General features: G+C 41.5%; 2 protein-coding genes and 1 pseudogene across 2 annotated transcripts; 2 read left to right on the top strand and 1 right to left on the bottom strand.

Moving 5' to 3' along the window:
• Window positions 1-40,138: 40,138 nt before the first annotated feature.
• NHSL1 (NHS like 1) lies at window positions 40,139-116,768 on the top strand. The gene is given in 9 exon segments (XM_010379504.2): window positions 40,139-40,265; window positions 43,368-43,468; window positions 43,470-43,521; window positions 65,374-65,501; window positions 91,434-91,626; window positions 96,488-96,619; window positions 104,823-108,107; window positions 108,655-108,787; window positions 114,009-116,768. Coding segments are annotated over 9 exon segments (4,818 nt in total). The 5' UTR covers window positions 40,139-40,207; the 3' UTR covers window positions 114,745-116,768.
• Window positions 116,769-123,689: 6,921 nt separating this feature from the next.
• On the bottom strand, window positions 123,690-134,585 carry HEBP2 (heme binding protein 2). The gene is made up of 4 exons (XM_010379501.2): window positions 134,193-134,585; window positions 133,510-133,645; window positions 132,640-132,820; window positions 123,690-125,918 (listed from the first exon to the last, which is right to left on the bottom strand). Exons 1-4 carry the CDS (start codon window positions 134,292-134,294, stop codon window positions 125,720-125,722), a joined length of 618 nt encoding a protein of 205 aa, XP_010377803.2. The 5' UTR covers window positions 134,295-134,585; the 3' UTR covers window positions 123,690-125,719.
• On the top strand, window positions 134,293-136,494 carry LOC115897040 (annotated as a pseudogene).
• The last annotated feature ends 7,685 nt before the right edge of the window (window positions 136,495-144,179 follow it).

Raw genomic sequence — 144,179 nt, 5'->3', positions numbered from 1 at the left:
CTGTCAAAATGTGATTAACCCTGAGAGCCATTGAGACAAAAGGCCAGAGTGACTTGACTGTGGGTTTAACTTGGGGGAGGTATGCATAAGAGAAATGTGAGTGCTCATCACCACTTTTTCTTTGGAATGTCTTCTTATAACAAAAAGATATAAGTAGCATAAAGTGAACTTTAGGAGCCACAAGTTGCAGTACACTTTAAGTGAATTTATATACGCACAGAATAGTTTTCAGAAGGTCAGATGATAACATATGTTTGTACTTGTAAATTTTGCAAGACAGCATTTGAGAGCAAAAGAGAAAATCTCTGCTTTGCTGACCATAAGAGGCCACCTATGTTCTTCATCATTTTGTTCCACTGAGTGAACTGTGCAAGGTTCATTGTTGCTGGAACTTTCAGAATAAAAGTTGGGACAGATGCCTCTGTTCTCTCGAGGGCGCCAGCGTTGCGAGCAGGGTCAGGGGAGGATGAATAGTGACTTGATGAGTGGTCTCTTAGGAAAGGGAAGGCAAAGGGGACCACAGGAGCCTGGCTGATGAGCCTGGCAAGATTCCCAGAGGATGCTTGACTTGGTAGAAGATCACATGGGGAAACTGGGTTATACCAGACATTGACAGTGGCAACTTTTCTGATTCCAAACAGAGTAAATGAGAAAGGGGCCTCAGAAAATGCCTTGGTGTTAGCTACGTGGGATGGCATGGCAAAAGAAAATGAAGTATATGAACACACCTAGCCCCAGTGGTGGTACTCTATCTCTCCTTCCTTAGCCATCTCCTACAGATTTGTACTTTTGCTTTATCTAGACCCTTTCCTAATTTTAAGAGGATAAAGGAAGCTCAAGTCCTGTCTTTTTTCCTGGAAAAGTTTTGCTGTAACGGAATACCCAGTATTTTATGCAAAAGAGGTCAATATTCTCCCAAGGTGGCTAATTATATGTCAAAGGGTATCCAAGATTTGTCGATATTTTGAAATACCTCTGAAGTTCATCAACTCTGACCGAAATATTATAATAGAATTTGGGGTGTGTTAATTTCATTGAGTGTTGATGAGCACTTACCATGCACCAGTCACTGTTCCTACCCCCAGGAAACTCTTCCTCTCTGATGCTCTGGACTTCTCACCGGTCTGGGTCTCTTCAGCCCCAAGACTTCTGGTTGTTTTCCTGCCCACTGTAAAGATACTACTTCTTGTGTCAGCTTTTGGGGGTTCTTCTTTCCCCAAGATTGACTTTGCAAACAAAGCAAAGCCAGAGACTTTGTAAAGGGTTTCCCTGCTAATCATGACCCAAATAACACAAATAATTAACACAGGTTTGTAAAGAATATTCAAGAAATCCCAGCTCTATCCATTAATCATATTTGCTTATCCCTGGAGTAAAGATCTCCGTAGCTCTGACACTGGATGGTGCCTAATAAAATATTGAGGATTAAGTAATAATTTACATAAGATGCTGGTATTTTCTCTGTAATATATAGTGATGTTATATTTAAATTTGACCTCTCTAAGGGCTTAATTTGGGCTTGTGAAAGTAAAGACTGATTTGTACCCTAATTTGCAAATATGGTATTTCTGCATAGTGAGAAAGGCAGATGTATTTCTCAGTTTTCATCACAGCATATTTACGCCAACTTTTAAAAAGTTTTCTGGACGCACACAGTTGTATAAATACATCCAGATGAATAAAAAAGTATTACAAGTCACATATATTGGCAAAGGAGCGTGGTAGCAACACAAATATTTTGAAAGCTATGTAAGCCAGTGAGAGTATCCTGATACTGCTCTAACAGCTCCAACGGAAGTGTTTGCTGCCACAGCAATTGAGACAAAACCTTTCCTTTTTGGAAATGTTTCCTGGCAGAACAAATACTTGATAAAAATTTAAAACAAGATTTGAACTGCTCAAGATGGTGCCTTTTATAAAATTGTTTTATTTTTACAAACTCTTCACATCAGGAGGAGAGAAATCTGTGGGTGGACGGTTTTATCCTTACATAGGTGGAAATGTCCTTAGTTTAGGTTGACTGCTGTACTGAGGAATTGGGAATGAGTTCCCCTTAATTATGGGTTATTTCTCTTCTTGTTGTATTTCTTCTTCATTCAGTAATTAGCAGCCTATTTTTCATCTCAGAGAGAAGAGGCCAGGGAGTGTAAGAGTTGTCCAACTGAATTGTCAGTCAGTAAATTACGATGGAAGTTTAAAACCAGTAGCATACTCAGAAGATGACATATATCGGGAGTGGGGGGAAAGGGGAGGGTGAGCATTAGGACAAATCCCTAATGCATGCAGGGCTTAAAACCTAGATGACGGGTTGATAGGTGCAGCAAGCCATCATGGCACATGTATACCTATGTAACAAACCTGCATGTTCTGCGCATGTATCCCAGAACTTAAAGTGAAAAAAAAAGAAAAAGATGACATATGTCCACCTCTCCAAAAATGCAGAGTTTATAAACGCTGAAAAGATTGAATGCAGGTGAGTAAGGTTGTGATGTCTGTAAGCATGATTTACATATAAAACATTAGTTTGATGTTTGCCATCACTTTTAGGTTTGGGTTTACAAGACTGCTCCTATAGAGATGGCTGATAGAGATGGATGCTAAAACATCCAGTGTCGTTTCTGCTTGCCACAGAAAGTCGATGTTGGTTGGTATGGCAAATATCATAAATCTTTATTTGTATGTTATTTGACTTATGATAACACACTTGGCTGAAAATGAGTTTGTCTTAGTCGCTCCCCAGTCCTCACTCACCTTCGTGAAATCATAGAATGGATCCATTGTTGGTGTGTTATCTGCAAAAGATAAAGTGTCTGTGAGCTAGGGGATAACTGGAGCCCCTAAAATAAATTAGATTCCTTTAACATGTGCCATACCACAGGTTTCTCCTAGACTGCTGTTTTGGACTATGTTCGACTAGATTTCCTTTACTCTAATTTTCCCTTGCCCTCTTTTTGATTTTGGAAAGCAACCTTCAACCTCTGTGTGTGAATAGTCACCCTCCTTTGTCTCCTGCTTGACGTTGGCCCCCCAGCAACTAGCTCAGTGTCATGTCTAAAATTAGATCAGTCTGTATGGATGCCCTGTAGGGAAGTGAGAGAACAGGCTCTCTCTGCCAGAGCAGATCCTCACCTCACAATGAAAATTCCCACTTTATGATAATTCCCTAGTCAATGTCATGAGTCTTTTGCTGTTTTACAGTAAGACAGTCTGGTATTTGGTGTACTGAACTGCAGATACGAATATCCAGCTGCCACATTTTCACCTGGATGTCTAACTGACCTCATGAACATATCAAAACTCCTGTCCCCCATCCCTACCTATCCCACTGCAGACTTCCCCGTTTCATGGCAAATCCATCCTTCCAGTTGCTTAGGCCAAAAACCTTGAAGTCATTTATGACTTCTTTTTTTGGTAAGGGGGTGTTGGTGAGGGGAGACAGGATCTTCTTGTTCTGTTGCCCAGTCTGGAGTGCAGTGGCACAATTATGGCTCACTGCAGCCTTGATCTCTTGGGCTCAAGTAATCTTCTCACCTTAGCTTCTTGAATAGCTGGGACTACAGGCATGCACCACCATACCTGGCTAATTTTTTTTTTTTTTTGTCAAGGTGGGGTTTTACTGTGTAGCCCAGACTGGTCTCGAACTCCTGGGCTCAGGCAATCCTCCTGCCTTTACCTCCCATGGTGCTGAAATTATAGGCATGAACCACTGTGCCCAGCCAACTACTTTTTTTTTCTTATTCCTGCATTCAATTTGGCAGAAAATTCTATTGAGTATATTAATTTTTTTTCCGCATTATCTGACTATCTCTCACCATCTGAACTGCTACCTGCTTAGCCTGAATTTCACCTGGATTATGATAATAGCTTCCCTTTACAGCCTGCTTTCAACCCAGTAGCCAGAGTAAATCTTTTAAGACAAGCGATATCGTGCCAGTCCTTTGCTTTAAAAAAGCCTCATTTCACTCGGAGTAAAAGCTCGTCTTGACAATTTCTCTTTATTTTTGAAATATCAATCACAGGCTTGAAATAAACCTAGGAGGATAAACTGTTTTCTAAGCTACAGAACTTGCAGCTGCATCAAACCTTCAGTCTGGCAGAAAAGGAAAAGGGTTCCCTGCTAGAACTACTGTCCCAGCTGAGTCGTGTTCTTGTTTGATGCTCCTAGAAGGTATGGTCTTTAATGAGACTCCTCCATCTTTTCCTTAATGCAAGTGAGGATCGTTCCACCCCATCTTATCATTAAAAGCGGCAATCTGTGTACTAAATGCAGCCACAGATATTTACCTTTGGGCTTTATTACTGAGTTTGATAGAGTTTCTGTTGGAATTTTGGAAAACTGATTCCCATGGCTTTATTGATAGGGATTAAGTTAGAAATAATCAGCAGGGAGCCTGTAGAAGGACTAACTTAAATGTTAGAGCCAGGTTAGTTTTTATTTATATGCATATATCTGTTGTGCCGAGCTTGATGTGTGATGAAGTCTATGAAAAAGACTTTGCTGGTAAGTACAGGGTATTTTACCCTTTCAGAGTGCTCCTTTTCTTTCATAGCATTATTAAAATGGAGAGTAGGATCCAATCCAACTCACTGAGTGGGATTTGCACGTTCTATGGGACATGAACCCTCTTTTTTTGTGTGGTTGTCATGTACCGAGGGTCCTTTGGTTTTCCTACTAGATTGTAAGCTCCTTGAGGGCTAAGTCCATTAACTTGATCCAGAAGAATTCCAGTGGATAATTGCTGATTAAAGGAATGAAACATTAATATTTAATCTAGTTTTGGTAAAAAGACTTTAACCATCACTCTCTATGAAAACAAATGGACTTTTTCGAGAATAGCTTAAAATATAAAAGTAGATTGTACTACTTTCAATGGGACTGAAAATACGCAGGCTATTAATTAGCAGAGCAAGAAAGATTTTTAATTCCGAGTTTCATTTTTGTAGCAGCTCAATCAAAAAATCTGATGAAATAGTTTCAGTCATTAATGGCCTGTAGCATATGGAAGCTGGTCATAGAGGAGGAGAAAAGTTAATGTGTTTCTAGACATTTACACATTCAGAACAAATGAGTCTCAGCTTCATGGTGACTGGAAGGGAGACAAGCTTCCCATGTAGCTTCTTGGTCTTAGAAGTGGCAGGTCACCATCTGGAGAATGGCCCATTCCCTGCTGGCCCTTCTCAAGCATCACTCTGAAGTGGCTACACTTCTCTTGACTAAAAAGGATTAAGGATTTACTCACCAAGGAAAAACACACCCTTTATCTAAGCACTTTCCTCACTCTAGGGTTTTCAGTGTTTTAGAAAAACACTCCAATGCATAGTCCCATGAATGGGCAACTGATCATAGACAGAAAAAAAATTATTTTCAGAAATATGAGATTATTTCTCTTAGCAATCATCATTTAAATGTGTGTGTGTGGTTTTTTTTTTTTTTTTTTTGAGATGGAGTTTCACTTTTTTTGCTCAGGCTCGAGTGCAATGGCGTGATCTTGGCTCACTGCAACCTCCGCCTCCCGGGTTCAAGCAATTACCCTGCCTCAGCCTCCTGAGTAGCTGGGATTACAGGCCCAGCTAATTTTGTATTTTTAGTAGAGATGGGTTTTCTCCATGTTGGTCAGGCTGGTCTTGAACTGCTGACCTCAGGTGATCTGCCCACCTCAGCCTCCCAAAGTGCTGGGATTACAGGCGTGAGCCACCGTGCCCGGTGGTAATTTTTTAAAATAGTAATATTCATTGAAGTTTTATTTCGTTTGGTCTTTCTACCCTTTGTTCTAAATTTGTAGGTCCATTTGATTATTTTCTAGGGTTCCCCTGTATGTATTTCATTCTATTGCCATTGCATTTGTTCCTCATTTTCTCTAAATGTGTTCACAATCAAGTCACTATGTGTTTTTGTCTTTTAGGTACTATTTGAGCAAGTTGATTATTACTCAAGATCCCATGTCAGGGTGCACCTAGAGGTACTCTGTTAATCTGTTGAGTAATTAAGTGCTTGGCTACCTTAAGGACTTCATTCCTTCCCCTTTATTTCTGTGAACTGTTATGGTTATTAAAATTTGTAGGAACCTTGACCTCCAATAGGCTGCCTTTTCAGCTTCTGTCTTGTAAGTGGGCTCATCATTTTAATGACCAGTTGAGATCTTATTAGATTACACATTCGGGATGAACCTGGAATCCTCCATGATGCTATTAGCCATGAGTAAAATTTCTGCATGTAAAACAGAAAGACCCCTAACCTAGGAATCAGAGTTTCTGATCCCAAGTCTAGCATTTATTGACTCAGAATAAGCCACCTAACTACTCTGAGCCACTTGTTGCCATCTAATAAATACAAGTGATTGCCCTGCTTGCTTGATGGGGTGATTTTTTAGGGGGATCAAATGAGATAAGATACCCAGAATGTAGCCAGAAACTAGGAATCCTCTTCCCTTCTCCTCTCCCATTCTCTTGCACTTCTTGTCAAATCCATCCCTTCTCCCCAGGCCGTGAGTCACCACCGCCTCAGTGAGGTGACTGTTAGCATCTCATGCCTTTGTTATTAGGCTCCTGACTTCCAGATCCTAGGCTAATTACCTAGCATTCCTTCTCCAAACTCTATCCAGAATGAAAAAAACAGATCGCAACTGTTTCTTCTCTGGTTAAAAATTCTTCAGTTCCCTACCACCACCGTTCCATTGCCTTCAGGATGAAGTGTAAATTCCCTAACATGATATAGAGGAGCCCTTCATGATAGGATGCTTCCTTATTTTCTTCTTGAGCTTCAATTCTCAGTAGCCTCTTCCCCCATCCATATTTCCCATTGTGTTCACCTTCCTTTGCATGTGCTGGGACCCTCTGCCTTGAGGGAATATCTGCTTCTCTGCTGTTGCTTCAACCTGATCTTTAGATTAGACTTACAGGATTCAGTTCAGATGTTACCTCCTCTTGGAAGTTCTCCATAATATTCCAGTGCTGGTTAGTAACCCCTTCTCTGTGTTGCCTATTAGAGTGTCATACAGCTGTCTGTTTTCTTGTGCTAGGCAATAAGAACCTAGAGGGCAGGGAATGTATGTTGTTCATTGCCATTGATGCCAGGAAGCACATAAATATTGGCTAAATTACTTTGTTAATAATTGAAACAAATTTAAGATATAAAGGAAAATTCTGATGTATCATCTGCTTTAATATCAGAAAAAGAATTAGCCAGGTATTGCGGCTCACACTTGTAATCCCAGCACTTTGGAAGGCTGAGGCAGGCGGATCACTTGAGGTCAGGAGATGACCCGCCTAAGCAACATGGCAAAACCCTGTCCCTACAAAAACAGAAAACAAAAAGACAAAAAAATTAGCCAGATATGGTGGCACACACCTGAAGTCTCAGCTACTGTGGAGGCTGAAGTGGAGGTCAAGGCTACATTGAGCCGAGATGGTGCCACTGCACTCCAGCTTGGGCAACAGAGCGAGACCCTGTTTCAGAAAAAAGAAGAGAAACAAAATGGTTGACAAATGAAATAGATCTAAGAAAAACAGAAACAAAATGGAAAGCTTTACCCTGCCCCCTTATTTGAAGTTACGAACTGACCGTTCTTACTGGAATACCACGCCTTGCCCTGGAAAATTGTATTTAAGAGGGATTACCACAATATTCTGTAAGAGTAAATTACCATGCATATTGTCAACCAAAGGCAGTTAATTCAAGACTAGGAGTGATGCTGTTTATTACCTGGAATGGTGGTGAAAACTGAAAATATGAACCCATTCAAGAAAATACAAACAGTTTAATGATTGATTTATATCTTAGTTCGGACTGCTATAACCATAGACTGGGTGACCTGTAAACCACAAATTGTATTTCTCACAGTTCTGTAGGCTGGACGTCTGAGATCAAGGTATCAGCACAAATTCTGGTGAGGTTCCTCTTCCAGGTTGCAGACTGCCGTCTCCTAACAGTATTTTCACATGGAAAAAGAGAAGAAAGCTGTGGCCTCTTTTTTTTAAAAAAAATTATTTTTAATTTTATTTTAGTAGTCAAAAACTATTGAACAGGTGGTTTTTGGTTGCATGGATAAGTTCTTTAGTGATGATCTCTGAGATTTTGGTGCACTTGCCACCTGAGCAGTGTATACCCTACCCAACATGTAGTCTTTTATCCCTCACCCCACTCCTATCCTTTCCCCCGAGTCCCCAAAGTCCATTATACCATTTTTATGCCTTTGCATCCACATAGCTATATATCGCTATATTTGGTGACTCACTTAGTAGCTACTACTTATAAGTGAGAATGTACAATGTTTGGTTTTCCATCCCTGAGTTACTTCACTTAGAATAATGGCCTCCAGCTCTATCCAAGTTGCTGCAAAGACCATTATTTCATTCAATTTTATGGCTGAGTAGTATTCCATGGTGTATATATATCACATTTTCTTTATCCACTCTTTGGTGGTTGGGCATTTAGGCTGGTTCCACATTTTTGCAATTGCAAATTGTGCTGCTATAAACATGCATGTGCATGTATCTTTTTCATATCATAACCTCTTTTCCTTTGGGTAGATATCCAATAGTGATGTTACTGGATCGAATGGTACTTCTACTTTGAGTTTGTTAAGGAATCTCCCTACTGTTTTCCATAGTGGTTGTACTAGTTTACAATTCTGCCAGCAGTGAAAAAGTGTTCCCTTTTCACCACATCTGTGCCAACATGGTCATTCTTGCAAGTGTAAGGTGGTAGCTCATTGCGGTTTTAATTTGCGTTTCTCTGGGGCCTCTTTTATAGGTGCACTAATTTTATAGGTACACTGATTCCATTCATGGGGTCTCCACTCTGATGACCTAATCACCTTCCAAAGGCCCCACCTCCTAATACCATCACATTGGAGGTTAGGATTTTAACATAAGAATTTTGGGGAGACAAACATTCACACCATTGTAATCTGTAATTGATTATTAAGGCAAAATGGTCTGTTTGAGTCTTCTGGAATTAAATAATTCAAGTAATGGAAAACAACTCCAGTCTACTGAATATGATAGGCAAAAATTTTTCCCCCTGTGACTTTTATTCCTGCCATGTATGTTACACTACATGGCAAAAAGGGACTTTTCAGGTGTCATTAAAGTTACTAATCAGTGACCTTACCAAAGGGAGATTAGCCTGGATTATGCAAGTGGGCCTAATGTAATCAGAGGAGCACTGAAAAGCAGAGCTCTCTCTGGTTGATGGCAGAGGGGAAGCTGAGAGATTCTTCAGGTCAGGAGTCAGTGTGCTGTTGCTGGTTTGAAGTTAGAGGGAGCAGTAGGAGATAAGAAGGAACTGAATTCTGCCAACAATGAGCTTGGAAGCTGATTCTTCTGCATAGCCTTCAGATAAAAGCTCAGGCTGGCCGACCCTTAAGTTTAGGCCTTGTGAGACCCTAAGCAAGGCCCCCAGCCAAGCCCGCTGGACTGCTAACCTGCAGAACTGTGAGATAATAAATGGATATTATCTGCAGGTGCTAAATTCATGGTAAGTTGTTATAACAGCATGTGACATGGCTCTCATAAAGGCAACATTGAGAATGAGCCTTTAGAAAGGCTGTAGAAAACTACTGCATTATTAAAACAAAACAAAAAATGGAGTTGAGGGACAGGAGTGTCTTGCTTTGGGAACCTTTCTATTAGAAAGATTTGATTTCCAGTAGACCTTAATATTGGATGATGTCTGACAAACACCAAAATTGAATGACCTTTCTGACACCTGCAAGGGAGTCTTTATTTCTGGCTGATGCAAGATCTTTCCCTGACCCCTGGCACATCATAGTTGACCCAGTGCTTGCTCCGAAGTGTGTCTCAGACTTCTAAAGGCCCCAGTGGAGACATCAGTCAAGGGAATCTTATGCTATTATATGCTGACTTTGTGCAGGAGAGGTTAACAATAATAAATTCAAGGAATGAAGATTGTTTTGGGTAGTAGAATATCAAAGGCTCATTCTCAATTTTTCCAAGTGTTTTGTAAAAAATAGGACATTTGAGATGTTTACTTTTCAGCACTGTTTTTCTAATGTCACCTTTATGAGGACCATGCTGTTTGTCAAAGGCGCCCTTGAACCCCAAATACTGGAAACATACTAATCTTGTTAATGAGAAGAGAGGATTTGATATTGACTTCATTCCGGAAATACTGTATTCTCTTACTGCAATTCTAAAAACCGTTCATTTTAGTTGTCATGTACAGAATAGACAAAGACTTAAGTCTGGTCTGTGTTTTGCCAGTGTGGTGAATCTGTCCATGTTAAAACAGTTGACTTGGTATCAAAATAGAGAACAATTGTGTCTGTGCAGGATGATAATTAATAGCAGTTAGAAATTAACAGAGTTGATCATCCTGTTTAATCCCTCACCTTTTAGAAATTAAGTGGTTACTGCCTTCGTTTGTCTAGAGAACAAATCATGAGTTATACGTTTATCCCTCTCAAAACATCAAATAACAAGAATTATAGGTAACTTCTTGAATGACTAGTCAAAGAATGAAAATTTAAAAGGCAGGTTAGGTTGGCAGGTAAATCGTCACTCTCCACTTCCTTTCTTCCTGGACTCCAGAACTTGGCACAGTTGTCAACTCATATCTGCCTTGATTTTGCTTTTCTTCTGAAGATGACCTCATCCCTTCCTTCTGAATGGATACCTCTGGCTCTTTCACTCTGTTCTGCAGCTCTCCTTTGCTTCTCTGTTACTCCGGCTATTCTCAGAGTATTAGGAATATATCTTAAAAAGTAATACAAGAAATAAAATCTTGGTATTTTAGGCTTATGTAATCATCTGGAATTATATTTACTTGTATAGCTTTATAATTATGTCAAATAACTTGCTTTCTCTCCACAATCACCCTGAGTTGTATACATATAATTTACCAGTTTCCAGTACACTACAAAATATGAATTGGAATATGGCCCGCTTAGCTCAGAGGAGGAATGTAAGAAGCGTAAATAAAAGGAAAAGTCTGGCATTCAGTTCACAGGCTCTTGTTTGAGGCTTTCTAATCACTAATGACTTTGGCTCAGCCAGTAGAAGTATGTGGCAAGTCACTTAACTTCCCGGGGTCCCAGCTCTTTCATCTCTACTACACAGATGGTAATTCCCTAACTCATAAGGGCTTCATGAACTTTAAATGAGGCAATGCATGCAAAGCTTGCCTGGAACCTGGCTAGACCCAGGAACTGTTAACTACTATTTTTCTTTCTGTCATGTGTATGTTCAGTGCTACACAACCTCTGAAAATCTAACTGGTATTTGTCACACTGGAGCCTCAAAGAGGATCTTTTCACTTTGGGTTTTCAGTCTCCTAAGTGGATTGGTAACGGGCGTAGTATGTACCCACTTCTTTCGACTGTTCATATGTAAATGCTTTCAACAAATGCCTGGACACTGGTAATCCGGCTGCTTTCTGACTTGCCATTTATCTTGAGCTATAAATTCAGCCCCTATTCATGGATGCAAATGAGGGATTTGTTTTCATGGTGCTGCAAGCCTCATAAGCCTTATTAGTCTTTTGTCACTTCAGATTAAAAAAAGAACAAACTTTTAAAAAAATTTTTTGGGGCCGGGGGCACTTTTGCCCTCCTTGTTTTAGACTCCCAGACTGCCGTTTGTGAGCAAACTCAGAATGATCCTCTAAATGTCTGTATGATTTTTGGTGTTTCATAGTGTTTTTTTTTCCCTTCTGTACTTAATGTTAGTTTCCCAAATATGTAACCATGAAAGAAATCCTTATCTGCACACAATCCAATGCAGCCTCCCAGCCCTGGTCTTGACCTCATATGTCAATAGGGTAAAGAGGAAGAGCGAAGACTCGGATTTGTGTGCTGCCTACACAGCTGGTTCAGTTTGCTTTCTTGTTTAAACGCCCCAAAGCAAAGACAAAGACACTAATGTTAGACACATGACAGGGTGGAGTGCCGTTCTGAAGTGTATCTTTAAGCCCAAAGAAGCAGGATAGATGCTGGTGGAATTCCCGAAACCACCGTGAATGGCAAACTTTATCAATGCTATCAAGATGATTCTGTTCAATTTCAGACCATGTATCAGCTGATTTTGAAATTCATTAGTATAGTGGTTAAAAACACAAGAAAAAAGGATATTTAAATTTTAAAAGCAGACTCTTTTAGAAGTTAATGATTTAAAGTTACATTTCAAAACTCATGGGATGTGACCAAAACTATATGCAGAGGGAAATTAGTAAGCTCATGTATTTTAAAAATAAAAATGAATAAAAATTAAGCCCCCAACTCAAGGTAAAGTATAAAGAAACATTGAAAAAGCTTATCATAAAAATAGGAGGAAAATGGCAAACCCACTGGAGTTTGTTTCATATATTTACAGGTGTTCTGGGTGAAAGTGGAGAGGGCAGGGAAGTGCCCTGTACAATAGAAAAAGGGAGAAGAGTGAGCACTGTGTATGGTAAAATAGGAAGTTTTGTTTGTCTTTCCAGACAGGGCTCACTGTCACCCAGGCTGGAGTGCAGTGGTGCAGTCTTGGCTCACTGCAGCCTTGACTTCCCAGGCTCAACTGACCCTCTCACCTCATCCTTCCCAGTATTTGGAACTACAGGTGAGCACCACCAGGCGCGGCTAATTTTTGTGTTTTTTAGAGACAGGGGTTTGCCGTGTTGTCCAGGCTGGTCCCGAACTCCTAAGCTCAAGTGATCCATCCACCTCAGCCTCCCAAAGTGCTGGGATTACAGGTGTGAGCCATTGCACCTGACTGCAAAATGGAATGTTTTAACATTATGATCTGGGAACTCAGGAGCATGTTTAAAATTCTATTCTTTTTATTTTATTTTTGCCCAAATCTTTTCTTTCTTTTTTTTTTTTTTGAGACAGAGTCTGTTGCTCAGGATAGAGTGCAGAAGCATGATCTTGGCTCACTGCAACCTCCTCCCAGGTTCAAGCGATTCTCATGCCTCAGCCTCCCGAGTAGCTGGGATTACACGTTCCTGCCACCACAGCTAATTTTTGTATTGTTAGTAGAGATGGAGTTTCACCATGTTGGCCAGGCTGGTCTCAAACTCCTGACCTCAGGTGATCTGCCCGCCTTGGCCTCCCAAAGTGCTGGGATTACAGGTGTGAGCCACTGCGCCTGGCCAGGTCAAATATTTTCAAATCATTCTTTTTTCTAAAAGCCTTCCTTATCAGATCCCGAAGTATTTCTCCAACACTTAAGTTGTCATTAAAACTCCCCTATGGGCCCGTCGCAGTGGCTCACACCTGTAGTCCCAGTACTGTGGGAGGCCGAGGCGGGCAGGTCACGAGGTCAGGCCATCGAGACCATCCTGGCCAACACAGTGAAACCCTGTCTCTACTAAAAATACAAAAAATTAGCCGGGCGTGGTGGTGGGCGCCTGTAGTCCCAGCTACTCTGGAGGCTGACGCCGGAGAATGGCGTGAACCCGGGAGGCAGAGCTTGAGGTGAGCCGAGATCGTGGCACTGCACTCCAGCCTGGGCGACAGAGCGAGACTCTGTCTCAAAAAAAATAAATAAATAAAAACTCCCCTATGTACCCTCATTGTATCAACCCAGCTAACTTTCATTTTTGTTTTGTTTTTTTATTTGGCAACAAAGTACATCCTGATTTTATGTATTCTAGCTTTGAGTACATTATAGAGTGAGCATATAGGACTGAATCTTCCCCCCCTTTTTTTTTCAGACAAGGTGTCACTTCTTTGTTCAGGCTGGAATGTAGTGGAATGATTTCAGCTCACTACATCCTCGACTTCCTGGACTCCGGTGATCTTCCCACTCAGCCACCCTGAGTAGCTGGGACTACAGGTGTGCACCACCACACCTGGCTACTTTTTAATATTTTTGTAGAGAGAGAATCTTGCTATGTTGCACAGACTGGTCTCCAACTCCTGAGCTCAAGCAATGTGTATACTTTGGCTTCCCAAAGTGCTGGGATTATAGGCGTAAGCCACTGTGCTCAGCCCCTTCCTGTTTTTTATAGGGCTGAAACATTCTCTTTTTTTGTCAGTATGACACAATATTGCACCCAGAATCAAACTTAGAGCTCAACTAGTGCCACCCTATCATTACAGAGGTGAAAAATCCAACACCCAGAGACATTAAGCTTCCAGGACTCACATGGCAAGGTAAAGACTAGAAATGTCCATGGTGGGCCAAAACATGTCTCCATCACGGTCCATAGCCAGCCCATTTGCCACTTACACGTACCCTTTCAAGATCATTTCAGCCAAATTTTTCTTTAGCTTTTATTACACGAACCTTTGGCAAGCAGGGCTCCCATCATTTAGATGATTTTTAAGTATTCTTTTAAATTTATTTCTGATGTTTAAGAATGGGCTTCTGATAACGTTTTATGATATCCTTCAATATTTTTTTGTGTGCCCATTTGCTAGGGAAGAAAACCTTTAAACCACTCTACTAGTGTTTCCTATTTGGGAAACTTTTTGGCAATATCTCCTAAAGCTGACTATGCACACACTGTCTGACCCAGCAAATTCCCCTTCTGGGATTATACCCACCGTAACGAGATCCTTAATGTTTACCAAATGACATGCATGAGAATGTTCATAGTGCACTATTCCTAAAAGCCCCAAACTGGGAAAAAAACAAACAAACAACTAAATGTCCATTAATAATACAATAGATAAGTAATGTTTTCACCATACCAATAAGAATAAACATATTACTGCTACATACAACCACATAGATGAATCTCACAAACACAGAAGAGTGTGATTCCAACCATATAAAGTTCAAAAGCAGGCAAAACTCATCTATGGTGATTTTATTAGGGTAATGGTTTTGTGTGGGGATGGTGCTAGTGGCTGCAAGGAGGGCATGAACGGGAGGTCTTGGGAACTGGTAAAGATCTGTATCTTGATCTGGGTGCTGGTTACATGGGCGTTCACTCTATGGCAATTCGCTGAGCTGCATACATAATTTGTGCACTTTTCTGTACCTAATGACAAGTCTGCTTAACACTAGGCTTAATTTTAGCTTTCAGTACCCCTGTTTTGTATGAGCCGGTGTGGGGCTTGCTTCTCGATTTACTTAGGTAAGTGCTCATTTTTCAGAGGTAAATAGGAGGGAACCTTCAGGGTCCCACCCCACCACTTGGCAAGCTTAAGGCCTTTGGAAATTACTTAGCTTCCTACTTAGTCTTCATTTCCTCAACTCCAAAAATGGGCATAATCACAGCTCACATATCTCAGGGCTGTAATGTGAGTTCAATGAGATCATTCACATAAAATTCCCAGCCTGGAGTAAACACAGTTAACTTCTTGCTATTATTTTTATTTTGCTTCCCTAAAGGCTGTTCGATGCTTTTATGACACAAGTAATCTTGCCATTTGGCCGCAGGCTAGACCTAAAACCTGGACCTATAGCACAGGATTTGGGCTTTCCCATTCTTAAATCCTCAAAGGAGATGTCACATCCTAAGTGACTCATCTGCTTCAGTGCTTCAAATTCATGATAATTTCATGTCAGTAAAACCAATCAAGAATTCCCCTGTCTCAGTCTCCTGTCTTCTATTCCTGGAGCTTTTAGCTCTTTTTTTTTTTTTTTTTTTTCCTCTTTAAGATATCTCTAGGCTGGGTATGGTGGCTTATGCCTGTAATCCCAGCACTTTGGGAGGCTGAAGCGGGAAGATGGCTTGAGCCCAGGAGTTTGAGACCAGCCTGGGCAACATAGCGAGACCCTGTCTCGACAAAAACTTTAAACAGTTAACTGGGTAGGGTGGTGGCTCACGCTTGTAGTCCCGGCTACTCAGAAGGCTGAAGCAGGAGGATCGCTTGAGCCCAGGAGTTCGAGGCAGCAGTGAGCTATGATCTCACCACTGCACTGTAGCCTAGGTGACAGAGTGAGACCCTGTTTCTAAAACATAATAAAATAAAAACAAAATTTAAAAATTCTCTTTAATTCACTGCCTTCTCTGGCTCCCCTTCTGTCTGCTCCCCCACTTCTCTGCCCCACCATTAATTTTTTTCCTCACAAATACAGAAAATACTCAGTGTGCTGCAAAACTTTACTGGCCTGACTTCCCCTAAGGGCCTTAGTGGGTATGTTCTGCCCAAATGAGTGATTCCTCCCAGGAATGTTCTGGAATCTGTACCAAGCCAGTTAGTTGAGATCATGAAAGGGTGGAGGTGGGGGAATGGAGACCCTCCCTTTTATTTTATTAATGAAACTCATTCATTCAGGAAATAATTCCTAGCCTTTCCGCCTACAGATTATTGTCATTCATTAACCCAGATAACACAAGATTGTTAAATCTTGTTTTGTTATGTAAATCTAAAAAGGCTTTTCATTTTCAATGCACCATGGACTCAAACAAATTAAGAGAGCTCAAAGAGAAAGTAAACTCTTTTTTGAGACAGGATCTTGCTATGTCAGCAGGCTGGAGTGCAGTGGCACAATCACGGCTCACTGCAGCCTCAGCCGCCTGGGCCCAAGCCATCTTCCCAGCTCAGCCACCTGAGTAGCTGAAACCACGTGTGCACCACCACACCTGACTAAAATTTATTTTATTTTATTTTATTTTATTTTATTTTATTTTATTTTAGTTGAGACGGAGTTTCGCTCTTGTCACCCAGGCTGGAGCGCAATGGCGTGATCTTGGCTCACTGCAACCTCTGCTTCCTGGGTTCAAGCGATTCTCTTGCCTCAGCCTCCCGATTACAGGGATTACAGGTGCGCCCTATCATGGCCCACTGATTTTTGTATTTTTAGTAGAGTTGGGGTTTCACCATGTTGGCCAGGCTGGTCTCGAACTCTTGACCTTAGGTGATCCATCCGCCTCAGCCTCCCGAAGTGCTGGGATTACAGGCATGAGCCACCGCACCTGGCCTAAATTTTATATTTTTTTAGATACGGGTTTTGCTATGTTGCCCAGGCTCCAAACATTCTTTGAACAAGAAGTTACAGTGATGGATTTCCATTTTTGAAGTTACTTTCTTGACTTCATATGTCTTTCAGGGGCATCCATTTTTCTATTTGTCTTCAGAGCAAAATTTAATAATAAAAAAGTCTGCATCTGATCTTCTGCTTTCTCACCCCCTCTTCAGTGCATCTGACTCTGGATTTCTGGCTCCACAGTATCATAGGATTCTCCTCCAGGGTGTTCACAGTTTCCACGTGGCCAGATGCAATGCTCACTTTTCTGACTTTGCTGTACTTATTAGCGTATTCCAGGGAGCTGAAACAGTTTCCTCTGTTGGATTTCCTGAAGTCATTGGCCACACTTCTGGGCCTTCTCCAAGGCTCCTCCTCTTCTTTCTGACCAAGAGTCTCCCTCTTTTCTCTTCCTGCCCTCTTCCCCTTGATGTTCTCTTTAAGTGGCTTTAAGTATCCTTTTATAAGCTAATTTTAAAGGTTTTAAAATGTCCTGCCCTGACCTCTGTTATGATGCAGACTCCATGGCCATATGAGATGTTCCACTTTGCCCATCTAATTATCTTCTAGCCACTCTTTTTTCTGAGTTCTCCTCCCCAATAAATAGCACCACCAGCCTGCACTCAGGCACCTTCAGCAAAAAACTCTGATCATCTTTGATTCCTCTTTCTTCTGTCCCACATCTAATCCTGTCCAGTGCCAACCTAAAGTGTGTGTGACAGAGACCAACTCTTCCAAAGCAAAGAATTTATTTGGGAATAGCAGGGGATTGCAATCCAGAATACTCATGCTATGGCTAACCATAGGCATATTCCAGGGGGTGAGTCAGCGGGTAGCTGTTTTGTTTTGTTTTGTTTTGTTTTGTTTGAGGCAGGGTCTCACTTTGCTGCCCAGGCTGGAGGGCAGCGGTGTGATCATGGCTCACTGCAGCCTCAACCTTCTGGGCTCAAGGGGTCTTCCTGCCGCAACCTCTTAAGTAGCTGAGACCACAGGTGTGCTGCACAACAACGCCCAGTGAATTTTTTTATTTTTATTTTTGTAGAGATGGGGTCTCACTTATGTTGCCTAGGCTGGTCTCGAACTTCTGGGATTCCAGATGTGAGCCACCATGCCTGTTCTGGGTATGCTTTTAAAGACAAAAAGGCAAAGTCCACCTAAGCTATTTTGAAACAAATACTATTGGTTACAGGGATTTGTAGATGTTGGCATTAGCTAATTGGTGGAGACAGTCAAACCTGTTGGGTGTGCACTTGTGCAGAAGGCTTATCTGGAATACTGTGGTTTTGAGGAATCCCTTGCATAGTTCCCATTATAGTCATACCTGTATGAGGGCCCCGCCTTCATGGTCTCTCGGCTTTAGTTTTGTGGGTTTGACATTAGTGGCTCCATTTTGATACTGATAACTTTCACACTGATCTACCTCCAAATTATATCTTGAATCCACCCATTTGTCTCATTTCCAACAGGGGTTCAAGCCACCATATTTCTTTCCTAGTTGATGACAGTAGCTTCCTACTTTTACTTGCCCATGCACGATCTGTTCTCCACACAGTGGCCAAAGAGATCTGGTTGAAGCCCGAATGTTTGTTGCAAAAAGTAGAAATCAGTTGTTCTTTCAGGCTCTGTCATAGGCAGTATCTGTGGTAAAATATTTGGAAAATATTTTTGAGAAATATCCTCATTTTTACCAGCAGAGGGAGATTAACTTTGTCAAGGTTGTATTCAAGTGTAAAAAGAGTTAAACTGCCGGGCATGATGACTCACGTCTGTAATCCCCGTACTTTGGGAGGCTGAGGTGGGCAGATTGCCTGAGGTCAGGAGTTCAAGACCAGCCTGGCCAACATGGTGAAACCCGATCTCTACTAAAAATACAAAAATTAGCTAGGTGTGGTGGCGCACGCCTGTAGTCCCAGCTACTTGGGAGGCTGAGGCAGGAGAATCGCTTGAATCCGGGAGGCACAGGTTGCAATGAGCCGAGATTGCACCACTGCACTCCAGCCTGGCAACAGAGCAGGTCTCCATCTCAAAAAAAAAAAAAAAAAAAAAAAAAAATAGAATTAAACCAGGCAGCATACTCCAGCACTCGGTGTTGGGAGAGCTGTGCCCAATTTTGAAATTTTATTGGTTATTAATATTTATTTTGTTATGATTTTATATGCCAAGACTGTGTAGATTTATATTTTGTTCTTTTAAAACAATCTGTTTTGCCTTATTATGTTATTATTGTCATTATTCTTTGTCACTAACCTTAAAGAACACACAACAATTGGATTTGGGCAATAATGAATTATATACTGAATGCCAACATTTATGGGAAAAACCCGGTATTCCCCTTGTTTCAGAAAGGATTGAAAGCAGCTGGGAAAATATAAAACGTGAAAAAGGTTGAGAGGGAGTAGGAAAATTTTTGATAAACTAGTCTTCATCTTTATCAACTTTTTAAGGGATGGCTCTGAAATATGTATTTTTAAAACAAAGAGTATTTCAGGAATATAAATATGGAACAAAGAGTTGCTAATTAACTCTTGTCTGAATACTGAAATGGAGGGAATGGGAAATGCTGCCCATCTAAGTGCTGTAGGTCTTTCTCCAGCTATCTTGCTAGAAACCCCTAGGTATGTGTGAAGATGTATCCTTTCTGAAGTGCAAGAAGAAACTAGCACCAGACAACAATCTGCAGACACTGTGCTTGTTTGTAAAAATTGTTCACAAGATTTTCCCACTCCCCTGTTGATTTTCTAACAGGGTAAATGTATCATGGACAATGGAAAAAAAATCTTGTGCAAATGTCGTTCCAGCCTTGCATATTAAATTATTCATGTATTGTGATGGTAGCAAATTACTTTCTTCATCGAAGATATTTCTCTGGTTTAAAAAAAAGATAAGAATGTTAATATTTAATGCTTTTATTACAATATTTGGGTGTTTATGAAGAAATAAATATTTTTGAGTTATGAGAGACAAAAATTCCATTTGTTTTTGATAACACTTTTTTTTAAGGTCATTGCTTTGTCAAAAGGAAAATTGGGTGGCAGAGTAGATTTTTTTTTGAAGATTCACTTTCTTTTAAATTTCTACTACTAAATTATGCTTTGAAAAAAATACTATTGAAGTTGTTAGTTGTTACTATATACATGGTAAGGCTTTTAATTTTTTTTGTCTCATTCAGAGGAGGCTTATTTGTGCAGTGGTGCTCAGAAAAGTTATCTTTTCCCATTAGATGGTTAGCTGTGGAGTGTTTTATTCTTCAGTGGCATTTTATTATTTTTATTTATTTATTTATTTTTGAGACAGTATCTTGCTCTGTCACCCAGGCTGGAGCGCAGTGGTGTGATCTTGGCTCATTGCAACCTCCACCTCCCCAGTTCAAGTGATTCTCCTGCCCCAGCCTCCTGAGTAGCTGGGATTATGGGCATGCACCACCACACTCAGCTAATTTTTGTAGTTTTTTTTTTTTTTTTTTTTTTTTTTTTTGAGACAGAGTCTCACTCTATTGCCCAGGTTGGAGTGCAGCGGTGTGATCTCCGCTCACTGCAAGCTCTGCCTCCTGGGTTCATGCCATTCTCCTGCCTCAGTCTCCCGAGTAGCTGGGACTGCAGGTGCCCACCATCACACCCAGCTATTTTTTTTTTTTTTTTTTTGTATTTTTAGTAGAGACAGGGTTTCACCACTTTGGCCATGCTGGTCTTGAACTCCTGACCTTAGGTGATCTGCCCACCTTGGCCTCCCAAAGTGCTGGGATTACAGGTGTGAGCTACTGTGCCTGGCCTTCAGTGGCATTCTAGAATGTTCTATTGAAGTTACTGTATCAGTGCTTGGATTTCTTACTGTCTTCCCCATGAGAACATAGTATGTAGTGAAGAATTAAAGCCAAACATAAACGTTTCTAGTTTTGTTTTTTCCAACTTTAACTATATAGGTTAGTTGGAAAAGTGAGTTAATTTAACTTGTTCTTTTAATTTCTGAAGTGAGATTGCAACAACCCATGAAATGCTCTGGGTTTTTCTAAAAGAAAAATCATTCCTGTGGAATTTCTACCCTCACTTCTATTATTTTTCTTATATAATGTGAGTTTGTGCATGTCTTAACAAAAAGTCTGCTGTAATTTTTTAAAGTTCTCCAGAAAGAGAGTCCATGGAAAGAAACCAGTCCTGGACTTTGTTGAGTTGATAGACTTAGCAGGTGACACTGTTAAATGCTACTAGGTGAATTCTTGTGGGCCACTGATACAATTTGAGTCAACGTGTTCTCTGATGCTCTCAGTTTCTGATTCAGGAAGTTCAGATGTATTAATAAATAACTTATATTTCTGGATTTGAAGCAAAACTGAAATAAGAGACCACAAATCTCAGGCGACTTAGGAACCTATATTAGTAATTGTTCTTACTGAAGAATTTGTCCAGAAATCTTGCAGCATGTTCTCACTCCAGTCCTGTCCCCTTGCTCCATCTGACCTGACTTCCTCCCCTAACCAGCCACAGAACTAACAGTGTTCACTTCCCTGACTCCCTTGCAGCTACAGTGCAGGTGTGTGACCTAGGCTTTGCCACCCTGACCCACTCATTGAACTTGGATGCCAAACTGAGGGATGTTAGGCAGTAGCTGAGTAGGTTGTCTGGATCTACTGGCAAGGCTAGCAGCGCTGGGCTTTTGCTCTGGGAGCCACTTAGTGGGCCCTGGGCATCCACAGTTGGGTGTGCTCTGTGGTGACCAGCAGGTGGCAGCAGCAGCAGTGTTTCACTATTACAGTCCTGGCTGTGTGGCAGGTAAACTTATCCTCTGGCCCTCCTGGAGATTCTGAGAGCTCCTTCATATCTCTTAATAAATAGGATTTGCTTAATTAATACAATGAGAATGGATTCTGTTGTTTGCCTCTTAAGTGCTCAGACATTGCTTTTATATCTGCTTTAACAAGGCACTGACTGTCTTATTTCAGTTATCTGATGTTCTTTCCCTAAATACTAATAGTGGTTAGATCTTACATGTTCTTTATCAAAATTTATGCGATACTTCAGAACTGTATATAACTAAAATTGGGAAAAACTCAGCATTTAATAAATGAATACAGAGAAAGCTTTTTATGTCATTATTACTTTTCATTCATGGGCTTTAATCGTGACCGTCCAGTTTCTGCAAACCCTACTTGTAGAAAAAAATCAGTCTGACAAGGCAGGTAATAATCAGGAACTGAAATATTCATCCAGAATTCTCCAACAACATGAAATCAGAGAGTCTGGTGAGAACAGAGGCTAAGTAGAGTCAGAATGTGACAATATCCTACCCCCTGGACTGTTGGTGTCGTCTTGGACTAGGTAACATGTTTAAGAGAGGCGGAAAGTATTATGATACAGCCAAAGAGTAGGCATGGGGGAAATCATTGTGCAGAAGATAGACTGTTTACTTCCATTCCTTTCTCATCAACATTATAGTTTGCCTTGGATCTAAACACTTGTCTATTTTTTAAATTTAGTTTTCTACATCTCTAACGTTTTTCTAAAACATGGAAGACTGTTTTGCATGAAAACTTTCATGTTGGCCGGATGCAGTGGCTCACACCTGAAGACCAGCCTGGGCAACATGGCAAACCCTGTCTCCAAAAAAAATACAGATTAGCCGGGCATGGTGGCATGCACCTCTAGTCCCAGCTACTTGGGAGGCTGAGGTTGGAGGATGACTTGAGCCCAGGAGGTAGAGGTTGCAGTGAACCAAGATCACACTACTGCACTCCAGCCTGGGCAATAGAGCCAGACCTTGTTGCAAACAAACAAACAAAAAACGAATTGCCTATTTTCCAACAACAACAACAACAAACAGCAATGATGTTCAACCATTCCATTGTAACTGAGAGTTCTAAAGTCTTGGGCTTGCCACCAGTGGTGACTTAACTTTTCTAGCCATATCTCTCACAGCCATTGCCACAAACCCCACCTTGTCATCCCACCAGGTCAGCAGATTGTCTCAGACAGATTCAGTTGCAGACAACATTGTAAGCAGAAGGGGATTTAAAATAGAGTATATGGTATCTACATGATCATTGGGAAAACCTTTGGGAATAGGCCCAAACCCAGGCATGACTGTCTCGGAACTGGCTGGCCAAAGGAGCTGTTATCTCTGCCACTGTCAAAGCTGGCACCCAGGTTTTGACTCCAGGCCCACACTGCCTCAGCTGTGTACCCTATCAGCAAAATGATCACCACGTGCATTGCCTCTCACCTCCATGAAAGTAGGGACAGCACACTGAGACTTCAGTTACCTCAACAGTCAGACTTAGCAGCAGAAACAGCCGAAGCAGCAGGAGCATGGAAGTAAGGACTTGTGTCATCAGCCATGTGCATCTGCTTTGCAAATGCTAAGCTGACTGCTGAGGCCCGTGTATCAAAGAGTCTGAGAAATGTGGTTTCCAACTCCCAGCCTCTCACTGTGATGCACTCGACAAGGAGGTGGCTTGCCTGGGACTGAGAGAGATGACGGCATGCACCATCATGACACACATATTCAGTGTTCCCAACTCCAGACAACTCACTCTCTTCTTTATGCCTTCTTGTTGAGTTGGAATGTGTTTCATATCCGTTTTCATCTAGCAAACCTCTACCTGCCCATCCGGCCTTCTATGTCACCTTCTATGTCAAGTTTTCCCCAATACTATTAACTTCCAGCTGTTAGAGTTACGCACTTCCTAATTTAAAATGTACCTTATTCCCATTTTATTGAATCTGTCTTCTTCCATCAAACAGAATGCCTGATGGACAAGAAATAGATCGTTTATTTATTGCATCGTTTGATCGACCAACTTACTGGCATCTCCGAAGCCAGTATAGCCCAGTTCCTGTCCTCCAGGAGCACAGCTCCTAGCAGGGGAGACAAATGAGCACAATTATGGAGCACATAAGCCAAATATGAGTGAAAAATCCACTCTCTTGGGGAGAGGATGTGAAAGATTACAAAGTCAGAGAAGGCCTCATAAGAGAAGGTTGTCTTTGTTTTGGTATCTCCAGTGCCTAGAGTATTGTTTGGTGTGTTGAGTCCTTAATGAATGAGATGAGGCTAAAGATGAATGAACTGATTTCTGTGAATGAACTTTTGTCTCCTGTTAAAAGCTCCCTGCTGATCTGAGTGGCTGCAGATACTTTACAGTGGTCTTCCCTTAGCATCGGTTTTTGCTTCTCGTGGTTTCAGTTACCCATGTTCAACTGAGATCTGAAAATATTAAGTGGAAATTTTTAGAAATAACAATACGCAAGTTTTGAATTGTGTGCTGTCTGAGAAGTGCGGTGAACTCTCTCACCCTCCTGCCCCATCCTGCCCAGGATGTGGCCAGCTGATCCACGCTGTAGACCCTGCCTGGCCATCAGTCACAGTTATCAGATCTGCTGTCATGGTATCTCATCATGTAGACATTTTTTTTAATCTCATGTCCTCAGAAGAAGGGTGAATTCAGTACAGTAAGATTTTTGTTGTTGTTGTTGTTGTTGTTGTTGTTGTTGTTGTGTGAGACAGGGTCTTGCATTGTCGTCCAGGCCGGAATGCAGTGGTACGACCACAGCTCACTGCAGCCTCGAATTTCCAGCCTCAAGCTATCCTCCCACCTCAGCCTCCCAAGTAGCTGGAACCACAGGTGTGAGCCACACACCTGGCTGATTTGTATTTTTTATTTTTTGTAGAGACAGAGTCTCCCTGTTTTTCCCAGGCTGGTCTCAAACTCCTAGGCTCAAGCCTTCCACCTGCCTTGGCCTCCTAAAGTGCTGAGATTGCAGGAGTGAGCCACCATGCCTGGCCACAATAAGATATTTTGAGAGAGAGAAAAAGAGAGAGGGAGACCACATCCACATAACTTTTACTATAGTATACTGTTGTCATTGTTCTGTTTTATTACTATTGTTGTTAATCTCTTACTGTGCGTAATTTATAAATGAAACTTTATCATGGATATGTATGTGTAGGAATAAATGTAGCATATTTAGGGTTTGGTACCCTGAATAACTGTGGTTTTAGGCATCCACTGGGAGTCTTGGAGTGTATTCCTTGTGGACAAGGGAGAACTCTGTATTTTTCTTTAACATCCTAAGAATAAAGTTTGTTTGTTTTTTGTTTTGTTTTGTTTTTTGAGATGGAGTCTTGCTCTGTCACCCAGGCTGGAGTGCAGTGGCGTGATCCTGGCTCACTGCAACCCCTGCCTCCTGGGTTCAAGTGATTCTCCTGCCTCAGCCTCTTGAGTACCTGGGACTACAGGTGCCCACCACCACGCCCGGCTAATTTTTGTTATTTTTAGTAGAGATGGTTTCACCATGTTGGTCAGGCTGGTCTCAAACTCCTGACCTCAGGTGATCCACCCACCTTGGCCTCCCAAAGTGCTGGGATTACAGGCGTGAGCCACCATGCCTGGCCAAGAATAACGTCTTTAGAGTTAGTAACGTAAACTATTTCTTTAACTCCTGTATTAAATTCATTCATTTAGTAGAATAATATGAATTGCATGCCCACAGTGTATCAAACCTGGCACTGGGCCCCTTGTTACTGTAGGTTCAGCGAGCGATGGCCTCTGTATCATGGTCTAGATCATGTGTCTAGTGGGAGACTGAACAAATTAGTCATTGAACAAATCACTACACAAAAATTAATATAGTGATATGGAAGAAAAGTACAGGTTTTGATGAAAGTGAATAATAGGAGGTCTGAATAGAGTCCAATTCAGACCATGAAGAAATGACAAATTAATCTGAGACCCAAAGGATGATGGGAAGAGAGTGGGTAAAAGGCCGACCCACTGGCTCTCTGTCTCTTTACACGACAACTAAGAGAACTCTTGCTTCTTCCTTTGCCCGCCAGCCCCTGTAATCATTTGATTGCCAAAATATCTGGTATTCAAGAAAATAAAATCCAATTTCAACACACAGGGAAACTTTTCAAAAAGTTACTTATCCCAGCTACTTGGGAGGCTGAAGCAGGAGGATTGCTTGAGCCCAGGAGTTGGAGACTGCGGTGAACTAGGATCTGCACTCTATAACCTGGGTGATGGAGCGAGACCCCGTCTCTGGAAAAAGAAAAAAAAGTTACGTACATTCATGAATAAATGTTAGGTTTATTCATAAACGTGTGGACATTTTTGTTTAGTATTTGCAAGGCATTTCTTAAGGAAAATTTTCATAGAGGTTAGAAAATTATGTCGCTACAGAACAAGAATGCTTTAAAGTTCTCCAGGCTCTTTTCCTTCCCAACCCATTTCTATGAATGCTACCTGTTGTCCCATTGTATCCATTTTCACAACAGCTGGTTTTGCATGGCACCGAGGTTGGCACTGTGCAAAGTGAAGTGCATGGAGTTGGCTCTGGCCCTCCGGGAGCTTCCAGAAATATCAGAGGGGGTGTCAGCCGTGTGTAGAACACATAGCACATCGAGTACGAATTTTAAATAATGTGTTAGTTTAGGTCTGGGTAATCGATGGCAGAGCATGAACAGATTGAGGGTAAGTGCATTTTATTAGGAAAGCAGGAGGAAAAAACACATTAGTTGTGGAGAAGGGAGCTAACACTGGGGAAACCCCCATCTAGACAGGGCAGGCTGAGGGGAATTAGTGATTCCTCCTTTGATCACTGTGGGAATCTTCTGAAACCTTTCTCTCGCCATTTGCATAGACCTGAGAAGAATTTGCAGGCGAGGGCTGAAAGCAGTCTTCTGCCCAAGACTTCTTAATGATCCCCTTTGCCACTGTGATGTTTTTAGGACATTCTACACGTTTTGTTTCTCTCTGAATGAAGCATTCACGTTGCCATTGAACACATCTAGTTTGGGGTGCATTCTAAGTCAAATTATACAAGAAGCTATTTGTGGCATTCAGCAGCTGCAGAAAGAAGAGGCTGGGTTTTTTTTTTTTTTTTTTTTTTGGTGTTGGGGAGTGTTAAACACAATTCAAGTAAAGCTGGAAAGTTCAGAATATAGAGTTACCCTGTTGATGAGCAGTTAGAATTGTATTAACAAAGAAGACGACGGAGGTTACTGAGGAAAGAAGTGAATTTTATCCTATTTTAACATGGGACATTGTGCCGGAACGAGTTCTCCATAGATGCTCTGGGATTTATTTTGATAATGAATGTAATATATTGTCTGGAGTCTGTGGCCGATTCCTCTTTCCCATGGGGTGCAGTTGGTGAGTATCTCTCTTCAGAAAGCAGTTGTAATAAGATAATTAAATTTGTCTGATTAAAAATGATTGTGCATAAACATTAAGCATGGGAAAGTGCAGGTATTTTAAAACTGCCCTCAGTAGCCTAAATGTATGCTTAATTAAATAAGGTTTGCTAATGAGAATTGATTGTGGCAGCTTTATTTAAACTGTTTTATCACATAATGTTGTATATGTATATGCATTGCAGCACACAAAGAGATAGGTGTTTCAGATGAGGTGATAAAAGTGGATCCATCTCACTCTTCTGAGAGCTGCTATGCAATATTTAGAGAAGTTTGGAAAAACTACTTGGCATTAGAAGACCCTGTTTATTTTCTCCCTCAGATGTCTTACTTTTCAAGACAGAATCTCGCTCCATTGCCCAGGCTGGAGTGCGGTGGCGCAATCTCGGCTCACTGCAACCTCGGCCTCCCAGGCAGCTGGGATTACAGGCAGGCGTGTGCCACTGTGCTCTGCTAAGTTTTGTATTTTTTTGTAGAGACGGGTTTTCACCATGTTGCCCAGGCTGGTCTTGAACTACTGGGTTCAAGTGATCCACCCACCTTGGCTTTCTAAAGTGCTGTTATTACAGGCATGAGCCATTTTGCTTGGCCTATTACTTTTCTTTCACTAGTTCAGGAAGACATGGATTGCCTTCGTTGTTGGTCAAATTCTTATAGTAGCTTGGCGTGGTGGCTCATGCCTGTAATCCCAGCACTTTGGGAGGCTGTGGTGGGCAGATCGCTTGAGTTCAGGAGTTGGAGACCAGCATGGGCAGCATCGGGAGACCCCATAGACGTAATTTGTTCAAAACACACTCACGCACACACTCTCTCTCTCTCACACACACACACACACACTCAGTGATTTTTTTTTCATCTACCTCACCTTTTTTCTTTAGTAAAAAGCAAACATTGGACCAAATTATGAAATCTCCATACCTGCCTTTACAATGCCAAGCTTCAGTTTTGGCTGCAAGTTAAAAATATTATTAGGTACACGAGAAACCTGCTGATCTTAGTCCTTCCAAGTATGATTTTATTTGCTAAGATATGAAGAATTCCATTGTTACTTTTCTGCTTTCTGTTCCAAGCCTCCATGATGCTGATGAAGAGGAGCTAAGTGTATCATTTTTACAAAGTGAGTGCCACTACCTAGAATTAGCATTATCGTTTCGCTTCCTGGTTGATTTTTTTCTCAGATTCTGTGTGGGCCAAATTATGTGCGATCTACAATCAGTGCACCTCCCTGCTCTTCCAGCTGTGCCCTAATTGTATCGCGCTCTAGTAACAAGCCTGGAGGTACTTCTGTGGCATCAAATCAGAAATCTGCCTTGTGACATCCTTGCTTTAGAAATACCAGGTTATGGCCGGGCGCGGTGGCTCAAGCCTGTAATCCCAGCACTTTGGGAGGCCGAGACGGGCGGATCACGAGGTCAGGAGATCGAGACCATCCTGGCTAATACGGTGAAACCCCGTCTCTACTAAAAAATACAAAAAACTAGCCGGGCGACGAGGCGGGCGCCTGTAGTCCCAGCTACTCGGGAGGCTGAGACAGGAGAATGGCGTGAACCCGGGAGGCGGAGCTTGCAGTGAGCTGAGAGCCGGCCACTGCACTCCAGCCTGGGCGGCAGAGCAAGACTCCGTCTCAAAAAAAAAAAAAAAAAAAAAAAAAGAAATACCAGGTTACTAGAATTTAGAGATACTAAGCAATATGTCTCCATACAATGACTGATGTTTTTGTTCTTGTCCCTTGCTCTTATTTGATGTTTACTTATTAAAAATGGTCTTTTCAATATGGATTGAAAAGAAATCAGTGAACGAATATGAAAAATTGAGATTATAGGAAGGTTTTTATATACTTGAAAAGTCTTTGACTAACTGACATTAATGGAAGTTCTATACTAGGTGAATTCTAAATACCATCTTGTGTCAGCCTGAGCTTCTTTGCTCTTATGCCTCACCTCCGCCATAATTCCAAAACCCTTGTAGCACTCATGCTTCATAAGAACCTGTGATTTTGCTGTTTGGAGAATTTTGCTGCTGTGTATTCTGTAGTTTAGGACAATGAAAAAATGTTTCAAAAACATCCAACACTAATCAAATAAAATACTATCCTCATTTAGATTAACCTTTACCATTACTAGAAAACCAAGTACAGCTGGAGACTTAACTATAGGTCTTGCTGTTGGTTCATCAGCAAACCAAAATGGTCCAATTTGTCTCATTACCATTTTGCATGTGAACCAGCTGTCCTCTTAACAAAAGCAGTTGAGCACACCAGCCGATTAATTGCAGCATTCATCTTAACCATATGTGAAACAATATTAGAAATCACAGGAAACAGAGAAAAGAAAAACTGAACAGCCACTTAATCTTCAGAACACAAGTTCACAGCGATTGTTCCGTGGCTTACTAAATAATTAACTCTAGTTATCCTTTTTCTCTAAATCTTTATACTTATTGATTATTAATTGGGAAGAAGTTAGGCAGTGATAAATATGATTTGCCTTCAGTCATTTTAGGTTGTATTTTGTATTCTTGGACAGAGTGATTTCAGAATCTTCATCAGTCCAAATGAAAACACTTTTTGGATTCCGTTGTGTAAGGCTTTACCTTTTGGTTATAAATTGATGTAGATTTTTTTCTTAGCCCCGTTATTCAGTTAAACACAGCTTACCCCTTATTGATTTAGAAATGTTTTGTATAACTCAGGGGTACTTCCTTAATGTGAGCTTGGTTGCAGACACTAGGTTATTTATGAATATTCACAAATCTTTTTGAAGGTGTGATGTCAATGTTGTCCGAATTGAGGCTCAAAAGGGCGCAGGGATCATAGAATATGTCTTTCTCTAGGGGAGGAAGACAAGGATATTCGTTTGAGACATGACCATGAATGAGAGCATGTTATCTTCTGTAAATGACAGCTAGGGGAATCATTTTCATGCACCAGTGTGTCGTTGAGTGTCATGGTGTCCCCTGTAGGTGGCGACCTTCTACTTTATTTTGTCAGTTTCTCCTGGTAGTCTGTATTAGGAAGTCTTCCTTTGCTCTCATTTTTTTTTCTACATAAAAAATTCCTTTTGAGTATAGATTCTTTGTAGGTTTTACAGCACCATCAATCAAGCAAGTTCTTGATATTATCCAATTTTAAAAATACAGGGGAGCTCAAAGTATAAAGCACTTAGCTAATCACAATTCTTTTAAATTAGATCTCTAGGATCATCATATTATACTTTGGCTTTTCATTCCACAATGAGATTTTCTTCCCTGAAGATTTTAGAAGAAAGGTTGCATCAATTTCTTTTTCGAATTTTGATTCATTGTTTGAATTACTGTTATTGTAAATGTATGATTATGTTAAGTATAAATAGCACAGGAAATAAATTTTAATTTCTAAGTGATTGAAAAGTGTTCTCTTCTCTAAGATGTTCCAGACCCTTTATAGGCATTCAGAAAATGTGTTTTGAATGACTGAATTGGGAAAGACCAAGTGAGTTAACTTTACAGTTGAGTTCATCAATGTGTAGCTCTACTTGTATACATTATTTCTCTCCTAAAATGAGCCTTTATATACCTAATATAGCCTTTGAGAATGAATTAGATGAATCTGTACTACTTGGGTAGATGGATTAGGGCTGTAAACATGTCACAAAGAATAATTGGTTCAAGTATAAGAGGTTTACAGTTAATGAAATTATTCTCTTTCTGCAAGAAAGACATAGCTCACTTTGGGGGAAGTTATCCTTGAATTAAAGTGACATATTTTTGAAATAAAGAGTTACAGTCTGTCAAGGAATGCTTCCTAAGAAAGGTTAACATTTGAATTATAACTTGAAAAATGAATAGAGGTATGCCAAGTGGATAAGTGGAGGATCAAGCATCCCAGGCAGATTAATAGCATGTGCAAAGGCATAGGGGTAGAAGGAGTGTGGACAGTGGGATCCCTCACCTCCCTGGCCCTTACTGAAGGCAGCAAGTAACATGTCGAATGGAAAACTGGACCACAAGATGGGGTATCAGTACAGATGCTGGGTGGCCCTGTGATCACTGCAGGTCACTTATTTGTAAAATTGGTTTAAATGTTCCTTATGACTTTCTTCTGCTCTAACTTTCTAGGGGCCTATGAAATCTCCCTTTTTTGATTTACCTGTGCTATTTCCATACTCACCAATAATTCGAACATCAGCACCCATCCCTTTCACAAAGCTGTCCCATGCTAGCCCGACCTCATTTCTAGCATCTTAGGACAGTCTCTGGATGATCCCAGCCATGCGCTAGAGAGACTTTGCAGCCTTCCATTCCTGCAGGCATGGCTGAACTTTGAATGCTGTGTCAGCAGGGCTCCCTTTGTGTTTTGGACTTTTGATTTGGGTTTCTTTTTTTTCGTAGCATGTTTTCTGTCTGCCTTGCCTTTCATTTGTTCAGCATTTGTCACATGAATACTGTGGCTTGACTAAACTAGTCACAGTGATAGCAGACGTTTTGAAATTGACCGAGCCGATGGCAGCAATGATATTGGATTAAATTATTAACTAGGATCCACAGCAGAAGCCTTTAGCTTCAGCACATGCAGAGTAAAGCGTGTTTCCTAGCATCAAAATTAACTGGCAAAGTGGATGCCAGATCAAGTTTCTTCTAAAGAATTGATACATTATCATCTCCTAAGGTTCCCCTTTCTGTCTCCAACCACTCCCCTGACCCCATAATTGATGAAGAGAGATATTTCCATTTGTCTTTTTTTCAGTATGTCGTATGTTTCATCATTAAAGATTAATTCAGAAACAGAAGAAAGAAAAGATCATTGTACCAATGAGATTCTAGAATATTGGTGATTTTTAACATGCTTTTGTGAAATAATATTCGTGGGACACCTAAAATAACTCTTCATGAGTATCTGTTATCAGATTCATGTTTTCATTCTGTGGACAGTATCTCTGCATTACCTTTTAAATGTGTGTGTGTGTGTGTCTGTTTACCTCATTATGTAACTGTAAAAATTGAGAGCATAAGGATAAGATCACACCCAGTGTCTATTCAGTTTTTTCCACTTATCTGTAAAAGACTTTATAGCTAGTTTATCCAAAACTAGCATCGCATCCAGGATCATGTTGTGATGTTCTTTAAATCTCTTATAATCTGGCACATTTCTATTATTATTAGCAGTAGTAGTGTTAATTATTTGATACGTTATTGGAGAGGCCAGATCAGCATAATGTCCCAATTTAAGACTGATTGCTTTTTCTTTTTCTTCTAGCTCTTTTATTTCTGTAACGTGGTAGAATTTAACTTGTCAGAAAAAACTCTGATTTACCATAGGTGATGTTTATACTTGCTATTTCATCACATCAGTGGACATAAAACATCAGTTGCCCACCATTAGTGTTTGCTGGATTAGGGAGATGCCTGGCTGGTCCTTCTGCTGTGTGGCTGCTCTAATATTCCTCTTACATGGCAGCTCTTCAGCAGGGAGTTAAAACTGACGAAGAAAGATAGAAGGTTCAAATACCTAAGATTTAGACTGCTAGGAAATGAACAGTAGTAATCTGTAAGAAAAATGCCTGATGTAAAAAAATTAGAGATTGATTCTTAAGGCACAAGTGACCAATTCGTCTTTTGGTTTGTTTCTAGTCAAAATAAATGCCCAGCAGCAGGAACTTTATGAGTCCACTCAATTTGTCTTGATTAATCTTAAGTAGTTTTTAAAAATCTGCCATATCAAATACTTAAAGTTATTTTTAATATTATAAATTATAATTGTATTAACTTTTACTTTATTTTACTGTAGATTTTTGAAAATTCCTTTAATAATGTCAACTTTTGAAGAATAAATCTTTATTACTAACCAGTGATTTTTCTTCCAGCTACTCCTATCAAACTCTTACTATTCTATGACCTTAGATAAATTTTTTAAATTGTACTTTAAGATTTCCAGATTAACCAAATACAAGATGCCCACTTGGTTAAATGTCAGAGAAACAATGAATTATATTTTAGCATAAGTATATCCCATTCAATATTTGGGACATTGTGTATTTAAAAATTATTTTTTATCTATCTGAAATTCAACTTTATTTGGACATCATATATTTTATTTGGCAGCCCTATGTTTAAAAGTTGCTGTTTTATTTACACATTTATTGACTGTATTAATTTACCTGCCTATGTTATTAGTTTGCTTTGCAGCTTCACTAATTCAATAATAATTGTTTGAGTAATAATTCAAAATTGTTATTTAGCTAGACAAGAATTACAGACTTTACATAGTAGTTGCTCTCAATGTGAAAGTGTTCATAAAAACATGAAACATAATTCTTGCCTTCAAGAGTTAATGTTATAGGAAGACTTTGTTCCTTAATAAACAGGATAGGCCTACATTATCTTTATCTATTGGTAAAACATTATGAATGTGTATTAAGTAGATGACGATGTTAATTTTTAGAAATGTATAAAATCCCTTACTACTCTGTACATTTTATTTTATTGGCCCAGAGGCTTGGGTTGTGCTTTCTGCTGTGATGTTTTCCAATGTTTCAATGAGTCTGAAAAGCACAAGAATGAATGGGTGTGTCTATAGATTTAAAAATTGTTTTTGAAGTATTTTAACCATGCATGAAGATGAGTACATCTAAATTACCTTGGTCATATACAGTCTTCTATGCGAGATGTTAAACTTGATTTTTAAAAATATCCTAAAATGAATTAACAATCAGTAAAGGCACCGTTTATAAATAAGTTTGCCTTGAAAAATTTTCTATTTGAAGAGCTAAATTCCTTTGAGAAGCATTTCAAATGATCATTTAATACACAGCCCTGAGCAGAACTCGATTATGTCTGATTTTTATTTCCCCTTTCTCCTCTTCAGCTTGGAAGAAAGTAACGATCTTTATTGATTGCATATTTCATTTTCTTCTTTTTTTTTTTTTTTTTTTTTTTTTGAGATGAGTCTAGCTCTGTCACCCAGGCTGATGCAGTGGCGCTATCTCAGCTCACTGCAACCTCCACCTCCCGGGTTCAAGTGATTCTCCTGCCTCAGCCTCTGAGTAGCGCCACCGCACCTGGCTAATTTTTTGTATTTTTAGTAGAGACAAGGTTTCACCATGTTAGCCAGGATAGTCTTGATCTCTTGACCTCGTGATCTACCTGCCTTGGCCTCCCAAAATGCTGGGATTACATGTATGAGCCACCGTGCCCAGCCCCTATTTCATTTTCAATTGCTCAAAGATTCAAATTTTATCTAATTCAAAGTGCGTAATATGATATAAACATGGCTCATTTCTGCATACATTGCTGTGTACAATATTTGAAAATGACCCTTTTTAGTCAATATTGTTTAACAATATTTGTGAAAAAGTTTCTGGATTCCAAATAAAGACTTTCAGTGCGCTGACTGCATTTGATACACTAAGGAGGGCCTGTGGGTTTGTGTAAATAGGGATGGGGGTGGGGATGGGCAAGGCTGTGTCTGTGAGTTCTAGAAGCTGTAGACAGCTCTGCTCTTAAGAGGCTTTTAGGTTTAGACATATAATCTTTGGCCTTCACAAAAATAATGAGGGTGTACTTTAAGATCGTACTAAAGATAAAAGCATGGGTGGTAACAGAGTCATTTATTTAAATGGACAAGGTTTAATTTTTTGAACTTTATACTTTAGGTTTATTTGGTTCCTGAAGCATTTTACAGACGGTGAAACACAGGCAGATAAAACCAAGTTTTTCTAGAGAAAGAAAGTTATTCTGAGCTGAGAGTGAATTCTGACCTCTTCACCTTTTGTGTGGATTGCGGCACCATTTTCTCTCCCCGCCTCTGGTCAAGCCTATTCAAACCTACTTGCCATTTGACACCAGGATTCTAGTTAAAATGCACCACTGGCACTATAGGTTCCCCTCTGATCCTCCATCAGGGACACCCTTGCCTACCACCTGCCACTCACCCACGGTGACAAGCAAGACCCTGCGGGCCTGCCCTGCCTCTCTCCATCTTCCCCACCATCTTTCCCCACAGGACTGTCCTGTGACCTTTCACCAAAGTGTCAGCCTATCTCCCCATGTCCCAGGACTGGGCTTTACCCAAGAGTCTCTTCTCTGTACTCTTAATAGCGGGTGATCCTTTGAATGAGGTGGGTGTGTGTTATCACTTTACCTAGGAACTTCACAGTCACCTCTCTCTCACTAGACTTAATCTTTATGTCATCATTTTTATCTGTGTGGGTGTGTCTTTTCCTCTAGACTGTGAACTTCCAAAGGTCAATGATCATGTTTGATTAATTTTTAACCTGGACACCTAACACAAGGCAGCAAATATGTTCTCTCTTTCTTTCTCTCTCTCTCTCTGTTTCTTTTAAGAGACAAGGTCTCACTCTGTCACCCAGGCTGCAGTGCAGTGGTGTGATCATAGCTCACTGCAACCTCAAACTTCTGGGCTTAAACAGTCTTCCTGCCTCAGCTTCTTGAGTAGCTAGGACTACAGGCATGAACCACCATACCAGGCTAATATTTTTATATTTTTCTGGAGATAGGGTCTCTCTGTGTTGCCTAGGTTGGTGCTGAACACCTGGCCTCAAGCAGTCCTCCTGCTTCAGCCTCCCAAAGCTCTGGGATTACAGGTGTGAGCCATTATCACATCTAGCCTCAGTTTTTTCTTTTTTAGCTGGGGATTAAATTTACCTGTCTGGTTCATGGGAAGAAAAAAAAAAAAGATAGTCCTAATAGAAGTAAAAGTAGTTCCTGAGAAACAGTTTGGGGGGAAAAGCAGATTGTCTCAAATTAGATATGTCGAACTTGCGATAATGTGAAATCTGAGTAGAGGTTAGCAAACGGAACTGAGGGCAGACAAATGAAAGAAAATAGAAATGAAGGTTGAGCAGGATGTTTAAAGGTGGTAGCTTAAGCCATAGGCCAGCCGTCTTTTTCTCTTAAAGGTCCAGATAGTAAATATTTTCCGTTTTGAGGGCCGTACAGTCTTAGTCGTAGCTGCTCAGCCCTGCTGTTACAACCCCAGAGCAGCCTTAGACAATATTTAAACAAATCTTTGAACAAATGGGTGTGGTGGCATTCCATTACAACTTTATTATTGGACATTGAAATTTGAATTTCATGTATTTTTCATGTTATGAAAAATTCTTCTTCTCTTACTTTAAAAAAAAATCATTTAATGGCTGGATTTGGCCAAAGGATCATAATTTGCTGACTTCTGCTCTATACTAACAAAATCATTCAAGTTTCAAGGGGAAATAAGTATAGGACAAAGGCTTATGGACTAGATCTTTGAAGCTTGGTTAGAGTTCGTTGGAATTCAGAGAAGGAGCCATCACATGTGGGAGAGGAACTAGTGTGTTGCAGTGTCAGTGAAGAGGATCAAGAGCTGGGTGGTTGGAAGTATATGATTAAGAAGATCATTAGGAAGGTGAGGAGAAAGAAAAACACCATTAGTAGGAATCAGAAATTCACCGATGACCACTGAGAATTTTTTAAAAATTGAAATAAAATCTTAGATAATAGAAAAATTAATATGTGGATATAAATTGGAAGCAGGGGGTAGATAGCAATTCCTTGAGGAGTTGGCAGTTTAAGTCAGAGACAAGTAGAAAGACAGCTGTGGGGCCTGCCACGCTGATTTCCTTGCGTGAAAGCATGGCCCTTTATTAAGCAGAAGGCTGCTAAGCTATCTCTTGAGATTTTATTCATTGATATAACATACACTTACATATGTTTACATACCAGGTACTGTTCTAAGAAGTTTATCAATAATAACTCTTAGTTCTCATCATGACCTGGTGATATAAACACTGTTGTTATCCCATTTTACAGATGAGCAAACCAAGGGATGGAGAGGTGACTTTTCTAGTAAGTGGCTGGTCACCTGGTAGGATGGTTCCAGAGGGGGACTGCTTTTCGCTATTATGCATTGGTGTCAAGTTTTTCATGTCTAGTTCATTAGAACATTTCTTTTTCTTTTTTTGCCCTGTACAATGGGCCTTGCCTGTAATGCAAACACTTTGGGAGGCTGAGGTGGGAGGATTGCTTGAGGCCAGGAGTTTGACTACAGCCTGGGCAACATAGTACCCTATCTTTACAAAAACTTTTTTTTTTTTTTTTGCCACTGTCATATATGGCTGAAGTTGGCATCGGAAGTACCATGGATTTATATCTTTCCTGTTGCACATATAAATTGTACAATTAAAAAATACACTTCCAGAAGAATACAGCTCTTCCATCAACCACAGCATTGAGGCATGCAAATTATATGATGAAAACGTTTCCCTGTGCTCATGCTCATATGAAGGATGTAAAGTAAGAGCTGGCAATTGATTGGGGAAACTTTCTAATTAATAAGCACTTTCAAAATACAACTTAATATAGAACGCAAGAAATGTGATAGTTTATTTGGTTTATTTCCTGAAAATCTAGATTTTATGGTGTTACATGGCAGTGTGGAATAATGCACAGAGGATGAGACATCCTAGGATGCCGGGATGGAAGCCTGCATTCTCCTCCTAGGTTTACCACTTCCTTGTGTGTAACCAAGTACAGTTGGCTCTCCATATCCGTGGGTTCTACTTCCGCAGATTCAAGCAACCATGGAGCAAAAATATTTGGAGAAAAAACCACAATAAAAGTAATGCAGCAATAAAAAAATACATATTTTTAAACCAATACAGTATAACAACTACTTGCAAAGCATTTACATTGTATTAGGTACTATAAGTAACGTAGAGATGATTTAAAATATATAGGAAGATGTGCATAAGTTGCATGCAAATACTATTTTATATCAGAGACTGGAGCATCCAAAGATTTTTGTATCCAAGGGGCATCCTGAAATGGATACAGAGGAACAACTGCGGCCACTTTATATCACATTTAATATTGAGTGAGAAAGGAAATTACTCCATGCAAGATTCTTCCTATAGTTCATTTTCTGAGAGGAAAGAGCACTTCTGTGGTCCTGGGAGATGGAAATGTGTCTCACAGCCTGAGGAGTCTCTCTCTGTCTTTAAATGAGAGCCACTGAGATTCATTATACAGAGTTTTGTTTTCTTGCTGTTGCCTCCTTCAAGGTTTTGCTCAAATCTCACCTTTTCATGAGGACCACCCTGACTCCTACGATACTGCAGCCTGGCCACCCTCAAACCCCCCCTTTTATGTTGCTCAACTTTTTTATTTTGTCTATTGCGCTCGTCTCCTAATATACCATAAAATTGTAGTTTAGTGTCTGATAATTTAAGCTCCATGAGGGCAGGGATCTCACCTGTTTTGTCCAATGACGTATCCCAACTAAATGAAAGAGTAGTAGTTAGCATTGGTGCCCAGTATTTATCTTTCTGAGGAATGAATCTATATTCAGATGCCATTGCTGAACACATGGAAAGCTACATGCTATGGAGGATTGAGCATAATCAACGTTTCTCAAAAGAAAAATTTCTGTTTTCACTGGACATTTGCATGGTGACACTTAACCTCAAACACTTGTGGATTGTGCATATGAGTGTTTTTGCCCACAACTCTCCTTGTGTCTAATGCAATGAGCAGAGCGAGGTCACTCTGCAGATAAATTTGTTTTCCAAAGGGGAACTTTGCCCGCTAATTTAAGGCAGCCACATAATCTGACTTACAGGCTCAGTCGTTTCACATTTGCCATCTGGCAATTTAATTACTTTAAAATAAAGCTATATAGAGAATGAAAGAACACAAGTTGGAAATCTGATAATATGTGTGATAAGATGGTAATGTTTCTATTGGTTTTTTTTGTTGTTGTTGATTAAAAAATAAAGCACATAGAAAGACTTGAGAAGGTATCATTTCAAAGCTTTCCCTAGACAGAGCCCCTTATATAAATTTTATTCTTTGACTAAGAGTCTTTGTTATAAACTAAATGTTTTGAATTAGTGGATTATTACATTTTTCCATTGAGTTATAAGTCTGGCCCAAAGCTATGAAATAAGAGGTTGTCAAAATTGTTTCAAAAGTGTTTGGCCATGAAGTGGAACTGGGCTGAGATGTGAGGAAGGTTCTTTTCCTTTTTTCCTTTTTGTAGTATTTCCTGATCTATATTCTTTTTTTCTCCTATCCCTTTACCCCTGGAATATGTTTTTCCAGTGCCTTCTTATACTCTGTTTCTGATTTCTCAGTCTCTGCTTGTGCTTCCCTAGTCCTCTGTGGTTAATTGCAAATGGGCAAAAGAACCGGCACTCTGGATGGTATATTCAAGTTAAAGAGTAACTCAGATAATGTTTGTTTGAGATGACTGTGAGGGAAGGGCGATTATGGAATTCTGAAAACCAGAAGCTTAGGTGACAATTACATTTAAAATAAAGATTAAAGTGATTAGGGTACTTTATCTAATTTCTTGTTTGGAGTGGGAAAGTTGTGTTTTTTTGGTGGTTTCTTTTTTTTTCCTTGATTGTTGTGGCAGCTAGATGCAAATAACATCACGCTTTGGAACACACAATGCTGATTCTCAATCACTGGCAAAGAAGGGTGAGAAGACAGGGCATCCTAATTTGCACAAAAATGCAACCAAGTCATCTTTGCAGCACCTTGGAGATTCCATTCTAAAGTTTTACTGCTTGTACAAGTTCCTTTGGTATGGAGGCAGAGCCTGGGGCGTGGTTGGGAAACAATAGTTTGGCTTTTTTACCCCCTAAATCACTTCAAATCCCATATATCCTGAATTAACTGGAATTGCTTTCAGACTTGGCAGCTCCTGTAAAAGATCTGGATGTTCATAGTGGCTTAGTGAAATGGGGAACACATTTGTTTCATCTTGACTTCCATAGAGGAAAATCTGCACTATTTTTGTGGGCTCAGAGAGGGGGAGCTTCTGATCTGTTGGAGAGAAAACTGAATGAATGGGCACTGAGGCAGAAAGCCTGATGTGGCTGTCATGCAAATAAGAACCGTGATTGGCTTTCTCTTTCTTTCTGCGCACGATGTCACTGGCTGCTCTCAGCCTTAAAGATTAGGTTTCAGTAGGAGTTGTTCAGGTTCAAGGACTGTTAATGGTTTGTAACTGCCTGACAATAAGCTCAACCTCAAAGTTACATCAGCCTGGGCAGATGTCTAAGGATATGAGACCGGGGGAAGAAAAGTTAGAATCTGGAGCAGGACGAAGCTTGCCACCTGCCTCATGGGCTGAGCTTTTAATGTGATTTACACTTCTAAGCTCTATGTAGGTGCCCTGGAAATGGTGGTCTTCATTAATGCAAAGATTAAGTCTTTAATTAAACTTTTTAAGAAGAAAAGTAAGTAGTTCCTTTTCTCTCTACTACCTATTGTGTGCATATGTTTCCGTATGTGTGTATGTCCCTGTGTGCTCGTGTGTGTGTGTGTGTCCATGTGTGTGTTTTAGGTCCTTGGTTCCTTTGTGTGATTAAATTAGAGTGTGAAACAGCATAATAGGCATGAGTTAAACTCTATACCAGGTTGTTTAAATACCTCAGACTTTTGTAACTCGAGGACAGTATTATGTGATCTTAGCATGTCTTATTTATTTATGATTGGGGTTTTAAGTGAATTTACTTCTTTTGTGCTTTTCAAAAGAAGTCCTTTGAAGAGGGGGAAAAATTCTTGTACTTAATTTATGTTTCCCTTGATATCCAGTGTATGATTTTTTGATTCTTTGGCTAAATATGCAGCTGAGGTAAGGGAGCCTCTGTGTAATATATGACATGCTTCTGGTGGAGATAATCCCCTATAACTCCCTGGCACTCTTTGTTGTGTATTTAAGAGCTCGAGCGAGCACAAACCGTCTAGACTGATCAGTGATTGTTGTAAGGTGCAGAGCTTTTGTGGTGTGGCTTTATTGTGTGCTTACCATTGACTTAAATTTCTTTAATCTAGTTGCTTCTTCATAGTTTAGTTTAGTTTTTGGACCAGTGATTTAAACTGGATAAATGTGCATGGGTAGGGGCATTGATAAAAGGGGCTTTGGAGAAAGCTACAAAGAGCAGCATGGTGTGCTGATTTTCTGCAGCTTCTTGCCGAAGGCTGCCTTTGGATGGACAGATTAAAAGTGCCCCTGGCGAGAGTGAGGAACACCAGCGAAAGAGACTTTCTCATAGTAGCCAGTTGGTAGCTGTGCATTGGGGCTGATGGTGCGACTGATGGTGCAGACACGAATGCCATTACTTGGATTTGATTTGTAATTGGCAAATAGGAAAAGTTTCCATTTTCCATAGTTTCTTTTTTTTTTTTTTTGAGAGGGAGTCTCACTCTGTCACCCAGGCTGGAGTGCAGTGGCCAGATCTCAGCTCACTGCAAGCTCCGCCTCCCGGGTTCACGCCATTCTCCTGCCTCAGCCTCCCAAGTAGCTGGGACTACAGGCGCCGCCACCTCGCCCGGCTAGTTTTTTGTATTTTTTAGTAGAGACGGGGTTTCACCGTGTTAGCCAGGGTGGTCTCGATCTCCTGACCTCGTGATCCGCCCATCTCGGCCTCCCAAAGTGCTGGGATTACAGGCTTGAGCCACTGCGCCCGGCCAGATTTTCCATAGTTTCTAACTCTGAAGTATGGTAACTCAATCTTTAAAATAAATGGACATCAGCACAAAACACTGATGAACTCAGGCTACACTTGGGGGGATTATATGGTGAGTTTGGCCCAGTGCTAGATTCTTCTGAAACATTCTTCTGAAAATGAGGGTTAAGTCAGGTCTTTGTGGATTTTGTGTATTAAGATTGATAGTTGTATGCACCATGCAAAACGTTTGCTCAACAAGAGTTTATGTGAAATACTAGGTGCCGAATGCACATACTGCTTTTGTCAAACACTAAGCAGGAAACACACTGGACATTTCTGTTTTTAACCTGATACCTAATTCTCAATGTTTACTTTCTCATTTAGCAACTTATGGAGAAGGTGGGATCCTTTTGAAAATGAGTTATCCTGTTCAGATTCATAAGATTGTAAAATTTAGTAGCTGTGGAAAAGATGGTATGTGAGATGAGCGCTAACCTGTGGCCCAGGTTTACAAGACAATGACGGTTCGAAGTTTGGGGCCTCGTTAGAATAATTTTTACTGTTCTTGCCACAACCGTGTTTTACCTGAGTTACTTCTTGAGCTAAGTACTTTATGTATATTGGTTCATTTACTCTTTAAAGTAGCCCTAATAACTGTGCTATAGGGTGTGTTTAGTTATTTTTAGATATCCTCAAATGGATTTAATAGTTTATGCATGTGTTCTCACATTATTTGAGAATTCATTTTATGGTCTAGTTTCCGGGTACATGTTATGCTGGGGACATGGATACCCAGTGTGAACTCTATAGCATAGATCAGAGTCAGGAAGACTTGCTCCTCACTCACAATTCAAGTATCTGCTGGCTTTACAAGGGTTACACTTGCTACCTCAAGCAAATGACTCAGCACAAGGACTTTCTCCAATACCTTTCCAGTCTCTCTTATGCCTGGGTTACATGGCAGACATATAGAAAGTATTAAAACATTCTTGATGAATTTGTTTTGGTGCTGTCGGCCTCATTTTGGGCTCCACTGGTGCCCCAGCTTAGCTTGTGTTGTCAGGAAAAATGAACTAGAGACGTCTCAGGCCTCCGGGGATTTAAAGAAAAATTATTATAGAGATTTATCTTAGTCTCAGGATTTTACTTGTTATTTTATCCTCTAACGTCTCGGTCTCTTCTGTGCTGGGAAAATTTAGTTGAATTGGATTGAGTTGGAAAGAGTCAACTGCACTGTAATTTAAAAAATTTTTAATATAAAAGCGTTTCATGAAAGCGGGAAATGCAGAGGGAATTTTGTAACACAAATGGATCTCCACATCTATTAGCTATGTCATTTACATGTAAATTGAATGTTTACACTTAATTTTTTAAAAATGTAATTGAGTTTATAACAGTGATGCTCTTTAAATAATGCTGTAGAGAAGGAATATTTCTTATAAACCCCTTGGTAGGAAATTCATTTCTGTCAGGACAGTCTAACATTTACTGTTGCAATGGCATTATACAGTTGAGTAACTGATATTTGTTGTGTGTGTGGGAGGGGGTTAAGTAGGAATTGGAGGTCTCTATCAATTCTGTCCATTGTTTTCAAACATTGAAGTAAAGGGAGGACCTGAAATGCTGGGAGGCAGTTAACTGAGCAAATGCTTCTATGAAGACATTGTTTAGAGGGTGGACACTTTCAGCTTTTCCTTTATAAATAAAACACTGTGGGCAAGACCCCTGGAATCTAAGATTAAATCTAATTTGGAATTTGCTTCATTGCTCCCTTGCCGGCCTTTACCCGTGGATGTGTTAGGCATGGAAACACATCATGATGTAATGAATTTGTAGCTAATGAAGCCTAAGTTGACACCTGAATGTATTCTATCTTTTTTTCTATAGCGGTTTCCAACCTAGATGAGGAGAGCCGATGGACAGTCCACTACAGTGCCCCATGGCACCAGCAGGAGAATGTGTTCCTTCCCACCACAAGACCCCCCTGCTGTTGAGGACCTGCACCGCCAAGCCAAACTCAATCTCAAATCAGTATTGAGGGGTAAGATGGCATCCTCTGTGAGCTTATTTTCTTGGTTATTGGGTCCTGAGAGTATAAACTTGATATCTATCTATAAAACCAGATCTACTTTTATTGAATGTGTAGTAGGCTGTGTCTTTATATGATATCATAAATACAACCTAATACATGCTGATATGGTTTGGCTGTGTCCCCACCCAAATCTCATCTTGAATTGTAGCTCCCATAATTCTCATGTGTTGTGTAGGAGAGGCCCAGTGGGAGATAATTGAATCATGGGGGCAGTTTCCCCCATACTGTTCTCATGGTAGTGAATAAGTCTCATTAAATCTGATGGTTTTATAAGGGGACACCCCTTTTGCTTGGTTGTCAATTCTCTTGTTTGCCACCATATAAGGCATGCCTTTCACCTTCTGCCATGATTGTGCGGCCTCCCCAGCTATGTGGAACTGTGAGTCCACTAAACCTCTTTTTCTTTATAAATTACCCAGTCTTGGGTATATCTTTTTCAGCAGTGTGAAAATGGGATAATACACATGCCTAAGATGTTCTGGTCTCTGCAGAAACTTGCCTATTTGCAGATATGCAAATCTATTTCCAGGAGCCCACACCTTCTCAGAAACACTTTAGCATGTTTAAACCACCAGTGTTAATTTGATCCAAATAAACCACTGCTCACATGGGCAGTTTTGCCACTGTCTTTTTAAAACCATTGTAAGTATTCAAAACCAATTTGTTTTTTTGAACACATTTGTTTGTTCTGTTTAGTTCAAGCCGGCTAGAAGAAGGACCTATATATAGACTTTGAAGATGTGCTAAATGGTTTGATTTATCAGAACTGCGTAGCACCCAACTGGGCTCTCTGAGCCTAGGTTCTGCCAGCAGATGAGCAAGGTATACTTGGTCAAGTAGAAAATATAGGAAGAATGTATTCCTATATCTAGTTTAAAATTCTCATTTTTACTTGAATTTATTGTGGTTTGTTTTTCTTATTGAGATGGAGTCTCACTCTGTCACCCAGGCTGGAGTGCAGTGGCGTGATCTTGGCTCACTGCAGCCTCCTCCTCCCAGGTTCAAGCAATTCTCCTGCCTCAGCCTTCTGAGTAGCTGGGATTACAAGAGTGCATCACCACACCTTGCTAATTTTTGTATTTTTAGTAGAGATGGGGTTTCACCACATTGCCCAGGCTGGTCTCAAACTCCTGACCTCGTGTGATCCACCCACCTCAGCCTCCCAACATGCTAGGATTACAGGCTTGAGCCACTGCACCCGGCCCAATTTATTGTTGAAGTTAAAAAGTAAATGTGTGGCAAGGAGGGCAGCCTAAAGGTGACAAAGAAGGAAAGTAGTTCTTCAAAGAGGAAGGAGTGACTTGTAAAATTCAGAGACTTTTTCCTAGTACAACAAACCAAACTTCTTATTCTACCAGATGCTGCTCCCACCAGACTTCTCCTACCATGCAGTATTTGGGACATTAGTATACCAAAGAAGTATTTGTTATTTATCTGAAATTTAGTTTTACTGGGGCTCTGTATTTTATCCTATTGTGGAAGACTTGACTTTGGGAGAAATTCTGTCATTGATACAAGGAATATCTAGAAAAATAATTTTATCTTGTCTACCAGTCACTTATGAAGTGGTTCATTCTTTAATGTACCACCACTACAATGACTGATAACATTTATTAAACACTTACCTATAATGCCAGGTACTGTTCTAGGTCCACTAAATGTATTACCTCATTTAATTTTCCCAGTGATCCTACTGCTTACTGTTACTATGCCCAGATGGAAAAACAGAAGCACAACAAATTAGAAACTTGCCCAAGATCTCCAAGTTAATTAGCAGTAGGACCAGGATTTAAACGTGGACAGTCTAAGGCTGTGGAGCTCATATTCTTAACTGCTACACTATACTGCCTTTAACAATGATTTATTTATTGGGAATCTGTTATTCTGGCAGAATTGCAGAGTACAAAGGCAGGGTCCTAGCTCTCAAAGAATTTATGCCTGCATCTCTTGTGCAAATCACAATGTGGAAAATACTGAGGAGACAAACCAAAAATTACTGTATGGGAATTAAAGAGGGCAGATAATTTCTGCTTGGAGAGAGAAAGAATAGCTATCCATAGGTTCACCATAGATTTGGTGTTCTGAACAGAACTGTGCAGACATTTCAGATCATGGCTCTATTTTTTGTTCCTTTAATCTTTTGTATAATGCTTAGATTATCCAATATATCTTCCAGTATCTTGTATCTCATAGCTTTGCTATTGAACTATTCAGAAATGAGGGCATTGTTGGTTTTCCTTTTTATTTAGCCTGACTAACCCCTATCTTTAGTGACTTCAGTCTTAAATGAGAAGAATGGCATTTGTTTGGTTCGTTTGTAAGTGGCCTTGGAGTTGTGGTTTGAGCTTTGTTGCTGTCATAATATTGGTCCCTTAGTGTACCTAAATCCAACCAGAGTTTTTTCTAGATCCCTTTAGTTCCTGGTGATTTATCTTTAGTAAATTGTGACCAGGAACTTCTCTACTTATAGCTCACCTTCCTCCACCAAATAACTAATAAGAATGTTAAATGGCACCGTTCCCAGGACAAATCCCTGAGGCAGTGCCTGGTTAGTATTTCCCTGCCCAGCTCCTAAGCAACAGAGCACTACATGGTCTGGCTTGTAGAAAACACTTTCAAGAAGGTATGTGTGAGTTTGAATATTCAGGCTCGACTGTTTTTGATCACTCTCCAGGAAACTGTGCTTCACTCCTTATTTCATGTATTTTCAAGTTCCAGATCAGGACTTCACTTCTCTCCCCTTGAAAAACTGAACATCTGTTTATAGGCATTTATGCTTTTCTTTTTGAATATGTAGTACATCTAGATGAAATATCATATATCCCCGCTGGTTTTGCCTAAACTTGAATTTGATTTTGAAAAGATAAATGCTTTCATAATTGCTTTAATGCTCTAAAATGGTTCATCAAAGGGATTTACTATTAATAAAATTAATAACTTTGGAAAATTCCTGCAGTGCAACCTTTAAAGTCTGGATTTTAAAACTTCGTAAGAGATTTTAGATAAATTATAGACTTATGAACAGTGGTTGGGAAGGATGAAATGAGAAAGATTATCTGAGTTCTTTTGTTCTCAGTTATTTACTTTTAACCACATGTACAGAACTTCATGGACCTCTTCCCCTGTATCATCTTAGCAACCTGAAATAAACACAACATGAGCACAAGGTATTTATTACCTCATTTCAGTGAAGATTAAAAAATCAGTCCCTGAATATGTGGCACTATTAAGATTTGATGTTATATAAATTATCAGTCTAAGTTCATTCAACCTCAGCATTCTCTACTTAAAAATATAGAAAGGTAGCTAATTATTCACAGTGAGTAATCTATTTTGTTTCTTCTTCTATTCTTACTGTGTCCATAATTTTAAGAAAAGAATGCCATTCTTTAATATTAAACAGGTTATTGCTTTTTCATCTCCATTAAATGCTTATTGTATGAATTAGTCTGTCAGTTTTTATGGGGAGCTAGTCTACTCTTGGGAACCATAAAGTGTGAGGGGAAATGACACAGCGAGTATCAATAAATGAATAATGAAATGTAAACATATACTTTGTAAAATAATGCATAAATCCTTAGTAGTTAACAGATTAACTGAAGAAGCCACAGAATTACTGGAAAATGTTGAAAAAACTGAGTTTGACTTAGTACATAAAAGCGGATAATAGACATAAGTTAATCAATATTGAGCATCTGTTCGGTTCTATGCCAGGACTGTTTAAATGAATGGATGAAAGTTTCTGGGTCCTCAACTTTAAAGAGCTAGGCCTGCTGTCTTGGCAGCAGCTTGTAGCAGAGCTTGTCTTGAGGTTTGCTGCTGCAAGCTTACTGTCTTACAGTAGTAAACAGACAGTAGTGTGATGGAGGTGTGCCTGAGGTACATTGTGCACACAGGGAGAGAGGGCTCAGTCAGAGAAGAAAGAAAAGCCCTGGGAGGTCCCCTAACTCCACCACTCCCTCCTGCTCCCATCCTCATGTGAGAGAGTAGATAGTCTTTCAAGATGTGTAAAATGGCACGTGGAGCAGGCTCTTGTCCATGTATAATTTCGCTCTACTCTAATCTGAATATAGCAGATACCTTTTGTATTTACAGTTGGAGAGTCTCTGGAGACTTTGATAAAATGTGATGGTCACAGGCTTAGATTAAATGTCTTGGTTTTGTTTCTTGATTTGTTTTGTTACTAGAGATTTAGGTAATGGTTCACTGCTAATGAAGATACAAACATGTACAGGTTGAACATCCCTAATCTGAAAATTAGAAATCTGAAATGCTCCCAAATCCAAAACTTTTTGAGCACTGACATGATGCTCAAAGGAAGTACTCATATGAGCATTTTGGGTTTTGGGATTAGGGATTCTCAATCAGTAGTTATAATGCAAATATTCAAAAATCAGAAAAAATCCAAACTCTGAAACATTTCTGGTCCCAAGCATTTCGGATAAGAGATACTCAACATTTACCCAGATTTAAAAATGGCATTTTACTATTTGGTTCAATAGACACCTGGCTAGCAACAAAAAATAAATTTTGAAGATGGATCTCATTATCTGTGAAGAATTCACTCAGCTTCTTACTGAGTTTCCAGAAGAAGTCTACCCTTTTTACGTCCAGCATTGTTTGAATCCTTCATGAACTTCATTGGAGATAGCTGTGATGATAAGTAACCTAAATCTGGCTAAACATTTATCTGCATAGTTTTTAGTTTTATGGAAAGGGCTACAACTAAGTAGAAAAGAAATCAAGAGATAGGAGTAAGCTGAATGAGACCTTCAGATTTTGCTTTTTTGTCACCTGTAGACCTCATTTGACAACTATGAGCATATTAAAGGCTGAAATAAAGACATGTCACTTTTAAGCCTCCATCCCCAAAAAGCCCAACTTGGGAGGGAGATAAACATAATTTCTCACAGTGTGTATAACAGGCACTTTAGTTACTGTCTCTGTGTACACTCCTGCCTGAATTAGTTCACAGAGCAGCTGTTGTTGGCATCAGAAATGTTCTCTAGTCACAGCTCTTTCCTGAAGAAATGCATTTTAGCAGGTCAGCATGCTCTATGGCTCTAGAATTAAAAGTGTGAGCACAAGGAGGAGTGTTGAATCTGGCCTATGTCATTCAAAGTCAGAGGGCTATATTTATTATGCCTGAAAGGATAGGAGTTGAGAATTTATGACACAATGTGAAAAAATAACTACTTACACCAAGTGATTAAAAACAATTGTGCACACATCGACCTGTTTAACATTAAAGAATGATTTACTGGCCCGGTGCAGTGGCTCATGCCTGTAATCACAGCACTTCGGGAGGCCACGGCAGGAGGATCACGAGGTCAGGAGATCGAGACCATCCTGGCCAATATGGTGAAACCCATCTCTACTAAAAATACAAAAATTAGCCAGGTGTGGTGGCGCATGCCTGTAGTCCCGGCCTACTCAGGACACTGAGGCAGGAAAATCGCTTGAACCTGGGAAGCAGAGGCTGCAGTGGGCCAAGATCGTGCCACTGCACTCCAGCCTGGTGACGAAGTGAGAGTCTGTCTCAAAAAAAAAAAAAAAAAGAGAGAATGATTTACCTTTCCTAAAATTACAAACTAGATTTCCAAGTTGTTCCAGCCAGATTTCTCTACAGTTACCAACAGCAGACTTTAAGGGTGACTGCATCCACCCTTAGCTGTCATGAAGCCTCCCTGCTCCCTTTTGGCGTAGGCAAGTATGTTTGTCTTGGGAGAGATTGTGGGCCTCCTTCTGGATTTGATGAGGTTGCTTGTCTGTCTTATTTATCTGCCTAGAGCACATGCGTCCCTGAGATATCGCAGATACCCCTTGTCTTTTGCTATCGGTTCTCCACTTGAAGGTCCTGTGGCGCTTTCCCAGGACTGTCTAGGAGGTGCCTTTGCAGGAACAGCCTGTGGACATTGATTGAGAGCTCTCCCTGACGGCATGATGCATCTGCTCACTACCTCAGACAGGCCCAAGATGGACATCTGCTTTGCCCACCTGGTGCTAACCACATTGAATTCTTCATCTCTTTTTTCTGTTTAACTTTTTAAAAAATATGACATATAACACAGAGAGGTACATAAAAACGTGTACGGCTTAAGAAATAGAGTGAACACCTATATAACCATTACTTAGGTCAAAATGTGACCTAAACTTCAGAAGCTTCCTGTTCCTGCTTGCTTGCCTTTCTTTTTTCTTTTTCTTTTTTTTTTTTTGAAACAGGGTCTTGCTCTGTTGCCCAGGCTGGAGTGCAGTGGTATGATCATGGCTCACTGCAGCCTTGACTTCCCGGACCCAATCCATCCTCCCACTTCAGCCCCCTGAGTAGCTGGGACTACAGACATACACCACCGTGCCCAGCTAGTTTTTGTATTTTTTGTAGAGATGGGGTTTTGCCATGTTGCCTAGTCTGGTTTTACACTCCTGGGCTCAAGCCGTCCTCCTGCCTTAGCCTCCCAAAGTGCTGGCATTACAGGCGTGAGCCTCCACACCCAGCCATGTTCCTGCTTTCTAACAGAAGTCCAGGTGTCATGTGAAGTACTTGAGTCACATCTAAATTCTAGTCCTGACTCTGTTACATACTAGGCATAGGTTATTTGAGTTTAATTTTGTTTGTTTCTTCAACATTTTGATCTTGTTTTCTCATCTATAAAGACCATAATATCTGTTTACATGGGAATGAAATGAACATATTCATGTAAAGTGTTCATATCTCAATGTACCTGCCCCTCAATGTGGAAGTTACAAGTGTCTATGGAGGGAGGGGTACATTTTAATTGAAGTGGAATGGAACACAGATACAATTTTATAAATCTCAAATGGCCTTATGATTTAGTTGGGGCTTTCTCTCCTATCTGTTGTACTCCAGAGAATATACTGTGGGGAGGAGGGATAAAGGAACAGAACAAGGAACACTTCTGATGACAGTGACAGACGCTTAATACTCAGGTTCATTTCATCCACATGAGCAAGATGCCTTTGCCCACTCACCATCAACCTCTGAAAGACCCCTAGAATGCTGGAGCTGGAAGGAGCCTCCCAGTCCTCTGGTCAGTCCCCCTTTCCATTTTGTAGATAAGCAAAGCAAGACCCAGAGAAGTTAAGGGTTCCTGGTGCTCACACACGCTGGCCTATTCTGATCTCAGACCTCAAGAGCACTGAAGAGACCTGTCCCTTTGATGCCCTTTCAGCTGCCCTCCACTTTATGGAAGTTCACAGGGACAAAGCTCACCCTGGGAATCTCATGGATTTGGTTTCTTTAGCCAGTTAATTTAGAAATGCAAATTTGTTGCCTAAAGGTGGTGACTTCATGGTTGATCCTGAAGTCTCCTCACTCACCCCCGATCTCATTAAAATTCAAATAAGTCTAAGAGAAATAAAGGAAGCGTCACGACATGTCTGATTAATATCTATAACCAGGCTTTCATCTTAATGGCATTTGGTGCTTATTTTAAGGGTTATAATTGGTCATTAGTAACTCAATAGACTTAAAAAAATAGGCACAGGTTACAAGGGAAGGAAAGATAAACATTTGAAATTAATAAATACACTAATGGTTTAGCACTTGCAGCTGAGTTTACAATTTGCCTAGTTTGCTACTTCCCAAAGAATACTTCAGTAAAACTGATGTGCAAAAGGCGAAGGTCAGATGTCTCTGGCTAAGGTATTTTAATTTTTTTTTTTTTAGACAGAGTCTTGCTCTGTTGCCCAGGCTGGAGTGCAGTGGTATGGTGTGATCTTGGCTCACTGCAACCTCCACCTCCTGGGTTCAAGTGATTCTTGTGCCTCAGCCTTCCAAGTAGCTGGGACTACAGGTGTGTACCACCGTGCCCGGCTAATTTTTGTATTTTTAGTAGAGACGGGATTTTGCCATGTTGGCCAGGCTTGTCACTAACTCCTGACCTCAGGTGATCTGCCTGCCTCAGCCTCCCAAAGTGCTGGGATTACAGAAGTGAGCCACCACGCCCAGCCACATAAGATTCAAGCAAGAAATTTTTCATTACTTACATTGATTTATACAGTTTTAAATCATTTTCTAGTTGAAACAAATATTGGTATAGAATTGGGGGGCAGGAGGATTATTATTCTGAAAAAGCCACTGAACGGGGGAAGGAAGTATAATTGTCTCTTATTTCGCAAAACCGCAGTATCACTGACATCTTGTCATTAACGACTCCAGAAGATGAGATGGGAGACCAGAATTCTGGTTGCAGTGTTGTCAGCGGCAAGCTGCAGGATGTTGGGAGTCGTATCCCATCTTTGTACTTGGCTTCCTCCTCTGAAAAACAATTTATGATCTCTGTGTTCCCTGCTAAGCTCTAAAATTCTGATTGGCTTCTCAGTACTTAACTGTTTGAGGGTAATATGTGTGAAGTTAACTGACACAAAGATATTACTGACGGCTGAGCCTAAGTCCTGACAAACTGGAATGTGTCATCTTAAGTCTGTGTGGACAGAAAAATTGTCTAAGTGCATACTACAAGTGAGGCACTGGGCTGGATGTTATAGTGCAATCAAAGATGAATGACATTAGTGCTTTCCTCCAGAGGCTGAAAGCTAGCCAGAGATAAGATGTATGTATGACTAGCTTGTGTACAAGTTAAAACAAATTTGGTCATCCTGTCCTAGTTAAAAATTCTTCACCAGCTCCCCATTATTAACAGAATATAACCTAAGCTCTTAGCATCTGGAAACCTTCCTGAACTCAAGCCTGTTTGTCTCATCTCATCTGCGGAATCACCTTTGCCCCCCGGACATCTCTACTCCCCCATCCAGGTTTTTTACTTTGCGCCTTCACGTGTAGTGATAAAGTCCTTCAACTGGAATGCTAGCTTGCCTTGTTCTTCTTTCTGCCCACTGCATGTCCCAAGCCATACCTTTTCCCTTCTGAACCACAACCTCTCACACCTGGCCAACTCCTGTTTCCCTTTGAGAGTCATCCTTGGATGCTAGAGTCCCCCACAACCTCTCCTGGATTCCCCTGGGCAGCCCCAGGAAGCCTTTTTCTACCTTGTCATGGAAGCTTACACTCCACCATTCCACTGCTTATGATACACTATGTAATTGTGTTTGCACGTTTATCTCCCCACTTGACAGTAACATCTGTGGGAACAGGGCTTTGTCTTTTCACTCATGTGTCCCTAGTGCACAGTCCAGTGACTGGGACTGCAAATACTGTTGTGTTTGTAGAGGGCCTGAAAATGTTTGGAAAAGTCATCTAAAACTCAGGAGAGGGATCAGAGTCAAAGCCGGGGAACAAGTGGTGAGAATGTGGAATGATGAGATTGGGGATGGTGAGGGCCAGTGGTGAGGAGGAGGGAGGGTTGAGGCTTGGAAGCTTTCCTTCAGGGCACTAGGAGGGAGAAGTCTGCAAAAGAGCGCAAGCAGGGAAGAAGAAAGTCAGCCAGGATGAGGCAGTCATCGTGGTGCTCACAGGTGGGGAGAGAGGCATTGTAAGAAGAGGATGTTGAATTGGTTGTTAGGTGGCGATTGGTGACCTCTGAAAGGGCAGTTTCAAGGAAGTCTTTAGATTAAGAAGCCAAGTTTCCTGAGATGAGAATGATTTTTATAAGCAGAAAAACAGTAAAAGTAATTTTTTTTAAAGAAATGAAGGTGAGTGAATGATACCAGCAGAGCAGAGAGGGAAGGGATAGTATTTTGAGGTGATGGCAGGGTACAGCTGATATTACAACATGTTTTAAAAACTAGAGCTTATGCAAACAGGGCTGTAGACAAAGGCTGAGGGGAAAGGATTGCAGATATGGAAAGAGAATGGGAGGATGTTCCCTGAAGAGGCAGGGAGGAGGCAGTCAACTCAGGGCAAAGCGGAGGGGCGGAGGTTGCAGCCTCTGTCTCCTAGAGGGAATTGGGGAAGTATGTTATGAGATGGAGCCAGAGATGGAGGCTGCTCATTACATGGTGTGGGAGCCTTGCTTACAATATGGCCCCCCACCATATTGTTAGTTCTTTGGTGAAAAGGATGACTTTATTTGGTGCTCTCTCGCTCAGGTCTTGTGAATTTAATTAGGTTGACTTTTCAAAGACAAATGATGTTATTAAAGGCTTAAAAAAAATGTGTGGTATTTCATTAGGCTTTATTGGAATTTTTGTCCTGAGGGAAAGTTGCCCAGCTGGATGAAACCATGGATTAAATGCCCTATTGAGAAAAAAGAAAAGAGCAGACAAAAATATGGGATTAGCAGAACAGGATTTATATACAAAAAGGGGCTATTTAACTTCTCTTGGATTTGATGGCATGGAATTGTCTATAGCACTAAGTACTACTCTGGGTACAGTAACCCTGAAAGAAGTGCTTTCCTTGGTGTCCTTAACTCGGGAGAGGGAAGTCGGATACAAGAGCAAAGGAAAAATGAACAGTCATTGCCTTTTCAGATAGTTAAAGAGACGTGTTGCCCCCCACCCCCACACCTTTTTTTTTTTTTTTTAAACGGTAAGCAACACAGAAAAGATACAATGGCAAAGACAGTCATTTAAATGATCCAGGTCTTAACAAAGCACTACGGATTGTTTAAACAAAGGCTTTTTGTTTTGTTTTTGTGTCTGCAGCCAGTCTGCTGTTTCAGCAATTCTATTTTAACTCCCGATAAAGTAAGTAACTTGAGTGGCCTCTATATTTCACTCAGGGCAGCATAAAAACGCTACATTGAAGGTACTGTGGATAAGGTTTGTTATTCACCGTACAACCGAAGTCTCTGGTGTTGGCTTAGAATCTTTGCAGGCTATTTGATCTTGAGTAACCTTGGTGATGCTCCTCTGCTGCCAATGATATGGCTTTATAATTCTAAAGTGAAATGAGATCGCCTCCAATTTGGCGGCTCTCTCTGGTGGTGCTCAACTAGGACTTGCATACTCTCAGCACACTCGCATTAATCATGGCATCAGAAAGCTTTCACCTTCATTTAAATCAGATTTAGTTCTTCAAGCCTTCCTAAATTAATCTGGGCACGTGACAAGAAGAAATGTTAAAAGCTGGTTTTCTGCAATGGCAAATGACATTTTAATAGTAATTCTTGCCATGGCGTGCAATGAAAAACAAAGCTAACAAACAGTTTATCCAGTGGCTAAAGTTTTAATGTTTAACTCCTAAGGGTTTTTTTGTTGTTGTTGTTTGTTTTGTTTTGTTTTGTTTTTGGAGGTTTTAATTTCACTCTAATAGGAGTTAATCACAGAGCAAGAATATTAATCAAAATGGCCTTTTATTTTTAACCCTTCTACATAAAATGAGATTGTCTATGGTGTTTAATGTCAGTGACAGAGATATTGATCCCAAGACATGGGGGAAAACCAGTCTTTCTAAAGTGTGTTAATGCATTGTTAACAAATTCATTTCCAGTTAGACTGTTGAGCCAGTGACCACAATTAATAGTGTATTTTCCCTCTGTGGTTCTTCCCAACCGGCTCATTTTATTTTGCTAAATATACAATGTAAATTGAAATGAGAAGTCATTTGGAATTGTGCTATTATAAAATAATTTTTAGGCAGTCTCCTCATCATTCCTTTTTTTTCCCCCTCCTCTGGCAAAGAAACCGTCCATTTCAAAGGTGGCATTTTGTCACCACCTCCTCTCTTCCATCTTACTCCCTGCCTAAACTTGCCTGCAAGCTTTTTCTGAAACTGCAGCTTTCCTGTGGCATCTGTTCTGTCTGACTAGAAAGCTTTGGGGAGTTGCCCGTGATGCAGTTAACTTTTTAATCCTAGATTGGTCAGTTTCCCTGAAATTCTACTGAGGCAAAATTTCCTTGGATAGATAACCACGATGGTGCACCAGACATCATCTTCCTTATTCATTCTGTTCCACCTACTCTCCTCTCATCCACCTATTACTCAAATATGTGAGTTGTGGATGGGAGAAGAGGCCCATTTAATGGGAGGTCAGGTCATATGCCTTGGGTTGATGAAGGCGGAAAATGTGGCTGAGGATAAAATCTACCTGGGTGAGCAATGGGGCCATCACCTTTGTCATATAGTTAAAATACCCTTTCAAGCATGCTGCTGAATAAATACAGATCATTCATTCATTTAAGGAACTCACTGAGCACCAGCCAGCCACCCACATTGAGCCAGATCATGCAGGGCTTAGAAACCATTAGGAGGACTTTGGCTTTTACATTCAGGGCGTGGAGAGATTTGAACTCAGAAGTGACATAATCTGACTCATTATTTCGAAATGGATCAATCTGATTGTGCGTTGAAAGTTCACAGTAAAGGAGACAAGGGAAGTCAAAGTAGGAGACCAGGTGGAGGTCACCATCAGGCGAGAGATGGTGGTGGCCTGATCAGGAAGCTTTCCCTGCAGTTGCAGCTGGAGTGGAATGTTAAAATAAATGTAAGAACCCTCCAAGCATTTTAAGGGAATCTTGACCTGTAAGACACATTTCTACAGTAGCAAAACTAAAGTTTTTCGTGGAACAAAATGGCATTCTTTAGGGACTTAAAGGTAGATACCAGATATAGCATTCCCCCACCATTGATCTGTACCGTATCAGCTAAATTCTTTATCTTATGTTCCCTTTTAAGTTATTCACTTGGTGAGTGTGGATCATTTGTGACATAATAAAAAGAACAGACCAACCCTCTTTTCCTTTGGGCCTTTTATCATTTCCAACGTGGAGTATATAGGAAGCAAAATTCTATTGCCCTCTTTGGGAGCCCCACCTAACACCTCCTCTAAGTGGAGAAGACTTCTCCTCTTTCACTTTCACCTCCACCCTAAATGGATATCATATTGATCCCTTTAATTTTATTTCTACTTCTCTTTAGGTATTTGCCTTACTCTGAAACAGTTTTCTCACGGTGTGGCTCACAGGATGCTGCATCAGCATTGATTGAGAACTTGCTAGGAATCCAAGTTCTCAGGCTCCACCCCAGACCTACTGAATCAGATATGGGAGTGGACTCAGCAGTGATTTTATAACAAGCCCTCCCGGGGATTCTGATGCACCTTACTTTGGGACACCACTGCTCTGTACATTGGCCTGTGAATTTGTCTAATCAGGCAGCTAAACTGTAAGCACCTTGAAGGCTGGAATGTAACCCTTTAGTCCCACTACCCGATGCAAGCTACAAGTTAGGATTCCAAGGCACAGCTCCCCAGTTTTAGATTTGGAGCTCTTGACTGCTGCTGCTCTTCTCTCTCGTTGGTGGCAAAGGTGACTTGAGAAACTGGTGTTGATGCCTCTGTGTATTCACTCTGTGTTTTCTCCAAGTTAGCTCTGCCTTGACAGTCTGAAAGAGGAGTGTTCAGAGGCTTAGAAAGAAATGGCTGGCCAAAGCACAGGTCAGGAAAATCACTGAATCTGGAGGTTGGAAAGAAAACATAGTTGTTGCCAGCTTGACTTTCCCTTTTCCATCTTTCTGGTAGTATAAGTCTAGGTAACTTTCATCCTCCTTTTTTTTTTTTTTTTTTTTTTTTTTTTGAGACGGAGTCCCACTCTGTTGCCCAGGCTGGAGTGCAGTGGTGCCATCTCAGCTCACTGCAGCCTCTACCTCCTGGGTTCAGGTAATTCTCCTGCCTCAGCCTCCTGAGTAGCTGGGACTACAGGCACCCACCACCACGCCCAGCTAATTTTTGTATTTTTAATAGAGATGGAGTTTCACCATATTGGCCAGGCTGGTCTTGAACTCCTGACCTTGTGATCCGCCCACTCTGGCCTCCCAAATGTTGGGATTACAGGCGTGAGCCACCACGCCTGGCCTCATCTTCCTTTTTTGAGGCAAAGTAAGACTTACTCCCTTCAGGAAATTTCCCTTTTTCTTGACACCAGGGTGATAGTTGGCGTATTTTCATGTTGACCTTCTCTTTCTTGCTTCACCTGCAGCTAAGCATATTGTACTCCATTATCTGGAATGTTTTGTCTTTATAGGTTCCATTAAGAGATAAAATATTTACTTTTAGAACTTTTAGAAAATCTTGGGCTTAATCATTAAAGACACATATTTTCTCTTTTTTATGTTTTACGTTGCTTTGAATGCTAAGTGTCACTGAAGTGATAATTGGTGAAGAAGTGGTCTTATGGGCTCAAATTTGCATTTATTAGGAGGTAAATTTGCGTTTAATACTTGAAATATAAAAGCACGCTTTTATGCTATTATACATATTCCTGTATAGCTACATAACAACTCTTGCTCTAAAAAGAGAGGAAGGGAGAAAAGAATAAATCATTAGTCTAATAATAAACCAATAGGGCCTATTTATTTGAAACTTATTATTTAAAACTAGTATAAATTATAAAGGAAAATATTCATTGAAAAGATCTCTATTAAATACACAGTGTCTTTAAGATTTAAAACAGCTTTTCACCTCTTTGATACGCTACACACAACTGAATAACTTAAATGTTTGAACATCTATTGTCTTTTAATTATGTTCTAGTTTGTTTATTGTTGAAGACAATTTAAATAAATTGAAGTTCAACTGCTTTGAAGAATTTATGGAAAATCTAAATATACTTTTGGAAAATTCATCATACATGAGAGACAAGGGAGAATCCTAACTACAACATCAGTATGATTTCTTTCTCTTTTCCAATATTGCCAAGCCCAACAAATTAATGAAGGGGTAGGTAAATAAATCCCTTCTATTTTAAATGCACTTTGGTTTGATTTTTCCTTAAGAAAATAAGTTCTCTAATATTCACAATACATGATATTTAGGTACAGTCAGTTTTTCCTATGTGTTTACTCACAAGCTCAAACTAGGTTATTTAGCTATACAATACTTCAGCTATTGGGCTGGAATTTATTTTCTTCTAAACATGAATGTTTATAGTCTTATGTATTCTCAGTCCTTCAGGACTAAGATGAAGTTTTGTGATAGAACTGTCCTTTTGCCCTGTTATTAATAATCTGGTAGATTATTAACTGGGATAGAACTTTAAAAACATCAAACTACCAGAAACTTTATACCTGGGCTTCAGAATCTGTAAGACTGATACAACAACTGTTTTCCTTCAATTCTCAGAGAATTATTGTGAACACAAATCAGATAATGATAGCAAGAGGCTTTCAGTTTAGAAAAGTGTCAGTAGTATTGGCTTTAAAAATCAGTGATCTGAAAAAAAATTTTTTAGACTCTAGATCATCATAGGACTTTCTCACTGCGGCAGTACATCATGACTGCTGTTTTTATAATTAACTTTGGTACTGGAGTCCTCCCAACGTTTAATGACCTTGAATTACAGTAGGAAGGTTGCAAAACATTTAATACTGTTGGCCGGGCGCGGTGGCTCAAGCCTGTAATCCCAGCACTTTGGGAGGCCGAGACGGGCGGATCACGAAGTCAGGAGATCGAGACCATCCTGGCTAACACAGTGAAACCCCGTCTCTACTAAAAAATACAAAAAACTAGCCAGGTGTGGTGGCGGGCGCCTGTAGTCCCAGCTACTCGGGAGGCTGAGGCAGGAGAATGGCGTAAACCCGGGAGGCGGAGCTTGCAGTGAGCTGAGATCCGGCCACTGCACTCCAGCCTGGGCGACAGAGCGAGACTCCGTCTCAAAAAAAAAAAAAAAAAAAAAAAGATTTAATACTGTTAAAAATAAACCACATTCAGATTTTAAAATATGGTATATGTAGAATACCATGCTAGAAATACCAAATTATGCTTTAACCCGAATGTTTCAAAACTTTCCTAGCAACTCACTCATACACGTCAACACTACCCATGACCTGAAAAATGACTACTGGCCTACCGAACTGGTCCTTCTGGCTTTTCACACTGCAGTGCTTGTTTTAAATACAGTTGACCCTTGAATATAACACATTTGAACTTGGAGGACCCACTTATATGGATTTTTTCAATACAGTCAGCCCTCCATACATTCTGGGTCCAGCATCCGAAACCAAATGTGAATGGAAAATACAATACTCAGGTATTTTCTGCATCTGAAACCAAATGCGAATGGAAAATACATTATTCACATCGTGTGAAACCTGCATTATACAGAAAACCGACTTTCTGGGTCTGTGATTTGCAGGACTTTAGTATGCATGGATTTTTTGGTATTCTGGGGTCCTGGAACCAATCCCCTTCCGATACAGAGGAATGACTGTTTCTTCCATCAGTCCTTTCCCTTTCTTACACAATCTAAGAAGTCAGCAAACTTCTTACTTTTTTTCTTTTAGCATCCACTCATCATCCCACATCATTTCCTTGGGAAATAGAAAAACAATCCCATCTTAGTCCACTTTGCATTCAATTTCTCTTTCTTCTATTTCTCCATCTCCCTCTCATTTAAGCAGGTCATACTTAGTAACCATCTGTTTAAGAACTTTGCCCCCTCAGATTATATTTCAGAATCTTTATAATAAATTCAGGAAAATTTTCACTGCATTGTATACTTTCTCTTATGAAATTACACATATGAAGAAATCGATCATGACAGATTACAGAAGTCAGTGGTAAAAATGTCCATGTACTTTTATCAGCATCACTAAGCACCTTGCATTTTCCTCATGTAGATAATAGCATGTTTAAAGTACTCCTCTCTTATTTGTGGTTTCACTTTCTATAGTTTCAACTACCTGCAGTCAACCATAGTCTGAAAATTTTAAATGGAAAATTCCAGAAATGAACAGTTTATAAGTTTACATTTAGGATCTTGTTTCTAGCCTGTGGTTGCAGACATAACCTGGCTTTAAATTATGCTCTGCTTTGCAGTTACTCTCTCAGTTCAGTGTCTAAAAAGTCTTTGCTTATTCATGATGGCTTGCTCTCACTTTTGTTTCACTCCACAGACAATAAACTCCATTTCTAATGAACAAAACCATGGTTTTAGAACCTGAGATCTGTTGCAACTTGACAAGAGGAAAATTTTCTGAATTTCTCCTTCTCTTAGATCCAGCATCATATTTCATTTGTTTTACTACCATTTATTATACTACCTTTAAAACATTTTTTTGACCAGGTGCAGTGGTTCACGCTTGTAATCCCAGCACTTTGGGAGGCCGAGGTGGGCAGATCACCTGAGGTCAGGAGTTCGAGACCAGCCTGACCAACATAGAGAATCCCAGTCTCTACTGAAAATACAAAAATTAGCCGGGCGTGGTGGTGCATGCCTGTAATCCCAGCTACTTGGGAGGCTGAGGCAGGAGAATCACTTGAACCAAGGAGGCAGAGGTTGCGATGAGCCGAGATTGCGCCATTGCACTCCACTACAGCCTGGGCAACAAGAGCAAAACTCCGTCTCAAAAAAAAAAAAAAATTGTGACATAGATTTCATGGTAGAAAAAGGATGCATTGTCTTTTAAACTGGGCTCGAAAAAGTGACACACACTGAACATACTAATAGTTGCCGGTCTTTCATACTTTTAACTTATGGATTATGATTTTGCAATATTTGGTCTTTAAAAATCTAACGTGTGTCAAGTCATTTTGGCTGTTTTCAATATTATTGCCAAGAATATCAAACTAATAATCACCCTTAGAAATGATCTTGCCCAGCAGTCTCTTCCTATTTCCCAGGGAAACGTCCTCTTGAAACAGTCTTACATGGTATCCAATACATTACATAGATTTGTAAAAGTAATGTTTGAGTAGTGTTAAGTTTTATAATTTATACTTTTAAAACATAGTTATTTATTATTAGTCATATTACTATTATTATACATTTTAGAAGCATGGTCTTCCTCTGTCTCCCAGACTGGAGTGCAGTAGCCTGATCATAGCTCACAACAGCTTTGAATTCCTGGGCTCAAACAATGCCCTTGCCTCAGCCTCCTGAGTAGCTGGGACTACAGGCACATGCCACCATGCATGGCTAATTAAAAAGAATTTTTTTCTAGAAATGGGGTCTCACTGTGTTGTTCAGGCTGGTCTTGAACTCCTGGCCTCAAGCAGCCCTCCCACCTTGGCCTCCCAAAGCACTTGGGACCACAGGTGTGACCCACTGTGCCCAGCCCTATAATTTAAACTTCTTATAGGGTTCATTAATGAAGCAAAGAAGACAATTTTGAACAACAAATTAATTTAGTTTAAAAGGGCTTTGGACTTCTCTTTATATTTGTAAAGTATTTGAAAACCCTGAATTACATAGATAAATAGCTACAAATTACTAATTTATTTTACAACAATAAATAGATCTTTAGACTTTAGTTTTACAGAGATAGCAGGAATAGCTTTATTTCTAGGACCACCGGAAAGTTAATTTAGCAGCATAAGTTAATAAATTAATTCCCTCATTGTCTTAAAATGTGGTATGTAAAACTATTGAACTTGAGTCTTACTTATTCATTTTTTCTTTTTTAGATTCAGGGAGTATATGTGCAGGTTTGTTACATGGGTATATTGTGTAATGGTGAGCTTTGGACTTGTAGTGTACCCATCACCTAAACAGTGAACATTGTACCCAATCGATAATTTTTTTTTTTTTTTTTTCTGAGATGGAGTTTCGCTCTTGTCGCCCAGGCTGGAGTATGATAGCATGATCTTGGGCTGACTGCAATCTGTGCCTCCCGAGTTCAAGTAGTTCTCTTGCCTCAGCCTCCCAAGTAGCTGGGATTGCAGGTACCCACAACCATACCCAGCTGATTTTTGTGTTTTTAGTAGAGACGGGATTTTTCTTTGTTGGCCAGGCTGGTCTCTAACTCCTGACCCCAGGTGATCTGCCTGCCTCGGCCTCCAATAGTGCTTGGATTACAGGCATGAGCTACTGGCACAGCCCCCCAATAGGTAATTTTTAACCCTCACCCCCCTTCCACCCTCCCTCCTTTTGGAGTCCCCAGTGTCTATTTATTTCCATCTGTGTGTCCATGTGTACCAATTGTTTGACTCCCACTAATAAGGTGAGAACATGCACTATTTGATTTTCTGTTTCTGAGGTATTTCACTTAGGATAATGGCCTCCAACTCTGTCCAAGTTGCTGCAAATGATATGATTTAAATCTTTTTTTATGGCTGGATAGTATTCCATGATGTGTATCTACTACATTTTCTTTATCCGGTCAACTATTGTTGGATACTTAGGTTAATTCCATGACTCTGCCATTGTGAATAGTGCTGTGATAAACATATGGGTGCAGGTATCTTTTTTCTGTAATGATTTCTTTTCCTTTGGGTAGATGCTCAGTAGTGGGATTGCTGGGTCGAATGGTCATTCTATTTTTAGTTCTTCACGAAATCTTCATACTGTTTTCCATAGAAGTTGTACTAATGTACATTCCCACCAATGGTGTGTAAATGTTTCCTTTTGTCTACATCCATGCCAACATCTGTTGCTTATGACTTTTGTTTTGTTTTGTTTTTTGAGACTGAGCCTCACTCTGTTGCCCAGGCTGGAGTGCAGTGGTGTAATCTCAGCTCACTGCAACCTCTGCCTCCCGGGTTGAAGCAATTCTCCTACCTCAGCCTCTGGAGTAGCTGGGATTACGACGTGTGACACCATGCCTGGCTCTTTTATTTTTTTGGATTTTTAATAGAGGTGGGGTTTTGCCATGTTGCCCAGGCTGGTCTCCAACTCCTAGCCCCAAGTGATCCACCTGCCTCAACCTGCCAAAGTGCTGGGATTACAGGTGTAAGCCACCATGCCCGGCCTTGCTTTTTAATTATAGCCATTCTTGAGTGTTATTTTTTAATCTTAGCTTTAAGGTAGCTATTTAAAGAAAATCTAATCCAATATTTACAGAATGCCAGCACTCTGCAGAAAATACCATTTGAAAACTACTAATCAGGCTGGGTTCAGTGGCTTATGTCTGTAATCCCAGTACTTTGGGAGGCCAAGGTGGAAGGATTGCTGGAGTCCAGGAGTTCAAGAGCAGCCTAGGCAACGTAGTGAGCCCCCATATCTAAAACATTTTAAAAAATAATAATAATAATGCCAGGCTTGATGGCATGTGCCTATATAGTTCAGCTACTCAGAAAGCTGAGGTGGGAGGATCACTTGAGCCCAGGAGGTTGAGGCTGAAGTGAGCCGTGATCATCATGCTACTGCACTCCAGCCTGCGTGATAGAGTAAGACCCGGTCTCAAAAAAAGAAAAAAAAAGAAAAAAAAAAAAGAAGAACAAAAGTACTAATCATGCTTTATATAACATATGACATTATCTCTGTAGAGTGAGAATATAGATTCCTTTTTTTTTTTTTTGGAGACTGATTTTCGCTCTTGTTGCCCAGGCTGGAGTACAGTGGCACGATCTTGGCTCACTGCAACTTGTGCTTCCTGGGTTCAAGCGATTCTCCTGCCTCAGCCTTCCTGAGTAGCTGGGATTACAGGCATGCACCACCACACTCCGCTAATTTTGTAGTTTTAGAAGAGACAGGGTTTCTCCATGTTGGTCAGGCTGGTCTCAAACTCTCGACCTCAGATGATCCTCCTGCCTCGGTCTCTCAAAGTACTGGGATTACAGGCGTGAGCCACCACACCCAGCCTGAGAATATAGTTTCTAATCATACTCTTTATTTCAGGAAAATTGCCAAATGGAGAAAATGTGAAAATGTTTCTTATAAAGGGTTAGATTAATATGAGTAAATTCTCATTAAAAATATGTTGTGTTCTGGAATTTTCAGAAATTTTCTTATATCACTTTTAATCAGTATTACAAGTAGTTGCCACCACAAAATTTTTGACCTACAAGTAACTGAAGTATTAGTTAGCTATTTTATGATTACATATGCATGTTTTCATTAGCTTGCCATTCTAACAGGTCCTCATTTTTGTCTGATTTGCAGTTCCGAATTGTAAACGTTGTCCTTCCACTCCCACTGTGAGGTAGCAAAGGAGAATGAGGACTTTTTTTTTAATCCTCTGGCTTATTTAAAATTGGTCTAATATTTTTAGCCCTCCACTGAAGTGACTGCCGTCTCCTCTTTGAGGAAGAATCATGGATCCTGATGTCAGAAAGGAACTCTGAAGATGCCCTAGTTTAGTTCTGTGCCTGTAGATGCATGGTTTTTATAAAGCTGTGCAAAGAGAAAACTTTTCCAAAACCACACACGTTTTGTGCCCCTTTAAAAAGCCCAATATTTAAAGGAACCCTGTGGCAAATCCTTTTTTGAGGCAAATGCTCCTTTGTGCATCTTGGTGCTTTAAAGAGCCATTGGAAATTTTCTGACAGCACCTGCCCCAACCCATGAGAGCTGCCAGTGCAGTGCTTTCCCCTCAAAGAGGATCCTCCTTTCCACACAGCCAGTGGCCCCAGTACCCCTGAAGTCCAAGGTATCATAGTGGCGCCAGACATTCCTCTGTGGACTGGCAGATGTCTCAGGCTGGCACCCGCCTTCCTATTAAATTCCACACAATATTTACAGGCTGTTTGACATCAAAATTAAATTGAGAAAATTAATATAAAATGAGAACATTATAATCCATGATCTCGTGTGTCCCTTCTAGCTAAAATGAGTCTAGGAAACAAGCATAGCATGAGCATCGCTTTTTTTTTTTCTATGTGGAATACTTTCACATAATCTAGTAACTAAGGCCATGGGTTAAGATTCCGAGTCCGCTGCTCACTTGCATAATATTATAGAGCAAATAACATAATTACCCTAAACGTCAGTGTCCTGTGAATTAAAGTAGAATTAATGATGGTGTCTACTTCACAGGGTAGTTGTGAGCTCTGAATGCAATCTCATCAAGTATTAATTTAATATTAATATTAATTGAAATATGGTATGTAGTATATACTAGGTACTTTAATAATTCTTAACTGTTTTTACCATTATTTCAAAATCCTGTTAATGCCTAGAAAAATATAACTTTGAAAAGTAAAAAAGAAGAGTAAACGTAAAGTAAGCAAAGAGGAATACAGCTTTTTAATGACCTTCTTCCCCTCCCTGCGTGCCCCTCTACAGAATGTGATAAGTTGCGGCATGATGGCTACCGCAGTTCTCAGTACTACTCTCAGGGACCCACCTTTGCGGCCAACGCCAGCCCACTCTGTGATGATTACCAAGACGAAGATGAAGAAGCAGATCAAAAGGTAAGCTTCAAAGTTCAACACGGGGTCCTGGGTTGGATTCCAGAACACAGAAAGGATATATGTAGACAAACTGGTAATATCAAAATCAAGCCTGTATTTTAATCAATAGTATTGTCTCAAGTGAATTTCTTGGTTTTGACAAATGTGCCATAATTATGTAAGAGAATAACATAAATGGAAACTGGGTAAAGGGTACACAGGAAACTCAATACTCTTTGCAGCTTTTCAGAAAATATAAAACTATCCTGATTTTTAAGAAGGTAAGATTAGAATCTAAAGAATTCATAAAGGAGACATAAAATCAGTGTATTTATGCATCTAAAATATTCTTTTTTGGTTAGAAAAATAAAGGGCTTTTTTCTCTTGTTTGATTTTTCGTATGACCAAGAACTCAGTTATATGACAAAGAACTCTGCTCATAATAGTAGAACCCACTGCTTTACAGTGGTCAGTGTTATTGATAGAGATAGAATAGAGGCAGTGCATTTACTTAATATTATTGCACTAGCCAATTCATTTAGTGATGCTATTTTACATTTGGGTTCCCTTTCCTCTGCCATCTCTGGTGATATGCACAAACCACTTAAGATAAGTAATTTTCTTAATACTAAATACATATGAAAGAATAAAAATGTATGAAGATTTTGATTTATGTAATTTTATTTTCATTTATTAAGTAATGTGAATTGACACTGGAATTATTACTTAAAATAAGATTTGATGAATAGTGTTTTGTTTCACAACCATTTTAATTAATTAAAAACTTTCAGTGGATTAGGCCAATTTATAAATGCCTTATTGATTGAAGAACATTATTCAAAATTTATTGTCCTTTTCCTCAAATAGGTAACTTCAGAGAATAAAATAAGAATTGATCAAAACATGGGAAATTAAGCCAGGCATTGTGGCATGCATCTGTTATATCAACTACTTGGAAGGATGAGACCGGAGGATCCCTTGAGCCCAGGAATTTGAGTTGTGGTCACTCCATTGTACTCCAACCTGGGCAGCAAAACAAGACCCTGCCTCAGAAAGCAGAAGGGAAATTACCACCTTAAACTTTTGATCTTCAAATGATCTTAACCCAGATTTTTTTTTTTAGATTCACTTTTTTTTTTTTTTTTTTTTGGATGAGACAGTCTTGCTTGCTGTGTCACCCAGGCTGGAGTGCAGTGATGCAGTCTTGGCTCACTGCAACCTCCACCTCCCAGGTTCAAGCAATTCTCGTGCCTCAGCCTGCAAGTAGATGGAATTACAGGCACACGCCACCATGCTTGGCAGATTTTTGTATTTTCAGTAGATACAGGATTTCACCATATTGGCCAGGCTGGTCTTGAATTCCTGACTTTAAGTGATCTGCCCACCTCAGCCTCCCAAAGTGCTGGGATTACAGGCATGAGTCACTGCGCCTCGTCTACATTTTTAAATTAATGTTTTAAATTGACAAATCATAATTATATGCATTTATGGAGCGCAATGTGATGATTTGATATAGATACACAACATGGAATGATTGAATCAGACTAGCGTTTATCTGTCACTGTGCTTACCTATTATTTTTTATGGCAAGACGTGAAATTTGCGCTTTGTTATTTTGAAATATACAATTTATTATTAGAGATTGTAGTCATTCCTACTGTGCAATAGATATAAAAACTTATTCCACCTGTCTGAAATGTTGTCCCCTTTGATCAACAACTTCCTATTCCTTCCCTTTCCACCTAGATTTTTATCACAGAATGTTTTTCCTATTTCTTGAAAGGTATTTTCACATATTGGATTACTCCTTTGAGCCTTTAAAATATACAAAGACAGTATCTTACTATAATGAGTAAAGCATTCATTTCAAAATTAATCTGAACTCTAATTTTGAAATTTTTCATTTTTTTCTTGTTGGCATGAGGGGAAAATGAAAACCAGAAAGTGAATTACAGAGTGAGACTTTTGTTTATCCAGATATACATTAGCCTTATACTGATGCTCAGAGAAGAAGAAAAGTTTATAATGGGGCCCAGTGAGACAGATGGTTTCTGGGTGTATAAAGTCCACTAGCAAATTGGCATTGTCTTGACAGCATCCTAAGATTTTTCTGGAGAATGGAAAAATCATTTCTAATTCTCACACAGCTCTTCGCTTACCGTGACACTCAACTCTGACGGAAGTTAGCCTCTGCACTAGTTTCTACTCCTCTGTACCATTGCCACAGACCCTGACAGCCAAGCAGCCCTCTCCCAGATGTGTGTGAGAGTGTGGACAAATCACCCCCGAGAAAACAGGCTCCTATCCTGCTGAAAATGAGTGCAAAGAAAATGGTCATATATAAGGAAATATATATAAAAGTCATCCTTTATATGATGTGATATGACATGACATCCCAGTAAACACAAATGTTTCCATAATAATTACCTTAGTGTGATTTGCTGGCATTGGCATCACTAGACCAGGAACGAGAAGTTGACAGGTAGGACCCTTGACAGGTCTCCTTGGGACCCACGGTGTCCTTCTTTTTGTGAAAGGGAGGAGGTAGGCAGTGGGAGGACCTGCCTGGTATGTGTGGGAGGAGAGCTATTTTCTGGGGTCCCTCCCAACCCTCTCCAAGTTACAGTGTCTGCCTTCATGGCTTTCCTATATTTGGTCTCTTACAAAAGCACACAGCCACTTTCAAATCTTAGCTTTCTTTGCTGCTATAAATTTTTGTTACTTTTGTGATTTTTAAAAATCCAGGTTTGGTTGGGTGTGTTGGCTCACACCTGTAATCCTAGCACTGTAGGAGGCCAAGGTGACCAGATAGCCTGAGCTCAGGAATTCAAGACCAGCCTGGTCTTGAATGTAGCAAGACCTTGTCTCTACAAAAAATAGAACAAAAACTAGCTGGGTGTGGTAGCACACCTGTAGTGCTAGCTACTCGGGAGGCTAAGGTGGGAGAATTGCTTAAGCCCAGGAAGTCAAGGCTACCGTGAGAAATGTTTGCATCACTGCACTCCAGCCTGGGCAACTGAGTGAGACCCTGTCTCAAAAAAAAAAAAAAAAAAAAAAATCAGGTTAATACTTGTTCTTGGGTAAAAGTATTTTGAAATCCTTGGAATATATCATTAGAGATATTTATGGGGAACTTGTATTTTTCCTTTTCTTAAATATATAGAACCAAGTTGAAGTATATTAGAAAAATGTTCAGTCATTAGATCTGAATGTCATCTCAAGACAATCTCTGTAAGAAATTGGTTTCGGAATAAAATAAATATCAAATTATTTTTATCAAATATATATTAGACATTATTATATACTAATTAAATATCAGCTAACAAATTATACTATCGTAATAGCTAACTGCCTGCTTCCCCTTCCTGCCTCCCCAACTCCCTTCTTACATTCTTCTCTTGGAGTGACCTCACTGAGTTTTGTATTAACTTCACCATTTCTTGATTCTGTGCAGCATCAAAAAAACCACTTGCCACCCGACTATAACATATAGCCAATTCCACGATCTTGGAGCACATTTCCCATCCTTTTGCTTATTCATCATGGTTGGATTAATTGCAGCACTCTGTTTTTTGTGTTTTTGTTGTTGTTTTGTTTTGTTTTGTTTTTGAGACAGGGTCTCACTCTGTTGAGTCTGTTGCCCAGGCTGGAGTGCAATGGCACAGTCACAGTTCACTGTAGCCTCAACCTCCTGGGTTCAAGTGATCCTCCTGCCTCAGCCTCCCGAGTAGTTGAGACTCCAGGTACACATCACCACACCCAGCTAATTCTTGTTTTTTTTTTGTAGAGATGGAGTTTTACCATGTTGCCCAGGCTGGTCTAGAACTCCTGGGCTCAAGCAATCTGCCTGCTTTGGCCTCCCAAAGTTCTAGGCTTACAGGCGTGAGTCATCACGCTCAGCCTTGTTCTTCTTAACTATATAAAGTTAACAAGTCTTAGTGCTGCTGTCAGTGACAAAGATCCTGAAATTGGTATGGAAATTAAACACATAAGCCTTATGTTTTCTCTACCACTTCCTATAGGTCCCTCTCCATAACTCATGTGCGAATGTCTTCAGGTTGAAGTGAGGGTTTCGTTTGTGTGCATCCACATAGTACGTGATTGGCTGCTTAGTTGGCTTATTCATTCAACAGTAATTCCTTGAGTTATTTCTACTAAGTAAATATTTGCTCTGAGTGCAAATCTTTATTAATCTTCATGGCCCTTGTGGCCATTCACTAGGTCACTGTGATGCACGGATGCATCCAAGCTGTGCAGCCAACAGTGGTGGTCATTTAGGACCCAGAAACACTCCTCATATCTCCGTAATGTGTTCTGAGAAAGAGCTCCTTCAAGCACAGAATTATAATTCCTTTGTAAAATAAGGACTTATTGATCACCTTCTATGTGCCAGAGACTATTCTAGGTGTTGGATGTGTAACAGTAAACCAAATGCAAGAAATCTCTGTCCTTGATGGAGCTTTGATTTCATGGGGAGGCACTAAGAGCAAATACAGTCATGCATTGTGTAATGACAGTGATACATGCTGAAAAATGCATTGTTACGTGATTGGTCATTGTGCAAATATCATAGGGTGCACTTACCCAAACCTAGATGGTACAGCCTTCTACACACCTAGGCTAGATAGGATAACCCAGTGACCCCCAGATTCTTTGTCACCAGGGTCCAGTTTCATGGAAGACAATTTTTTCATGGCCCAGACGGGTGGGTGGGACAGTTTTGGGATGAAACTGTTCCACCTCAGATCGTCAGACATTAGTTGGATTCTCATAAGGAGGGCACAGCCTAGACCCCTCACATGCACAGTTCACAATAGGGTTTGCGCTCCTATGAGAATCTAATGCTGCCACTGATCTGACAGGAGGCGGAGCTCAGGCAGTAATGCTTGCTGGCCTGCCACTCACCTCCTGCTGTTCAGCCCAGTTCCTGACAGGCCACAGATGGGTACAGGCGCATGGCCTGGGGGCTGGGGACCCCCGGGAAATGGCCTATTGCTCCTAGGCTACAGCATGTTATTATACTGAATACTCTAGATAATTGTAACAATGGTGAGTATTTGTGTATCTGAACATAGGAAAGGCACAATAAAAACACAGTAGAAATGATGAAAAATGGTACATCTGAACAGGGCATTTACCATGAATGGAGCTTGCAGGACTGGAAGTTGCTCCAGGTGAGTCAGTGAGTGTGGTGAGTGAATGTGAAGGCCTAGGGCATTATTGTACACTATTGTAGGCTTTATAAACACTGTAGACTTAGTGTTTATAATTATAATTAGCACTATAATTATAACAAAAATTTTTCTAGCCAGTTTCAGTAGCTCACACCTGTACTCGCAGCACTCTGAGAGGCCAAGGTGGGAGGATTGCATGAGTCCAGGAATTCAAGACTAGCCTGGGCAACAAACTGAGACCCCATCTCTACAAAAAGCAATATGTTTTCTTCAATAGTAAATTAGCCTTAGCTTACTGCAACTTTTTTACTTTATAGGCTTTTAAATTTTTTAAACTTTTTGACTGTTTTGTAATAACACAGCTTAAAACATAAATACATTGTATGGCTGTACAAAGATATTTTCTTTATATCCTTATTCTGTAACAGGTTTTTTATTTAAGATGTTTAATAAAAAAGTTTAAAGAGGAAAACACTAAGACACAAACACACACACTAGCCTTGGCCTACACAGGGTACAGGGTCAGCAGCATCAGTATCACTGTCTTCCCCTCCACATCTTGTCCTACTGGAAGTTCCTCAGGGGCAGTAACACCCATGGAGCTGTCATCTCCTGTGATAACAATACCGTCTTCTGGAATATCTTCTGAAGGACTGGCCTGAGGCTGTTTTACAGTTAACTTTTTTTCATAAGTAAGAATACCTTCTAAAATAACAAAAAATATAGTATGGTAAATACATAAACCAGTAGCATAGTCACTTGATATCTTTATCTTGTATATCATTATCAAGTATGATGTATTGTGCATAATTGTGTCATATTTTGTTTTTTTGTTTGTTTGTTTTTAGATGGAGTTTTGCTCTTGTCACCCAGGCTGGAGTGCAGTGGCATGATCTCGACTCACTGCAACCTCTGCCTCCTGGGTTCCAGCAATTCTTAGTAGATTTTTAGTAGAGACGGGGTTTCACCGTGTTTGTCCAGGCTGGTCTCAAACTCCTGATCTCAGGTGATCCACCCACCTCGGCCTCCTAAAGTGCTGAGGCTACAGGCGTGAGCCACCGTGCCGGTCCTCAGTTGTGTCATATTTTTATATGAGTCTTAGGGCAGTGAGTTTGTTTACACCAGAATCACCACAAGCAGAAGTAATGTGTTGTGCTATGTTGTGATGCCCGCGACATCATTAGGCATAGAAATTTCTCAGCTCTGTTATGATCTTATGGGACCACTGTCGTATATACGGCCTGTTGTTGACTGAAATGTCATTATGCTGCACATGACTGTAAGTAATTTTGCTCTGTTAGAAAGTGGCATACACTCTGGTGTAAAATCAACTGGAGGGACAGTTGCAACGTTAAATGAAAAGGGTAGGCCTTATTCAGCATAAAAGTGATTGGGATTGAAAGAATGAACATTTCTGAAAGAACATTTTAGAAACAGAAAAATCATTCATTTCTGGAAGAACATTTTAGAAACAGAAAGCAGCCAATGCAATAAATGTTTCTTAAGAGTGTATGTGGGGCTGGGCGCACTGGCAAATGCCTATAATCCCAGCACTTTGAAAGGCCTAGGTGGGTGGATCACTTAAGGTCAGGAGTTCAAGACCAGCCTGCACAACATGGTAAAACCCTGTCTCTACTAAAAATACAAAAATTAGCTGGATGTGGTGGCAGGTGCCTGTGATCTCAGCTACTCAGGAGGCTGAGGCAGGAGAATTGCTTGAACCCAGGAGGCAGAGGTTGCAGTGAGCCAAGATCATGCCATTGTACTACAGCCTAGGTGACAGAGCCAGACTCTGTCTCAAAAAAAAGAAAAAAAAAAGTATGTGATGTATCAGATGCTGCAAAATTCAAAGATGAATAAGATATTTTACATGCCTTAAGGATTTTACAGCTCTCCAAGGTAGGGAAAACTAAGTAGAATGAAAAGCATTATATATAACCTGCTGTTATAAGTGTTTGGCATATAGTACTAGGTAAAAAAGAAATTATTCTGACTTGGATAATCAGGAAATGGGGGAGGGATCCAGAGATGGTAAAGTATGTAAGAAGAATGGTTACAGGGCTGTTGCAACAGGCAAAATGGCACTGAGGACTGAGACCAAAAGTATGGTTGAATGATGAGGAAGGGGGTAGTTAAGAGATGGGGCATTCTAGAGTTAGGAGACCAGTTTCAAGTTTTAGTTCTGCCACTTGCTGTGTTTCTTTGGATGCATCACACCCCTTTAAGGTATGAATTTCCTTATGTAGAAAGTGGGCAGTGGAAGAAGATTGTTCTCTGTGAGCTTGCAGGACTGGAAGTTGTTCTGGGTGAGTCAGTGAGTGTGGTGAGTGAATATGAAGGCCTAGGGCATTATTGTACTCTGTGAGCTTTTTGAACAAACAGTTTATTCATTCTTTTTTTTTTTTTTTTTTTTTTTTTTTTGAGGCATACACATTGCTTTATTTAAAAAATACAGCGAAGAGAGCCAGGCGAGGGGGCTCATGCGTGTAATCAGGTGATCCACCTAGGTGGGTGGATCACCTGAGGCCAGGAGTTTGAGACCAACCTAGACAACATGGTGAAACCCTGTCTCTACTTAAAAAAACAAAAATTAGCTAGGCGTGGTGGCACGCACCTATAATCCCAGCTACTAGGGAGGCTGAGGCAGGAGAATCACTTGAACCTGTGAGGCGGAGGTTGCAGTGAGCCAAGATCACGCCACTGCACTCCAGCCTGGGTGACAGAGCCAGACTCTGTCTCAAAAAAAAAAAAAAAAAGGTGAAGGGAAAATATCTAGCTATTTGAACGTAATTATTCCAAACATAGAAAACACACAATTAAAACAAGTGAAGGAAAGCTACTATAAAATAACAGCTTAGATACTTTTTAAGGATCACTTAATAGTAAATCTAGAAATGGGAAAAAAAATCACAGAGACAGAATTTGTTTAGTGCCAAGTGCAAATGCTGCTGAGATGTTAGCAGACTGAGACTCAGAATTGAAGCACCGCAGCTGTTCTCCAGTGGCCTAGGGATGCTCTCTTCTCCCGCGCTGCCATCCTCAGCCTTCCTGCCCTGACCTCTCTTCAGAAGTGCCTGGCGAAGGCAGCAATGGCGACAACCTGCAGGATGGCCTCCAGGCCGTGGAGTGCCAGGAGTGTGGCACTGAGGGCCCAGTCCACCCACAACACCAGGGTCTGCCAAAGCAGGAAGTGGGCAGAGAGGAGGACGGTGCCAGCCGTGATGGCCAGGCTGGCGGCCAGCAGCCTCTCAGCCTCTGTCAGTTTGCCCCTGGTGCCCAGGTATAACTGTACTGCTTCCAGAGTCCCCATCAGAAACAACGGAGTGAGATCGAGGACCAGGTAGCAGTGAGGATAGCTGAACACCTGACCTTGCGTGCAACTGCCATCTTGCTCGCCCCCTCATTCATTTACTGAGTAAATATTCAGTCTTGCCAATATGCCAAGCATTGTTCTAAGTACTGAGAAGCCATCAAGTGAACCAAAGCCCCTTCTACTGAAGGGAAGATCATGGTGAACAAACAAGCATCATACAACACCAGATGGTGATAAGTGTTATGAAGGTAAATAAAACAATGGCAAGGAGAGTTCTAGAGCGACAGGACTGCCAGTTTAGATTGAGTGTCCAAGAAGGACTCTGAGAATCGTCATTAGAGCAGACCATCAAGTGACATATAAGAACATCACCCAAGTGGGAGTTGAGCAATGAGAACACATGGACACAGGGAGGGGAACATCACACACCGGGGCCTGTCAGCGGGGTGGGGAGAAAGGGGAGGGAGAGCATTAGGGCAAATACCTAATGCATGTGGGGCTTAAAACCTAGACAATGGATTGATAGGTGCAGCAAACCACCGTGGCACGTGTATATCTAAATAACAAGCCTGCACGTTCAGCTCATGTATCCCAGAACTTAAAGTAAAATACAAAATAAAACATTTAAAAAAAAAAAAGAGCATCACACATGGGAAGGCCTGAAAACCTTATTGTAGTTACCCTGCGGGAAGAATAGCCACACACCAGAGCAGGTAGGCACGGAGCAAGGGGAAGAGTGGTGATAATGACTTTGGAGGAAATAACCAAGGACCAGATCACATAGGACCTAATTAGCCAGAGTAAAGATTTTGATTTGTTGCTCCTGGGTGAGATGGGAGTCACTGGAGGAGTTGAGCAGGGAGGTAACATGATCCGATTGATTATTTAACGGGATTTGTCTGTAGGAAAATTAGACCATAGACAGTGGAAGACAGAAGCACAGAGACAAGACAATAGGCCCTTGCAGTAATCCAGAAAAGCAATGGCCAAGGGTGGCTGGGACCAGAATGGCAGTGGTGGGGTTTCTAGGTTTATTTGGAAAGTGAATCCTATAGGATTTGCTTAAGTTATGAGACAAAGAAGAGTTGAGGATAACTCCATCTGCTATTTTTCTAGCTTGGTCTCTCTAGAATCTCATTACAAAAATTATTTTACCCCCTGAGAAATTCTCGCCCATTAACCCTGCTCTCTTCATGTCCACACTCATCCTTCCCCGGCTTATATTACATGGCCTGCCATTGCACTCACTTCTTTGCACACATTTTCAACTCTGCTGACTCCTTTCTCCTTCTGCCACTTTCCTGGCAAAGAACCCAACTCCAGTTTGATCCAACTTTTCCCTGCTTTGCACTAAAGCCTGATTGGTTAGTTAAACGAGGCTACAGAAGGACGCTAGGGTGTGTTTCACTGAATGTATGACCTCAAGCCTCAAGTGTTGCCTAGCAATCCTACTATATTAACTCATCGGTTCATTCTTCCACTCTCCCAAGTAATATTTCATACCTTCTCAAATCTCCAAACACAACTGCTTCTGTTTCACTTGCAGATCCTGCCTGCTGTGGTTTGGATATGGATCGAGTTTGTCCCCACCAAAACTCATGTTGAAATGTGATCCCACTGTGGTAGTGTTGGAAGTTGGGGCCTAGTAGGAAGTGTCTAGGCTATGGAGGAAGATCCCTCATATCCCTATGAATAGCTTGGTGGTGTTCTCTGGCTTGGTAGTGAGTTTCTGCCCTCTCTCGATGGGATTGGTTCTCGTGGAAATAGATTAGTTCCAGTGAGAGTCAGTTGTTATAAAGCTGGGAACCCTCAGATCCTCCCCTCATTGCACATGTCTGCTTACCTTTTGTCTCCACCATGTTGTGACACAGCGTGAGAGCCCTTGCCAGAAGCCAGGGCCATGCCCTTGAACTTCTCAACCTGTGAAATCCTAAGCTAAATAAACCTCTACTCTTTATAAACTACCCAGTCTCAGATATTCTTTTATAGCAACAGAAAACAGACTCAGACTCTGCCCTTTGTATTTGCTGCACTAGGAAAACAAAAGCACTCGGGTCATATCTTTTCACCACCAAACCCATCAAACTTCTTACATCTCCTCCTTTATGATCTCACCCTTTCCCGCCATTGCAATGCCCTGCTGTGTCCCAAGTGGCTAGCTCAGGGCCTGGCACACAGTAGGCACTCAGTATTTTTCCAGTGGGATGAATAAGGACAACTTCTCAAGGACTTCATATTTGCAATTCATCCCTCTCTCTTAGCCCTAATCAATTTTCTGTCTTGATTGCGTCATAACCATCATTATACAAACATGCTTTATTTTCTTTCATCTTGAAGAAACCCTGCTTTGACCTTTCATTCCCCTCAAATTTCTACCACATTGTTCAGTTCAACTTTATAATTAAACATGTCCAAAGAACTGTCTAGACTTGCCATCTCCACATCCTTTTTTCACAATTTCTTTTGAAGCCCCTCCAAACAAACTTTTATCCCCCGCGCATACTTAAACTACTCTTGTTAAGTCTACCAATCACCTCCACGTTGCCAAATCTAATATTTAATAGTTAATTCTCAGACCTCATCTTACTCAGCCTCTCAGCATTTGACATTGTTTATGATTCTTTTCCTCTAAGAATACTTGGCTCTCATGACATGACACACTCCTGGTTTTCCTCTTCCCTCACTGGCCGTTGCCTCTCAATCATTTGTTGGATAGTCCTTTTCTTCCAAATACCTAAAAGTTGGTGTAACTCAGGGCTCAAACCTTGAACCCCTGCTACTCTGTAACAGGCTCACTCCTTGGGTGATTTCATCGAGTCCCATGGCTTTAAGTGCCATGCGCTGATGTTTTGTAAATGTATATCTTTAGCCCAGACTCATGCAGTTACCTGCTTACTTTCCATCTCCACTGAAATGTCTTACAGGTATCTCAAACTTGTCCAAATCCAAATATGTGATTCTCACATTTCTTTTCAAAAAAAAAAAAAAAGAAAAAAAATGCTTCCTTCTTTCATAGTTTTTTCAAAACCACCTCAGTAAACCACAACTCCTTTCTACCAGTTACTTAAGTCAAAAACACAGGGCACGGTCTCGATTCTTTTCTTTTTCTCGCACCTTCAGCAACTTCTGTAGGACTACCAATTTTTGAAACACCTTTAAAACCTCCATTCAGGCATCCTGCAATGGGTAGGTCAGGGAGTATGTCCATAGAGTAGGCAGCCAAGGCAGGTTAGAAGTGAGGCTGTGAAGGATTCAGATAGGTGTTAGATGGGCCGTGCTGTGGATATTGAGTTCACCAGGAGTGATAACAGGAGTGCTGGTGAAGGGAGGCTGAGGTGGGCTCACAGAGGGGCAGTGCTAAGTGAAGGAATTCCTTTATTGCATAGCTAACAGGAAATCTCTGACACATTTTTAAGCAGAGAATTTTATGATTAGGAGTAAAAATTGTATATAGTAATCCCTCAGTATCCATGGGCAACTGGTTCCAGGATTTCCCACAAATGCCAAAATCTATGGATGCTCAAGTCCCTTGTATCAGATGATGTAGTATTTGCGTATAAGCTACACATATCCTCTCATATACTAGATCACCTCTGGATTACTTATAATAACTAATATGTAAATGCTATGTAAACAGTTGTTATACTGTATTGTTTAGGGAATAATGACACAAAAAATGTCTGTATATATTCAGTTACAGACACAGCCATTCTTTCATTTTTTGTTTAAATACTTTTAATCCATGGTTGGTTGAATGCACAGATATAGAACCCACAGATATAGAGGGCTGACATATATCATCTTTTGATAGATGGGAGATACATAGGTAATTTTGAAATGGATTTTCCAGTTTATACAGTGTATCAAAACTGACCCTAGAAAAGAGAAAATATTTTATCAAAGTGATTATCATGAAAAAAAAAAAACAAATCTTATCAAACATTTACATCAAATTGAAAAAAATACCAAGCCCAGATGGTCTTGTGTATGTTGGGTAGGGGTGGTCTTCTACGAAAGATGTCAAAGAATAGGTAAGTCCAATGCTTAAAACTTTTTCAGAGCAAAGGGACAAAGTGCAGTTCTTTTTAATAAATTAGTTTAACACTGATGCCAAAACCTGGCAAAGATTGTACGAAGTAGAAAATTAACTAGCCAGTCTCACTCATGAATATTGGCATTAGAGATCATAAATAAAACAGTAGGAAATGTAATCTAACAGCTCATTAAAAGAACTATTCCAAAATCAACCTGGGTTTATTCCGATGGTAATGCAAGGATGCTTGATACTAGGCAATCTAATTATGTATTAATAATATCAATAGATCTGAAGAGAAAAATTTTATATAGTCAAAACTGTAGATATTGACAAGTTATTTGGTACAATTTAATGGCCATTCTTGATTTAAAAAAATATAGCAGAACTTAACAAAGTTTATCTGCCTTGTCCTCCAAATCCCACAATTTTTAACGGGCTGTTTCCACTAGAATGTGATATAAGAGAAGGACATTCACTATCATTATTACCACTTAGCATAGTATGGAAAGAGGTAGCCAACAAAATCAGGAAAGCTGTAGAATAAAAAGTGCAAAAGTGAGAAAGATTGAGATTATGTTATCACTCTTTGTTCGTGGTTAAGTCTATATACTGGGTAAATCCAAGAAAGTAATATTTCAAAATTTCTATAAATAGTAGAGTTCAATGATATAGTAAGGTATAAAATTAATATATAGCAATCAATAACTTTCATATCTACAAAGTCAAATTAGAAGATACAACAGGAAAAATCTATTTAAAATAGCTATTGCAAAGTACAGATAAATTTAGTAAGAAAAGGACAAGAACTATATGAAAGAAACTTTAAAAAATACTATATGGCCGGGTGCAGTGGCTCATGCCTATAATCCCAGCACTTTGGGAGGCCAAGTTGGGTGGATCACCTGAGGTCAGGAGTTCAAGACCAGCCTGGCCAACATGGCAAAACCCCATCTCTACTAAAAATACAAAAATCAGCTGGACGTGGTGATGTGTACCTGTAATCCCAGGTACTCGGCAGGCTGAGGAAGGAGAACCCAAGAGGTGGAGGTTGCAGTGAGCCAAGAGTGTGCCCCACTGCTCTCCAGCCTGGGTGACAGAGCAAGACTCTTCTCAAAAACAAAAACAAACTACAGAACACAAATAAAATTTGAGTAACTTGAAAAGACATATCATGTCCTCAGAGGCGTTAATATCAAAAAGCTCTCCACTCTGCCCAAGTTAATTTATAAGATTAACACAATACCAATAAAAACATGAGTAGATTTTTTCTGGGTTTTTTTTTTTTTTTTTTTTTTTTTTTTGAGACAGAGTCTCACTCTGTTGCCCAGGCTGGAGTGCAGTTGTGTGAACTTGGCTCACTGCAACCTCTACCTCCCAGGTTCAAGCGATTCTCCTACCTCAGCCTCTCGAGTAGCTGGTACTACAGGTGCCCGCCACCACGCCCAGCTAATTTTTGCATTGTTAGTAGAGACGGGGTTTCACCATGTTGGTCAGGATGGTCTCGATCTCCTGACCTCGTGATCTGCCCTCCTCAGTCTCCCAAAGTGCTGGGATTACAGGCATGAGCCACCACACCCAACCTAATTTTTGTACTTTTAGTAGAGATGGGATTTCACCATTTTGGCCAGGCTGGTCTTGAACCCCTGACCTCAAGTGATCCACCTAGCTTGGCCTCCCAAAGTGCTGGGATTACAGGCATGAGCCACCACACCCAGCCTAATTTTTGTACTTTTAGTAGAGACAGGGTTTCACCATTTTGGCCAGGCTGGTCTTGAACTCCTGACCTCAAGTGATCCACCTACCTTGGCCTCCCAAAGTGCTGGGATTATAAGCTGTTCTGTTTTGTCTTGATCTGAGGCTACTTTGAGGGGTTAAAGAAGAAGAGAGAGGACTAAGGAAGCTGAATCCAAAGTTTGTAGCTAGGAAAGCTGTAAAACAAAAGAGCAGTAAGGAAGAACCACCTTGACCAGGTATGAGAACATAGAGTTAGGGATTCCTCCGTTGTGGCAGCCAAATGTACAAACCAGTATAACAGAATATTAAAAACAGTATAGAAGTTAGAAATAGACCTAAATCTTCATGGGATTTAATAGATCATCAAGCTGTCAGTTTGAAATCAGGTGGGAATCCAGTAACTGTTGAAAGGGGCTCCAAGTCAGCAGTATGGTCTTCCATGTTAAGACTAAGACTCCTAACCATGGTTCATGTTCTTAACATCACCCTAACAGTTGGTTTTTTGTTTGTTTGTTTTTTGTTTTTTTGTGTTTTTTTTTTGAGCTGAGGTGTCACTCTGTTGCTTAGTCTGGAGTTCAGTGGCACAATCTTGACTCACCACAACCTCTGCCTCCTGGGTTCAAAAGATTCTCCTGCCTCAGCCTCCCTAGTAGCTGGGACCACAGGTACGTGCCACCACACCCAGCTAATTTTTGTATTTTTAGTAGAAATGGGGTTTCACTATGTTGACCAGGCTGGTCTTGAGCTCCTGACCTCGTGATCCACCCACCTCAGCCTCCCAAAGGGGATCATTTTAAATATAGAGTGTGTAGAAGTCAATTTGGAGGGGAAATTCGATCTGGAAAAACTTTTCTTTTATATTTCCTAATAGGTTTTGAGGGGAGGGGTATGGTACAAAGAGCAGTAACTATATAGAAGGAGGGATGCATGAGTTAACAAATTATCAACATTAAAAGAAGTATTTCTTACAAAAATCATCTAATTTGCATTCAACAAATATTAAAAATCCATTATGTGCTTAAGATGAGTTGGTAATAAGGCAAAGGTTAAGGACATATAAATTAGAAAAGAGAACCTAGAGGATGTCTATTCTGGTTATTTACTCTGGCTAATTGTTCTAGAATAATTGTCCTCATTATCCTAATGTGAAATACCAAGTAGGACTCTATGTGTTGTGGTGTGAAGAAAGATGTTTTGCTAATGAGATCCACACGTATCTTTGATGTTCAAAGTGGGAATATAGTGTAGCAAGAAGAAAACTGTATTTCCAATTGTATATGTTATGCATATCATCTAAACATAAGCATGATGCATTGAAAAAAATGCCGTTGGCAAAGCAATTTAAAAATTCCAGAAAATAGGCCGGGTGCAGCGGCTCACGCCTGTAATCCCAGCTCTTTGGGAGGCCAAGGCGGGCAGATCAGGAGGTCAGGAGATGGAGACTATCCTGGCTAACACTGTGAAACCCTGTCTCTACTAAAAATACAAAAAGTTAGCCAGGTGTGGTGGTGGGCTCCTGTAATCCCAGCTACTGGGGAGGCTGAGGCAGGAGAATCGCTTGAACCTGGGAGGTGGAGCTTTCAGTAAGCTGAGATCGTGCCACCACACTCCAGCCTGGGTGAAAGAGTGAGACTCTGTCTCAAAAAAAAAAAAAAAAAAAAAAAAAGAGAGAAAGAAAGAAAGAAATTCCAGAAAATAAGCCAGGCGTGGTGGTGCATGCCTGTAATCCCAGCACTTTGGGAGGCTGAAGAAGGCAAATCACTTGAAGTCAGGAGTTCCAGACTTGCCTAGCCAACGTGGTGAAACCCTGTCTCTACTGAAAATATAAAAATTAGCCAGGCATGGTGGCATGCACCTGTAGTCCCAGCTACTCAGGCTGAGACAGGAGAATTGCTTGAATCTGGGAGGTGGAGGTTGCAGTGAGCTGAGATCGCACCACTGCACTCCAGCCTGGGCAGCTGAGTGAGTGAGACTCCGTCTCCAAAAAAAAAAAAAAAAAAAAAGGAAAGAAAGAAATTTGAGAAAATACCTTTTCATTCAACTCTGAAATGAAAGCGTATGCCATTGCTTTGTATTCTATTTTTGACTTTTTTTCTCATTTCAGTTTTCGGCATATGCCAAGTACTGCCAAAGAGGTTCTTGCATTTGAAGGGAGGTCAGTTATCAGTACCAAAATACTGTGAGTCGATAGGGAATTTCCCCCTGCCATTATTGGAAGTTGTATTTGATGGTATGTTCACTGAATCTGGAAACATTCACAGAGTCCCCTTTGTCTTAGCAGAAAGGGTATCAATCATGAGTTATGCAATCTCTTGTGTAAAATTCACCCCTAAAGAGATGTATTAGATCTACATTTTTGGCAGTAAACAGTTGACTTTAATAGTAATGATAGAACTCGAAATTTCCCTATTTCCTGTTGTTCTTTGAACTGTCATGTCAGTTTCTGTTTTAGCCTTTGTTGATAAGAAATGTTTAAATCAAAGGAAGACTTTGAAGAAAAGGCAGTAACCTTGCTGCCATACCTGTAAACACAGGAGGCTTATTTAACATGATACTTGAGAGCATAGGTTTGGGGCAGCTTTTCCACCTGTCAGACCTCAGAGGCCTTGGATAAGTTGCTTTCGTCTGTGAGGTTCAGTTTCCTCAACTGTAAAGAGATATAAACCACATGTTCTGGTTTGCTTAGGACAGCCCTGGTTTACAGCTGTTTTCTGTGTAATTATTAATTGCACCCCCTTTCACTCTCAGAGGTGTTCTGGGTTTGATAAAATTACATAGTTACCCTACCTACCCTTGGAGAGGTTGAAGTAAATTAATGTTGTGAAACCCTTAGCACAGTGCCTGGCACATAGTAGATGCTCAAATGATGATAAGTGTTGTTAAGCTGATTGGTATTTCAAACCACGCTTCAAAGAAAATAATTCAATAGACAATGTCTGTTTTTATAAAAATGTGGCCACTCTCCCAATCATCTTTTGGGAGAATTTCCTGCCCAAGGCAATAAATTTGAGAGGTTTCAGCATCTACTGACAAATGTCTGATTGTCATGGCTTTACAGGTTATCTATGTGTGGAGCTACCATTGTTTATGCTATTGCTAGTTTGTTCATCACAGTACACGTTAGGATATAGAACTTTTTCACAAATTAGATCTTATTTTCCACAAGCAGCCCATGAAACAGATTATTTTAATACCTATTACTATTATTTTAATCTGGAAATGGAGACTCAGAAATATGAAATGGCTTTCTCAAGATCACATAGCTCGAAAGCACCAGGAGGCATGCGAAGGCGGGAGCTCCTTGCAGGGAGCATGTGAAGGCGGGGCTCCTTGGAGTTCATTTCTTTTCATTGCACCATGCTGGTTAAGCAAAAGGGCAAGATTATTCAATTACCCCAATTCCTCCTCATTATGCCCGATTTTGTTATCTGTTACTCCTTTTTGACTTGTCTTGTACGTGTCACTCAATTTTTTTTTCCCAAAAAATCTTTTTAAGAGCTACTTGGTCTCAGTATATGGATCCCGTTCTTGGCCTAGAGTAGCTTACAGTCGAGAAGTGATTACTCCGTATGCAATCATGTGTTACTGGGTCTCTGAGAGTAATTTCAGGACACTGTAGAAACACAAATGAGTCGATGCTTACTGCACTGCAGTTATGGCACCTTCTTATTCTATGCCATTGCAGGCAAGAATGAGAAAATCAGGGTTGGTCATTCCCGGGCCTTTTTGCCTGCAAACCAGCAAGAGTGTCTCCAGTGACCCATTCCAGTTTCTCTTGCTGTTTCTACTCTATAATCAGGGTCTATTCATACCTGCCTTCTCTTCTAGATTAGTGGACAGCATCCCTATCTTGTCGATCTCTGTGTTTCCAGTATGATGCCAAGCACCTGGTACATGGAAAGTCTCAGGCGTCAGGGACTGTGCTCAGTGCTGTATGTGAATATATTCAGTATTTATTGCAACCATGCAAGGTAGCTTTGATTATGCCCATATCATGGATGAGAAAACTGTATCTTGGAGAGATTAGATCACTTGCCTAAGATCACATAGCTTTTAAATACTGAAACAAGATCTTTCTTTGTTAAAACACCTTTATTAAAGTATAACTTACATAAAATAATCTATACTACATTTAAGCCTATGCATATTTAAAGTATACAACTTAATAAATTTTGACATGTGTACACACAGGAGACCATTACCATAATCAAGATAGTGAATACATCTATTACCCTTTAAAGTAAAACCAGGATTTAAACCTAGACTTATGACTCCAGAGCTCATGTTTTTCACCCAGTAATGAGTGTATGGGGAGTACAGCCTTTCCCACAGCCCCTTCTTCCTAACCATTCTCTTATGGGGAATTTTGCATTGCTGAAATAATACAAAGAGCATCTTTTACAACCCAATTATCTATCAATTATAAAAGTGAATGAATTAGTACTGGAGTGGAATGTATACCCCAGTGAAATGAATGAATTATAGTTTCACACAACTACATGGATGTGTCTTAGAAAGATAATGGTAAGAAAAATACAAAGAGAATAATACTATTTTTGTAAAAGTCAAAGCAAATTTATGCACACACACACACACACACATATGCACACATATAACAAGGAATAATTAGGAACACAAACTACAGGCTAGTGATCACTGGGGAAGTAGGGAGATGGGATAGGGGCATGGAGGGAGATGCAGGTTATTAGTAATATTTTAGGTCATGGGTTGAGTAGTGAGTTCTTGAATATTCATTATGTTATGTGATTGTAATACATAACATAATGTATTATAATTTGTTATACTAAATAATTTGTTATAGTAAATATTTGTTATACTAAACTATGATTACAAACAATTTACTATATCGGTTTAAACATATATGTTCTAATTAAGTATTTTCTTTGAGGAAAGGATCGCTTAATATGGGATAGTTAAGATCCAAAATATTTTAATTCACTGTGTGATAAGAAAGTTTAGAGCTCTTAGGGCCTGGTGCAGTGGCTCGAGCCTGTAATTTCAGCACTTTGGAGGCTGAGGCAGGAGGATGGCTTGAGCCTAGGAGTTCAAGACCAGCCTGGGCAACATAGAGGGACCCTGTCTCTACAGAAAGCTTTCAAAAGTTAGCCGGGCATGGTGGCTTGTGCCCCTCATCCTAGTTACTTGGGAGGCTGAGATGGGAGGATGGCTTGAACCCAGGAGTTTGAGTCTGCAGTGAGTTGTGATTGTGCCACTGCACTCTAGCCTGGGTGACAGCGTGAGATCCTGTCTCAAAAAAATAATAATGCAATAAAAATAAATGAAAAATAAATAAATTAGCTAGGCATGCTGGTGCACATCCATAGTCCCAGCTACTTGGGAAGCTGAGGTAGGAGGATTGCTTGAGCCTGGGAATCTGAGGCTGCCGTGAGCTATAATCGCTCTGCTGCACTGTAGCCTGGGCAAGAGGGCAAGACCTCATCTCGAAAACAGCAATAACAAAAGAGAGTTTAGAGCTCTTGATAAAGCAATTTGATTTGAGGTAAAGGGAATAATATAATGCATATGAAAGAATGAACAATTAGGCTGGGCACGGTGGCTCACACCTGTAATCCCAAAACTTTGGAGGCTGAGGCAGGCAGATCACCTGAGGCCAAGAGTTCGAGACCAGCCTGGCCAATGTGGCAAAACCCCATCTCTACTACAAATACAAAAATTAGCCAGGCATGGTGACATGTGCCTGTAATCCCAGCTACTTGGGAGGCTGAGGCAGGAGAATTGCTTGAACCTGGGATGCGGAGGTTGCAGTGAGCCAAGATCGTGCCACTACACTGTACTCTAGCCTGGGCGACAGAGTGAAACTTCATCTCAAAAGAAAAAAGAATGAACAATTAAAGTTACTTGATAATATGGATGTGGAAGTCACCTGTTGGCCATCATGGAGTCGCTGAATGAACCATGAACTGTGCTTCTACATGCATCATTTCCACTACCCCCCACTTTTTCTGTTGTTGTTGGTGCCAGGAGGAAAAAAAAAAAGGAATACACAGAGAACAGAAATAAGCGAGGGTCTCTTGTGTCTAAATCTACTAAAGACGAAGCATATAGCCAAAAAAGGCTACAGACGTTTTGGCACCCTATGAAACTATTAAGGATCTTGAAAACCAAGAGTCAACACAAGAGGTTTAATTCTGGGAGGAAGAGCATCAAAGACTAAGTGTCTTCCAAAAAGGACTGGAATGTATGTTGCTGTCTTCTTAAAGATACCAACTATATAGTTCTATGTAGTTGATATGTTCTATATAGTTTCATCTGTTCTCTATTTTCATGTAATAATTCTAAATGAATACTAAGTTTAGCTCTGGCTATAATTCAATTTTCTAACTTTTACTAACAAAACAAAAAAGACTGAACTAATCTGTGTTTCTTAGTTAATCCCACTTTTGGATCAGTTCGCTGTTCTGAGAAAGAGAGCATATTTCATATGAGAATACACGGGAAAGAGGCCCTACTTCAGGCCCCACACTATCCATCTGGTGGGAGCTTGTCTGATTTCTGGGTAGAATCTAGAAGTCTCTAAAATGCAGGTCTTCCAGCATCCAGAAACTACAAAGTAACTGTCGGTGTTGCCTGTTTCTCTCCCTTTCTGAATGAAGCAATTTGACACAAGGAATCTGGCTTATGTTTCATTTGTGACTCTCCATTCCGTCCAGGACCAGGATATGGGGTATTGGTGAACATTATTGACCAACTGACAGATCCCAAAACTGCATTTAAGTTCTGAGAGCAAGGCAATTTAAAACTCAATTTTAAAAAAAATCACCCTATATTGAGGGATTTCATTAACATGAAGCATTTGAATGCTACTTGGGTCATTCTGTTCTCGGTATGGGGAGATTGAGTTGATCAAAACATACAGCTAATAAATGACAGTGCCAGGATGCTGGTACACACTGTTTTGTTTTTTGTTTTTTGTTTTTTTTTTTTTTACTTGTATAGAGTTTCAAAAGGTTTTGTTCTTATTTACAGCTATAAAGGGAGATTTTATTTTGAGACCAGAAGACCTAGTAATTTATTGTAAATATTGCCACATTGTTATTTTACACTGTTTCACAGGAGAGACTTTGGGGTCAGTTCTGGTTTCTAATCTCAACTGCCCACTTGTGAACTTTCCAAAAGTCAAGTTACTTTACTCCTTTGAGTCTCCACTTCCTTATTATTAAGGCAAACACCGTGAAGATTAAATGAGATAAGTTCTATAAAGCTCCCACCAAAGGCAAGGCATATAGCCATCAGTTACTAAATGGTGGGCCTTCTGAAGCTCAAATTCTGAAATAACCTTCTATGCAATTCTGATTCGAAGCTTCATGGAACTTATATTCTTGTCAGAGAGTCAAGATACATAAATAAAATATATGTGTACTAGTTGTGTGTACTAAAGAGAAGAGAGAAGGGAAAGGGGATACAAAACATTAGAAAGAGGTTGAAATTGAATAGGATGAACAGGTAAGACCTCAATAAAAGAGGACTCTTAAGGGGACCTAAAGAAAAAGAAGGGGCTACCTGTGTGGATGTATACGGGAGGAGCATTTCAGGCCGTGGGAACAGCAAGTGCAAAGGCCCTGAGGCAGGAGTGTGCATGGAAGGTGGAAGGTACAGCATGGAGGATGGCGTGGCTGGAGTAGAATTAATATGGGAAAGAACAGTAGGAAATGCAGTGAGGGAGATAACAGTGGCCAGCTGGTAGATCATGTAGGGTCTTGGAGGTCATAGTAAGGACTTTGGAGGGTTTGAACAGAAGAGCAACATGATCTGACTTACATTTCTAAAACGATCCCTTTGCCTGCCGTGTTGAGAGTAGACAATTAGAAGGGGAGGAGCAGGGGAGGATGGTCAATAAGGGCAGAAAAATGGAGATAGTTAAGAAGTCAGTGTAATAATCCGGTATTACTATGTCCATCTTAACGGGCTAATCATGTTGTGTTCTGCTATTGAAATGAGGGAGGTGTTTCTGTGCCCCTGCTGTGTTTATACACACTGGGAGGCATGAGAGTCATATCATCCTGGAAGTCATCCATCCTGGTGTTTTACTGTCCTTTAGTAGAGTGTGAGACCTAACAGTCACATTTGCGTGTAACTCTATCTGTGCCCTGCTTGGCTGGGAAATTTTCTTGTAAGAGAAAGGAGCACTTTACAAAATGAACTCTCTTTGTCAGTTGTCATGCTGGAGTGATCCCTGGTGATTGTCCCTACGGGGAAGTGCTGTTTCATTATGATAGTTATTGATTCTGACACTATCAGTCAACTAGATAAAGTAGGTTAGTGGGGCTGATGAGCACCATTGAGATGCTTACAAATGGTAGACAGTGCTTCATCCTGCTCCCACAGTAGACGTCATGTGGAAAAGGGAGCCCTTGCTATAGGGCATAGAGAGCTGTAGCCTGAAAGCTTTATTTTTCTTTCCTTTAAACCTTTCTGTTAGGATTTGCTTCTTATTGCCTTCAAGCTTTATACTATAATTCAAGGTTGCCTGAAAAATTGTATTTATGTGTATGTAACAGGAAATTGGAGTAATCCTCTAATTTACTAGCTTGAGATTCAAACTCAGACATGTGGCCTTTATACAAACTGCCATGAAATTCTTCAGTGATATTAATTTTAAGTGTGTGTGTGTGTGTGTGTGCATCTTAAGGGTAGAGAATATGTGTTATAAATCAAACTTAACAAGTGTCACAACTGCAAAAAGGCTGGAAATAATTGATTTACATCAGTATGGCTTAGCTGCTGCTGACTCAAAACCCCTTTGATTGTCTTTAAGGATCTGTGTGAGTTTTGACCCCTTTAACCAGAATCAGATCAAGTATCAATGGTTATAGTGCAATTTAGTATTATAAGACACCAACAACATGCTCAGTTTATAAATTGAGTATATTTGTCAATTTAATTACAAATATTATTTCACATTTTCCTTAGGTAGAAAAGAAGCTGGATGATCATTTTATGTGTTTTATGTATTAAGAACATCAAGTAAAGGTATTGAGATATCTAATTATATGACTTATCTTTTCCACATACCTTTATTATTGTTAGTCTTCTTGGTAAAAGAAAAAAAAAGAGCATATGTCAGTTCATGACTTTGCTTTTCTAAAGTAATATTTATGTCAGCACCACCTTCATATCCATGTTTTTTTTTTGTTTTGTTTTTTTGTTTTTGTTTTTGTTTTGTTTTTGAGACAAAGTCTCGCTCTGTTGCCAGGCTGGAGTGCAGTGGCACAATCTCGGCTCACCGCAGCCTCAGCCTCCCAAGTTCAAGCAATTCTCCTGCCTCAACCTCCCGAGTAGCTGAGACTGCAGGTGCACACCACCACTCCCAGCTAATTTTTTTTTTTTTTTTTTTAATTTTAGTAGAGACGGGGTTTCACCATGTTGGCCAGGATGGTCTCGATCTCCTGACTTTGTGATCTGCCTGCCTCAGCCTCCCAAAGTGCTGGGGTTCCAGGCATGAGCCACTGCACCTGGCCCATATCCACGATATTTAACAGTCATAGACACTTTCACATTTATCATCTTATTAGGTATTAAGAGCAACTCTGTGGATGCACAAAGATAGGCTGGATAGCCCCATTTTACAGCAAAGGAAACATCAAAGTTTAGGAACAGACTCAAGTCTTTGGATTCTTAGTCTAGGGCCCTATCGCCTATAGCAAACTATTTTCATTAGCTCTTATATAGTCTTTTTCAGATTTATAGAGCTCCAGTGGTTGTAGAATAAATATAGATTTTTGCAGCAAGATGAATGCAGTTGCAGTAAACAGTGATGACAGTGTTCTTGTGTTTGAATTTTTTTTTTTTTTTGAGACAGAATTTTGCTCTTATTTCCCAGGCTGGGGTGCAAGTGGTGCGATCTCAGCTCACTGCAACCTCTGCCTCTTGGGTTCAAGCAGTTCTCCTGCCTCAGCCTCCCCAGTAGCTAGGATTACAGGCATGCGCCAGCATGTCCAGCTAATTTTGTATTAGTAGAGACAGGTTTTCTCCATGTTGGTCAGGCTGGTCTCGAACTCCCAACCTCAGGTGATCCGCCCGCCTCGGCCTCCCAGGGTGCTGGGATTACAGGCGTGAGCCACCGTGCCTGGCCTGAAATTTCTAACCAATGCATTTCTTTATATTTCTCATCTGTGTCCTCTTAGAGACTTGCATTAAATCCAGAAAGGTTAAAACATGCCTTGTAAAGTTAGATGAAACATAATGTTAAATGAAATAAATAGGTCACAAAAGAGAACAGACAGTATGATTCCCTTTACAGGAAGTTCAAATGTAGGCAAAACCAAGCTGTGGTATTAGAAGCTGGGATAGCATTTACCCTCGTTTGGGGATATGTGGTTGGGGTAGGAGGTGTATTGAACTGGGTGCTGGTTGTACAGGTATTCCCTTTGGGAAGGTTCACTGACTTTTTATTTTCCAGTAAAATTCTTTCTAAAAGCTTTACTTTCATAAGTGGTAATTTCATTTAAATGCTTCAGACTTAAAGAGCAGTTCTTACACATTTATTTTATATTATAAGCTGTTATTTCCCCCACAAAAGTCGATTACCCTTTTTTGTTGTGTTCCTAAGCACCCTGCACTCATTCAGCCTTCTTGGAGCATCTTAGTCACAGAACCAGCTACCATGGAACCAGGTTGAAGTCCATCATAAAATGCTTGCCAACACAACTTTCTTGATTACAGTTTTTAAGGTGTTATGGGAAAGAAAGGTATTGAAGAAGGGCTCTTCAGTGAGGATGTTAATCTGTATCAAAACAGACAATGCTAGAAATGTTTTCATAGAATTTTGATATGGCTCAGAGCAGAGCTTTAGTCAACTTATAATTTAACAATTTCACACTGATTTTTTTCCCATATAAATGGCTTCACAAGAGCACAAATAGTTGAACAACAATAGCTCTATCATTTTTGAAATGTCCTTGAAGTCAGAGCCTAAAGGAAATAAGATTGAGGCTAGAAATTACTTTGAGCAAAACTAAATTTTAATAAAAATGGAAACTGATGGCCCCAGCCATGTTTTTTTTCTCCAGGCTTCTAACATGAAACTAAACCCATGAGCTTTCTTTCCTTCTTTCTTTTTAAAAAATTTTTTTGAGACAGAGTCTCACTCTGTTGGCCAGGCTGGAGTGCAGTGGCACGATCTTGGCTCACTGCAACCTCTGCCTCTTGGGTTCAAGCGATCCTCCTGCCTCAACCTCCCAAGTAGCTGGGATTACAGGTGCTCACCACCACCACTGACTAATTTTTTTATTTTTAGTAGGAACGGGGTTTCACCATGTTGGCCAGCTGCTCTTGAACGCCTGACCTCAAGTGATCCACCCACCTCTGCCTCCCAAAGTGCTGGGATTACAGGCATGAGCCACCGTGCCAGCTATTCCATGAACTTTCTGACCACAGTAGATAGAGGGAAAGCAGAAAGGACTTCAAAGATTTTGTGGGTCAGCAGAACCTTTTGCAGTCCTCACAGTTTACAGACTAAGGCTGGTGTGAATCATGAGTATTACGGGTCAGACTCAAGAGGCTGAGCAAACCATTGCCTCTGTTCCTAAAAGCAACCAATTATTTTGGCTTCTTTTAAACCAATCTAATTTTTAAAAAAAATAAGAAATATATATTTTAAAATGTTTCTGCCAGCTCTTTATACACTGTGGCTGCTGCTTCTTTTTTCTCTGCAGTGTTCTCTCTCTTCATCAGAAGAAGAAAGATTTATTTCCATCAGGAGACCTAAAACACCAACCTCAAGTGACTTCTCCGACCTTAATACTCAGACGAACTGGACCAAGTCGCTTCCACTGCCAACACCAGAAGAGAAGATGCGACAGCAAGCCCAAACAGTCCAGGCTGATGTGGTGCCTATTAACATAACTGGTACGCTTTGCTAGCCAGACAGGTTCAGAATGTACTTGGGAGAATGACTACAGCTTTTTGATATACGCTGTTAGCATTTCATTGTTGTATCAAAGGTGAATAGCTGTGGTCCAACTTCATGCTCTTTGTTTAATGAAACGAATATTAAAACTACATGTATGTGTGCATATGAAATATCTACTGCTTGTTGGGTCAGAAGACTATGTCGTCAAACACTGGTGTCAAAGAACTCAGTGGTCCAGCCATTCATCTTAAGAGTGTCTCTTTTAATTAAATTGCTTTTTAGTAAGCCTTTGGTTATATAAAAACGTCTTGTAAATGTGGTCCTAGGTATGAAGAAAAAGTATATATTTCCCTTCTAAAGGGTTAAGTAATATTTACAGAAGTAAAGAAATAATTATTTTGTGATGTTTCTAATTATAGATTTTCTAGAAATTTCCTAAAGTAGAAAAAAAGAGACGTTACTTATTCAAAATTTCTTCTGAATATAAAATTTTCAGAATATGTTGTATTAAGCTAGACTACAAATATTAATTGCCAAACCTGAAATTCAAGTTCTTATGGAATATTATACTCAGCCTGTAATCATTTGTGACAATTAAGGTGACAACAAGGTACATATAATTCAAAGATGATCTTTCATGAACTTAGGAGAGCTACTAAAAAGATAGCAGAATCGGCTGGGCATGGTGGCTCACACCTGTAATCCCAGCACTTTGGGAGGCTGAGGTGGGCGGATCACCTGAGTTCAGGAGTTCGAGACCAGCCTGGCCAACATGGTGAAACCCTGTCTCTACTAAAAATACAAAATTAGCAGGGCATGGTGGCATGTGCCTGTAATCCCAGCTACTCTGGAGTCTGAGGCAGGAGAATTGCTTGAACCCAGGAGGCAGAGGTTTCAGTGAGCCAAGAGATTGCACCATTGCACTCCAACCTGGGCATAAAGGAATAAAACTTCATCTCAAAAAAAAAGAATCAAAATTTTCCTGCTTTATCACCTCCATAGCCCACAAGGAGCATGGGTTAATGGTTTGGGGAGGGCACAAAGTGAAAATAGACATGTGAAGAGTTAATAGCTTCAACTATTAATTGAATTGTATGTTCGATGGAAATAGATGACTAATAGTGGTCATTGATAATCAGTTCATACAAAGCAGGGCCCTTAAGGCCAGAAGCTAACAAAAAAAACTAGGTGACCAAAAAGAGTGAGTTTTCCTGAACATTTACTCTGGAAACCCATAGCATCCTTGCTGTGCTTCTGAGGCTACTGCTGTTAGAAAGCTTTAGAAAGCGTTTTGCCATGGCATTGGTGAGCTTGTAAGGGGCTAATAGCATCTTCACAGTCACTGAAGATTTTTTTCAAAACCTTACCGGATATTTAGAAATTACATTTAGAACTCATATTTTAAATTCCATAGAAATTTAATAAATAAGTACATGAATTATTTTCAGTTCAGTATATATTTTTCCACATTTATTTTACTTAAATCTTAAAAGAATAGCAGGGCATTTTAAGCCATTTTCTCAGCAAACAATGTTATTGATCTTTCTGAATATGCTTCTCATTTACCTAGATAATATTTTTTAAAGATTATTTTTAAAAGTATAACTATGTTTTAGAACAAAGTATAATGTTTACTGGTCAATAAAATACATGGCTGCTTTTTTCTATAAGAAAATGAATTACACTATTTGATTGATTAAATGCAGCAGAAATGTAATTACATTATATATAATTAAGTGCCTATGAAATAATATTATAAGATAAGAAGATTGTGCAATGAAATATGACAATCCTTAATGGAATTAAGGTGAAATGCATTATCTTGAGATTAAGAGATTTAAAATAGAGTAGAGTTTCAGGAATGAAGAATTACTTCCAATGAATTACATTGTCACAACAGAAGACAGTGTCATGTCTCTGAGCTTTAATTCTATCCTGTCTGATGACTAAGTAGAGATGAATTAGAGTTGAAAGAGAGGCCTTTAAAATGCTACACAGGAAAGGTGAATGACAATAAACAAAGAGCAATATGAGTTATGTCAAAATGTAATTTACTTTTAATCAGATGATTAACATTTTGCAGAAATGCCAAAAGTAAATATAATACCTAATCACGTATTTATTGATCCATTTCTACATCTGTGTGTTCACATATATACATACACACATATTTTCTTAAAGAATTATTTTTCTAATCTGTTATAAAGAAATAATACATTTAAAATTTTCACTTTTAGTGGTTGAATTGACATAGGTTATACAGCTTCCTGCTCTTTAAATTATATATTTCTAAAGTCCTAGAAGATATTTGAGATTAAAAAAAAATTCCTCTAGGGAACTGTCATGTGCTCATTTGTTGGGGTGAGCATTGAGCCTCTAGTTTGATTTTCCTAGTAAGGCTCAGCAGGAAAAAAAAAAATGGCAATAAATACATCATTTCAAATCCAGAGTTCAGCCCACCATGCATAGAGGCAGAATGTTAGCACCATGAGCTGCTGGCTTGAAAACTGATTTAATCCCTTTAGTTATAGTCTTGTGGCCACTCAGCATGTTCTAAAACTTGAAGAGGAAAAGATATTTAAATTAATATGTACCTATAAATATGTTCTATAATCTGCTATGTGGGATAACAACTCTTCCACCTGGAAGATAAGTGTATTGGATAAACATACTTAAAGAATTTTTACAAACTGGCTTTGTACTGGTGTTTGAGCTATCCAAGTTTATTTCTTTTTTTTTGTTTTAAATTTAACATAGTTTAATTGAGCAATGAACAATTCGTTAATCGGGCAGCCTCCAGAGCCAGAGTATGCCTAGAGACTTTCAAGTCTATTTCTAAATAGTAAGCATGACTGATGAATGCCATTTTTCAATTAAAGGCAGTGATTAAATTCAACAGATATTTATTGAATAACTGCTTTGTGCCAGGCATTAGCTGAGTGCCATGGGGGATGCTAAAGTACATGCATCACAGTCTGTACCCTCAAAAAATGTATAATCCAGCAGAAGATACAGACTTTTTTTAGGTCATGATGCAAGATCAAGCATTTGGTGCCTTCAATGACGTGTGTCTTAGATGTTCATCCTCAAATGGTTTGTTTCTTAATTTTCTTGGAGCTTGGGTGATTTTATCTTTTGTCTAGGAAGCAAAACTGGAGACTAAATGCAACTTTCTTTTATTTTTATTTTTTGGAGATGGAGGTCTCACTCTGTTGCCCATGCTGGCATGCAGTGGCGCAATCTCGGCTCACTGCAACCTCCGCCTCCCAGGCTCAAGTGATCCTCCCACCTCAGCCTCCTGAGTAGGTGGGACTACAGGCACATACCACCACACCCAGATACCTTTTTTGTATTTTTGGTAGAGATGGGGTTTCACCATGTTGCTTAGGCTGGTCTTGAACCCCGGAGTTCAAGTGATCCACCCACCTCAGCCCTCCAACATGCTAGGATTATAGGTATGGGCCACCACACTGGCCTAAGTGCAACTTTCTGTTAATGTTTTGTCTGTTCTTAATGTCTTGGTACAAGGAAGTTTTTTCTGCTGCAGGGAATTAATGAAGCACTGCATTGTGACTTACCTCTCACATGCACCATTTATGCCATTGCACTTAGTGACCCAGTTTTTCGCAGCATTGGCACCTTCTGGTATTTAAGGGTTTTCTCTCAGTCATTTCTGTTTTTCTCCATTAGTGACAAGGTTGTAAGCATTTGTAAGTTTGCAAGCATTTACATAAGTTTGTTCCTCAGCAGGGGAAATGTGTTTTGATCATTCAGATGTTTTATTCTCTCTTTTCATTAGATAAGGTTCCCAATTTTTTCTTACCAAAATAGAAGTTACATTGTCCACAACATACCTACATTGAATGTGTGTCAGTAATGCTAAGAGTGAACATTTTTATACTTTTATGCGTAAAATGATGGAAGTTTATAATGTGTATGTGTATATATATGTATATTTAAAAATAACTTTTTGAGGAGAATAACCATTCAAAAAGGTCAGTGCTGTAAGACTTTCAACTGCCAGGTAATTTAAAATAGACCAATCAATAAGAGATGCTGTTATATACTTTATTATTGTATGGTTTCTCATGATGTGTTCATCAAACACACCGATACTCTAGAAGGAAAAAAAGAAGTCCCATGATGTGGCATTCCAGGTTTGACTGCAAAATCACCTGAAATGTCTGAATTAAGATCAACTTTGAAAAGTAATTATGAAATAGAAGCAGTTCACCTTTAACAACAGCAGTGCTACTGGGTCTCATTGTGGTAAAAGTACTTTATCATGATAAGGCATTTCATTTTTCACTACAGTTGTATGTCACACCACAGCAATTACCACAGTCTATCCAAATTGTCAGCCTCCTTGATTGAAGAAAAAGCTTTTCATTCAAGAAATCTTTATTAAGTTACTTATTTCATCACATAAAGCAAGACATTAGTGTTGGTCTCTGCAAGATGACCATATGAATGAAACATACTCATTCCGTCGCCACCTACACGCTAATGTAGAGTGGTTTTGGTGACCAGAGCATATATATGAAATACTTCCAAAATTTTGTTTTGTTAAATAACACAGAATAACTCTTCCAGTGTGTTATTAAATTTGCATTTGCTACTCCAGCTCATTTGAAAATGAGATCAAGGTGCTTCCTTTGGAAGGTAGAACTTGGAAAACAGCCTTACTGTGATAATGTGCTTTCCTTCCTTTTTTGCCCTTCAGCATTCATCATCATATGACTGGCTAACATTATTAATACTTCCTTATCATTTTACAACAAGCTTCTGGAATAAAGTGCATGGTGTCAGCTTGCTTGAAAATAACATTGCTTTGCTTGTTCTACTACTCTACATTAGGGGAGAATTTCGATCGCCAGGCCAGCCTTCGGCGGTCTCTAATTTACACAGACTCTCTGGTAAGACGACCGAAGAAAGTCAAAAGGAGAAAGACTATTACAGGAGTCCCTGACAACATACAGAAGGAGCTAGGTATGGCTCATCAGAACTGTATTCTGTTGCCCCTCACTGCCACTCGGCCTTACTGCGCTAACCTCATTTGTGGTGCTTACAAAATCGATACATTCTGATAGCCGTTTGGTGCCCAACGGGCCAGCTTCCTTCCTGAATGAGGCATTAGGTGCAGATCTTAACATCCCATGGAGAGAGAGAGTTGATTGAATTTTGGGGAGAAGGTACAAGGAGAGGGAAGAGCTTACATGAAAACGATTAACTGGGAAGATAGAAATTCATAGTTACCTCATCATCGCTGTGTGACATGGAGCATTGGTTATTCCCACAATTAAATTTACTTTTCATTTATATCTTAAGTTTTCATGAAACAGAAAAGTCATTCTAGGACATCAAATTATGAATATGGACTTCCACTATAACTATAATGACACTACTGGTGGCATTTTGTCATCAGAAACTACAGTCTGGGATTATTGGTAAATATAGGAAATAGTCATTTATGTTCGATAGTGCCTTTATTACTTTCAGTGAAACAATTTCATAGCTTCTTTATTCTTAGTCCTTTATGTTCAACCTGTGATGAAAACAAAAAAAAATATTTTGGCTGGTGAAGAGGATTGTTGAATTACTTATCCACTTTGTTTCTGGTTATCTTTATAAATGTTTTGGATAATCCTTTCATTTTCTTTCTAGATTAACTTCCTCTCACTGTTTTCTAATAGGGCCCATAATATCAGAATGTCTGCAGAGGCACCATAGCATAGCTCCTGGGTTAGGACTAAGGACTCCAGTGCCAACCAGCTTGGTTGAACCCTAACTCTGCCACTTGCTCTCCGGGTGACCTCAGTTAACTTCATCTCTCTGAGTCTACTTCCTCATTTAACAAACGGGCTTGGTGATGTTAATAGAACCTACCTCTTAGGGTTGTTTGAGGACAATTTATGCATGTGAAGCCCTTGGTACTTGGTTAGTACCTGGTACTACCATAAACATCATAGCTACTGTGGTCATTATTATAGGAAACTTAATACTACCTGTCTTGAAATGTGTCCTTTCCTCTTTGGCCAACCTGTGGACTTATTTCCTAATAGTTACTTTCACCTGATGTTTTTATTTACTCTCAAAAGTTATACTCTAGAAACTCAGAGTCATTATTTCTAAAGTTTGCAGTTAGTCTTTTAGTCAAAATGAGTGTAACCAGTAATAGTGATATATCTGTGATAGCACCTTGAGGTTGCATGTTAGCTTCTGGGGGCTATGCTACAGACAGTGTACGTCTCTGTTTGTTTTCCCAAACACCCCTGATTGAATGCCTTGTATTAGAGAGCACAGACTCACTTTTCTTTAGCTGGCATTTTCTCCTTTATGGCCATCCACTTTTATAGTACACATTCTCCACCTTCTATGCTGTAGCAAAAGTCAGATGAGAATAGCAATGTTCTGCCTTTGCTGCAGGCAGCCACAGTGACCCAGATGGTATACAATTGTTCGCCCTATTCTATCATGGATTGGTTTATTACAAACAAAGGCAAGACTGCAGCTGCTCCTGGGGGATTGTGAAGTCTGTCTTTGGTTCGTGCCCTACATGCTGCTGCTATTATTGGCCTAGTTCCTCTGTGGCTACCTGTCTCTAGGCACCTTCCCTCAAACTACCTTAAGGACACCTGTGTGCTTTCTCTCTCTCCTCTCAGTTTATGCCCTATTCTTTCAGACTCTTTTTTCCATTCTTGAAGTGACAGCTAACTAATTTGGAAACCAATCTGTACTCATATGTTCAGTAGATAGTTTATGGAGTAATTTCCTAAAGCACTCCAGCAACATTTATACTTTAACTGGTCTTTTTAGGAGATGTGCCTTCAAGGAGTGACTTTAAAGACAGGCATTTAGGCCCTTCGTAAGATCAGAAGGATAGTGTGGTCCAAATAAAGATGCAGATACACATAAGTATTCCATATGCATTGTCTGTGTATGTATGTCATATGACGTCTAGAATGAGAGTTACGAAAGTTTATCACTTTCATTCCTGAACCAACTAGTATGGAAGCCAATAGGTCAATTGTTTCTTTGATCTTACTAGAGTGATCTGGCCAGCTAGATAAATCATCTCTTTTGTAAATTTAGTATTTTTTAAATCAGTGATTAAAATCCCTGGAATCCACATTCATTTCTTTTACATGTGACATGGAACTGCCACTAATGCTGGAGGGAAGAAAATAGCTTTCCCCACATTGTCTGGGTTGTGACTGTTGCCAGACATGAGACAGTCAATATCATTGCGGTCGATGACATGACCTGGATTAGAACTGGAGGTCAACTGAGACAACCGTATCGAAGAGCTAGTTTAAAAAAAAAAAAAAAAGATAATTAGACAAGGACTCTAGTTTTATAGATAGGCTAGTTGGAGGATTACTGGATAGAATGAGGAGTTAACGTTTATATACAGCTTTATTTAGCAAAAATATTGGCTTACATATTTATTTGTTCTGTCCTTTCAGGACTTCTGGTTGATCTTGCCTTTTTTCCCAATATTTTACACTTATAAGGACTCTGGTTTGGAAGTCTAAAACTACCAAGGTTTCTTTAAAAAAACTTAAAAAAAAAAAAAAAAACTTTAAAAACTACCAAGGTTTTTTTTACCAATATTATCAAATCATACATAGGTAATGATGATCAAAAATAGACACTTCATATTTTCTTTAAAATTAGTCTTCTTCTAGATATACAGGGGAAGTGTAACAAACAAATTAGACAAAAAAGAAAATGATGGCCCAAAAGAAAGGCATTCACTAGGAAAGATGCACCCTGTCCCAAAGGCATTGCCCAAGTTGCCTGGGGGTTTGGATTTTTTTAAAAATCTAACCATAGAGAGGACTTCCATGAATTTGGAAGGTATATTATGCTAAATTATATGCAGTTTTTATTTCAAAATCCATAAATAATAGACTATTATTAATAATAATAAAATGGAGACTACCCAATATGTAACACTTTAAAATCAAGGTATGATATTTAATGCTTACTTCCAAAACTTATAAACTAAAATTTGTTGCCTTTCATTTCAGTGAATTGGACATTTTGAATTTCTTCTTTTATCTTAAATCTGTACAGAAATGTATCTGAACATTGTATTATGAGGTTTCATTTTTTAGAATCAGATAGGATTATTTTGTTGATATATATATTACACTTGGCTGCTGAACTTATCCCTATACATATTCTCTAAGCAGAAAAGGCCTCATCTAAAGGAATCCCTTTATGAATAATTTTTGGTAGTTTATACTAAGAAACTACTTGACAAGACTTTTTAAAAACGTATAGCCTACACCTTAAATAAACTGACTTGTAAATCCTCAGCATCGTTAATTACATATATTTTTTAGAAATTCAAAATATTATTAATAAATAAAAGTATAAATAATTATTTCGATACATTACATCTTAAAATCAGATAAATCCCATCAAGTTTGAGCAGCACCTAAGTGGTCTACACTTGTTTGTAGTTGTCTTTTTGTAGTTTGTTCTGTCTAAAGACATACCTCAGGGATATTGCAGCTATAGTTCCAGACCACTACAATAAAGTGAATATTGTAATACAGCAAGTCACATGAATTTTTTGGTTTTCCAGCACCTATAAAAGTTATGTTTACACTGTGCTGTGGTCTACTAAGTATGCAGTAGCATTATGTTAAAAAAAAAAAAAAAAAAAGGTACAGTATAAAAATACCTGATTGCTAAAAAATACTAAGGATGATCTGAGCCTACAGACAGTTGTAATCTTCTTGCTAGTGAAGGTTCTTGCCTCGATGTCGATGGCTACTGACTGATTAGGGTGGTGGTTGCTGAAGGTAAGAATGACTGTGGCAATTTCCTAAAATAAGACAACAGTGACATTTGCCACATTGACAGATCCTTCCTTTCTTGAAAGATTTCTCTGTAGCACGTAATACTGTTTACTAACATTTTACCAACAGTAGAACTACTCTCAAAATTTGAGTCAGTCTCTCAAACCCTGCTGCTGCTTTATCAACTAAGTTTATATAATATTCTGAATCCTTTGTTGTCATTTTAACAATGTTCACAGCATCTTCATTAGTAGAGTCCATGTCAGGAAAGCATTTTCATTGCTTGTCTGTAAGAAGCAATGCCTCATTGTTCAAGTTTGATCATGAGATTGCAGCAATTCAGCCACATCTTCAGGCTCCACTTCTAACTCTAGTTCCTTGCTGTTTCTACCACATCTAGAGTCACTTCCTTCACTTCAGTCTCAATCCTCTCAAAGTTATCTACGAGAGCTGGAATCAATTTCTTCCAGACTCTTACTAAAGTTGATATTTTGACCTTCTCCCATGAATTAAAATTGTTCTTACTGTGCTAGAGTGGTGAATCCTTTTCAGGTTTCCATCTTGACTTAGCTCAGATCTATCAGAGGAATCACTGTCTATGGCAGCTTTGGCCTTACAAAGTGCATTACAAAATTATGACTTGAAAGTCAAAATTACTGTTTAAGCCATGGGCTGCAGAATGAATGTTGTGTTAGCAGGCATGAAAATATTTATGTCTTTGTACATCTTCATCAGAGCTCTGGGGTGACTAGGTGCATTGTATTTGTGTGTGTGTGTGTGTGTGTGTGTGTATAATTTTTTGTTTTGAGACGGAGTTTCACTCTTGTTGCCCAGGCTGGAGTGCAATGGTGCGATCTCAGCTCACTGCAACCTCTGCCTCCTGGGTTCAAGCGATTCTCCTGCCTCAGCCTCCCGAGTAGCTGTGATTATAGGCATGCGCCGCCACACCTGGCTAATTTTTTTGTATTTTTAGTAGAGACAGGGTTTCTTTATGTTGCTCAGGCTGGTCTCGAACTCCTGACCTCAGGTGATCTGCCCGCCTTGGCCTTTCAAAGCGCTAGGATTACAGGCGTGAGCCACTGCCCTCAGCCTAGGTGCACTGTAAATGAAAGAAATCTTTTTTTTTGTGAGCAGTAGATCTCAACTGTGGACTTAAAAGTATTCAATAAATCATGCTGTAAGCTGACATGCTGTCATCCAAGCTTTGTTGTTCCATTTATAGAGCACAGGCAGATTCTATTTAGCATAATTCTTAAGGACGCTAGGATTTCCAGAATGGTAAAGAAACATTGGCTTCAACTTAAAGTCACCAGCTACTTTGGCTCTAACAAGAGTCAGTTTGTCCTTTGAAGCTTTGAAGACAGGCATTGACTATTCTTGTAGCTTTGAAAGTCCTAGATGATTAGAAGTTCGTTTCATCTACATTGAAAACCTGTTGTCAAGTATAACCACCTTCATCAACTAACCTAGCTAGATCCTCTAAATAAATTTCTGCAGCTTTTCCGTCAGCATTTGCTGCTTCACTTTTATGTTGTAGAAATGGCTCCTTTCCTTCAACCTCATGAAACAACCTGTGCTAGCTTCCAGCTCTTCTTCTATAGCTTCCTCACCTCTCTCAGCTTTCACAGGATTGAAGAGTTAGGGCCTTGCTCTGGATTAGGCTTTGGCTTAAGGGAAATGTTGTGGCTGGTTTGATTTTCTGTTCAGACCATTAAAACTTTCTCCATATCAGCAATAAAGCTGTTTTTTTTATTTGTGTATGCACTGGAGTAGCACTTTTTATTTCCTTCAAGAACTTTTCCTTTGCAGTCACAGCTCAGTTAACTGTTTGGCACAAGAGGCCTAGCTTTTGGCCTATCTTAGCTTTTGATATGCCTTTCTCGCTAGGCTTAATCATTTCTAACTTTTGATTTAAAGTGAGAGACATGCAACTCTTCCTTTCGCGTGAACCCTTAGAGGCCCTTGTAGGGCTATTAATGACCTAATTTCATTATTGTTTTATCTCAGGGAATAGAGAAGCCCGAGAAGAGGGAGAGAAGCTGGGAAACAGCTGGTCAGTGGAGCAGTCAGAACACACACAACTTTTATCAATCACATTTGCTGTCTTACGTGGGTGTGATTTGTGGCACCCCAAAACAATTACAATAGTAATATCAAAGATCACTGGTCACAGATCACCATAACAGATCTAACAATAATGAAAAAGTTTGAGATATTGCAAGAATAACCAAAACGTGACACAGAGACACACAGTAAGCACATGTTAGAAAAATGGTGTCAGTAGACTTGCTCAACACAGGGTTGCCACAAACCTTCGATCTGTTAAACACACACACACACACACACACACAATTATCTGCAATGCACAATAAAGCTACGCACAGTAAAATGACATATGCCTCTATAGCATTCATCTGTTTCCTATCATATTCTGAAACTTTTTATACTGTGAAAATATTGGAGGGTCTGTTTTGGGAATAGAATTTTGGTGGTCCTTGTGATAAGATATATTAGTTTTTCATATGCTTTTTAAGGTCTTTAGGAAATGTTTTTATTTTAATAAGAAAGTTATACTTAGCTGTAGAGGGTGATAAAATAGCTATATTTCTATTTTTTTTTTACATGCCTAGAATGGTTTCACATTTAAAACTGTTACCCAAAAGTATCAGGATTTTGTTTGTGCTACTTAAAGACAGTTAAAAATCTACCACTAGCTCCATGCAAAAACTAGTACAGTTTTGAAAGAAAAAAATGTATTCGTATAAGGTCAACTCCAAACATTCAAAACTCATTGTTGAATGGAATTAGGTATTTTGAGTGTTTGGAATTGAACTTGTATGCAGTGATACACCAATACCAGTCAACCGCCCATCTTCTAAATTACTAAATGGCAAAACTTTGCACCTCCTCAAAGTGGGTTTTTCTTCTGTCCTGCCCTTTTGCCCACTTTCCCTGTCTGTGTGGGACAGCCTCGTGTGTGTGTGTGTGTGTGTTGTCTGTGTGTCTGTCTATCTTCAGCGAGTGGGTACTTGAAAGAGGGTAGAGAGAGGAAATAGATCATCTTTCCTAAAAATACAAGTATAAAATTTCCTCTCCATCATCACAGTGAAGAAGAACACTTTATGCCAGGATCCTTCCTTCCAGGGTGCCATCTCTTTTGAGGTTGATACAAGCACATTGCTGCCATTTCAGTACTACTCGCTGCTATCTGAGTGAGCAAAAGGCGTTCTCTATCCAGCCCATGCCCTGGTTAGATTATGTGTTGGGAGAGGGAAGCCTTAGGGACCCTATTACCCCTAGGGTCACATCCAGGTGTTCACCTACACAGAGGGGTGTGCTTGACTCGTGTTGCTCAGCAAAGCCCGTGTTGAGATAGATAGATACTCTCGGGCCCTTGTTGGATGGAGACAACATAAGGAGAACTATAGTTTTACTACTATTTTTAGAGATTTGATTTGTCGTAAGGATTAACTTTTTTTTTTCTCAGTACACTTTGGGTAGGTTCTTTGTGATTTATTTATTTATTTATTTTTTTCCTTATAACTCTGTTCTTTCCTGGGTAGCTTGAAATCTAACTGTTTACACTTAAGGTTTACCTCGTCCATGTCCCTCTCTGTTGGCCCTTCCTTGTGTTTCTTTTTTTTTTTAAACATAGTATTCTCTGTTTGGTTGTGAAACTCCAACAAATAAATCATCCTAATTTGAGGAAATGTTCACTGGATCAGTTCCTGCCGGTTTCCCCCACCAGAACACAACAGATTGCTATTGAATTTTGAATGTCACCAACAGACAGATAATGACTTCAGATGGATAATGAAATGTTTGGAACACAGATGGGCCTGTAAATCAGTTTTCTTTGCCTTAGAATTTCCTTCTGACATAAAGAATTAATGTAATTAACACTGTTTTATACCAGTACCCCTCAAACATGGTATCTCTGTGGCCCTATTGTTCAATTACTACATTCATCTGCCTTTGGGAAAGCTGTGTCACTGCTTGATAGATGGTCTGCACAGTCACCCAGTGGGCGAAAGGCTACCTTGAAGACTTTACTGAAAGGTGGTTATTTCAAAGTAAATCCTCCTCCGAGCCCTCAGCAGCCTTGATCTTGAAGGGATTACCTGAGAATTCCATATGCGGCACTCAAGCCATAGGAGGACTGGAGGTACAAATTAAGAGAAGTACCTGAAATTCATGACAAGAATTTTTATTTTAGAGCTATCAGTAACTTTTTAAATGTACTTAGGTACCTACAGGAGAAAGGACATTAAATCAAATAGAAAATTTTTTAAAAAATTCTGTCAGAGGGGGTGAGGGTATAGGCGATGAACTATGGATTTTATTTTCAGGTAACAAGCCTGTTTCTGCTTTATCTCCAGCATCAGGCACTGGCCAAGATGATGTCGATGGTCACTCAGTGCACACCCCCGATCACTACTCTGCGCTAGGAAGGTTCAATAGCTATCGGTCTGCTGGGCAGCGCTCAGAAACCAGGGACTCCAGCTGTCAGACGGAGGATATGAAGGTCGTACCACCTTCCATGAGGAGAATCAGGGCACAGAAGGGGCAAGGCATTGCTGCCCAGATGGGCCACTTCTCAGGTTCTTCTGGCAACATGTCTGTGCTGAGCGATTCTGCAGGGATCATATTCCCTTCCCGCCTCAACAATGATGCTGGCTTCCATAGTCTTCCGCGTTCTGGAGCGAGGGCAAACATTCAGTCTCTTGAGCCGAGGCTGGGTGCCCTGGGACCTGCAGGAGACATGGATGGCACATTCCTCTACCAGGGAGGTCACCCACAAGCAGATGAAAACTTAGGCCATTTAGGAGGTGCCTCAGAGACTGGAACACTTTTGAGACCCAAATCCCAAGAGCTGAGACACTTTGAGAGTGAAAATGTAATGAGCCCAGCATGTGTGGTTTCTCCTCATGCAGCCTACTCCACCAGCATCATCCCAAATGCCACACTGTCTTCCTCTTCCGAGGTCATTGCTATTCACACTGCTCAGAGTGCAGGGCAGCGGGAAAGTAGAAGTTCTGGCTCATCACATGCAAGGATAAAACCCAGAGACCACCTCATCTCCAGGCATGCTGTGAAAGATGATCATCAGTCTCCCGGTCGCCACTGGAATGAGGGTCACACCACCATTCTTTCACAGGCCTTAGACCCTCATTCCCCTGGTGCACCCACACTGTTGTCCCTCTGTGACTCGGCAGTCTCTCTAAATGCTCCAGCAAATAGGGAGAATGTGTCCCAAGCCATGCCGTATAATTGTAGAAACAACCCAGCCTTCCCAGCCCACTCCCAAGATGTGGATGGCAAGAGTGAATCTAGTTATTCAGGGGGTGGAGGGCACAGCAGCTCGGAGCCCTGGGAATACAAGTCCTCAGGTAATGGAAGGGCATCCCCCCTGAAGCCACATTTAGCAACTCCTGGCTACTCCACTCCCACAAGTAACATGAGCAGCTGCAGTTTGGACCAAACGTCCAACAAAGAGGATGCCGGGTCGCTGTATTCCGAGGACCACGATGGCTACTGCACATCTGTGCACACTGACTCTGGACATGGATCTGGGAATCTGTGCAATAGTGGTGATGGCTTTGGGAACCCCAGGCACAGCGTGGTCAATGTTTTTGATGGAAGAGCTCAGAAAAACCAAGGGGACCGGTCCAATTACCAGGATAAATCCCTATCGAGAAATATCTCTTTGAAGAAAGCAAAGAAGCCTCCCCTGCCACCCTCCCGGACAGACTCCCTCCGCAGGATTCCCAAGAAGAGTGGCCAGTCCAACGGGCAGGTGCTCAACGAGAGCCTGATCGCCACACTGCAGCACTCGCTGCAGCTAAGCCTCCCAGGCAAGGATGGCAGCTCACCCTCCCAGAGCCCCTGCAGTGACTTGGAAGAGCCCTGGCTGCCCCGCTCCCGGAGCCACAGCACGGTCAGTGCTGGCAGCAGCATGACTTCCGCCACCACCCCCAATGTCTACTCCCTGTGTGGGGCCACACCATCGCAGAGTGACACGAGCAGTGTCAAGTCAGAGTACACGGACCCCTGGGGTTACTACATTGACTACACGGGCATGCAGGAAGATCTGGGGAACCCAGCAGGGGGCTGTTCAACCAGCAGCGGGGTGCCCACTGGGAACGGGCCAGTCCGCCATGTCCAAGAAGGGTCCAGAGCCACAATGCCTCAAGTGCCCAGTGGTTCAGTCAAACCAAAGATCATGTCACCAGAGAAGTCACACAGAGTCATTTCTCCATCCAGTGGGTATTCCAGCCAGTCGAATACACCCACAGCACTCACCCCTGTGCCTGTGTTTTTAAAATCATTGTCACCAGCAAATGGGAAGGGGAAGCCCAAGCCCAGGGTACCAGAAAGGAAGTCCTCTCTGATATCTTCAGTATCCATTTCCTCGTCGTCCACTTCTCTCTCCTCTAATACTTCTACTGAAGGAAGTGGCACTATGAAGAAACTGGATCCAGCCGTGGGCTCTCCCCTGGCTCCTCCTCCTCCTGTTCCCTCTCCTCCATTCCCTTGTCCTGCAGACAGGTCTCCTTTCCTTCCTCCCCCACCTCCTGTCACAGATTGCTCCCAGGGTTCTCCTCTGCCTCACTCTCCTGTGTTTCCCCCTCCGCCGCCAGAAGCTCTCACTCCTTTCTGCTCCCCACCTGATTGGTGCCTTTCTCCCCCACCCACTGCACTGAGCCCCCTTCTTCCAGATTCACCTGTGTCCTTGCCATTGCCCCCACCTCTCTTACCTTCCGCGGAGCCCCCACCCGCCCCACCTCTTGACCCCAAATTCATGAAAGACACCAGGCCGCCTTTCACAAATTCTGGCCAGCCAGAATCCTCCCGGGGATCCTTGAGGCCGCCTTCTACCAAGGAGGAGACCAGCAGGCCCCCCATGCCCCTGATAACCACGGAAGCATTGCAGATGGTGCAGTTGAGGCCGGTGAGAAAGAACTCAGGCACCGAGGCAGCACTGTTGTCTGAACGAACAGCTCAGGAACAACGAACTCCAATTGCTCCACAGTACCACTTAAAGCCATCTGCTTTCCTGAAATCCCGAAATAGCACAAATGAAATGGAGAGTGAAAGCCAGCCTGCCTCTGTGACAAGCTCGCTTCCAACGCCTGCCAAGAGCTCGAGTCAGGGTGACCATGGCAGTGCGGCCGAGCGCGGCAGCCCTGTGAGCCACAGCCCTGGAGCTTCGAGCGGTGGGGAGGCAGAGGCTCGGCCCAGTCCCAGCACCACCCCACTCTCAGACTCTTCACCTAGCAGGAAGCCACCCCCCATTTCCAAGAAGCCCAAACTGTTCCTGGTGGTACCACCTCCGCAGAAAGATTTTGCAGTGGAGCCCGCAGAGAACGTGAGCGAAGCCCTTCGAGCCGCGCCCAGCCCCACGAGGGGAGAGGAGGGCTCTGTGCACAGCAGAGAGGCAAAAGAGAGTTCTACAGCCCAAGCTGGCTCTCATGCCACGCACCCTGGCACCTCGGTTCTTGAGGGAGGAGCTGCAGGATCCGTGTCTCCCGGCAGAGTGGAAGCCAATGTCCCCATGGTTCAGCCCGATGTCTCACCAGCCCCCAAGCAGGAGGAGCCAGCTGAGAACAGTGCGGATGCTGGGGGCGATAGGGAGAGCTGCCTATCTCAACAGGACGGAGCAGGTGAGTCTGGCTTCCTGGCTTCTCTCTCCTGTGCCCTCTGCCCATATGCAGCTGAACCAGATAGGGTTGTTGAATGCTTACACGTGGAAAGAACCCAGGTAGATCAGATTGGTGTTAAAGCTAGCAGTATGTAGGCTTCCTGTGCAAAAACACAGATTAAGTTACCAGCTTTGCATTTTGTTATTATTTTTAAAATCGAGACCTAAAGGCATGGCAGAAAATAGGGGGACAGAGATGATCTGCAGCAGGCTGGATATTAAATAGCAATGGGTAACACCTCACTTCCAAAGAGCCACAAAGAAACGTTGCAACAAAATTTAAGAGAGATGCCGTGGGCGTTCTATACTTTAACAAAGAATGAGCTCTGGCTCTCAAGCTAGTGTCATTTCCCCCCTTCTTTGTGAACTATCAAACTACAGACCTATGGCATCTCCCTGTGGTTCTCACATTGTCAGGAATTGCAGGGAAGCAGCATATTTAGAAGTTTGGCTGAGGACTGAAATTCTAGTCACTTGTGCATCTTGTGGGCCTGCCTGATTTTCCGTAGCTGGGGTGCTGGAGACCACCGCAGCCAGTTCATCCTCAGAGGCCTGTGACTTCCTCAAGGAAGACGGGAGTGATGAGGTGATGACCCCCAGTCGACCCAGGACCACAGAAGACCTTTTTGCAGCTATTCACAGGTATTTCAAACTCCTTCCTTTGACTTTAATCTACTGTGTAATTCCTTCTTTTCAAGCAGCACCTCAATTTACTTTTTTTCCCCGAGGTTTCTTCTGTCACCCAATCATGACTCCTTAACTTTACTGTTGATTTTTATAGTTTTATTTCCTCTGACTCCAATTTCTCTTTTACTTTGTTTCACTGATTTTTATGACATTGGGGACAGAGGCGCAATGTGATACCTTCTGGTAGGCGCTGCTCTTCCTGGCAAGGGGTGTAGTGTGGCAGTCATAAGACAGAGTATATTAGCAAGAGTCGGATTAAAGCGGCTGACAGTGCAGTCAGGAGGAGGAATGCTGTGTTCTGTGGACTTAGGATGCACAGACTAGCTCCATGGGACTCTCTTCCTAAAGATGTTTTAGTTTATTCTAATTTTTTTTCATTTTACAGAAAAACCACAATTATACAGTGCAATTTCTTTGGCTGCTTAAATGTTTCTATACAAGGGTACATCCCTTTAAGCGGGAGCAAAAGAATGATTTGTGCTGGTTACTGCATACCACTAGTGCCATCTACTGGCATCAGAAATCGTTGGGTTTAAAAACAAACAAAGAAAGAAAGGGTAAAATTTTCAAAGTAATGGCCTGAACTGTTTGTACTTTTTATATGTGGTTACCTTTAAGGGTAAATATGATTTAGCACTAAAGTTTTACTTATTGCATCATTTTTCTGATTGTAAACAGCTGAGTACTCCCACAACGGTGTCATTGTGAAAACTGATAACTGTATATGTGCAAGTACGTTAAGCCGTAATGCTGTATAAACCTTTTGCTTCCTTCTAGACTTCTTTACCACGGTATTTCCAGGTAACTCTAATGAATGTCCTTATGCTGCTAAGGCCTTATTTTGCCCTGAATGAAGATCCTTTTTTTTTTTTTTAAACCTCCTGAAACAAAGCATCCTATAGAATCATTTGATTCTGTGTGTGAATGGTCTTATGTCAGCATTGCTTTCCCAATTCTTGGACTCTCCCTGAAAAGGCTATTGCATAAGATGAACAACATAGTGCTGTACCTACCCGACGTTCTTCATGTCACACATAAACATCTAACTTGGTGCAGGGGGAACGAAGCAGGTGAATTAATGGGCTCCTCAAGAATTATCTCTTTACATCGCTCCTCTAGTGTTGGTATAATAGATCCTAAAGACTACCCTCTTTAACATGGACTGGTTTCTTTAATCTCATTAGAAGTAAAAAGGTCGCTAGTTATCCAATTATTTCTCAAAACAGAGAAATGATAAATGATGCATCCTTTGAAACTTGAGTGGCAATTCTAGAAGTTCCCACAGATGTTTCTAACTCTTAACCACACTGGACACATAAGAAGCACTCAACAAATATTTCCTGAATTAAATGAAACCAACTGGTATTTAACCACTAGAAGATTCTTCCAAGACTCAAAGTATTTCATTTAGTATGGAATGCACTGGGTTGCTAAATATACAGGCGTATCTATCTATTTATAATAGCCATCCACAGAGAAGATTGCGTTTCCTGGTCATTCTGTATACTAAATACTTGGTTCCAGTGAGGAAACCCAACTGTTGTAGGTCCAAATTACTGCATATTTTTTTCCCAAAAATATGCCAAAAGCCTCTTCTATATTTTGGCAACCTTCTTAAGGCACTGAAAAATGTGTGGTTTCTCTTACTAGGGCATTACATCGACTGCAGAGGTAGAAATCAGTCAGTTTGTATTATTCAGTGCACGTATGAGAGAAGTAAAAGCCAAGTAGGCCTTAAGAATGGATTGCAGAGAGAGAGCGAGGACACATGCTAATTTCTGTTGTAGCGTTGAGAATAAATTAGCAGACATAGTAAGAATCCATCTACTGTATGTGCTTTTTTAGGCTTTATTTTTATGTCCTTCAGCGCTTAAGCTCATAATTTAAAATAAAGAATCTCTAAGTTGGAACACAGCTTCCAAATTTTATAATGCAAATTAATTCACTTCAGATTTAAAGCCAGATGGAAAATGTAGAACACCAGTTGAGGTGTGAAGTTTTTATATTTATTGAAGTAATTAGTTTTTAAATCAGTGTTAACGGTTTAAGCACTTTTTATAGCCGTCTTCCTTAAAAATACATATTTGTGTGTGTGTCTGTGTGTATGTATAGGCAAAGAGTTTGTACGTTTAGATTTAATTATTTAGTGGGCACCTGCTCTTGAGAGATGACAGTGCTTTCATAAAATCCCATCTTTCTTCCTTTTTTTTTTTTTTTCCTTTTTGATACAGAGTCCAATTCACTCTGTCACTCAGGCTGGAGTGCAGTGGCACGATCTTGGCTTACTGCAACCTCTGTCTCCCAGATTTGAATGATTCTCCTGCCTCAGCATCCCGAGTAGCTGGGATTATAGGCGTGTGCCACTATGCCTGGCTAGCTTTTGTATTTGTAAGTAGAGACATGGTTTTACCATGTTGCTCAGGCTGGTCACCCCATCTTCTTTCTTAATTCTATGTCTACAATTAAAGGTCATAGTTTTAATCAAGTTTAGTTGTGACTTGTTTAATGGATCTCAGCATACCCTTACCATTTAAAAACTAAATTAAAAATTAACTCACCAGCCAATACCTAAAAGAATGAAATGAGCAGAGCTGCTTTGGGGAGTAGACCATGTAAGTGGTGAGGCCATGTGCTGTAAGCTCAAGTCCTACTTGTCACACTAACAAGTTACCTTTTCTGAAACCCAAAGTAGTTGGGCCAGACCATTTCTTTTTTTTTTTTTTTTTTTTTGAGACAGAGTCTCACTCTGTCACCCAGGCTGGAGTGCAGTGGCCGGATCTCAGCTCACTGCAAGCTCCGCCTCCTGGGTTTACGCCATTCTCCTGCCTCAGGCTCCCGACTAGCTGGGACTACAGGCGCCCGCCACCTCGCCCGGCTAGTTTTTTGTATGTGTTTAGTAGAGACGGGGTTTCACTGTGTTAGCCAGGATGGTCTCGATCTCTTGACCTCGTGATCCGCCCGTCTCGGCCTCCCAAAGTGCTGGGATTACAGGCTTGAGCCACCGCGCCCGGCCCTGGCCAGACCATTTCTAATGTCTTTTCTAGCTCTACAATTTTGAGATGTTAGGATGTCTGTAGTGTTGTGATCCGGTCCTAACTCTTATCAGGACACTGCTCTTGTTGACTACTGAGCGGGACCATGAAACCTGTACCATAGGTCGTGTTCTGAGGTCCCAAAGAGTCTGGTGCCCTGTCCACTATGGCCACCCTTCAGACTCTGTATTGGGTCCTTACTATTTCCCAACTTCTGCTTTAGTGGCATCTTTTTGACCAGAAGAATGGAGATGACCCCAGGAACACCAAGCCCAGGGCAGCCAGCATAGGAGCATCTTGCCCTCAGTCTTGCTGTGTAAGCCACGTAAAAACTAAATCCATTTTCCATGTGACATTCAAAGGTTTGTTAAGCACCTGCTCTATGCCTGACCAATTATGGCTATTACTGCATTCACGTGTGTACTGACAAACTGTGACCTATATACTGTTATTCCCCTTTTTGTGATAGGAAAAATACACAGTCAGAAATGTTAACTTGTCCAAGGCGACGGAACAAGGAAGCTTTAGCAGTGGGAGCCATGTAGCTTCTTTATTTCACTTAATCTTCACAAACCTGTGAGGTTGGTATCTTATAAGTGAGGAGGCGCAGCACACATGGGTAATTTGTCCCAGGTCACGCAGCGAGAGGTGGGAAGAGTCTGGTTTCAACTCTTAATCTGTATGTACAGAATCATACTCTCAACCTTTCCCTGCTGCATGTTCTACAGTTTTATAGCAGGAAAAGAGATATACCTACGTCTTTATTCTGTTAACTGTGTCGAGTTTCCTTAAAGCAAGTTGTCCTGCACTTAGCTAAGAGACACACACTGAGTTGTTGTCATGAAGAGACCAGCAAGGGGCCACTTGGTTCGTTGGCTTTATCATCTCTTTGTCACTGTCAATGGAAAGCACATTGAACAGTGAGTTTCTTAGAGACTTAGGACAAGAAATATCGACAGGAAACCTTCAACTTTCTTTGATTGCCCCTTCGTCTTCCCCACCCCACCCCACCCCACCCCTCACATTTTCTTGATCAGTGCAAGCTTTGCTGAGTCAGTCATGAAGCAGGGTCTGGCACAGAGGGTTCACCTTTGTTTTCTGGAAGGCTGGATTTTAGAAGTTGGCACATGGTCCTGGAAGAGCTGAGGAAGACTGGTCTGACGGCAACTTCTAAAATAACTGAGAATGTGAAGCTGAGGAGTTGTTCTAGGACCTGGAGTGAGGTACATCTTAGTACAGGGGATATTCTGGCATGGAACAAGAAAAGGAAGCATAGAAAGAAAGGAGGGTCAGCATGTGAAATTCACTCCGGATCAGCCCATCTAGGAGAGATCAAGGAAAACTGGCCATTATTAAAACTTTTAGTCCTATCCAAAGTAAGTTAATACAGTGTCTAAGATTTGTTTCAAATAGGGAGGGTGGAGACAAAAGAAGGGTGACCATAATTCATGATTATCATAGGTGTGTTATGAGCTCATGTGGTCTTGCAATGAGCTGTTCTTTTTTTTTGTGAGTGTTTGAAATTTTCCAAAGTTAAAAATAAATTATTTGCGGGACACAGTGGCTCACGCCTATAATCCCAGCACTTTGGGAGGCCGAGGCAGGCGGATCACCCGAGGTCGGGAGTTCGAGACCAGCCTGGCCATCATGGCAAAATCCCATCTCTACTAAAAATACAAAAATTACCTGGGCGTGGTGGCGGGCACCTGTAATCCCAGCTACTCAGGAGGCTGAGGCAAGAGAATCGCTTGAACCTGGGAGGCGGAGGTTGCAGTGAGCTGAGATTGTGCCATTGCACTCCAGCCTGGGCAACAGAGCAAGACTCTGTCTTAAATAAATAAATAATTATGTATTTATTAATTTTTCTTTCTTTTTTTTTTTTTTTTTTTGAATAGAGATAAGGTCTTACTGTGTTGCTTGGGCTGGTCTTGAACTCCTAAGCTCAAGTGATCCTCCCACCTTGGCCTCCCAGAAAGCTGGGATTACAGGTGTGAGCCACTGTGCCCAGTGAAAAATAAATTTTTTGAAAGTGAATCTTAAGTAGATGGTGACCTGAAGGTGCGATAAGAGAAGCAGAGTGGTTGTGGCTGACAGTCTGTGGTCCCATGGGAATTAACCTTTTTCTTAATGTTATTAAATCTCAGATCCAAAAGGAAAGTCCTCGGCCGTAGAGATTCAGATGATGACCACTCCCGAAACCATTCTCCCTCCCCGCCCGTGACACCCACCGGCGCTGCCCCGAGCCTGGCCTCTCCAAAGCAAGTGGGATCGATTCAGAGAAGCATCCGAAAGAGCAGCACCAGCAGTGACAACTTCAAAGCTCTGCTGCTAAAAAAGGGCAGTCGTTCAGACACCAGCGCCCGCATGTCTGCAGCAGAGATGCTCAAGAACACAGACCCTAGATTCCAGAGGTCAAGGTCAGAACCTTCACCAGATGCTCCCGAGAGCCCGTCAAGCTGTTCCCCAAGCAAAAACAGAAGGGCGCAGGAGGAGTGGGCCAGGAATGAAGGCTTGATGCCTCGGAGTCTGTCCTTTTCCGGCCCCAGGTACGGCCGCAGCCGAACACCGCCTTGTGCCGCCAGCAGCAGGTACAGCATGCGGAACCGGATCCAGAGCAGTCCCATGACCGTCATCTCGGAGGGAGAAGGGGAGGCCGTGGAGCCTGTGGACAGCATAGCCCGCGGGGCTCTGGGCGCTGCGGAGGGATGTTCCCTGGACGGACTGGCGAGGGAGGAGATGGACGAGGGCAGCCTGCTCTGTGGGGAGGGGCCTGCCGCCTCTCTGCAGCCCCAGGCCCCCGGCCCCGTGGATGGGACAGCCAGTGCAGAGGGCAGAGAGCCCTCCCCGCAGTGTGGCGGTTCTCTGAGCGAGGAGAGTTAGGGCCAAGAACATAACTCTCCCAGGTGACACGGGAGGAGATGAGCAATGCAGCACTCTAGGAAGCCTGCTAGGCGCCCTTCCCTGGCTCACCTGGGGATCCCACGCTGTTTCTGTGCTGTGGGCCCGGGGTTGCCAGCCCTGCAGTGTGATTGAAGAGTTATTTAGGACTCACTTGGCACTTGCCCTGTGGCTTAAGAACAAGTAGAAGCTTAAACTTCTGAAAGTGCTTCCTGGGGAAGATTTTTTTTTTTTTTTTTTTTTTTTGCTGAATGCTGGGTGTGTTTGTGCATTTTCAACACATTTTAATTTTTAAAAAATACATGTATACACAAACAACATGTACAGAAATAGAAGAAAGCAAGCCAGAGTTAAGCTTGATAGAGTAACGGAGTTACTCTGGACTAGATGGTAATTGCTTTCAGAGCATTAGGTTTATGGAAATCAGCGAGTTCCGTAAGAAAGGAGAAGATGTTACTTCTAAGAAAGAGGCAGTAGAGTTGCTGGATCTTAATGCACAGAACACACAGATATATGCACACGTGTGCTGCTGAGGTGAGGCAGGTCTGGTGAGCACAGAGGCTGGGAAGGGGCTAAGTGACTAATTGGTTCAGGTACTTTTTTCTAGGGGAGGTAGACTTTGCTTCTTTTTTGTAAAAATGACAAACATGTAGAAGTGGCAACGCTGTAACCTGGTGCCTGCTGCTATGCAGCCACATACACACAATTGTAGCCTGATTTTTAGAAGTGTGGGTAATTTTTTAATGAATTTCCTCTTTGAGTAGCAGCTGAGGTCATTGACAACTGAAGTGACGGTGTGGACATACAGAGAGGGGAAGGGTTTTAGAGGAGTAAGTGATACACTGCTGGAATTTGTTTTCTGCCTATGAAATAAAATTATTTTTCAGAATTAAATTTGAAAACTTGCACTACAGAACTATGGGTGGGGCTTTTCCTTTTACAACAGTTTTGTTGTTGTTTTTAACCAGAGTTTAAACTTCCATTAGGCAATTTCCTGTCACTTGAAATGTCAACATCTGCTAACTTTTGGATATCCTTTTGGTTACACCAAAGAAAAAGTTATGGCTTTTTTTTTCCTTTGAACTGCCTACAGTATCATGTCCTAATTCAGAAAGATTTATCAAAATCTATTATATATTATCTTACTTTGAAGAAAATGCTGAATAGCTCTTGTTAGTCAAATAAACTGATAAAAATTGGTAGGGCCTGGCTATTAGTTAGCCCTGGGAAATGAATTTTTAGATTAAAAAGTTTTTTTTGCATCATTTGGTTTGTGTGTTTTTATATTTGTTTATAAATAATTGAGTTGCTAATTATCTTATAATCTTCTCCAGTCAGATTTTCAACAATTTTAGACATGGGACACAAGTGTGCCAAGTCTTTATTTTAATGTAATAATCTCATTACCCCCACCCTTACTCCCTTAACTTCTATGTACTTAGACTTCATTTGTTAAATAAGCCAGAGGATTGTCATCTTCATTAGAAGGACCTAGGATGATAATGTGGAGACTGATGGTCTGAATCTAGTGCAACTACCACCTGCCAGCTTTTGGGGGGTATGAAAGTATCTAAAAGTTGGACTGCACGGGTCAAATCATTATGAGACTTATAAACTAAAACTTTAGATACCCATTTAGAAATGTCTTGGAGGCAAAAACAAACCTAAAGAATGAAGACTCTTTCCCTTCTCTGAAAAAAAAAACAAAACACTGCTCTTCACACAACCAGAAATCAAGACCAGAGATTTGGAGCAATTGTCTACTAATTTGGCACAAAGATCGTTTGTTCTTTAGAAAACTGGCATTGGCTTTTGAATATGAAATCTTCTCATAGCTGCCTAAAAAAGACTAGAATGTATATGGTTATCAGAAACCTTTAATACATAATTTATGCAAAGATAAAACAACATAACACTAATTATAAAACTATTTTTAGATCCCCATTTTTAATGAAAAATACACATTTGTATTTAATTTGCTTTGAATAAAATAATTGTAAAGTAAATATTTGAAACATTTCTTTTTGTTTATACATGTATTTTTTTTAATAATGAGATAGGTCTTCTTGTACAGAATTGTTGAGTGTTTTGCTGGACACAGACAGAAAAGCGGTGAGACCAGAAGGTCTCTGGGGGAGGTGAGGACCCAACAGAGAGGAGGTGGAACATCACAGACACTGGATGGCACCATCTACCAGGGCACGTGGAGAAACAACTCCACATCGTGTCCTATGGACTTTGGAATAAAATACGAATAACCTATCACCTGGCGGTTCAGATGACATGGCATGTGGAGAGATGTGACAACTTCTCACAGGCATGGATGAAATACAGGGAGAGAAGAGTCGAGACTCATCCCTGAAACATGGCACCTTCCGCACGGCTACTGTACTCCATGGGGCCCGCTTCTGTTACGGACCACATCTTATTCAAAAGCTCCACAGGGGTAGATCTGATGGCTCTCATATCCTGATACTTTAAGTCCCAGATAATCATAGACAGAAGCCCCAGCCCTAAATTATTTCCACTTTATTTTTACTATCAGTGGGGAGAGAAACAAATGACTGTTTGGTCTGTTAGTTGGAAACAACCTCAATGTGATCTGCTTTCTGCCATCATACTATTTCTGAAGAATCTTGATTGAACTCTTGCTTTTCCTGTGGGGGTGACAGTATATTCCGTAGGAGAATCACAGTGAAAAGGAGATGTTTCTGTGTCTCCATATTTCTCCCCACCCATCAGGGCGGCATCTTAAGAAGAGAGGGGAAAGAGTGGCTTTCTTGGTTCTGCCGTAGTAGAGGTTCAGCCTGCATGTGATGCTGATTCCATCATCAAATACGCACAGCAGGGTAATTTGCTTTGGCAGATGTGAGGATATTGTTGGGGGAACAGAGGGTCATTTGAATGAAACATGGACCTGACTCTTGCGCCACTTTCCTTAATAAGCCATTCGGTAACTGTAATAGTTTCTCTCAGTTGCCTGCTCTGACCTACCTTCCACAGCGGCCAGCCTTTACTCACAGAACAAGGAGTAGAGCAATCTGTAGTCATTTGTTCAGCAATGGAAAAAGAAGTCCTAATAAATGCTTCTCATGTGCTAGGTAAAGACAAGGAGGCCCAAAGATAGAAAATGTGGTTGAGCTATCAGTGAGGGGCATGGTCCTACTGCCAGTTTAGATTCTTCAAGAAGTAGACACTGAGATAGTTAGAATACCAAAGGTTTTATTATTGGAGTAAGCACCTTTGAAAGGAAAAGAGGAAGCAGGACGAGGCAGGGAGAGCAGGCGATCGGCCATCCCAGGGGAACTCTGGGAAAAAGGTCACTCATTGGAGGAGTCCTGTGTTGGACTGAAACAGCTAGGTCCTGGTACCACTGCCTTGCTTGGTCTTTGGCAAGAGCCCCCCAGAGAAAAGCATGCTCTCAATTTCCATAATTTAGTGAAATCACTGGCCACCAACCCCTGTCTTGAGAATAGTGTGACCTCAGCTTGAAAGCTAAGGTGGATCCTGGTGAAGTAGCAGCTGGTGGCTGCCAGCTACCCACACTCCTTGCAGCTGGATGGCACGTCTTGTCTTGAAGGGGGATCTAAATGGCACCTCCCCATGCCTGCCACGGTCCACCCCTTGCCTCTGTGGATCCATTTCCCCAAAAACACGCAGAGAGTGACTGTTCCAGTATCTTTCTGAGGATAATTGTTGAAAGAGGAGTTTGGTAGGACCAACTAGAGCACCTTCCTGCAAATGGTTTTGGAACCACAACTCGTCCTCATTACTCCCTGCTTCATTCTAAATTCCCCTCACCCTCAACTGTCATCTTTGCTGGTCTTGGTGGCTTTTTTGATAGTATAAACCAAGCTCTCATTCCTGAGGGTCCTGAGCTCCTGGGAGCCAAACCCTTCTCAGACCAGGGTTGCTGCACTAGTCCATTCAGTTACAGCTGGGCGAGGAGTACAGAGGGTGCCTCCAGTGGATCTGCTAAGTTCCACACACACTGCTCTTGCCCCCATCCTCTGACAGCAGGCTTACCTACTCTTGCAGTTCATGCTAAATTACCCTTGACTAGATGGTGACTTCTTGCCTACTGGTCCCTGAACACAAAGAGTCCAAAGTGCCCACATAGTAGCAGCAGACTGTAGTTCAATGGGATTCTTGCAATATTGCCTAGAGAAGGTATACACTCTCTGAGAACTAGGACTTCTGATGCTGTAGAACCCAGGGTTTCAGGCGTGGGAAGTACTAAGTCCCTCAATGGTTCGTTGGGTGTGATGGTAAGTGGGGTCACTCCTGCCTCCACTCCTTGGTTCTGAAATCTATATATTCCTGTTGTAGACACAACATCATACAGGCTTTCTGATTCAATAAGTATACTGTGTGCAGGAGATGGCGGCATATCTTGGCAGGGTATTGTCTCCCACCTGGCGCTAAAGCAGGCAATGTCAACGTTCCATCAGGCCAGCAGCTTCTAGGTGGTGCAGTATGTGATGGGAGACGTGGATCCTATGGCCATTGGCGAACTCTCCCTGATTGGGTGTTAACATGTATAGATCACGTATTCAGCAAGTCCATGTTGACAGATCAGATGTTTTTATAAGTCCCTAGATTGTGTTCAGGACCCTGTAGGCCCAAAAGGAACCACATACCTAGAATAGGAAGTCTGTCCTTGTGTGAGTAAACTGCCGGTGCTTCTAGGAAAGAATGAGCCCACCATAGTGAATTTGCTATCAAGTGACGAGTTGGTCCTCACAGCCTCATCAGGGTCTCAGCATTGGTATCTAATGCTGGCAGGTTGGAGAGTGAGAGTGAGCAGTGTCTAAGTTGGCCTTGGTAAGTGGGAGTGCATGTTGCTGGGTTCCATGCATAGCCTCTATCTTTGCCACCACTGCCATTTTGTGTATGCATTTTACCAGCACTGAGGTGGGCACTGGCAAAAGCTAATAGAACAGGCTAAGTCATTTCGTCTACTTGGTTGTTTAGTGCCTCTTCTGTGGTGGGTGCTATTTGGTGGGCATTAACATGTCATAGTTTTTCAAGTTCTGTGTCCACTCCATATGCCCATCCACATGCCTCTACCCCAGACCTCCTAATCATCCATGTTTTTTCCTCCCAAACTCCTAATCAGCTGGGAGGCCATTTTCTGCTATTTCCATAAATATTTTACCTGTCCTCCCTCACAAAGTGAATGATCCAGTGTACCTCAAAAAATTCTGCCTGGTTTTTATGGTAAGATTGCAATTTTTTTCCCGTTTTTCAATGTCACCTTTGAGTGAGGGTCCATTTTCAGCTTGCAACTACAGAGTAAGATGACTTATTCTGTAATAAGATGACCAAGCCCGTGCATTCCTCTTCCTTCAGTGGATTATATAGGGCCTCCAACAACCATAGGGAGGGGTGATGTAAAAGTGCCACTGTGCAGACATGGTGGTTGGGATCATTGCTCTTGCAGTTTGCTTATGTCCTCCAGTCCAGCTTGGAACTGCTCCTGTATATATCATTTCCATCTTCCAATGGATGGCTGCCGATCCTACTAGCTTATGACTTGGTGCTTCCCACAGGACCTAGTTAAGATGGGCAATTCTGGATACAGCATCACTGGGTCTCAAAGTTCCGCGTCTACCAGGGCCCAGTAGCACAGCAGAGGCTGTTTTACAAAAAGCATATGATTCTCTCCTGCAGTTAGAACCACCTTGCTTCAGGGCCCCAGGGACCTGCACTGTGATTCTCTCACTGGGCCTTGTCATCTGTTCACACTGCATCTTCTTTCCCCCTACCTCCAGTACATAAGATCTGCCACATCACATAATTTAAGCTGCTAATTTCTTCATGTGTGTCACTTCTGGGTCTACTTCTAATGATTACTCTTTTTTTTTCCTAATTATGGGCCATAATTTATATTTCTCTTTGTTTCCAGTACGTTTTTTTACTGGATGTTGGGAATTATGAGCGTTATGTTGTTTGTTGATGGATTTTGTTATATTCCTATAAATGGTATTGGGCTTTATTCTGAGTCACTGTTAAGTTTCTTGAAATTAGTTTGATCCTTCCAAGGCTTGCCTTTAAGCTTTTTTAGGGGAAGTCCAAATAAGCCTTTGGTCTAGGAACAATTTGACCTCAAAACTAAGGCAACACCCTTTGGAGGACTTCGCCTGATGACCCATGCATTATGAGTTATTTCTACTATGGCTAATGGAAACCCAAACTTTTCGCAGCCCCGTAGATGATCTGTAAATTATTTGCTCTACTACTTTCCAGTTACTCATTTCTTGGCTTAGGTAGTTGCTTCTTACACCTTCATTCAACCAAGGACTCTAGGGGACCCACTGCAGATCTACAGCACTGTGTGTGTGTGCTGCTTCCTTCTCTCCTCTCTTACTCACCTTGGCCTCCAGTAACACTGATCTCCATCTGCTCAACACAACAGGACCACTGGTCTCTGGCTTCCCTTTCCCTGTTTTGCTGCCTAGAAACTGCCTCCAGGCCATTAGCTTGAGCAATCATTGGACTCACCTCATTATTCCCCCTTCTCTCAGAGATCACAGTCCTGTACTATGAACTTTCAGTGTCTGAAAACCATTGTTTCATATATTTTGTCTGCGTTTTTAGTTGTTTAAGAGGGATGGGTAAATTGGGTTCCCATTTCATCATCATGGCCAAAAGCAGATGTTCACCTGAGGTGCTTAAAAAACACTGTTCAAGGCAATAATGATTATGGTTTACTGCCCTGATTGGAGGAGATGGAGTTTAGAAGCTTATACTCTTTCCCCACAGGTCAAGGAACAAATGTAGGGGTTATGCTGCCTGCCAAGGATGTCAGTCTCAATTATACATTCAGGAATTAGGCAGATAACCAATCAGATAACCTGCAGGCCCAGGAGATCTGCTGTAAGCCAAACTTTGATTAGAACTACATTTACTTTCTAACCTCTGTATGCTCCCATTTTAATGGGAAGAGGAGGAACTGTAATGACACTTTGGGTTTGTGGGTATCAGATGTTAACTTGGACCCTGACGTATCCAGGTATTCCTCTTTCCCCAGGGTAGAGCCACCTGAGTAAACGGCCATAGATCCTTTAGAAAAAGAATGAGGGGATCATTACTGTGTACACCTGCTGAAATGTTGCAGGAAACTTTCCCCTATGGTACAGTCACCTCTGCAATTAATGAGCTCTGGGTCAGAAAACTGAACTAGAAACTGGCAAGGAATCATGTTTTTGTTTTTTAATTGGAGTGATCTCTCTCAGTCCCCTGCTCATCAGTTCTTGCTTGCTTTTGATTATATATAAAGCCTTACCCTTTTTGATTAGTCAGCTGTTTTGTCCCTAGGAATGCCTTGTTCTACCAACTATTTCCATGAGACTTTACAGGTCAGGGCCCCTTGGCTGCCATTTGGAGCTTAGTGGTTAACAGGATACTGATGGCACCCTGGCTTCTGTGGCTGGCACTGCCACCTGGGCTCTTCAAGGTCTCATTATCATCCACATTGCTCTCAGCAAGCGAAGTTCCATCACAGCCTTTCCTGCCAGCCCCAGCCTGCCGAGGAGAGCCACCGCTGAGCTCCTTCATGATGCTCAAGCCTGCTCACCAGTGCATTCCCAGCGACCTTGCTGAAGGATGGGTCCCTTGGGCCTTCCCGTGGAACATAATTGTCTGAGGGGTCCCCTTGCCTCATGTATCCATGCCAGCAGGCTCCCTTCCCTGAGCCTTCTCATTCCTTTCTCTATTGTTTGTCCCAGCCATTCAGGCATTTCAACATTTTGATCACTCTTTCTAGGCTTCTACGAAGCCATCCTAGAGCAGTGAGTCTGTATTATCTCCTGGCATTTTTCTCATGGTGTGAAATCCTGTATCCTGAGAGCCCCCAAGTCAATATACCCTCTCCTTTATAGTTGTAAAAACCCAGCCCCTTTGACCAAGCACCCTCAGGATCCAGTCCCAAGAGTATACCCCTGCCCCCTGCAGTACATGCCACCAGGTTAGGTGGCTCCTCTGGCATAGAGTCCATTTCTCCCTCATCAGACCCCTCAGCTGCAATCAGTTATGTTCTGACTTAAGTCTTGTTATAGGCCTGGTAGCCAGGAGAAGGGGAGGGACCAATCTTGAGGGGCACCTGTTGCTTCATGGGGAAAGACCTTGGACACTGAATTCCCTTGTGTTAGGGGAGAGGCAGGAAGGGAGGGTAGTTCCAGCTCTTCATGGGGAAGGGTGGGCCTCTTCTGCAGGCTCTGAATATTCAGAGTCTCCTAGGGAGTCAAATGGTTGGGGATATCCACTAAATGCCCCCATCCCATGTTTTAGGTTCCCACGTTTGATTCTGACCTTGATCTAACAGGCCTGGCTTGGTTGAGTATTTGTTGGCTGTTAGCTACCTTTACCATGGAATCCTGTGCTTGACCTTCAGCTTTCTCTGCTTGGCTACAGCATGAGATGAGGACTTGTTAGCAAGCTACCACAGAGACTCTGCTGCTCACACTTAGTTTTGTTATCTGACCTCAGTTTTTCATTATCCACTTGCAGGATGTCAATCCAGCTCAGCAATAACCATGGAAGCCCATTGTCCTTGTCTCTTTTATCCACCTTCCCATATTTGAGACACCCAAATCACCCAGCAGTCATTGCGTTCCCTTGTAGCAGCATGCCATTTCATCTGCAGTCTTCATCATTGGACAACCTTCTTGTGCCAGGGACTGTCTGCGTCACCTATCCACCAGGGATGGGGGCCTCCGAGCCTGCCAGCCAGTGAGTCACTCAGCTAATGCTGTCTTACCACCTACATTCGTGGGCCACTGGTACCAATTGTGCCAATTTTAGGCTGAGATGGAGTTAGGAGTACAAAACTGGTGAAGTGACATCTCTGAAAGGAAAAGGGAAAAGCAGGATTGAGCAGAGGAACTGTAGAATCTAACAGAGTCTCTACCAGCCCACCAAAAAGCTCCAGAGCAGAGGCTGTTTATTAGAGGGGTTTCAAGCTGGTAGAAATGACTAGGTCTTTCTTTTTTTTTTCTTCCTGAGACAGGGTCTCACTCTGTCACCCAGGCTGGAGTGCAGTGGCATGATCATGACTCACTGCAACTTCGCCTCCCAAGCTCAAGCAATCCTTTCACCTCAGCCTCCTAAGTAGCTGGGACTATAGGCGTGTGCCACCACACTTGGCTAATTTTTTATTTTTTGGACAGACAGTCTCACTGGGTTGCTTTGACTGGTCTTGAACTGCTGGGCTCAATCTATCCTCCCACCTTAGCCTCCCAAAGTGCTGGAATTACAGATGTGAGCCACTGCACCTGGCCTAAATGGCTAGGTCTTATACCACCACCTTGCTCAGTTATTGGCTGGACGTTGCCAGAAAAAAAGCATGCTGTCAGCTACCACTACCTTGCTCAGTTTTGACTAGGTCCCCCTCTCTCCCATAGAATAGTGTATCCTTATCTTGAAATCTGGCGTGGACCCTGAAGACAGTAACAGGGGAGACTGTCAGCGAACCACACCCCTCACAACTGGCCGGCTGGTACTTTCTTGAAGGTAAATTTGAGTGGCACACCTCACGTTGTCTACTACAACTTCAATTCCCAGAATAAAACTGACCATTCTTTGGTCATAGTAACAATTAAGTACCAGAAACAATCAATGACAATTTCACATCAGTCACCTCACCTCCAAACCAGGCTTCTAAATCATGCTAATCAGCAGCGGCCTCACTCTGGTAACTGCATCTCCACAACTAAAGCTCGATCAACTCCTAAATGCTTTTGAAAGTCTGTTAATCCTTCCTAAAACCCTGCGTAAGGTCAGCAGTTTTCTTTATCAGGACAGACCGTGCCCTACAAGACCGTGCCCTACAGTGCTCTCTTGCTCAGCAGTGTGTGCAGCTTTTTGTTCTAGGTACCAAACATGGCCTCTCCCTTTAACACTGTCACGTCTGCCCCTGGCTTTCATCTGACAACTCCTCGTCATCCAAGTCTCAACTGTCTCTTGAGAGGCCTTTGCTGACCACTTTATGTGATGCCCACCACACCCTACCTAACCACACTCTACCCCACTGCCCTATTTCGGTTCTTCATCACGCTTGCCAGTTTCAAGTATCTTATTTGTGTTGAACTCCCTCACCCTCTAGAATGTAAACTCCATGAGGCCAGGGGCCTTATCTGTCGTGTTCACAGTGGGAGGGTGAATGAAATAGTTAAGGAGGTGGAAAGATGTTGTTGAAGTTAGTAAAGAGGAAGTCAGTGATGAGGGGCTTGGGACACAGATTTTCTTACCTTAGCCGAGTGCTTGGAACAGAGCAGGGGCTCCCTACAATGAGTTCAAGAATGAATGAAAATACGTGACAGTTCGGTGAAATGTTTAGGGGAAAAAGCAAGATTTTTAGGGGGTTAAGTGGAGACTAGAAAGAAAGGAATGAATTCACTACGTTTAAATGGAGTTAAATGGAGTATTCCTGTGCAGTGGGGCAGTGGGGCAGTGGAAGGATGCGGGAGGGAATGTAATACATACAACAGAGAATGTAATGGTGGCAGCCACAAAAGACAATTTGATTTTTGTGTCCAACTGAATTTCACCTCTCCGGGCCTGCCAGCCTAGTGGTTCCACACAAGATAAATTTTTAACATTTTTATTGATACTATCTGGAGCGGGTATCATCCAACTGACACAAATCCAAGAAAAAAAAGGAAATATGATTGTGATGCAGTGAAGAAGAGGGAAGTGACGTGAAATTTCCCTAGATCCTCACAGAAATAAAGACCGCCATAGTTATGACCAATTTATATGTTTACAGACTACTGTCCTCTGTTACCTGTGTATGTAGATAAAACTTCAAGCATTAAAAGGCACATTGGAAATAAGCTTCATTAATAGTAGTATTCTCAACAGAAGACACTAGACATGCACTTTACTTAGAGGTCACGTTGGTGTCTATGATAAACAGACGTTTTGCCTCTGACAGTGGAACTTCCTTTCATTTTTCTCATTCGTTTTCTTTGGTGGGTTCATTTTTTTGAATCAACCACACTTCATTATTTCTATTAAGCAATTTGAAAGGACTGTTGTAGCCTGCAGTGTAGTAAACCTTCTCATCAAAAACTTTTCCATCTTCCCTCAAAATGCTTGCTAATGTCAGAAGTTGTTCTTGATTCTTTTGGCCACTAGAAAATCCATCAAAAGACCTACAAAGGAGAAAGGAAATAACCGTGAATGATTTTAATACTGATGTGAATGTCAGTCTGAAGCAAAAAGCGGGTGCTGGTACCGTGAATGCTGGGTGAAGTGCAACTTCAAAGTTACTCCCTCTCGGACAGGCGAGGTGGTTCACACCTGTAATCCCAGCACTTTGGGAGGTTGAGGTGGGCGGATCACTTGAGGTCAGGAGTTTGAGACCAGCCTGGCCAACATGGTAAAACCCCATCTCTAATAAAAATACAAAAATTAGCTGGGCATGGTGGTAGGCGCCTGTAGTCCCAGTTACTTGAGAGGCTGAAGCAGGAGAATCGCTTGAACCTGGGAGGTGCAGGTTGCAGTGAGCTGAGATCATGCCACTGCACTCCAGCCTGGGCGACAGAGTGCAATACTCTTTTTCAAAAAATAAAAATAAAAAAAGCTACTCTCTGTCAGCAGATGAACTGACCACTCCTATCTGTGATTCCTGGTCTCCGTGTGACCTCAGAAGCACTGAGGAAACCCAGCAGGATGCATCTCCTCCTCCCATCTGTTGACAGGTGGATTTGGAACCTACACAATCTCAAGTGCTCTACCCTGTGCTTCTCAAACCTTTAACGTGCATATAGGTCACCTGGGGATTTTGCTACAATGCAGATTCAGGTCTGGGGTGGGGCCTGAGAGTCTGTATTTCTACCGAGCTTCCACATTCATGCCGGTGCTGCTGATCAGAGAACTATACTGACACCCCTGTAGAAGCCCCTTTTCCAGACTCAATTTTCACTTGAACATTGCCCCTTTTCCCCCCGCCTAGGGAAAATAAGCGCTGGATTACAGATGAATATGATATAGTTTTCACCTCTCTGAATTTATGATCCAAGGGAACAGATAAACATTTTGGCAGTTCTCTCTATACATCCTGAGGTTTTTTGTTTGTTTGTTTGAGACCAGGTCTCAATCTGTCTGTTGCCCAGGCTGGAATATGGTGGGACAGCATACTGCATCCTTGACCTCCTGGGCTCAATCAGTCCTCCCACCTCAGCCTCCCAAGTTGCTGGAACCACAGGTGCACAACGAACTAATTTTTTAAAAAAATCTGTAGAGACAGGGTCTTACTATGTTACCCAGGCTGGTCTCAAACTCCTGAGCTCAAGTGATCCACCTGCCTTGGCTTCCCAAAGCGTTGTGATTACAGGCATGAGACACCATGCCCGGCCTCTGAGAAGGGTTTTAAACAGGGACAGGATCAAAGTGTTGTGGGAGCATTGAGGACATGATTAAATCTGGGGTAAGGAGAGTCATCTGAATTGGGCTTGAATGGAGGATGGTTTTGCTGAACAAAGAAAGGGGAGTGATAGGAAAGAGACCATAAATCTAAAAATACCAAGTGTTTTCAGAGTGAGGCATAAAATGAGGCCAGGAAGGTGAGTCAGAGCTAGAAGGCAGAACCCTGTGCATTAGCCTAAGGCCTTTTGAGGTGATTTCCAAGGATGTTGAGCAGAAATGTGCAACTTGATCAGATCTGGATTAGAATATAGGCAGATAGATAATAGACTGGTGAGGAAGGATCCAGGCAGGAGGTTGCTATGGGGATGTGGAAGAAAAGACAGTCAAAAGCTTAAAACAAAAAGTGGGAAAAGAGAATAAAAGTTTAAGTATAGATTTTACAGTATATAAACAAAAACATCCTGAGATTAAATCATGACAGCACTGACCTCGCTGAGCTGCTGACAGGCAAGCATGATGAATTTGATTTTGAGGGTGAAGAATAAGAAACACTGAGAAACAAAAATTTTCCTAATATGCTTTCTTTGGTATAAGTTCTGTTACCAATGTGCCAGTGCAAAAAATCAATCCTACCACGCTTCAGATGAGGTGTCATCTTTCAAGGGTACAAACCATGTCTGTTTTATATAACAATGTCTACCCAGCACCCAGAACCATTCCTGGCATGCAGTTCCCTTTTAATCCTGCCAAGTGTAGGAATCTCTGCATGCACATGTATACAAAATAAAACACTGCAGGTGAGTTGATATAACTCTTCTGTTCTATCATTTTCATGTCGATTGAATATAATTCTGAACCACAGGTTAAGAAACATTTTGGGCTAGGCATGGTGGCTCACGCCTGCAGTCCCAGCACTTTGGGAAGCCAAGGTGGGTGGATCACCTGAGGTCAGGAGTTCCAGACCAGCCTGGCCAACATGGGGAAACCCCGTCTCTACTAAAAATACAAAAATTAGCAGGGCATAGTGGGGGCACCTGTAATCCCAAGTGATTCAAGGCTGAGGCACTTGACTCACTTGAACCTGGGAGGCGGTGGTTGCAGCGAGCTAAGACTGGGCCATTGCATTCCAGCCTGCGCAACAAGAGTGAAACTCTGTCTCAAAGAAAAAAGAAAGAAAGAAAGAAAGAAATATTTTGGCTCCTAAATGTATTCTTTATTTCCTTAATGAATAATCAATGCTTAGCATGTCCTGCCTGAAAGGAATTTGTTTTCAAATTTATTTCCCCTTAAAATCAAATATTGAACCCTTTAATTAGAAATAAGCTTTTGTTCTCTGAATGCGTGTTGTTTCACAATGATCTATTCATGGTTTTATTCAGAACACAAACAACATATATGGTGCCTGCCTTGCCAGGGGCTAGAATATATAGACATAGTAACATGCTGTCATATTCTTGAAGAAGTTTCCGTCTATGAATAAGTCACTATTACTTAGAAGAAGAAGAATAGAAGGAAGGGCACCAGGACAGAGTAGCTAGCTAGGTGGAGAAACTGAAGAAGGCATCACAGAAAAGGTGTCATTTGTCCTGTAGGGTGGCAGTGGGCTCTCCAGAAAGAGTGAGAAGAGAGTGCTAGAGCTAGGAATGCCTGATGCTCATGTTCCAAGTGTTTTATACAAATTAACTCATCTGATCTTCATGGCAACCCTATGAGATAGGTAAGTACTATGATCATATGCATTTTAAAACAAGGAAATTTTAGCAAGGAAAAGTGGACTAATGTGCCTGAGGTCAAAGGTAACAAGATGTGGAAGAACATGGCATGGTCCGTGAAGGGTGAGAAGCCCAAGTGATGGAAAGGGGAGCTGCTGGAGACAGAGCTGGGCCAGGTCATATGTGGCACTGTGCACTGTGTCAACAATCTGAGCTTCCCTGGGGAAACAAGAGGCATCCGACAGAGATTTTGGGCTTTTGTCATTGTTGTAAGAAAGATCACAGTACCAGTGTGGAAGAGGGGAGGAAAAGACTAGTGGCAGGGAAGATGGCTTGCAGGCTACTGAAGTGAAATAGTCAAGAAGTTATTCAGTTGAGATCAATCAACATCCCAGTATCTACTGGGAGTGCCAGGCATGTGCTGAGAACTAGGGTACACAAAGATGACTTAGTGCAGTCCCTAGAAGATGAAGACCCAAGTAAGTCACAATGGCGATGGAGAGAAGGGAACAAATCCCTGAATCATTTTTGAGGTGAATGGGCCAGATTTGGGAACCAGTTGTCAGGAACAGTGTGCTGCTGGTGACGGTAAATTCCTTGCTCAGGAAGCTGTCTTGACTGGGCATGGTAGCTCATGCTTGTAAATCCGATGCTTTGGGAGGCTGAGATAAGTAGATTGCTTGAGCCCAGGAGTTCAAGACCAGCCTGGGCAACATAGTGAAATCCCGTCCCTACAAAAAATAATAAATTAGCTGGGCATGGTGGTGGCACACACCACTCAGGAGGCTGAAGTGGGAGGATCCCTTGAGCCCAGATGTTCCTGGCTGCAGTGAGATATCATTATGCCACTATATTCCAGCCTGGACAACAGAGCAAGGCCCTGTCTCAGAAAGAAAAAAAAAAAAAAAAAGGAGCCTATCTGGCTGATGAGGCCCTCAACTGAGACAGGCACTATAAGATCAGAGAAGATTTGGGAATTGGGGGAAGGCTCATTTTTAGGGTTGTTGAGTTTGATTCCCCCAACCCCAAAGAGAGATGTCCAACAAGTAGGGAAATCAGATCTGAAGACACTTAATAGATTTGAGAATCATTTGACTCAGGGAGTTGAAACAATATGAATGATCACCCAGAATAAGTCGGCTCTGAAATGAGGGTCTAAAACAGGTGTCAACAGCGATCCTAGGGTGGGGAGCTGAGGAGGGGCCAACAGAGGTAAATAAATGGGAGAGCAGAAATGACAAGAGAGTGACACTCTGAAAGTTAAAGGATAAGCAAGTATTAACGGACCAGATTGGTCCACACATGACTGCTGTAAGGGTCACATGGGAGAGGACAGTAACCATGTGACAGATACAGAGGCACTGCTGAGGATGGCAAGGGCAGTCTAAGGAGAGGGTGGGAGTCATACTGGATCATGGTGGTTTAAGGTAAAGGCCATTCTGATAAGGTCTTGGATGGATATGGGGAACATTTATTGGAACTTGGAGGGAAGGTGATCCTTGTCATGACATGGCAAAGAACCTGTGTTTGTGTCCCAGTGTAATGTGGACAGTACAACTTGTGAGTTATGAAACAGAATATTTGGCTGAACATTTTCTAACCAAAATGGGAATGGAAGATGTGGCCTGGCTTCTCTAGATAGTTAAATACAAGAAGAGAGAATTTAAAGAGTAAATTTTTAATCAAAAGGGAAGCAGAACTTAAACATTTGGAAAATTCTTAGCCTATCCATATTAAAAGAAATGAGAAAGCTTGTTCCAGAGAGAACAAGGGTAAGGCCAAGCAACCCTTTGATAAGGAGATTAATGTAGAACTGCCATCTAAACAGAAACCAGGACCTGTTCTCCAGAATAATGGAAGAATGGTGCCAAAGGCATTTCAGAAATTATGAGCTGCCTCTCCCATCACAGGCCAAGTTTCAGTGCCTGGCGGGGGCAGAACAATTTCAAAGGAGGGTCTTTGGGCACCTGGGGGGCCATGGAACTCACTGCCAACACTGCCTCACCACTCTGTTCCCTGCATTCCAGTGCAGCCCTCCTTGGATGCCCCAGGTTCAGCTCCAGTGGAGTGAGGTGTGGCCGGGGCTGCTATGGCTGTCCCCCCGGAAGGTGCAGGCAGTTAACTTCAGCAGCATCCATGTGGTGCCACCTCTGCCAGTACATGAGCTGTGGGGGTGTGGCTACCTCCAACTTGAAGGATGGAACTGCCCAGGGCCTTAGGTATGTGACCCAAGCAGAGGGCCACAGTGAGAGCAAAGCTACTTCAGTGAGTCCCCAATAGGGAAAATGGCTAACAGAGCCATGGGAGCAGGGCACACTAGACTGGGAGGGCCACTGGTGTGTAATTTGAGCCTGGTAGGACTGCCCCTGGGGTCCCTCCAACTGTGAGAGCTGCAGTGGGTTTGGGCCACCCAAAGCCATGGGCAGGGCCAATTGAAGCCTTGGGGGCCCAACCTCTGTTCAGCAGAGCTTCACAAGTGGGACCTTCATCCCAGTGGGCCCAGAGGGAAGAGCTTTGAGTCACAGAAAATTAATCTGAACATTTAGAACTTACTTGGAACCTGTTACCCATTTCTTTTTTCCCATTTCTTCCTTTTGGAATGTGGTATTTATCCTATGTCGGTCCTACCATTTTTTTTTTTTTTTTGGAAGCATATAACATGTTTGATTTCACAGGTTCATAGATGGAGGGGAATCGGCCTCAGGATAAACTGTACCTTGAGCCTCAGATTTGATTTTGATGATCTTTAGATGAATTTAGACTTTTGAGTTGATGCTGGAATGAATTAAGACTTTTGGGGCTATTGGGATAGAATGAATATATTCTGCATGTGAGATGATATGAATTTTACAGGGTCAGGGCAGAAAGCTATGAAGTCCATGTTTGTGTCTCCCCAAAATTCATATATACATTTTTTTTTTTTTTGAGACAGGGTCTCACTCTGTCACACAGGCTGGAGTGCATTGGTGCAATTACGGCTCACTCAGCCTCGACCTTCTGGGCCCAAGTGATCCTCCTACCTCAGCCTCCCAAGTAGCTGGGACCACAGGCATGTGCCACCAGGCCTGGCTAATATATATATATATATATTTAGTAGAGATGGGGCCTTGCTATGTTGCCCAGGCTAGTCTCTAACTCCCAGACTAAAGTGATCCACCTGCCTCAGCCTCCCAAAGTGCTGGGCCTCAAAATTCGTATTTTGAAAACCTAATCACTAATGTGATAGTATTAGGAGTTGAGGCCTTTGGAAAGTGATTAGGTCATGAGGGTAGAGCCTTGTAAAACATGTCCAATAAAGCTACCTTGCCTCTTCTACCACATGAGGACATTTCTGAGAAGGTTCCATCTATGAACCAGGAAACTGGCCCTTACCAGTCACTGAAACTGCCAGCACCTTAAACTTGAACTTCCTTGTCTCCAGAAATGTGCGAGATAAACTTCTGTTTTTCATAAACTACCCAGCCCATGGTATTTTGTTACAGCAGCCTGAACAAACTAAGACTTTTGTTTAAAGTACTTTTGTTCAGATCTAACTATATTGCAGTCTTTTGTTTTGGGGGCATATAATTTGCACCGTGTCTTATATGAAGGGCATGCAATAGACTCATTAAATGAAGTGATTATTATCTTGTGACAGACCTCAGTAACATATACAACAAAGCCAGTAGGAAAACATCACAAAATGCATTAGACCTAATTTTATGGAAGGGTGAAAAGCCTTTTGAAATTGCATTGGAGCTAAACTGTAAGTAAAACTAGCAGTCAGCAATGCTATAAATTATCTACCACTTACCGTACAAACACAGTCATTTCGGCTCTATCTTCAATGAAGACATCTGACTCTAAAGGCCTGGGCGGATCAAATTGCTGTTCAGAGGGAATATACAGGGAAATGGTAATAGTAGACTCACTAAAAGGACCTGAACCAGGCTCCACGTAGCTTGTCACTGGAGCTGTCATCTTTATTTTCATCTCTGTGACATAAAAATGAAAGCAAATTTAGTGTATTTTTGACAGCTTTAAACATTTAACCTATTCTTTTTTGATCTGGGTTTCTTGATTTACTTCACATTATTGACATATTTACCTTCAAGATAATTTTCATCTTAAAACAGTAAGGCCAAAATTACTAACCTGCTCACTGCCCATATTAAACCACTTTCTGTAATACTGATATTCTGGGTTAATAAATTCTTAATTTTAGAGATAAAAGGGGAAATTAGAGATTACAAGGTCAGTAAATGCTTTTTTCCTACAATTCAGAAAATGAGGTCCCACAGGCTAAGAGACCTGCTAAAATATAAATAGCGGCAAAGCCAGACCAAAAGCTATGACTTGATGCTTCTAATCTTGGTACCTTCTTGCCTCCCGATGTCTCTGATCCTACCAGTCAGCAAATTATCTTGAAGCGTTAGCCATGGAAAAGGACTTATCACGCGTTACACCAAACCCCAGTTCATCCAGCAAAATCAGAGAACAGAGGTTGAAAAGTAATACCCAGTGGAACCCTGGTCCTGAGGAGTCTTGTCTGAAAACAAGACAAGTCTTTGATGACTTGCTTATTTTTCTATTATAAAGGATATGTCTTTGATAAGCTAAAACTCAGTAAGAAACCCAGGGACTCTTTCACAATATGCATAATTACAAAGAAAACTGCTTTTACCTTTCTCGTTTTTGCCTTGAATGTAGCTGTTCAGTCTCGTAAAGCCCGTCTGGATGGCTGAATCCCAGTCCATAGACTCCACGGACGTGCTGACCCACTTGGCTGGTCCATATTGTCGGATCTCATAACTTCCGGGCTAAAGCGGAACAGAGAAAACTTCGAGAAGCAATTCTAAGAGGGTAGGAGTGAGATGCAAAAATACCGGTGCCATGATCTCGGGTCGACCTGCAGCCGGCCTGTCTAGGGGCTGCACCGCCCCGGGGTCCAGCCTGAGGTACCCGCTCCTTAGGTCTGGGAGGTGCCCCTCCACGAGGTTCCCCTCCTTGCGATTAGGGACCGCAGCGGCCCTAACCCCACACGCTGGGGACTCGATTCACACTTGAAAGACAAGCATCTATTACACCCCCTCGCTTCGAAGGGTTCCACCGCGCGTTCTGGGACATAACCAGTTCCTCCTCGCCCCACCACCCCGCAAAGACAAGAAATTGAGATGGGACCTGCACTGGGGTAGAGGGGAGGGTAGACCGAAATGACCTGGGTTTCTCGTTTGTGTAGGATACGGGGTAGGGACTCGGACAACTTAAAGAATTGTACTTTTTACTTAACTCTATGGGACCCGCTGGCCTCATGGCAAATCAGCCCGAAGGCGGGCCCAGCCCCTCCGCTCCTGGGTCGGCGCCTACCTGGGAGCCCGCGTCCTCCGGGGCCTTCCAGCCTGGCGTCTCTACGGCTTCGGCCGCCGCGTTCTCGGCCGCCCCGGGGTCTGGCTGGAGCGGTTCGGCCATGGGCGGCGCCGGCGCTCTGGGAGCCTGGCCAGTCGCGCCAAGGGCCCGTACCCCGGATCGCCCCGCCCGCGTGTGAGCGCCCCGCTACGGCCCCGAGTCCCCGCCCCGCAGACCCTGTTCCTCCGCCCCGCCGGGCTGGAGACCCGAGCCCGCCGATGCGCCTGACTCTGGACCGCGAGGGGGCGCCGCCACCAAGGCGGGGCCGGCTCACGACCCGGGACAGCTCCCGCCGGAGTTGCGCGCCCTGCTCTGGCCCCTCCGCGGGGACAGGGAGCCGTACCTCGCTTCGGCCCGCCTTCTTTTGGAGCACCTCCCGCCCCCGTCCCTGCCCTTGTTTTTGAGAGAAAGGCAGCCAGAGATGGCCCCGCGGGCAGTCGCGGGTGGCGCTGTTTCTGTGCAACCGGTTTGGGCGCCTCTGCCGCGGCCCCGCCCGCGCTGGGAACCGCGGGCGCTGAGCGGCCAAGAGGTTGTCCCAGCGCCGCCAAGAGCAGAGAAAGGCCGGAAGGGGCGCCTGGCGACCCGCCCCCCGCGGCCCCTGCCCGCACTCCTGGGGCTCAGCCAGGGCGAATGGCCGTACTCATCCCAAGAAGCTGTCCTGGGTACCAGACAGCTTTCAGCGTCCCTTGCGGAGGAGGTGGTGGGACCACAGACACATGGGGAGAATCTGGAACTGTTCTGGTTGCTGAACTTCCCCGACAGGACCCCAAACCCTCTGAGTCATCCCCCCAGGCTTAACGGGACTCGGAGAGAGTTAGTGCGGAGGCCAGACACTAGTGCTTTTCAAGAATTTTGGTGGCCGGGCGCGGTGGCTCAAGCCTGTAATCCCAGCACTTTGGGAGGCCGAGACGGGCGGATCACGGTCAGGAGATCGAGACCATCCTGGCTAACATGGTGAAACCCCGTCTCTATTAAAAACTACAAAAAACTAGCCGGGCGAGGTGGCGGCGCCTGTAGTCCCAGCTACCCGGGAGGCTGAGGCAGGAGAATGGCGTGAACCCGGGAGGCGGAGCTTGCAGTGAGCTGAGATCTGGCCACTGCACTCCAGCCCGGGCGACAGAGCGAGACTCGCGTCTCAAAAAAAAAAAAAAAAAAAAAAAGAATTTTGGTTACCAGGGCTTTCCGGAGCCAAGCGAGGTGCGGCTCTGTGTCCCAACACCCGCGCTCTGCCGGCCAGGCCGACCCCGCGTCACTGTCCCCTGCGGCAGAGACCCGGCGCGGCTCCGGCGTCCTCCAGAGGACCCCCATCGTGGGAAGCCAGAGCTCCGAGGCTCCCCGGGGCTACGGGACCGTCGCAGAAGCAGCAGGCGCTCCCCACGCGAAAACCAACGGACAGAAGGGTGGCCACGTGAAAAGCAATGGTGACATCCCCCAAGGGTGAAGGGGAGTTGGTCCCTGTGAACAGAAGAGGCAGCCGGGGCCACTGGCAATGCCATGGAGCCAGCACCCCCTAGCCAGGGTGCTGAGGCCAAAGGGGAGCCTCCCTCCCCTGCAAGGAGACTCCCAAGAAGACGAAATTGTCTTTCAAGGCCGGGCATGGTGGCTCATGCCTGTAATCCCTGCATTTTGGGAGGCCAAGACCGGGGGAATCGCTTGAGCCCAGGAGTTCGAGACCAGACTGGGCAACATGTCGAAAACCCATCTCCACATACTACAATAAAATAGCGTTGATAGTATAGTGGTGAGCATAGCTGCCTTCCAAGAAAAAAAAAAAGCTGGGTGTGCTGGGGTTGTGATCTCAGCTACTCCCGAGGCTGAGGCGGGAGGATCCGCTTGAGCCTGGGGAGGTCGAAGCTGCAGTGAGCCAAGATCACGCCACTGCACTCTAGCCTGGGTAACAGTGATACCCTGTCTAAAAAAAAAAAAAAAAAAAAAATATATATATATATATATATATCTTTCAAGAAGGCTTTCTAAGAGCAGCTTGTCCTTCAAGACAAATGGGAAGAAGGGTGGGGTGATTCTTCTGCCTCCTCACCTATGGAGGAAGAGCAGGAGCCGGGGGAGATCAGTGCCTGCAGCGACAAGGGCACTGCCCAGGAAGGGAAGGCTGTTGCTACCCGTGAGAGCCGGGAGCCCCAAGCCAAGGGGGCAGAGGCAATGCTGCCTCAGAAGAAGAGGCAGGGCCCTAGGCTACAGAGCTATCCGCTGCCTTGGGGCGGAGGGTGGCCCTACACCAGCCCACGCTGAGCAGAATGAATAACGGGGTGGGCCAGGTGGTTGATCTCTAAGCTGCAAAAACTGCTGTTGTTGTGAGGTCACTGCCTGGACCTGGTGCCCTGGCTGCCCTCCTGTGCCCAGAAAGGAAGGGGCTATTGCATCCTACCAGCTACATTCCCTTTCCTTCTCTCCCTCCTGTGGACTCTCCAATCCGCCATCTGGCTGTCCTCTTAAGGCCAGTTGAAGATGGTCCCTTACAGCCTTCCAAGTTAGGTTAGTGATATGAAATCCTCCTTTCCCTGGCCCTGCCTCCTTCCCTGTCCCCAGCCCTGCAGAAGGCAATTTCTGGTTTTCTTCCCCAATTATTTTCCAAGTAGATTTTGTTTACCCTACTCCCCAAGTCCCTGAGCCAGAAGTTGGGTGCTTAAACTCCCAAACCTTGAGGATCCAGCCTCCCCCCTGTTGAGTTTTTACTCTCTGGTGCTCTGCCTAGTGTTACCTGGGCTGGGGAAAGGCGGGGACACTAGGGTTCTATTTAAGTTCAAACCTTCAGCTTGTGAATCAACTGTGTCTCTTTTTTTGATTTGGTAAGCACATATTGGGCTTTGGGGCCAGGGAGAGGTCTGTAATGTGAAATAATTTCTTCTTGCCTTTTCTTCTCTAATTTTTATAAATAACTTTTCATGGCCAAACCCCAGATTTGTTGTGTGTGTGTGTTTTTTTTTTCCTAACTGCTAAAACCATTCTCTTCCACCTGGTTTTATTGTAACAATTGGAAAAGGAATAAATGTCCCTTAAATTTTTTTTGTTAGATGTATTCTTTATTTTTTTCCAAGAGATTTATTGGGATGTAATTCATATACAATATAGTTCACCCATTTAGAGTGAACTAGTGAACAGTTTTTAGGATCTTTAGAACTAGGCAACCATCATCCCAAGGTGAGAACATTTTCATCACTCCCCACCCTTAAAGAAACTCTATAACATTTAACCACCACCTCCCAATTCCCTATTCCCCATGCCTAGGCAACTACTAATTTGTTCTGTGTGTCTATAGTTTTGTCTATTTGGAACATTTCATATGAATGGACTCATGAAAGTATGTGATCCTTTGTGACTGGTTTCTTTAACTTGGCAAAATGTTTTCAAGGTTCATCTGTGTTGTGGCAGGTACTCCATTTCTTTTCATAGCTGATTAATAGTCCATTGGATAACCATTCTATTTATCAGTTCATCAGATGAGGGACATTTGGGCCATTTTCAACTTTTGGTTATTATAAATAAAGCTGCTATACATGTTTATGTACATGTTTCTGTGTGCATGTATGTTTTCATGTCTCTTGGGTAAATATCTAGGAGTGGAAGTTCTGGGTCAAATGGCAACTCTATGTCTCTATGTTTAACTTTTTGAGGAACTGCCAGACTGTTTTTTTGCCACTTTACATTCTCACCAGCAGGGTATGAGCATTCATTCTATTTCTTCACATCCCCATCAACACGTGTTATTATCTGGCTTTTGGATTCTAATCATCCTAGCGGGTGTGTGCTATGGTTTGAATGTTTGTCTCTCTGGAAACTCATGTTGAAACAGAATCCCCAATATGGCAGTATTGAAAGGTGGGACCTTAAGAGGTGATTGGGTGATGAGGGCTCTGAAATCAGTCCATCCATGGGTTAATGGATTAATGGATTATTGGGTTAGCACAAGAATGGGACTTGTGACTTTATAAGAGGAAGAAGAGAGACCGGTGCTAGCACACTGAACCCCATCACCATGTAATGCTCTGTGCTGTCACAGGACTCTGAAGAGAGTCCCCACCAGCAGGAAGGCCCTCACCAGTTGTGGCCCCTTGACCTTGAACTTCCCAACCTCCATAACTGTAGAATATAAATTCCTTTTCTTTATAAACTACCCAGATTCAGATTTTCTGTTATAAGCAATAGAAAATAGACTAAAACAGTGCACCTGGTGCTTTAAAATATTTTTTGAGATACAATTCACATAGCATCAGTCACTATTTTAAAGTGTACAATTCAGTGACTTTTAATATATTCACTATGTTGTACAAACATCATTACTACTAATTCTAATTCTAGAATATTCCATCAGTCCAAACAGAAACTCCATGTATTTTAGCAATCACTGTTCATCTCCCTTGCCCCAACCTCTTGTGGCCACGAATCTACTTTCTGTCTCTATCGATTTGCCTCTTCTGGATATTTCTTACAAATGGAATCATGTATTATAATATGTGATATTTAGGCCAGGTGCAGTTGCTCACGCCTGTAATCCCAACACTTTGGGAGGCTAAGGCAGGCAGATCACCTGAGGTTGGGAGTTCGAATCCAGCCTGACCAACATGGAGAAGCCCCATCTCTACTGAAAATACAAAATTAGTCAGGTGTACACATGCCTATAATCCAGCTACTTGGGAGGCTGAAGCAGGAGAATCGCTTGAACCTGGGAGGTAGAGATTGCAGTGAGCCGAGATCCTGCCATTGCACTCAAGCCTCGGCAACAAGAGTGAAACTCCATCTCAAACAAACAAAAAAACAATAATATGTGATATTTTGCAACTGGCTGCTTACTCTTAGTGTAATGTTTTCCTCTATGTTGTAGCATGCACCAGTACTTAATTTCTTTTTAATTGCCAGAAAATATCCATTGTATGGGCCTAGTGCTTCTGAAGCATTTGATGTCTTCTCTTTTCCTTGCCCTTCCCTGCCGAAACAACTGTGCAGTGGCCTGAGGACTCATGGCACTTTCTAGTGGTTCTGTCAGATATATTATTATGCAGAGCTAAGTTTGATTTACTTAGTAAAGGCTAAATAATGAATGTTTACTTATTTTAAAAAATAGCTTGTTTAGTTTAACTATGTAACAGATGTGATCCATTGCTTAGGTGACTTTGCAAAGTTGAAAATGCAACTTTATCACAGGTCTTTTTTAAAAAAAGAAAAAGGATGTAATTTACATCATTGCTTAATAAATCTGTTATTTTAATCTACAGAGTATTTTTACATTTATCAATGTCTTTTTTGGAGGGCAATATTTTATTTGCAGAAAATCTGAGGCTAAATTTGGAGACATTTATTTTTTAGGGTTTGGAATATGCAATTAGTGAAGGTAATAGCAGGTGACTAGGCTGCACTATCTGTATTTACAAGGCAGTAACTAGTCATATAAAAGGACAGAGGAAGGAAAGAAAAGGATTTATTTCAAAATCATAGGATTTCAGTTTAGAACAAGTTTAATAAAGTTTAGTAAAGTTTAACAAACTTTAAATTTTTTAAATTAAAGTTCATAAACAATCTTCATTCAAGTTTTATATTGTTATTTCAAAATAATTGAGTTAGTTTTAGTTTTCTTGTCAATTAAAGTAATTTTTTATTAGCTTATATTTCATCAATGTTTATGTGACACTATGAAGCAGATATTTTATTTAAGCTTTACAGCAAATTTTGAGATAAGTTCTATTTTCCACATTTGGAAATCTATGAGCTGATGGAGGAGGGGCAGAGCACCCAAATGTTTCTTCTTTTTGTCTTTCAAAAGTACTATTTATCTTCAGTTAACAAGCAATATTTTATTTTTGTATTTCTTCATTTATTCATTTATTTAGAGACAAGGTCTTACTCTGTCACCCAAGCTGGAGTGCAGTGGTATAATCACGGCTCATGCAGCCTCGGCCTCCCCAGGCTCAAGCAATCCTCCCATCTCAGCCTCCTGAGTAACTGAGATTACAGGGGCATGCTACCACACCTGGGTAATTTTTTGGTTGTTTTTGTAGAGAAAGGGTTTTGTCACATTGCCCAGGCTGGTCTTGAACTCCCGGGCTCAAGTAATCTGCCCACCTTGGACTCTGAAAGTGCTGGGATTATAGGCATGAGCCACCGTGCCTGGCCTTACAAGTGGTATTTTAGGAATAGATATTTAGCATTGTGTTTGGTGAGGAAAGACTAAGTTATGCTGTGGAAAGAACCTCACATAGCACTGGCCATAAGCAACAGCTGATTCCTTGCTCATGCAGAGTCCTCTCTGGGTCTGAATGAGGATTTTGGACAGCCCCTTTCCATAAGATGGTACAGCGTGGCACCTCCATGATCACCCTGGCAAGGGAAGAGAGCACTGAGAGACCCACACCAGTAATACAGCCAGTTCTCATTGTTTGTGGTAGTTACATTCCTTAAAGTAACCATAAACACCGACTTAGCAAATACTGACCCATTGCTCCCAGGGGAAATATAGAGTTAGGTTCCTGTAAGCCTCTGGTCACACTATTTTCAGTAACCAGTCAATACATAACCTTGTTTTATGTGTGTTTCTGCATAAATATATCTTATTTAACAGGTGTTGCTGATTCATTAACATTGAACTCACAACCAACAGCATTATAACTCATGACTGAATGACACACATGTCTTCTCCATAAGGCACATCACAGCCTTCTTGCACTTAGGAACACTAGACAGCACATCAGCCCTAAGCCTGGGGGCTGTTTTTTGGTTTGTTTTGTTTTTGTTTTTGAGACGGAGTCTCGCCCTGTTGCCCAGGCTGTTGTGCCGTGGTGTGATCTCCACTCACTGCAACCTCCATGTCCCGGATTCAAGCGATTCTCCTGCCCCACTAGCTGCCCGAGTAGCTGCGATTACAGGTGCACGCCTCCATACGGCTGAGGACTGTTTTAAACAGCAAACAAAAAGCACAAAAATGCAAAAACGGTGGCACTCCATAGACTGTGAAATGGACATTGTCTACCGCACGAGAGCTAAAACAAGACAGAGCTTGCCTTATCCAACTTCAGCTAGGAATGTGTGCACTGGGCAACCTGTTATTTTCCAAAGCTCTGTGCCTGCATATGTCTGAAAGTGACCAGAAAATGCTGTGAGTATTGACTGTAGAGTTACAAAGATATTTTAGCAAGCAGGCAAATTTGCAAATATGGAATTTGTGAATAATGAGGATCAACTGTAAATGCTTCCTGCAGTAAGTTACATAAGTTGTTTCCATCCACTTTCATTGACCAAAGCAAGTCACCGGCCCTTGATTAACCTCAAGGGGGTGCAAAAATGCTATCGATCTGTGTTTTTAAAGGAGAGCTCAAAATATTTGAGAAAAGTCTGTCTGTAATATCATTGAGTCACATGTTGTTTATTTATTCCATACTTGTGGCAGATTTTTATTTCCCAAAGATGGTTGCAACATTATCTTCCATCCAATGTGCTGTTCTTATAACGTGACTTTGACATACCTCTAATTAAGAGGTGGACATCTCTTCTCCCTTTCCTTGAAACTTGGCAGGCTTATGATAACAGTAGAAGGCTACATCATTAAAGTTGTCCACCCAGTTTTCTTTGGGACACTTGCTCTTAGAATCTAACAGCCATGCTGAAAGGAACCCCAAGCAGCTCCATGGAGAACTATGTGTAGTATATCCTAGCTGAGGACCTGGCTGACAGCTGGTATCAACCACTGCCCATGTTGAGTAAGCAAGTGTTCAGATGATTCCAGCCCACCATTGAGTCACCTCCAGACATCCTTGAGTCTTCCTCCTGAGGTCCCAGAAGTCATAGAGGAGATACAAGCTATCCCTGCAGTACTCACAGAAACTGTGAGGATAAGAAAATGGTTATTTTAAAAAATGACGTTATGTTTGGGGTAATGTTTTTCAGAAAGAATAACTTGAAAAGTATTTATTCTATACAGTATTGTAGTAGGTTTTGGTGGGTGGTATGGTTTGGCTCTGTCCCCACTCAAATCTCATTTTGAATTGTAATCCCTACTTGTCAGGGGAAGGGCCTGGTGGGAGGTGATTGGATCATGGGAGTGGACTTCCCCTTGCTGTTCTCGTGATAGTGAGTTCTCACGAGATCTGGTTGTTTGAAAGTGTGTGGTACTTCCCCCTTCACTCTCTGTCTCCTGTTCCACCATGGTAAGACGTGCTTGCTTCCCCTTCACCTTTTGCAATGATTGTAAGTTTTCTGAGGCCTCCCAACCATGCTTCCTATAAAGCCTGCAGATCTGTGAGTCAATTAAACCTCTTTTCTTCATAAATTACCCAGTCCCAGGTAATTCTTTACAGCAGTGTGAGAACGGACTAATACAGTGAGTTTTAGCAACAAATAGTATTTGATTTTGGCCTTTCTGGGGTCATCCATAAACTCATAACATAGTTAAATATCTGGTCTTCTTGGCTTTTTTTTTTTTTTTCTTTTTTTAAGACAGGGCCTCACTTTGTTGCCCAAGTTGGAGTGCAGTGGCTATTCGCAGGCACAGTCACAGAGCACTACAGCGTTGATCTGCTGTGCTCAAGGGATCCTCCCACCTCAGCCTCCTGAGTAGCCAGGACTACAGCTGCATTCCAACGCTCTCAGCAGTTACCTAGTTATCTGTTCCCCTTATGGTTACACGTGTCTCATATGTGACAGCTGTAAAATGGGTAGCAACTTGGTATTCTAACAAGAAATTTAGTCTTTTCTTTTGGCTGGCTTCTCCTTCAATTTTGATGAGAATTAGAATACTCATTAATGATTCAGATGCAAAGCAACCCATGAAGCACCTCCTCCACTGAGCTCTTTGCTCTGTGCCTGATCCATAATTGCATGCTAAATGTTGAATGAATGCCAGTCATAGAATTTGGCAGACACATAGATAGGAATTGAGTGTTTTTAGGAACACCTTTCTTATCTGTCACAGAAAATGAAGAGACACTGAGTTGTGGGGTTGAGGATAAAAAAGCTAAAGTCTCAAGCTGGAAATACTTTTAAAAATTAAAATACCAATTTTAATCAGAGTGAGGCTTGATATAACCTTGTAAGTCTGTCGGAGGTGTTTATGAAAAAAGAGAGGCTCATCCATACTGATTTTAAAAGGTTTATGCTTTGAAGTAAAAATAGATGACCAAATATATCACAACTAGGTAACTCACATTCTCAAAAGCGCTTAAAAAAACTAATCTTTGATGCAGCTAAGATAAAATGTTTCTAATAGATCACTTGATGAAAGACCATTTCCCAAAAATTTAGTGCTGCTAAGATGTTTCCTTGAACTATTACATGTGGGGTTTTCACTGTTGCAGTAGAATTATCGTATTCTTCCTTTCTTTTTTCTTTTTCTTTTTCTTTTCTTTTCTTATTAGAAATAGGGTCTTGCTCTATCACCCAGGCTGGAGTGCAGTGGCACAATCCTGGGCTCAAGCAATCCTCCCATCTCAGCCTTCAGAGTAGCTGGGACTATAGGTGCACACCACCATGGCTGGCAATTTCTTTAATAATTTCTTGTAGAAATGGGGTCTTTAACTCCTGGGCTCAAGTGATCCTCCAGCCACAGCCTCTCAAAGTGCTGGGATTACAGATGTGAGCCACCATGCCTGGCCTACATTATTTATTAAGATAAATTAAAGCATTAGTAGGAATTGGACTTGACTCCCTAATGACTTTGGGAACATAGGTGTTACAGAGGTTCAGTGTCCAACTTCCCAGAAGAGGCGTTCCACTGCCTGCCTCTTTAACAGATCTGCAAACTGGTCAGTTCTCAGCCTGCTCGTAAGTCCTGCATTATGGTCTCCCCAGGTTGTTCTACAGTTGAGTGTCTACATGTGCACAATGAGACCCAGGCACAGAAGAGATAAGTAACAGATTAAAAATTGCCTCCAAGGTCATGTGTCTTGGCTCACACCTGTAATCCCAGCACTTTAGGAGGCTGAGACAGGAGAGTCACTTGAGCCC

This window comes from Rhinopithecus roxellana, chromosome 4 (assembly GCF_007565055.1).
Source record: "Rhinopithecus roxellana isolate Shanxi Qingling chromosome 4, ASM756505v1, whole genome shotgun sequence".
Taxonomy (NCBI): Eukaryota; Metazoa; Chordata; class Mammalia; order Primates; family Cercopithecidae; genus Rhinopithecus; species Rhinopithecus roxellana.
Note: the sequence above shows the minus strand (reverse complement) of the source record. Positions and strands in the feature narration are given on the sequence as shown.

Excerpts from the sequence above, each read along its gene's own strand:
- HEBP2 (XM_010379501.2), bottom strand. The coding sequence starts at position 134,294 with ATGGCCGAACCGCTCCAGCCAGACCCCGGGGCGGCCGAGAACGCGGCG. Across the intron at positions 132,821-133,509 it reads TCAAGGCAAAAACGAGAAAG|AGATGAAAATAAAGATGACA; the intron begins GTAAAAGCAGTT and ends TTTATGTCACAG. Across the intron at positions 125,919-132,639 it reads GAAATGACTGTGTTTGTACG|GTCTTTTGATGGATTTTCTA; the intron begins GTAAGTGGTAGA and ends TCTCCTTTGTAG.